The sequence below is a fragment of the Taudactylus pleione genome, unplaced genomic scaffold (assembly GCF_031769625.1).
Source record: "Taudactylus pleione unplaced genomic scaffold, aTauple2 ptg000707l, whole genome shotgun sequence".
Classification (NCBI taxonomy): Eukaryota; Metazoa; Chordata; class Amphibia; order Anura; family Myobatrachidae; genus Taudactylus; species Taudactylus pleione.
In genome coordinates, this window is record NW_028285109.1 from 13,462,093 (window position 1) to 13,605,374 (window position 143,282).

The 143,282-nt window shown below is 45.4% G+C and overlaps 1 protein-coding gene and 1 pseudogene across 2 annotated transcripts; both read left to right on the forward strand.

Moving 5' to 3' along the window:
- The first annotated feature begins 46,960 nt into the window (after positions 1-46,960).
- On the forward strand, positions 46,961-117,065 carry ARHGAP11A (Rho GTPase activating protein 11A). Of its 2 annotated transcripts, none has more exons than XM_088456602.1 (11): positions 46,961-47,595; positions 75,346-75,416; positions 77,557-77,653; positions 83,839-84,095; positions 84,898-85,058; positions 85,854-85,991; positions 91,720-91,890; positions 93,079-93,217; positions 93,508-93,616; positions 101,674-101,806; positions 113,054-117,065. In XM_088456602.1, exons 1-11 carry the CDS (start codon positions 47,464-47,466, stop codon positions 114,478-114,480), a joined length of 2,835 nt encoding a protein of 944 aa, XP_088312728.1. In that variant the 5' UTR covers positions 46,961-47,463; the 3' UTR covers positions 114,481-117,065. The 2 variants fall into 2 exon arrangements, with proteins under 2 accessions (XP_088312728.1, XP_088312729.1); XM_088456603.1 differs by having other exon boundaries at positions 93,142-93,217.
- On the forward strand, positions 108,565-108,659 carry LOC148477577 (U6 spliceosomal RNA; annotated as a pseudogene).
- Positions 117,066-143,282: the final 26,217 nt, after the last annotated feature.

A 143,282-nucleotide genomic window follows, 5' to 3' on the forward strand; every position in this document is an offset into this window, starting at 1 on the left:
GGGGCACATAATTTCTGGGAATTATCTACAGATGGATCCAGACAAACTGAGGGCCTGATTCAGAGCCGGACGCTCTTTCAGAGCGCTCGCTCTGAATCAGTGCCCGCCTATTGTATTTTTAGAGCGGCCTCCTGGCCGCTCGCATAGCTGTGGGTGACCACCCACAGCTAGTGCGAGCGGCCAGGATGATGGTCGCAATGGTCTTGCGACGAGATCCTTGTGGTAGGGTCTCGTTGCCGCATGCCCTGGAGTGCTTTCGGCTGTATCAGAGCCAAAGGCACTCCCACTGACCCCAGATGGTAGGCGTTCCCATGGGAACGCCTCCGTCTGGGCAGCCATGACCCCGGCCCGCCCACCAAAGGAGGCGTGCTGTCAGTCATCATCAACAGCACGCCCCCTTTGGTACGAGACCCATAGCGACGGCTTACCTGTCGCTATCCGGGTCTTGCGCATGCACACGACGGAGCCAGGTCCGTCGTGTGCATGCGCACTGGGCCAACATTGACCCGCTTGCGAGCGCTTGCGAGCGTGTCTGAATCAGGCCCTGAGTGCCATCTGGGACTTGCCTCAACCAAACTCATTGAAAACCATCCAGAAATTCTTAGGGTTTTCTAACTATTATCAAAGATTTATTTCAAACTTCTCCACCCTGGTTGCTCCCATCATGGCCCTCACCAAAAAGGGAGCCAATCCATCTCGCTGGCCATCTGCAACAGTAATAGTGTTTCAAAATCTAAAAGCAGCATTCTCCACAGCCCCAATCCTTGCCAACCACAACTTGAAAAACCTTTCATTTTGGAAGTTGATGCCTACTTGGTGGGTGTGGGAGCTCTGCTGTATCAGACTGCTGAAGATGGGAAAATTCATCTATGTGGATTCTTCTCACAAAATTTTCTCCGGCTGAGAAAATTATGCCATTGGCGACCAGGAGTTACTGGCTATGCGTTTGGCAATGGAGGAGTGGAGACACCTTTTGGAGAGTGCAAGATTTCCTGTCATCATCATCACGGATCATAGAAATCTTCTATATCTCCAAAGAGCTTATCGATTAAATGCCAGACAAGCTCATTGGTCCCTCTTCTTCTTTTCTTGATTTGACTTCAAGCTTCAGTTTCGCCCTGGAGCCCTGAACAAGAAAGCTGATGCTCTTTCTCGATCCTTTCTGTCTCCACAAAAGGAAGAGGATCAATCTCAAACTCGCCCAATCCTGGATCCTCTTGTCTTTGCATCCACTCAACTCCTGTCTCCCCCACCTGGCAGAATCTTTGTGGCATCACAGCTGCATAGAAATTTATTGACATGGGCCCATGCCTCTCTTTTTGCTGGACATTCGGGCATTCTTAAGACTTTCAAGTACTTACAACGATCCTACTGGTAACCTACCATGAAGGAAGATGTTCGAGATTTCATTATGTCCTGTGCCAAGTTTGCTCAGCATAAGATCACCCGTAAAAAAGTTGTTGGTCCGTTACACCATTTATCTGTTCCAGATGATCCTTGGGCTCATCTTTCTTCTTCCAAAGGACATAATCCATTTGGGTGGTCGTAGATTGATTCTCAAAGATGGCTCATTTTGTTCCCCTAGTCGGTCTTACCTCTGCACCACAATTGGCTAAAATATTCATGCGTGACATCTTCAGGCTGCATGGTTTGCCCAAGGAGATTGGGGGGTACAATTTGTGGCAAAGAAGAATGAGCATGGATTAGGGCCTTGGTCGTCCATGCTCCTGAACTCATTCGAGGGTTCCACAAAAAGTTTCCTGATTAAGCCTTGTGGGTATCTGGAGTCCACCCTGAAAGGAGGGGGTACAGTCGGGTTATGGCCTAGGATCGGCCTTTACTCACCCCAGCGACGACTTCCCCAGACTTCTTGAGTGGGCAGACATCAGGTGCAGCAGCGAGTGACACGCTGAGGATTATGCTTTCGGTTCACTTGAACTTCCATGTGCAGCTCTGTGACTTGGTTACTGATGTTGCCATCATGGGCGCAGCCATGATAGTCTTCATCACTTGACTAACCCTTCGTCCAATGGTAGCATGGTTGCTGTCAGCTGACGCTGTCCTCCAATGGACTGTTATCTTAGGGTACTTAACTGGGCTCTGGACAGCAGGCCGTTGCCTGTACAATGTTGTTACTACTGGTGTATGCTTGCTAAGCAGGAAATTGCATTTATAAATAAGTTAATGACCCTTTTCCTATGGCAATCTAAAAAGCCGAAAATTGCTTTGTCCACACTGCAAGGTACTAAAAAATCTGGAGACCTTGGGGTTACTGACTTCTCTTCTTATTCATATAATTGGAAAAGGGATAAGGAGTTGTTGGTGGTGGGCGCACAGAGAAAAGTAAATGATAAATAAAAAATAACTTTTATTGGTTAAAATCTAAAATAAATGTTCCCTATTAGAAAGGGAATAAACAGTGAAATATAGGGATTAAAACTGATATCAAACAAAACACACATGTACAATAAAAAGGGAGGCAGATCCACTGATGTAGTGTTGCGTGGGGTGTACTACACCTAAATGACTATAAAGGTGAATAAATCAATTCATCGTATATAATTGTCAAGATTTCAGATTATTCCTATCTATCATAGATGCTATGTACACAAGCGGCCAGACACCCTCTCTAGATCCAAAGAGTGTCAAGTTCAACCCGATGTGTATTGTAATTACCACGTCACAAATATAATTGTCATTGGAACTGTGTATAAATATCAAGAATAGCCTTTATATTGGTGATCCTAGTAAGTAAATATAACATCCAATATAATGGTGTTGACACACCTATTTAAAAAATATATTTACCACTTGCATAGGAGTGCCACTGTACAATTGATAGTGTGTTATTGCTCATACATTGTAAATAAAGGTATAATAAACCTGTGTCCCAGTGTCAGTATAATGTGGCTCATATATTGCTAGAAGGGGAAATTCATATACAAAATCCCCTACTAGTTATCTATACTGTGGATAAGGACTCTTTATGATGGTGGTTTGTCAGCCTTAACATCGGGTAATCACTGTGTGTTATTATACTGATCTATTATCAGATAGGTAGTAGCAATCTCATTTTAACACATCCATGTAATATATTGAGGTGCTTTGGCATTATGCAGAGGAATATATGAGAACAGAATATTGGCTTATAGCCACGGTTCCCCAAATGGTTATCTTTAATATGGATAACATATCCTTGTTGGGTTCGTATGATGTCACGTTTGTCATAATGTTAACTTAATTGTTATGGTGAGCCGGTTGTTACCAGTCCACGGCAGTATCAACAAATTGCTACTGTCAATTGTACTATATGCAAGTGGAGAGTGATTCAGATTTCATAAGTATCACGCTGTGTTTCATACATCTGCTTAATGCACACAACACATGGGCCCCTGCATCCAGGAGGGCCCACACCCTGCACCCATTGAGGTTTATACTTACCTGTCCGTAGTGCGCTCTGCAGCGCCGAGCCAGCGCTGCAGAGCAGCAAAAATCACTGGGAAAATGGATGGGGGCCCGCACTGAGTCTGCACACGGGCCCCCTACTCTCTTGAAATGCCCCTGCCCATACACTGCACTGGAATATAAATAGATTCAGAATGCACTCTGGAAATAGTAACAAGCCTGGGACGCAGCAACAGCTAGTAGTGACTAGTGAAGCGAAGTTGTACAGGCAATTCCTTGTTCCATGAGACTTCCTGAAATACCCCAAGGTAGTTAGTCATCAGCCAGGGATCTCAGCTGACTGAGCCCTGGACACCCATTGGACGAAACTGAACAGGTGATATCAACCAACATCCATGCACACACCATGGAGAATAGTACACCCTCATGGAGGCCTAGCAGTCCCTGAGAGAATATCCAAACCACTACTAGAACTGCGTGTGTCATCTGGATGCCTCGGAGACCGAAGACTCTGGCGCAGATGTAAGCAGCGGAAGATCCCGGGCCGCATCCTGACAGTACCCCCTCCTTTAAGGGTGGACTCTGAACACCCAGATGGTTTATCAGGAAATTTCTTATGGAATGCACAACTAAGTAGTGGAGCATAAACATCAGCAGCTTTGACCCAAGACCGTTCCTCGGGGCCATAGCCCTTCCAATCATTCAAATACTGTAGTTGTCCAAGACGAAAACGAGAATACAGAATTTGCTTCACTTCAAATTCAACTCCATGTTGAGTGTGAACTGACGGAGCCCTAGGTGGAGAGCGACAAAATTGATTTAAGACCAGGGGCCGGAGTAAAGAAACATGGAAGGAAATGGATAACTTAAATTGCGGAGGCAAGTCCAACTTGTACGCAACTGGATTGATGACTTCCAAATTAGATAAGGTCCAATGAACCTTGGAGCAAACTTTATACTCGGAACTTTAATTTGGATGTTCTTCGTGGATAGCCACACTTTATCACCAGGTTTTAACATAGGGACAGCAGTTCATCTCCGGTCAGCTAATTTCTTGTAATTCTTGGAAGTTATTTTTAAGGAATCGTGAACTTTTCCCCATATAACAAAATAAGACCCTAGCAAATCAGTGACTACCGGGACTTGCAGTGGTGGTAAAGTTTGGAATTCTGGAACTCTTGGATGTTTGCCGAACACAGTAAAAAACGGAGTTGAATTCGTGGAGGTATGGTAATGGAAGTTATGGGCAAACTCCGCCCAAGGCAGTAGTTCCAGCCAATCATCCTGGGAAGATGTTACAAACAATCTGATAAAAGTCTCGAGTTCTTGATTCACCCACTCCGTCTGCCTGTTGGTCTAGGGATGACAAGCGGAATAGAACTTCAACACATGCCACAAGAGGAGCAAAGTGCACGGTAAAACCTAGCCACAAATTGAACTCCTCTGTCCGAAACAATCTCTGTAGGAAGACCATGAAGTCGGAAAATTTCACAGATGAAAGTTTTAGCCAAAAGAGGTACAGAAGGTAGACGAACCAATGGAACAAAAGTGGGCCATCTTTGAGAAGCGATCCACAACCACCCATATTGTATTAAATCCCATAGAGGGTGGCAAATCGGTAATAAAGTCCATGGACAGGTGAGACCACGGTCTGGTGGGAATAGGCAAAGGCCGCAGAGGACTCATTATTTTCCTCCGACTAGACTTATGCTGAGTGCACTTGACACAAGAAGCAATTAAATCCTTGACATCTTTTGCTATAGATGGCCACCAGTATGAGCGTTGAAGGAATTTCAAAGTTTTGAGATTTCCAGAGTGACCAGAAAACAATAAGATGTGTCCCCAAGTAAGAAGCTGTTTTCTAAGGTCAGGGGCTGTAAAAATTTTACCTTGAAGTGGAGTATCCAACTTAATCTGAGCGAACACCAATGGATGAAGAATTGACTAAAGTTTGGCTTGTACTTCATCCTCCTCGGATGGAACGAATGATCAGGACAAAGCATCTGCTTTTTTATTAAGAATTCCAGGATTAAACACCACTTTGAAATGAAAGTGGGAAAAGAAAAGTGACCACTGGGCTTGACAAGGATTTAGTCTTACAGCAGTTTTTAAATAAAAAAGATTCTTATGGTCAGAAATTATAGTGATCGCAAATTGAGCTCCGTCCAGAAGATTGTCTCCATTCTTCAAGAGCTAATTTCATGGCCAGCAGCTCCTGATCACCGATGGAATTATTCCATTCTGACTGGGAAAATTTCTGTGAGAAGAACCCACAAGGGTGATTTTGTCCATATCAAGCTAGTTGATAGAATGGCTCCTAATCCAATTGAGGATGCGCCAACCTCCACGGAAAAATAGTTTCCAAATCAGGTTGATGAAGAATTGGAGCTGATGTGGAAGTCTCCTTGAGTTTTTGAAAAGCACCTTCCATGGAAGGAGGCCAATGAACTGGGTCTGCGCCTTTTCTAGTGAGGGCTGTGATGGGCCGACTATGGATGAGAAGTTATGAATGAATCTTCTGTAATAATTAGCAAATCCTAGAAACCATTCCCCTTCAAAGAATTCAGCTGAGGTCAATCTCGTATGGCACTCAGTTTCTCAGGATCCATTCGCAGAGAACTTCTGGAAATAATATGGCCCAGAAATGATACTGCAGGTGTTTTGAAAATACATTTGGAGGCTTTTCCATTTAACTGATGTTCTCGAAGACGTGAAAGAACTTCTCGGACGTGTAGATGATGAGATTGGAGATCCCTAGAATAAATTAAAATATCGTCGAAGTAGACAACAACAAAGCAGTACAGTATATCCCGAAAGATGACAGTGACATATGCCTGAAAGATTGCAGGGGCATTACACAACCCGAACAGCACTACCAGATATTCATAATGCCCATCTTGGGTGTTGAAAGCCGTCTTCCACTCATCCCTGTCTCATATGTGGATGAGATTATAAGCTCCAATGAGGTCGAGTTTTGTAAAAATAGAGGCGCCTCATACTTTGTCAAAGAGCTCAGGGATGAGTGGAAAGGGATACTTGTTCTTTATTGTTATATCATTGAGACCCCTATAATCGATGCAGGGCTGAAGTCCTCCATCCTTCTTTTCCACAAAGAAAAACCCTGCACCTGCTAGAGAGATAGAGGGGTTATAAATCCATTTTTAGGTTCTCTTTAATGTAATCGGACATAGCAGCTGGCTACGGCATGGAAAGAGGATAGATGCAGCCACGGGGAGGAATTTTCCCAGGGACTAAGTCAATACCAAAATGTCATTTGCAATGGGGTGGCAACCTATCCGTCGTCTTTTCACAAAAAAATGTCTGCAAAAACTCCGTATGACTGCAGGATGGAAATAGAAGTTGGGTCCGAGGGGGAAGACAGGATCTTATGTTCAGGAGCAATAGTTGGAACTGTTCAAACTGAAATAACCTTAGATAGGCAGTTTACTTGGCAGTGAGAACCCCAAGCCAAGACATGCATAATGGACCAATCCAGAGTGGGGTTATGGATTTTTTAACCAAGGTAAACCTAGAACGAGGTCATGAGCACTACTATGTAGGACTAGAAACTCCATATTCTCTTGGTGTAGTGCACCGATATGTAATGTAACAGGAGTAGTGCTGAAAGAAATGACTCCCGCTTGAAGAGGACTCCCATTCACTCCAGATAATGTTCGGGAGGGGTTTAACAGGAATTCTGAGCTCCTGGACAATGGCCTCAGAAATAAGCTTCCAGCAGCACCAGAATCAACTAATGCTGGTAAGGTTTTGGCTTGAGATCCCACTGAGAGTAACTGACAGTAGGGAGTCTGTTAAATGCGAGGATCTAGACGTCCTTAACTGATGTCCTCTTAAAATGGTTAAGGCTACTTGATTCCCGGCAGCAGAGAGCAGGATTTTTAAAAGTGATCAAGTCCGGTACAATAGAGGCAGAGCTGGTTACCCATCCGGCGGTTTCGCTCAGCAGGTGTAAGATGTGACTTGATGACCTGCATGGGTTCATCCTGCAGAGGTGGAGCCAAACTGCAGAGAGCCAGAGCAGCAGAAGGTTGTACTTGAGAGCGCCCCTCACATCCTCGACTAGCTTGCCTCTCTTGATGGTGAAGATCGATCTTGATACACAGCGAGGTGAGATCAGCAAAGGTATCAGGCAAATCCCTGGAGGCCAGTTCATCTTTCATTCTCTCTGAAAGTCTGTGCAGAAATGCTGCCTTGAGAGCTGTGTCATTCCACTGAAGCTCAGACGCTGTGGTCTGAAATACCACCACATACTGCCTTATGGAGCGAGAGCCCTGTCTAAGTTGCAGGAGACCCAAAGAGGCGGATATAGATTTACCAGGCTCATCAAAAATCCTCCTGAAAGGCTGATGAAGTCAATATAATTGGAGACCAGGGGATCAGCCCGTTCCCACAGAGGGAAAACCCAAACTAAAGCTGCACCAGTGAGGAGAGAGATGATAAAGGCCACTTTAGACCGGGGAGTATGGAAATTCTGGGACTGACACTCAAAATGTATCTCGCATTGGTTAATGAACCCTCTGCAATTCTTTGGGGTGCCGTCAAAATGATTTGGATGAACCAACTGTAGTCGAGATTTGGGGTACACAGGTACTACTGGAGGATACCCCTCTGGGGATTAAGATGGCACTAGGGATGTAAGAACAGCGTGGATGGAAGTGAGCTGACTGGATACCTCTTGCAGATGTTGTCCCATGTGTCACTAGGTAGGTACCTGATAGAAGCGAGGAACTAAAGTCCTAATAACAAATGTAAGAATACTGTATAGGTCACCAAGGGTTATGGCAGAAATGTTCCAAAGAAGACTTGAGAAGAGATCCTGCAGTCGCTGATAAGTGATGGGGATAGCACTGGTGAATCAGACGCTGACTGTGTACTGGAACCACTAACTAGTTGAAGTGGATGCTGATAAGCGATGGGGATAGCACTGGTGAATCAGACACTAATTGGTGAACTGAGCCTCACTTCTGGTTATGCAGACGCTGGTAAGCGCTGCGAGTCAGCTCCAATGGAACAGCCGCTTGGGTGGGTACTGAATGCCTCTACTGGGGATCCAGACACTGGAAAACAAATAGATTCGGAATGCACTCTGGAAATAGTAATGAGCCTGGGATGCAGCAACAGCTAGTAGTGACTAGTGAAGTGAAGTTGTACAGGCAATTCCTAGTTCCACAAGACTTCCTGAAATACCCTAAGGTAGTTGGTCAAATGCCAGGGATCTCAGCTGACTGAGCCCTGGACACCCATTGGAGGAAACTGAACAGGTGATATCAACCAAGACGGTGGCACCCATGTCCGCACTGCGGAGAATAGGACGCGCTCGTGGAGGCTTAGCAGTCCCCAAGAGAATATCCAAACCACTACTGGTTATCTTTAATATGGATAACATATCCTTGTTGGGTTAGTATGATGTCACGTTTGTCATAATGTTAACTTAATTGTTATGGTGAGCCGGTTGTTACCAGTCCACGGCAGTATCAACAAATTGCTACTGTCAATTGTACTATATGCAAGTGGAGAGTGATTCAGATTTCATAAGTATCACGCTGTGTGTCATACATCTGCTTAATGCACACAACACATGGGCCCCTGCATCCAGGAGGGCCCACACCCTGCACCCATTGAGGTTTATACTTACCTGTCCGTAGTGCGCTCTGCAGCGCCGAGCCAGCGCTGCAGAGCAGCAAAAATCACTGGGAAAATGGATGGGGGCCCGCACTGAGTCTGCACACGGGCCCCCTACTCTCTTGAAATGCCCCTGCCCATACACTGCACTGGAATATAAATAGATTCAGAATGCACTCTGGAAATAGTAACAAGCCTGGGACGCAGCAACAGCTAGTAGTGACTAGTGAAGCGAAGTTGTACAGGCAATTCCTTGTTCCATGAGACTTCCTGAAATACCCCAAGGTAGTTAGTCATCAGCCAGGGATCTCAGCTGACTGAGCCCTGGACACCCATTGGAGGAAACTGAACAGGTGATATCAACCAAGACGGTGGCACCCATGTCCGCACTGCGGAGAATAGGACGCGCTCATGGAGGCTTAGCAGTCCCCAAGAGAATATCCAAACCACTACTAGAACTGCCTCTGGCATCTGGACACCTCAGAGCCCGAAGACGCCGGTGCAGAGGTAAGCAGCGGACGATCCCGGGCCACATCCTGACAGCAGGTCCACAATGTGGAGAAGAAACAACACCACTAGAATAGGGAGGGGAGCGGAGAGAGCCAACAGCATGAAGGCACATGAAGCAGCAGCAGACCAGTAAGCAATCGCTGGGACTGGCACAGTCTGTTACAATGTTTGAAGCAAAACAGGATCTCCAGACAGCAAACATTTAACATACAGTAAATGGTGCTTTTGACAGAAAATAACAATTGCATTGCCACCATTAAGGGCACTACCAAGCTACAGGAATATTAAATGTGAAGTGGACAACTAAGCTACTTAACACTTTCTCTCTGCAGTGGTTAAACACAACAATAACTCAAACCTTCCACTGCTATTTGTTACGAATCCCAGTGACCCCTCCTAGTAAGCCATCTAGAACTCAGGCTACGAGGTCTTCCGCCACTAACAACCGCCCATTGTTCCCGTAGAGATAGTAGCTCACCGGAACATAGGTGGCTGTCTGGACTTACTTCTCGGAATAGTAGCAGCTTACAGGAGTGTCAGTTGGACTCCTGTGATGAGGGAAAGAGTTGGAACAGGAATGTAGTAATTTAGAGAGGTGCGGCTTGTGTGCCGCTTGTGCAGCAAATGTGCCTATGGTGCAGTAAATGTGCCAATGGTGCGGCAAAGTAGCCAATGGTGCAGCAGGAGCCGATGGTTGTAAGCTGATTATGAGATCTGTAGCTTTGAGAGCCGATGGTACGGCAAATATGCCGATGGTGCGGCAAATGTGCAGATGGTGTGGAAAATGTGCCAATGGTGTGGCAAGAGCCGATGGTGGAAAGCTGATTATGAGATCTGTAGCTTTGAGAGCCGATGGTGCGGCAAATATGCCGATGGTGCGGCAAATGTGCAGATGGTGTGGAAAATGTGCCAATGGTGTGGCAAGAGCCGATGGTGGAAAGCTGATTATGAGATCTGTGGCTTTGAGAGCCAATGGTGCGTTATATGTGCCAATTGGGCAGCAAATGTGCCGATGGTGCAGATTGTGTGCCGATGGTGCAGCTATAACCACTGGTAGACAGTTGGTAGTAGATGCTGCAGCTTTGAGTGCCTATGGTGCAGCAAATGTGCCAATAATGTGGCTTGTGTGCCGATGGTGTGGCAATAGCCAATGGTAGACAGTTGGTAGTATATGCTGGTGGGAAGTCGTAGAAGAAGCTGGAGAGCCGGGACAGCACGGAAGCTGCTGGTGTGGCCAAGGTGCCAATAGTGCAGCCAAAGCCGATGGTAGAGAATTGGTAGTATGTGCTGCAGTTTTGAGAGCCGATGGCAGCACGGTGTATAGGTGCGGCTAGGAAGCCGTAGGAGACAGCACGGAAGCCACTACAGGAGAAAACAGAATCTTCAGAATGAGGAGGAACAGAATGCTGACCATGCAGCTGAGCCGAGGGAACCCACAGGAATGCTATAGTCAGCCAGGTGGCAAAAGTCCAGTGTGTATAAATAGGAGGACCAATCATGCTGCACTGTGGATGACATGCCACTTCCTGAGGCGTGCCGATCACCTAACAACAGTGGAAACTGGAGTAACCCCAACCTGATTGGGTAAACTGCTCGAGGGAGACAAGTTGTGACCGCGAATTGTAACAGTACCCCCCTTGATGAAAAGGTTGAAGAACCCCCAGAACCTGGTTTGTCTGGAAAATTTTGTAAGAAAAGTCTTCTCAGCCTGGGAGCATGTAGAGCAGTTTCAGGGACCCAGGAATGCTCTTCCGGACCATGCCCCTTCCAGTGGACGAGCCCTGGAAATTTTAGTCCAAGATTTTTTCCACCACGAACTCGTGTTGACCTTGAACCACAACTGAAGCAGGCCTGGATGGAAACCTGGGCTTAAACTTGGCAGAAGTGAAGACTGGTTTGAGCAAACAACAGTGAAAGGTGTTATTGATACTGAGAGACTTTGGTAAATGAAGTTTGAAGGCAACCGGATTAACCTGAGCAATGATGCGGAATGAACCAAAAGTTAGGATCAAGGTGATCCTAACTTTTGGGTAGGCTGGCGAAGCTTAATGTTCCTAGTAGAGAGCCTAACCAAGTCGCCCTTCTTAAAACTACACGACCTCCGATGTTTACCAGCAGACTGCTTGGAGCGGAGAGAGACCTTCCGAAGACTTTGGTGATGCGCCAGAGCCAAGAGACAGAAGGCGACACCAGCAAACTGGAATTGAAAGAATTGGGCCGCGATGCAGAAACATTGAGAAACTGAAGATGCTGATTGGTACGAGTTGTAAAATGCTAACTCAGCAAGCGGCAGATGGGACACCCAGTCATTATGACACTTGGAAATGTAACATTATATTAGATTGTTCCAGACACTGGTTAACTCGCTCAGTTTGCCCATTAGATTGCGGATGATATCCAGAAGAAAGGCTAAGGTCAATGCCCAAGGAAACACAGAAGGCTCTCCAGAACTGTGCCACAAAGTGTATCCCACGGTCCGACACAATATCCCTCGGTAAACCATGCAGGTGGAAAGTATGTTGGGGGAACAGGCCAGAGAGTTCTTTAGATGAAGATAACTTGGGCAAAGGTATAAAGTGTGCCATTTTACTAAAACGATCAACCACATCCAGATTACAGAGCACCAAGCAGATTCCGGTACATCAACGATAAAATCCATGACGATGTGAATCCAGGGTCTCCTTGGTATGGAGAGAGGTAGCAATAGACCTACAGGAGCTATTCGGGGTGTTTTATTATGGGCACAGACCTCACACGCTAGGACAAATTCACACACATCTTTGGTTAAGGAAGGCCACCAAACCGAGCAGGAAAGCAATTCCAAGGTCTTACCAATGCCCGGGTGACCAAAAGCTCGACGGGTGGGAAAATCCAATAAAACTGACTGAATTTCTCTGGGACAAAAAGATTAGCAGGTTTATCCGGAGGTGCCTCTGACTAACAGGACCGAATGAGCTCGGCCAAATTTCTGGTGATAGCACAGTGAAAGACGGCATCAGGAAGGATGGGTTCATTGGAACTGGGAGTCTGTTGCTCTGGTTCAAAGCTCCTGGAGAGAGCCTCAGCCTTGGTGTTTTAGAACCAGGACGGAAGGAGATAACAAGGTTGAACCAGGTGAAAAATAATGCCCAGCGTGCTTGCCGAGAGTTCAACCTCTTTGCAGACTGGATGAAAGAAAGGTTCTTATGATCGGTAAGGACCATAATCTGGTGTTTGGACCCTTCCAGCCAGTGTCTCCAGTACTCGAAGGCCCATTTAATTGCTAGCAACTCCCGTTTTCCCAAGCCATAGTTGCGTTCAGCAGAAGAAAATTTGTGAGAAAAGAATACACACGGGTGCAACTTATCGATCTTTCTGTGACAAAATGGTGCCAGCTCCTACTTCAGAGGCATCCACTTCTAGGACAATGGAAGGTCAGGATCAGGATGGTGGAGTACCGGCGCCTGAGTTAATGCAACCTTGAGCGTTTCGAAGAACTGAATTGCTTTGAATGGCCAATTTACAGTGTCTGCTCCTTTCTTGGTCAGTTCCACGATGGGTGCCACAATAGGGGAACTGTGCCTAGTAATTTATTTTGTTTAAATGTTACTTCAAAAATAAGTACAGTTCCACAATAAAAAGTTACCTGGATTTTTCTGTCATGTGAAGGAATGTTAGTGGAAAGTTGGTGGGGATGTTTGCTATTAATTTAATGTGTGGGGGTAAACATTTAAGAATAGGTGGGATATATTAATGGATGTGGCTAACTGGCTATATAATGGCAGGGGTTATTTAGTTATTTTAATAGTGGCATCATTACAGTGCTCAATTATGGATTATTGATTTAATATTGGGGCCTTGGGTGGCTATTTGTGTGGGATGAGTTCAGAAGGAGGGCTTTACATTAAATATACTATACATACTGATTATTTGATGTCAGCTCTATTAAGGGGAGAAATATGTTTTCATATTAAAACTGAATACTTTTAACTTGATAAGTAACCTGTTTATTGGCAAATAGGTTAATTTATTAAATGTGAATGGTAATAATTAAATGTTGGGGTTGGTTGGGGAAAAATAGGCCTACTTACTAATACCCCTTTTATACCAGAGCAAAACCTGGGTTATTGCTGGGTCTACCCGGGTCGCAGATCAGTGTAAAAGGGTCCCTGAAAAATAACCCCCGTCAAGTGACCCGTCAATCCAACCCAGGTAGCTACCAGGGTCGGACCTTGGATGGACCTGGGTAATGGTGCAGTGTAAACGGCGCAAACCTGGGTTATCCAACCTGGGTCATGCCTACAATGACCTGATTGGTGGTTGTGGAGCAGTCACCACCCACTTTTTATGACCTCATAAGTTTAGCAGGGCAGACCCAGGTTCAGTGTGAACAGGGCTGACCTAGGAATAATTCGGAATAACCCGGATGGATGGTGCTGTGTAAACGGTGTTGGACCTGGGTTGGAACCATGGGCCTGATACAGCTTTGGGAATAGAGTGAGAATTAGCACTTAACTGTGTACCTGGACAAACCATGTTGCAATGCAAAGGGGTGTAAATACATACAGTCTTTTGCATATAGTGTAAAGACTGGCTGCTTTTGTATGTAGCCCACAAATACTGAACAGCTTTATGATTACACTGCACTTTAGATGTCAGTTTGGACACCTCCCTCCCAAATCTAAATCTCTCTGCACATTTTAAATCTGCCCAACCTGCAGTACAACATGGTTTCACCAAGATGATCAGTTAAGGGCTAAATCACACTCTATTTCCAAAGCTGAATCAAGCCCCTGTCTGGAAACCCAGGTCGGACCCGGGTTTTTGGTGGAAATGAGGTATTAATGTGAATACTATTAATTCAGTGTATGGAATCCTACTTAAACCTCTATACCTTAGATGATGCTATTTAGCGTTATGAATAGTCGCACATAAAAATAAACACTTTCAGACCTCGATTGTGGTTTCCGAAGCACAAAAGTTATTATTCACAAAGAAAAAGGTACTTAGCACTTTGATCTAAACAATGAGTGCAAAGGTTACATTCATTATGGTACAGTCAATACATACGCCAGTGCACCGGTCCCAGTTACAGTCATCAATCCAGAAGCCTGCAGTCATCCAAGAAGAATGGCTCCTAACTGGGATCAGGACACAGGCTATATACCCGAACAGATCATGATAACAGCAATGTAGACAGACAAACATAGGCCCTCATTCAGAGCCGTACGCTCTGAGCAGAGCGCACGCTCTGAATGAGGGCCGGGCTCCATTTTCATGGAGCGTCCTCCTGGACACTCGTATAGCTGTGGGTCACCACCCACAGGCTATACGAGCGTGCTTTTTGATGGCCGCGATGGTCGAGACCATCGCAGCCATCGAAATTGCGAGCCGGAGCCTGCGGTTGAGGTTTTCAACCGCAAGCTCCGGAGTGATTTTGGCTCTATCAGAGCCAAAATCACTCCCACTGACATCACTAGTGATGTCAGTGGGCCGGCTTCTGACAGCACTGGGCCGGCTTCTGACAGCACGCCCCCTTTGATCGGACACAACGAGCGAAGGACTTTCCTTCGCTCGTCGCGTCTGGCGCATGCGCACGACGGAGCTCCCTCCGTCGTGCGCATGCTCAGTGCATAACATCGACCCACTTGCGAGCGGACAGCCGCTCGCGAGTGGGTCTGAATCAGGCCCATAATTCCATTGGTTCTTGCTCTTGGTCTTTGTAGTACACTGTAGTTCATAGGACAGTTCACTAGGGGTATGTCCCACTTCTCCAGATTGTATTGTCTTTCTTTAATTGATTTAAATTAACCACAGGCTCAGCATACAGAGTTTTATATTTAAACCAATAATTCAATATGGTCCATAACTCCCGAACGCATGATCCGATTCCCTTGCCGATATAACTGGGTATCTGTAAATAGACAAGGTATCAGTACAGTACCAAACATGAAATGTCTACAATGTTCTATACCATTAATATCAAATACATACATTTTACATCATAATTAATAACTTTAATATAAACCATACGTAGGAACCTTTTATGAGTGCGTGTGTATTTATGATTATATGTAAGTATGTGTTGTGCACCTGAGCACAGTGTATATATGTGCACGCATTGTGGGTACACATGCGATTGTCTATGTGCATGCATGTATTTATCATGAATTAATATATATGTGTGTGTGTGTATATATATATATATATATATATATATATACAGTCAGGTGCATAATAAATATTGGGACATTGACAGAATTTTCATATTTTGGCCTCTATTCATCACCACAATGGCTTTGAAATGAAACAAACAAGATGTGCTTCAACTGCAGACTTTCAGATTTAATTTGAGGGTAATCACATCCAAATCAGGTGAACGGTGTAGGAATTACAACGGTTTCTATATGTGCCTCCCACTTTTTAAGGGGCCAAAAGTAAAGGGACTATCAACTCAAAAGCTATTTCATGGACAGGTGTGGGCTATTCCCTCGTTATTTCATTATCAATTAAGCAGGTAAAAGGTCTGGAGTTGATTCTAGGTGTGACATTTGCATTTGGAATCAGTTGCTGTCGACTCTCAATATGAGATCCAAATAGCTGTCACTATCAGTGAAGCAAGCCATCATTAGGCTGAAAAATCAAAACAAACCCATCAGAGAGATAGCAAAAACATTAGGTGTGGCCAAATCAATTGTTTGGAACATTCTTAAAAAGAAAGAACACACCGGAGAGCACAGCAACACCAAAAGACCCGGAAGATCACAGAAAACAACTGTGGTGGATGACAGAAGAATTATTTCCCTGGTGAAGAAAAACCCCTTAACAACAGTTGGCCAAATCAAGAACACTCTCCAGGAGGTAGGTGTATATGTGCCAATGTCAACAATCAAGAGAATACTTCACAAGAGTGAATATGGAGGGTTCACCACAAGATGTAAACCATTGGTGAGCCACAAAAACAGGAAGACCAGATTAGAGTTTGCCAAACAACATCTAAAAAAGCCATTACAGTTCTGGAACAACATCCTATGGACAGATGAGACAAAGATCAACTTGTACCAGAGTGATGGGAAGAGAAGAGTATGGAGAAGGAAAGGAACTGCTCATGATCCAAAACATACCACCTCACCAGTGAAGCATGGTGGTGGTAGTGTCATGGTGTGGGCATGTATGGCTGCCAATGGAACTGGTTCCCTTGTATTTATTGATGATGTGACTGCTGACAAAAGCAGCAGAATGAATTCTGAAGTGTTTCGGGCAATATTATATGCTCATATTCAGTCAAATGCTTCAGAACTCATTGCACGGCGCTTCACAGTGCAGATGGACAATGACCCGAAGCATACTGCAAAAGCAACCAAAGAGTTTTTTAAGGCTAAAAAGTGGAATGTTATGCAATGGCCAAGTCAATCCCCTGACCTGAATCCGATTGAGCATGCATTTCACTTGATGAACACAAACCTGAAGGGAAAATGCCCCAAGAACAATCAGGAACTGAAGACATTTGCAATAGAGGCCTGGCATGGCATCACCAGGGATGAAACCCAGCATCTGGTGATGTCTATGCGTTCCAGACTTCAGGCTGTAATTGCCTGCAAAGGATTTGCAACAAAGTATTAAAAAGTGAAAGTTAGATTTAGGATTGTTTAGTTTGTCCCATCACTTTTGGCCCCTTAAAAAGTGGGAGGCACATATAGAAATCGTTGTAATTCCTACACCGTTCACCTGATTTGGATGTAATTACCCTCAAATTAAATCTGAAAGTCTGCAGTTAAAGCACATCTTGTTTGTTTCATTTCAAAGCCATTGTGGTGGTGAATAGAGGCCAAAATATGAAAATTCTGTCAATGTCCCAAAATTTATGCACCTGACTGTGTGTATATATATATATATATATATATATATATATATATATATATATATATATATATATATATAAAATCTATGTATTACTTGGCATATTTTGATATTACTTGTCTGGACTACCAAATGACAGGCAATGAGTTTACACAGGTGGCAAAATGATGCTTGATGAAATCACAAATGTAAAGCTAGTTTGTTTAAGCATCAGACTTGAAGACAATGGTTTATTTAGAATACAATTAATTTCTTCTTAACGACATCAACATTAGATACCAGGCCTACAATGTCTAACGATAGCTTAAACGTCTAACAATTGTTCCTGAATCCACTCCTTCTGAGTATATTAGTGCCTGTATTATACTTAAATTTTCATAGGCATACTGTTCTGTATGCAGAGCAAATGCTCACCATATCTTTGTGTGTTCTTTAATTATTTGTCACAGACAAATCAACAAAACCTGTTTAGTCATCACTGAATATTTAATGTGAGGACTTTTAGTTGTTGCTAAAATGGCGCTTTGCGATCAGTTGCAAAATGGCGTTTTGTAGATTCCGATTCTAACAGATTCTGCCTTAGCCAATTATCCGGCTTTGACAAGTGTCAGAGCTGTATGTGGGTGAAATAGGTCGATGTGTTAAATGTGAATGCCATGTATTTAAATCAGGGCTGGTTGCAGGTGGATGCCTAATTCATAAATGTGGGTGTTGTTGATTTAACAGAGAAGCTGGTTGGCAGAGGGAGACTTAGACTATTATCTCGGGCTTTCCAGATTTCATGTACCAATTTTTTCCCCAAACTCTATTAATAGAGCAGACAAGAACCTAGCCAAGAAGCAAGCCAGTAAGACAGAAACCCAAGAGCAGATTCACAGAACAATCACCTAGCACTAGTTTCTAGGTGAGGTCATATTATAAGTGCTAAAGGAGACAATCTCTAATCAAAGACAGGTTAGTTGGTTGCAAATGTGCAGTCATTTTCAAACAACGTTGGTAGCTGGAAGCACATTTCAGTGTGTGGCAAAGTCTCCAAACACGAACCATATTGACTGGTTGACTTGCTGAAGCAAGTGGTGTGAACTTATGACTAACTTGCAATATTGACAACTTTACACACACAAACTTCAGCCTTATTGATGTCCCAGACAATGGCATAACTAGGGTCTTCGGGGCCCAGGTAAAATTTAAGATTGGAGCCCCCCCCACAAACTATGTGGGCATACTATGAAAGGGTCGTGGCTACTGAAAATGGGGCGGGCCAACATGACATGCCACCAATTTCTTGTCAGTCTGGGAACATTCCTTTCTATTCCATATGCACCTTACCTATACGGTGGTTTCTCACAATGTGGAACTCTTAAGAAATACATTCTGGGACGACGGCGTCTTCAGTCGGTTTTCAATATTCATGTAGGTCACATAATCCGGAAGATGCCTGTTTGTGTAGGAATATTAACAAGGTCATCATCATACGATAGAGGTTAAACCAGACTCCTTCATCCTGTGTAACTTCCTTCCCCCCGCGTTGTCTCTCTGCCACACCATCATCTCACTGCATCATCTCTCAGCCAAACCATCATCTCCCTCCGTGTCATCTCTTCTTAGCCACACCATCGCCCCCCCAACGTCGTCTCTCACCACACCATCATCTCCCCCCCTGCATCAACTCTCAGGACACCATCACCCTCCCCCCTGCATTGTCTCTCAACACACAGACAGACATATACACACACTGCCATAGATACACACAGACATACACACACACTACCATAGATACACACTGACACATATACACACACACACTGACGCATCTACACATACACCATGACACACATACAAACACTGATAATATTCATACATACACTGACATACTCACTGACACATATACAGTATATACACTGACACATATACACACGCCATGACACATATACATACATTGACAAATATACACACACACTGACACATACACCATGACACACACACACTGAAAGCTTAGACTGACACACTTACACACACACACTGAAAGCCTATACAGACACACTTACACATATACCCACACACACCATGACACATATGCACACACACACGTACTGATAATATACATACATACACACTGACACATACTCATTGACACATATAAATACACTGACACATATACACACACACACACCAACACATATATACACACACATACATACACTGATACATATATACACACACACTGACACATTTACACACACTGACACATACACTAATACACCATGACAGATATACACACACACACGGAAAGCCTATACAGAGAGACACACTCACACACAAAGCCTATACAGACACACACACAAAGCCTATACAGAGAGACACATTTACACACACAAAGCCTATACAGACACACACACTGAAAGCATATACAGACACACACACAAAGCTTATACAGACACACTTACACACAATGAAAGCATATACAGACACCCACACACTCAAAGCCTATATAGACACACTTACACACATGCACAAAGCCTAAACAGACACACATACACAAAGCCTATACAGAGAGACACACTTACACACACACACACACACACTGAAAGCATATACAGACACACACAAAGCCTATACAGACACACACACACACATAAAAAGCCTATATAGACACACTTACACACAATGAAAGCATATACAGACACTTACACACACAAAGCCTATACAGACACACTTACACACACAAAGCCTATACAGACACACTTACACACACACAAATCCTATACAGAGACACACACACACACAAACCTATACAGAGACACACTTACACAAAGCCTATACAGAGACACACTTACACACACACAAAGCCTATACAGAGACACACACTTAACACACACAAATGCAGCCAGCAGCTCCCCACACAAAAAATGCACCCCTCCTCACCTCCCGCGAAGGCATGTTATTCATTTAAATACATACTGTGTGTATAGGATTTTCTTAAACTCCCGGGAGTTTTATTGATATTTTTGAAAGTTTACATATACTGATATTTGAGCCTTTAATAAAGGTGGTTTATAAATACACTCCCTGATATGTGTTCTTAGACGCTGCCTACTTTTTTTGTGTATTTCTTTATAGCAGGCACACTTGCCTGCTTGTTAAAAAACATGTCGCTAGACATTTGAGACATTTATGATCCAAATCAAGTCGCTATTGTCTCCAATTGTTGGATGATATATGTACAGTTCCACTCAAGACTCTTTCGTTACCTCACAAGCTACGAAGATTTACTCTGTTTGATACCTTCATACTCAGGGACTCTTATATTTTAGTATCCCATACATTTATATATATCTTTATACATACTGCTGTTGTTTTTATTAATTTATGTTATGTATTTATTTGATTATATGTGCTGATTCATACTAGATGTACATCCATTTATACATATTTTATTTAACCTACTAAGGTATTTTATGTTAGAGACAATAAATGTGTGTTAAAATATCTTTTTAATTTTTATGTGTACTGTGGTTAGCAACCAATTAGCGCTCCCACAATTGTTTTTTCTTTCTTCGTTAAAAAACAGACTCAGGACACAATAGTGGTGCGGGGGAGGGTGTGCGGGTACGATGCCCTGGACAGTGGCGCCCCCCTCTGCAGGGCTTGCCATGGTGCCCAGGGCATGTGCCCCGCTCGCCCTGCCCTAGTTACACCACTGGTCCCAGGCATTTTACTCCTGTGATTTTGTGTGGAGAGGTGGATTTATTAAACAAATATGTTATTTCCTGGTACTCTCTTGACTATTTTTTGTGTGTATTTACAGGTGTATGGGCAGGATAAGAAACTGGATTTTTGTGTTATTTATCATATGTCACAGCATTTCAAACAATTCACTATTACATCAGAAATATTAAAGTAAATAATTCTATGTTTAAAGTTAGTGCAAAGAAAAGTAAATTTTATTGACTATTCCAAAAATGTCTCTATATAACTAAGCTGCAATTGTGTATTTTTAATTGTAAGTTTATGCCTTAATCTAAAGGGTTCGGCATTGAAATAGTAATCAAAAAACTATTCTTTTCCCATCCATAACAGATGGAAGGTGTTTGACATTGTATAGCCCAGGGTTCCATAAAGTCGATAATGTCGGCACACACAAAGTTATATCAGGAAATTGGCCAATAATTGCTGTGTCTGTAATGCCACATTGATCAGTGGAGATCTCCTATAGCCTGTGTTTGATCTGGTGACCTCTCCAACATCATATTCTGCCGTTCTGCTTGAACTGTTATATCTGTTCAATTTGACCACCTGCCCTTCGGTGTTCAAGACAAGTGACAGGATCAGCACTTCAGTGGCTTCAAAATCAATGTGGTAACACAAGGTAGTCCAAGCTTTGGATGATGTCAGAACTTTTCAGATTAAAAATAGGAGCTGAGTTTAGTGAAGAGGTGTAATAAAAACAGTGGTGACCTATGATAAATAGCACAAAAATACAGTTTCTTATCTTGCCCATATACCTATAAATACTGTACATACAAAAATAGAGTTAAGTGAGTACCAGGAAATAATATATTTTACCAATAAATACACCTCTCCACACATTGTAAAATCACAGGAATAAAACGTCTGGGACACCAATAAGGTTGAAGCTTCTCGCCTGTACTGGCAATGGTAATAAGTGCCTCTCAAGACAGAGTATAACAAATTTAATGGAATACTTCACAACAAAGGTGATTGGACATATGGAGTAGATTATCCAGCCCATGAACATGAGGTGTGATAAATAACAGAGGTGAGGTGTGATAAATAACTGGTGATGAATTACAGTGGTGGGGGACAGCATTGAGAAATAATGAAAAACAGGGTTGGGTTACATGAATAAATGGGCAAGAGGTGTCAAAGTAGTATGATAGATAATGGGTGAGATGGGATTAATAAAAGGGGTGTATGGATAATGAAAGACAGTGATAAATAGAGTTGGGAAAAGATGAGAGGTGTTGTCACAGTCAGGTAGGAAAAAACTGTTGCTGAGAGATTTGCTCCTATAAGAGCCCTTCCCGACGAAGCCCTGGAAGCAGAGTGATTGCTTATACTACACTCTGCATCCTGGCTCTGTGTCTGCGCGCGTGCTGCGCATGCGTAGCCATCAGACGGTGCATGCCTCAGTGGAAGGCAACGTACAAGGAGTCTTCAAAACAGTAGCCCATAGGCTACTATAGGACACCGCCATCTGCATACGACGTTAGCTACTGGGCCTTTGTAAATCCAACTGCATAGCATTCCCCATAGAAACCTATGGGGGATGCTTCACTGTTGGAAATGGAGGGGCTGCAGAAGATAATGGATATATCGGCTGTGGGCCCTCAATTTTAAATTCCAGGGATCTTTAATATTTGCGGTACCCCATGAAAACGGGTGTTTTTGGAGGGTTTTCCAGCAAATATTATTTAATAAGCATGTCCGAATGGGAGAATAGGGAGTGAAGCACATGTGACAAGGGTAGAGTAGGAAGGACATATGTCACACATGATCTCACACATGTCCTCCACACTCTCCCCTTATTACATATGTTCGACCACCATTCTACAAATAAAGGCCCCCATACATCAGAGATGGATTGCAGCAATCGTGCAATTTGCAATCGATTGTGTATAAAAATCTGCAATGTATGGGCTCCACAGATTGCAGATTGCAACCAAAAAGTGATTGGATTTGTTTAATCAGATTGTCCAATATGTTGGATTTCACAGATCGATTGGGGCTGTAGATTGCTAGTGTATGGACATGATCAGCAGATTTGCAGATCGTTTCTAGCAAAATGATGGGCCTTTCAAGATTGCCAGATCTGTGTTTGCTGCAATCGATCTGCAAATCACTGAAAAAGATCTGTAGTGTATGGGCGCAGATTGCTAGATTGGGAAATCCTAAGTTCGAGCAATAAATCTTCAAATTGTTCAATAGTGGTTTTCAGATTGCTGATGTATGGGGGCCTTTACACATGTGATGGGGGTGGGGGCTGGGCAGCGGTATTACTGAACACATGTTCTAAATCGATAAAACAACCCAAAACAAGATCAGCCCAAGCACATCATGACAGCTTCTTTACTCAACAGCAATACACAGTTTGTCCTCTATATGTTAAACAGTGCCCATGCTGGTATGACCATGCAGTAAATGCAACCCGTGCACTAATACATTTTACAGAAAATTGAGGAAATAGAATTAATACATTTGCCAGTTGTGGTGTTTTATGTCATTTCACAAATGTACATCAAAGAGATCCTTGGGACTTAAAATATTAAAATATATTTCAACAACCCAAAGAGGAGTGGATCATTTTAGAAAATGTTGGTTAAGGGAATCAAATTGGATTGAAGAAATATTAAGAACCCTTCAAACTGAAGGTTTTAATGAGGCCATATAATTGGATTATGTAAAAACAATCTTTTAGAAGACATTTTTCTTACTAATCTGAATGGGTTGATGTACTATATATAGGGTACGGAATACTAACTGTAACACGGGGTATTGAAATGAGTACTGCAGTCAGGCACTTGGTAAAGCAGGGTCTTTTAATGGTAGCAGACACTGCACCATAGCATACGTGAGCATAGGCCTGGATACACACAGGCATATAAAAGAAAATAAGCAAATATACAAAATTAAATGTCCCAGCACTCCTTGTGCTAATGTCTGTGGACCTACCAGGTCCTGGCACCCTAATGCTAACCACCACCCCTAGCCTATCACCTGGCATCAGGAGCAAGGAGCATCAGGTGTGTGGGAGTTTTAAACGCTTCCTGTGCTCCTGTGATTAATCCAGCTGGGTCTGTGTAAATGTGAACACCTGGAATTCCACACCTCTATTGTAACTGCAGAATGTGCTGGTCTTGTTTTCCTCTCCCTTGGAGGGAGCTTATCCCACCAAAATGTGGGCAATTCAGGTGAGAGACAACCCCTTTCACCACATAACTTCTATATTTTGGTATATGCATTTGAAGATGGTGGAGCCATACTGTTGTGTTGTGTTATGTTATGGTTCAATCACAAGATATTAGACCACAATTAAAAATGCCTATTCATGGTACTCGCAGAATTGTCAGCCAAATGCGATGTGAGGGAAGTGCATGAAAAAGTCGAGTGCCCTTCCCGGACCCCAAAAAACTGTCAATTTTGTTCGCAGAATCATACAGAAGCCAGTTAGTGGGCATAAGAAAAGTACTGGAAGTATTTAAATGGTGCTAAATGACTGATTTGTGCATTTTTTAATAAAAAGTTAAAAAAAATTATAAAAAGCAAACTTTTTTCGTTTACTTTTGTACGAAAAAAATAAAAACTGCAAAATCAGTAGGAAAAAAATGCTTTTGGGGTACTTTGAGGTGACTAAAAATATGTAAAAAAATATAAAAGACAATTTTTTGAAAAAAAAAAAAAAGTACTCTAATTAAATTGGGGTGCCTAAAGCAAAAAAATAGCTTATTTTGGGGTAATTTGAGGCCATTTTTTATAAACCTCCCAAAAATTACATGTAATTATCAGACTAATTAAGCTAATTGGAAACTTCCAATTGCCTAGTCATTAGGAGGGGTGTCCAATGAGGTCTACATGGTGTCCCGTAAATTTAACCTTAAAATTAAGATTTTCCCACCATCTCTCACCTTCAGGGAGGTGCAAACGGAAATATGTGAGTTTATGCTGACTGGTTCAATGCGAGTTCCTAATTGGATTGCAAAATTAATTTGCAATTACATATTCGCTGAGAAAATAGCAACTGGCATCTCGCACCTAATTGGATTGACCCCTTTGTGTTTATTATGTGTATTTATTTTAATTACTGGCATGGTCACTTGCAAATTAACTTTTATGGTGTATTTCCTGGTCACTTTTCAAATGTATTGTTTCTCTTCCCTGACCTGTGTAGATATAGGGGATCAGGCAGATGCTCAGATCAGGGAACAGTTAATAGTTTATGGGAAGGTGGTGACTCTTGTTGCTAATATGTTATGTTCACAACTTCACATGACATGTTATTCAAGAAATTTGGGGAGTAGATTATCTGTGAAACTCACAGACACTGACCCTATACCAAGGATCCTCCCCCCAAAATAAATGAATGTTGTGTTGACAAGCAGGATTTTGGCTAATTTGCATTGATACAGAAAGTCAAGGAGAGAAGGATGACTGTGTTACAGCCCAGGGAAGGATAAATACCATATCACACATGCAGAGCTGTGTGCCTGTGGATTCGGCTAATCCATGCTACATATCTGTATTACAGGTTATTATTTGGGTAGTAATAACTGGAACTACATTATTGTTGTAGGAAGAAGTTAAGGCTTCCTATTGGGTGTAAGTAGCTCCTGAAACAATGTTAGTGGTGGCAGAACAAGAGAATTAATAGTGCGTGAGTGAGATACTTGGGAGTGTAATCATTTCTTCAAACAGACCAGGTGGTTGTATTTTTGATTCATTCCGTGTCAGACCCATGTGAGGCATGCTCAAGTAAGAGCTGCTCTTGACAATGTTACAGACAGTGGTTAGAGATTGAAGTATCTTGAAACCGGTCCCATGACATGTTCGCTTTCCACTTCTTAATAATGCCTTCAACAGTACTCAGAGGGAGAGTAAAAGCCTCTGAAATATTCATGTATCCTTCTTCTAACTTGTTCCTTGTCACAGCATTACTCTGGAGCCCTTTAGAAAGCAGTCACGTGTGGGGAGGCACACATGGAGATGGGTCTGAGCGTTGGGAGCCTGTCTCACCCCCTACTCACTGTGTCTCTCCCCTCACTACCCTAAGCTTCAGTGACCATTGATTCTTCTACCTGCATCACTGTGTCTTCTCTTACTCCTGCTGACTGAGCTCTGAACTCTAAACATTGCAGTGCACTTCCTGGTCACATTACACATCCAAGGTGTCCATCAGTGTTCAAGGCACACCCCCCATACTCGGAGGCATGACTCTCTATTAGCTCTCTTTCTGTGCAGCTTACTGCCCATGGTGTGGCCCCGCCCCCAGCTCTGCAAGTAGTGTCTGACTATACAGAAATGAGGCTGAGCTGTTGCTGTCTCATCACTCATCTCCCTGCAGTCCCAGGAAGCTCCACAAATCTTGTGAGTGTTAACTATACAAATTATAACAATAAGCAAAGAAGATGTTTCTAATTTATAAGTATCTTCTTTGTATTATTCTAATCATTTTTATATCAAATCTCAGGAGTATGACAGGGGGGGCTCTGCCTACCCTGACTGCATGTCCCTGTTTAAAAGCACCTTCCCAGCCATGATGAATTCTGGCTCCCATACATTACCAGATTTTCATTCCAACCAGCCAGATTGGACAGATATCTGACAGATAATTGTAGAGTGTATGCCCAGCATTAGAAAGAAACACTAAAGCTGCATACACACGTAAAGATTTTCTGTCCAACCATCCAACTTGTTGATTGGTTGGAATGAAAATCTGGTAATGTATTGGAGTAACTTATGATCAGCAATTTGCTCCTAAATGCCAGAAAACAGATGAAAATGGTCATCAGACAAGTTTGTTAAATATTTGATCTAAATAATTTGTTCAAACAACAGTTTTGGTCCATTTAACATTACCAGATTTTCATTCCAACCAATCAACTAGTTGGTTGGTTGGACAGAAAATCTTTACGTGTGTACCCAGTTTAAGACACGGCTGCAACATGTGTAACAGGCTATTAAAGCAGTAGCTACTTTACAGGAATATAAAGATGGCATCCTAAAAATAAAAATATAAAAGATAAATTAATTATCAGTGCCCCTGCAGATATAATGAAGCAATAAACTGTTTCATAATCTAAATCAGTTTTCCAAACACCATTGCAGTCCAGGTTTTAAGTATATCCCTACTTGAACACAGGTGACTTAATTAGTACCTCAGTCAACTTTATGTAACCATCTGGACTCAAGCATGGGTATCCTTAAAGTCTGGACTGTAAAGGCAGAGTTTAAGAAACTCTGATCTAAATCTATATAAAAGTGAAAATTTGTCTTTCTGTCTTTCTATACAAATACACAGTTTACAAGCCACGATCGTGAAATTTTACATACGAGCATATAAAAACACGGAGGAGGCAACTGAAAAAATTTGAAATCGAAATTAATTACTGTTAAGTTTTAATTAATGAAAAAAACACAATTTTTGCATAGCATTTGCCCTCTACAGGTCAGGTACCGAATTACAAAAGGATTTAGCTGATCTACTATTTTTTCTTTTCGATCTTCTCTACTAAATCAAAATTAATTACTGTTACTATTTAATTAATTAAAAAACTCAATTGTTGCATAGCATTCGCCCTCTACAGATCAGGTACGGAATTACAAAAGGATTTAGCTTATCTACTATTTTTTCTTTTCTATCTTCTCTACTATATCAAAGCAAAAATTTGTCCTTCTGTACTTCTGTCTTTCTATACAAATCCACAGTTTACAAGCGAAGATCGTGGCATTTTACATACGAGCGTATTAAAACACGGCAGAGGCAACTAAAAAAATTTAAAATTGAAATTAATTACTATTCATTTTTAATTAATTTAAAACCACAATTTTTGCTGGATGCTCATTGTGGGGCCTCACGGCACATGGGTAGGGCCTCGGAGCAAGCATTTTGTGTTGTCATGTTTTGTCATGATCTTAATGTTTATTATCGAAGAGAGCTTTAGCAGACTTTGCCAGCATTCTCAGCTCTCTGACTATACCAAATTATGCAACAACATTTACTTCTTTCTTCCAACTGTGTCAAAATGATGACTTTGCAAGGACCCTGCTGTACTGAGAGCTGCCAAAATATTACACATGGAGTGCTTCTCCCAAAGTTTTTCTGCGCAGAAAACAGGGAGTTGCTGTAGATGGTAATCCTGGTATCAGAGCAACATAAGCTCTTGGCCATGTTTACACTGTACATCCTACAAATTTTGAATGCTTCTATCTCTGAAGTTTGCTTTACACCGTTACAGGTCCTACTTCCTTCGAAGACCTTAGGACTGTTGATGGGGAAGTTTGTCACACTTTTCGTGAGGCCTGCCTAAGGAGAGGTTGGTTGGAGGATGATGTGTAAACAAACATTCTTAATATCCCGGGCAATGCCAGGTACTCCAACTAGTAAAAGATAAATAAGGAAAGCTTATATTTTACTACATATCATCCGCATATCCCTATCTCACACACAGGGGCCTATTCATCATCAAAGGTCGTATGGCCTCTGATGATGAAGTTTTGAACTCGCTGCTAGGGATACTTAAGTATCCAACTCGCAGCCGGGGAAGCGTGACACCGGAGCAACTCATCATTGCTCTGGTAAGGGGACAACTGCTTTGAAAAGCAGTTGTCCCTGTGGAAAGTATCGCAGCTAGTTCTGTAGCTGCGTTACTTACCTGCTCCCCATTGTCCCAGCTATGCATGCGTGACCTCAGGTCACACATGCGCAAAGCCATCAGGGAGGGAGTGAGGAGGCGGCTGAGGGATCCGCTCGGATCCCTCTTCACATCCACGGAACTCCTTCCCATAGGAAGGAGCGGGTATCCGAGAACAAGCGCCGTCTGAAGATGGCGCTTGTTCTCGGCAGCAAACTCCGAAAACTTTATTTTTCGGAGTTTGCTGAATACCGGCGGGTCCTATTGATGATGATGAATAGCCTAGTAACCTAAATATGCGGAAACTAGCATTTCTGCATGGTTACCGGGCCATTTATCGTATGACATAACTCAAGGTAATGGCTTTCTTTGTATGGATTGCTTAAACATTATTGCAAAATGCCCTTCACCATATTCACTTTTCCCACATCACCAGTAATCAGCATCCTGCTGGCATTAAGCACAGCGTGACTAGTGTAAGTGGCTAGGGGGGAAATCCCCTGTAAGAAGTGTGAGATCCAGCACCCCCTCAAATGCTAACTTCCAAGAATCTATTGAAACTTTTCAATTTGCAATATTATATTATATTTATATAAATTTTTCATTCAAAGTTAATAGCAGTTCTGTTCCTGCAACAGACTCCTTAATATCTTGCATGAAATTAGGCTCCAGCATGCTAAGAATAAACCTGATTGCTGCATCACCTACTTCCTCTAATGTTATTGATGCAGAAGTGTAATCTCTATGTGAGGATCCCATAAATGTCTTCAAATCCTGTTTTGTTACTGTGCACTTCTCATATCCATTGTGAAGTAACATTTCCTGGTGAAACTCTCATTGCTGAGAGAAGATCCAAAAATAAAATATGTATCGGTGTTCCAGGCCTGTAACTGTGTGAAATTCTGTGTAAAATGGCACATATTTAGAGGCCCATTTATCAATAATCACATTTGCAGTGTGATCTGGGTGCAATATTAGCACACATGATCGCATTGTAGTATGCAGTAATAGCGCCTGAATGTATTAAATAGCACACGCAGGCACAGGGGTGCCCGTCTCTGTGATGTTCTCAGAGTGAAGTGACCACACCAGTGGTCTCTTCACTTCTGTGCCGGGACTCCTGCGCATGCACTGTCTACGGACTACACATTCACGGAGGCCATTGCCGGGGAGGGTTCCAGACTCTCTGCCGATAAATTTTACGAAGTGTAACCCATAGGCTACAGCAGCTTCAGATGGCATTAGCTGCAGGGGACAAACTCACAGCATTGCATCCCCCATAGACACCTATGGGTGTTGTGACTACTGATGGAAATGGAAGGACCACAGCAGATATAAGAATGATACTATATATTTGTGGGTATCCCCCGAAATTGGGGTGATACTAAATATTTGTGGGTATCCCCCGAAAACGTGTGTTTTCAAGGGAATATGATGCAAATATTTAATTATAAATAGGCCCCTTAGTATCTCTAAACTCTATAACTAATATTACATAGCATAAACAATGCTAGTATAGCATAATCTATGCCAATTGAACATAGAGATACATCACTTGAAAGTAAGTATAATCAGACACCTGCCAACCAACTGCCTCTATTTTCCAGGAATAGTTCCTGACTAATCATCATCCCTGGAAGGTTTAACCATAGAAAGTTTACTATTTTACAAAATGTACAGTACACTTTTCCTTTTCGTATCCTATATAGAATGCAATTTTTACTTTTGAAAATGTATTGTGTATTGAACATGAGATATTTTTTTATCTACAGATAAGCTTTCTTGTTTGATTTGGCATGATTTAGTGCCTGACATAAGTGGGTTTAGTAATACACTTAACTATGTATGGGGGTACACTTTATGGGAACACTACAAAAACACTGTATCCTCCACCTAGTAAAACTAGAAAACAACTGGAGAAGCCACTGACTGTTGGTGAAACACATATGGACCTGAAAAGTGCATTCTTCATACACTTTAGTAATATTTTAAGCTGGCCACACATCTAAAGATTATCTATCCAACCAGCCAACTAGTTCATTGGTTGGAATGAAAATCTGGTAAGGTATACAATCATCAATTTGCTCCCAAATGCTGGAAAATGGACCAAAACTGTTGTTTGAACAAATTGTTTAGATCAAACATTTAACATACTTGTCTGAACGACCATTTTCATCTGTTTTCTGGCATTTTGGAGCAAATTGCTGATCATCATTTACTCCCATACCTTACCAGATTTTCATTCCAACCAATCAACAAGTTGGCTGGTTGGATGTAAGTTGGTCTAGTGTGTGGCCAGCTTTACTCTATTCATCTGTATTTTACCCTTATCCATCATTGTTTTACTTTTATATACTACTTTTAGGAAGTGATTTAGTGGTTTGTGTGTATTGTAGCTTCCATCTATAGAACCCGGGAGCTATTCCATTGTTTTGCACAACCGATTGAATTGTCCCCTTAAATCCTGTGATGGCCCATTTCTTGCACCCTAATGCACAGGATTATCTGCGTTAAACAGCTTTTCCTGTGCTAAGTGCCAGACTTGTTCCGTTTATGGTGCGCCCGGCACTTGCAACCAGCCCCAAAAACCCTACTTTACGTCCAGTATATTTCTGCTTACACCTCAGGAGCGGACTAGCTTCCAGCAGTCGTCGGCAGACTCCTCTGACACGTTCGCGTCAGAAACGACCATGCCATGTTGTCAAACATATTTGGTGCCTAATATACAGAGTCATATCTGTTGCCAAGTCTAATATGCAGTACAATGTCTGGTGCCAAGTCTAATATGCAGAGCCATATCTGGTGAAAATGTAATATGCAGAACCATATCTGATGCCAAGTCTTAAATGCAGAGCCATATCTGATGACACGTCTAATGTGCAGAGCAAGATCTAGTGCCATGCAAGTACTGTATGTATTCTCACAGCCCTCACTGATATCTTCCCTCTGCATCTTTTCACTATTGCTGGTGTTGTATCAGATGCGCAGATGTAATAGTGATGTGCATTTGGTATACTCCTGCAGGCAATCTGTCTATACTATAACTGCTCAGCTCTATTATCTGATTAGTGCTCCCAGTACTACAGTATCTTAACCATTAAAATGCAGCATTGTGAGCTCTAAATGAATATAAGTGCTGTGCAGTTACCCTACATTTCCCCAGGAAAACAATGTCATATTTAATACAGTACACAAAAGTAGATAAAATGTTATTCTCACATTCCGGACAATTGTAGTATTCATTGTTGTAATTATAATTCTCATGATATATAAAATATGATTTTACACTTCACTATACATTAGGAGATACTATTCTATACAAATTACATAGAATAGTAAAGCAAACGGGAAATGTAGTCATGTCAAAATGATATTACAATCATGAATAAAAGTGTATGGTCATTAAGTGGTTAACATACATCTTTTTGCATTAAGGAATTGTTTAATTACTTGTAGCAGGAGAAAGTCTTCTCTACTTAAAGGCATTGTCTCCCTAATGCAATTTCTTGCAGTAACCTGCCACCTGGTGGCATATTTGTATAGACAAAGATATTTATATATGTGTGTGACAAGAATCACATAGACCAGGTAAAATCCATCAGTAGCTGTATTGCTCACCACAGGCAAGTATACAGGTTAAGGCAGTTTCACAGGCAAGATCATACTTTGCCTACCTTTTGCTTCTCCTCCCCGGGAGAAGACTGGGGAAGAGAAGTAGGTGGGTTGTGATGGGGGCGGGGCCTGACAGGTCGCGTCATTAAGCCCCTCCATATCAAATTGCTGCAATTGGCTTAAATGTAAATAGGGGCGGGGCTAAACAATGTGATTCATGGAGAATCATGTCATTAAGCCCAGCAATCGCCACAGAAATTCTCCTCATTCTGTCCACTTCACTAGGACGTGGACAGAATGCGGGAAAAGTGCCTACCATTCCAGGGGTGCAGGGGGGTAGCCGAAAAATCGTGAGCCTCCCGCAAAAATCGGGAGGGTGGGCATGTATGGGCAAGATGTTACACAAAGTCTTCCAAACAGCAATATTTCTTCAGTGGACTCACAAGTCCAGGACCCCTAACACTAGTCACCCCCAGGCCTATAAGCTGGGCGACTATCTCACCGTCAGGCTCCGTTTCCCCAGTGTCTCTGCAGTTCTTAAACCAGCCTCACACAGATGTCTATAATCAGCTGCCTTTCCAGACTCTGATTGAGACAACACCTGAACTGAACATTACACATTCCTAATGCCTTTGCTCTGCCAAACCTGGGAGATCTGGATATTTCACATTTACTTCATGTGGAATTATGCTGACCCTGTCACACTCCTCCCCCACTTTCAGACGATCTACCTCATCCACATCTATTTGTGCCATCCATCTGGGTACACAGCTCTCTACCATTTTCCACCATTCGCCATTCTCACCCTCTTCCTCCTCCTCCTCCTCTAGCTTCACCATAGGGTTGCTTGGAGGATTGGGACCAACAAACCTTCTGGAAAGGGCATCAGCATTGAGGTGCTGTTTTCCCAGACGATGCTGCACCTCAAATGCAAATGGCTGCAAAAGCAAAAACCAGCGGGTTACACGAGCATTCACTTCTTTGTTCATGTGCATCCACTGTAAAGGGGCATGATCTGTAACCAACAAAAACTCCCGCCCCAAAAAATAATATTTTAACAAGTCTACTGCCCACTTGATTGCCAAGCACTTTTGCTCCAAAGTTCAGTACTTGTGCTACCTGGGCAGCAATTTTCGGCTAAGGTAGAGGATGGGTTTCTCTTCCCCTTCTACCACTTGGGAAAGGACTGCTCCCAATCCCGTACCCGAGGCATCTGTCCCCAGTATAAACTGTTTTTTTTAAAGTTAGGAGCCTGCAAAACAGGTTCTGCACACAAGACTCGCCTTAAATCCTGCCATGCAGCTTCTGCAGCTCTAGACCATACTATCTTGTCTGGGGACTGGTTTTAAAGACACTCGGTTAATGGTGCTGCCCTTGTCACAAAATCACAAATGAATCTGCGGTAGTAACCCACTAGGCCAAGGAATGTTTTGAGTTGGGATTTACATTTGTGTTTAGGCCATGTGAGGACCACCTCCACCTTACTGGGCTGAGGTTTTATATATGACAAAGTTGTGAGTACGCACTAGTAATACAATTGAAATGAATGGAAAATTGCTATTATATAATTGATACCAACATCATGGTTCATCACAATAAAAAAAAATTTTGGATGGTTTTACCTGCCCTCTGCCTACAATAGATCCCAAATATTTTGCCTCCACCATTCCACTGGCACACTTCTCAGGATTAGCAGTAAACCCATGTGCCCGTAAAGATTGCAACACTGCTTCTACTCTTGGAAGGTGTGACTCCCAGCCGGGGCTAAAGATGACTATGCCATCTAGATATGCAGCTGCATATTCCTTGTGAGGTCGTAGCAACCTTGGTCATAGCCCTCTGGAAGGTTGCCAGATCCCCATGCAAACTAAACGGCAGCATTTTATATTGAAACAAACCTTCTGGCGTAGAGAAGGCTGTTTTGGCCTTAGCAGCCTCAGTTAAAGGAATTTGCCAATACCCTTTTGTCAACTCTAGGGTGGTGAGATACTGGCTGTTTGCTAAATTCTCCACCAGCTCATCCACCTGGGGAATCGGATAGGAATCAAATTGTGACACTTTATTTAATTTGCAAAAATCATTGCAGAATCTTAAAGCACCTGAAGGCTTAGGCACTAAAACTATGGGATTATTCCACTCACTATTAGATTCCTCTATGACCCCTAGGCACAGCATTTCCTCTACTTCCTATTTAACTGCTGCCCGCTTTGCCTCGGTATGGCCTCTGTTTATTACCACCCCAGGAGGAGTAACTATATCATGCTGGATAATTTGGGTTTTTCCCGGAATGGCAGAGAATACATCCTGGTGCCGTGCCACCAAACTCACTGCCTCCTGTTTCTGGCGGGGATTAAGGGTAACTTCAAAGGGTACCTGGCATTCCGGGGTTTTCTTGGCTCATGAGTGGTGCAATTTGCTTTAAACGGCCATACAATTTGGTCAGAAACTGAACGATGTTAGGCTCTTGGCATGACTGTTGTTCACACCCTTCTTTCAACAGATCTAAAATCCCTCTAGGTTGCCTCCCATAGAGGAGTTCAAAGGGACAAAATCCCGTAGAGGATTGGGTTACCTCTGGCACTGCACACATTAAGTAGGGCAGGAGTAAGTCCCAATCTTGTTTTTCCTCAGACACCACCATTTTTATAATTTGTTTAAGGGTCTGGATAAAGCGTTCAACAAGCCCATCTGTTTGTGGGTGGTAAACTGAGGTAGTAATCCTATCCACCTTTAAAAGTCGGCACATATCTTTCATTAGTTTAGAGACAAAAGGGGTACCCAAGCAGGTATATAGCATCAACAATTCTCGGGCAACAGTGCTAGATTTCATGTTACATAGTGGGATGGCCTCCGGGTACCTTGTGGCATAATCTACCACCACTAATATGTATTGATGCCCACGAGCAGATTTTTCCACCGGCCCTATAAAATCCATACCAATTCTCTCTAAAGGTACAGAAATGACAGGAAGGGGAACCAAGGGTGCGATAAACCCTGGCCGGGGTGCTGTCTTCTGACACACGGAACATTCCTGACAATACTTTTTTACTGCTGCATGAATGCTGGGCCAGAAGAATCTTAACTAAATACGCTGGAGAGTTTTCTCCCCCAAATGGCCACCTCACAGGTGTATGTGAGCCGCCCCTTAACACCAACTGCTCGTGTTTCCAAGGAACCAACAATTGGTCTACTTTCTTACCCTGCAAATAGGTTACACGACATAACAAATTATTTTTCAATGCAAAGTATGGTACACCTTCTGTTGGTAAAGACATGATTACTCTACCATTTATCTCTACAACATTTTCAAATGCATTTATCAAGTTCCCATCATTCTGTTGATCCTGGCCAAAGTCCTGCAAGGACATTTCCTTGCCATTGGGAACCCACTGTGTCTTGGTCTCACTCCACTCCGGTTGCTCACTGGCCAAGGAGGGTGTTACAGCCACCAAACTTTGGGAAACAGCAAAGCTGTTCCCCTGTGAGACAGGGAGCAAGCCTGGCAACCCACTCCTCCTCAGGCCATTTTAAACATGCAGCAGTATGCTCAAAGGTGCACAGAAAAGCTTCAATGTCATCAGATGGGGTAAGCTTAGAATAGATAGGACTTTTCAACTTGTTGCGCAGCCGCAGTACGAGCCTCCAGCAGGTGTAATCACTGTGGCTTCACTTGGGTGCACAAATATGGCCGTCGTTTGCGGGCTTTAGCGGTGGTGGGCTCGGGGGGAAGTAGCTGGCATTAGCTGCAGTGGGAGCCGGTAGAAAGGCGCCTGGGGTAGCGGGCATTAGCTGTGCCCAGAACTGGGGGACAGTAGCGGGCTTTAGCTGTGGCGGTGCGGGCAGCAGTGCAGACAGCGGTGGGGCAGGTGTTAGGAACTGGGGGAAGTAGCAGCACACAGAATGCAGGCTCGGATCTGGTAGATCCATGATACCTGCTTCTTTGTTTTAGTAAAAAAAAAATGGTGTGGCCCCACCCCCCAGAAAACAACCAGCACCGGGCTTTGGAGCCCCAGTACTGGATGTGCTAAATACAGGGGACAAATGATGTAGGGGTCCCCCATATTAAGCACAACCAGCACCAGGCTTTTCAGAACCAGTCCTGGTTGCCAAAATACGGGGGACAAAATGACGTAGGGGTCCCCCGTATTCTGCGCAACCAGCACTGGGCTCTGAGCTGGTCCTGGTTCTGGAAATACAGGGGGAAAAATGTGTAGGGTCCCCCTGTATTTAACAGAACCAGCACCGGACTTCTTCTAGCAGGGGGGTGATGCCACAGCCAGGGGAGCCCTTTCACCGGGCCCCCCAGCTGAAGCATCACCCCTGACCACTAGTCAGCCCAGGTCAGGGATCCCTGGAGAACTGGGGGCCTCCCAATAAAGGGGTCCCACTCTTCAGGGCACCCCAGGCCCAGGCTGATAGCCCGGAGCTATTGCCGGCACCTCTGGCGGTGGGTGCCGGGTTGATTATGTAAAGTGCAGTGCATATGAAAGAATTCAAATATTGGCTTTTGCTGTGGAACTACAGTTCCCAGCAAGCCTCCCCCGCATGCTGATACTTGGAGAAGCACAAGTATCAGCATGCGGGGCATTATGGGCCTGCAGGTACTTGTAGATCCACAACAAAAGCAATATTAAAAAAACACACAACACACACACCATAAAAAAGTAAAATTTTATTAAAACATACATGCACACACACATGTACACACTGGGCCTGATTCAGACCCACTCGCGAGCGGCTGTCCGCAAGTGGGTCGATGTTCTGGACTGAGCATGCGCACGACGGAGGGAGCTCCGTTGTGCGCATGCGCCAGACGCGACGAGCGAAGGAAAGTCCTTCGCTCTTTGTGTCTGATCAAAGGGGGCGTGCTGTCGATGTTGATTGACAGCACGCCCCCTTTGGTAGGCGTGCCTCCCTGACGGGGGCGTTCCCACAGGAACGCCTCCCGTCAGAAGCCGGCCCACTGACATCACTAGTGATGTCAGTGGGAGTGATTTTGGCTCTGATAGAGCCAAAATCACTCCGGAGCTTGCGGTTGAAAACCTCAACCGCAGGCTCCGGCTCGCAGTTTCGATGGTCGCGATGGTCAAGACCATCGCGGCCATCAAACTGCACGCTTGTATAGCCTGTGGGTGGTGACCCACAGCTATACGAGCGTCCAGGAGTACGCTCCATTTTCATGGAGGCTGGCCCTCATTCAGAGCGTGCGCTCTGCTCAGAGCGTACGGCTCTGAATGAGGGCCACTATCTCACATACTCACTTATGTATGCCTGAAGCCAATCTGTCCTCTTATCCAGTAGGTAATCCAATGGAGTACCTGTAATAAAAATTCCATACTCACCTCCTGCTATACGTGTATCTGTCCTCTTCATACAATCCAGGATCTTGGCAAAATAAAAAATCGGAAATACAAGAGCCAATGGACATTATACCCAAATGACAGCTCCGCCCGGGATTTCTGGACTGAAATCCTGGGCGGAGCTGTCAGCCAATGAGCTGTACTCACCATTGACTTCAATTGTGAGAACCGAGTGTGCCCTTTTCAAAAATGGCGCCTCAGTGCCAATTTTGACATTCAAAGATGGCCGCCACGAGCCAATGACGGCTTGTGACATCATCGCCCCGCCCCCTCGGCTGGCCTAAATACAGCCAGCGTAAGGTGCCATCCACTCAGTCATCAGCCGGGAGGCAGCAGACGCCCGGGAAGCCCTGGATTGGCGGCGTCCACGCAAAAGAGCTAAAGGCCGCCGCCATCCAGGTGAAGACGCCGTAGAAGTCCTGGGGGAGCGGCAGCCATGGAAAAGAGCTTAAAGGCTGCCGCCCCCCAGGTGAAGGTGCTGAGAAATAAAATAATTTTAAAAACGGTGTCTGTTTTATTTTAATATTTCTTTTGCAGGGGTACTATATTTGCCAGCAGGCCCTTAATGCCCCACCTGCTGGTACTTGTGGTTCTCCAAGTACCAGTATGCGGGAATGCCTGCTGAGACCTGTAGTACTACTGCAAAAAACAATATTTATATTTCCATATGCACCACACAACACAATCAACCCAGCACCCACTGCCCAGGGGTGCTGGGGATAGCCTCGGGCTATCAGCCTGGGCCTGGAGAGGGCCCCGGCCTGGGTTGATTTGCGGTTAGGAGTGATGCTTTGGCTGGGGGGGCACGGTAAGAGGGATCCCCTTGCTGTGGCATCATCCCCCCCGCTAGAAACAGTCCGATTCTGGTTCTGGAAAATATAGGGGACCCTACGCATTTTTCTCCCTGTATGTGCAGAACCAGGACCGGCTCAGCCCAGTGCTGTTTGCACTGAATACGGGGGACCCCAACGTCATTTGCCCCCCCGTATTTTGGCAACCAGGACTGGTTCTAAAGCCTGGTGCCTGTTGTGCTTAATACGGGGGACCCCTTTGTCATTTGTCCCCTGTATTTAGCACAACCAGTACTGGGTCTCTAAAGCCAAGTGCTGGTTATTTTTGGGGGGGCGGGGCCATGCCATTTATTTTTTACACATTCAATTTTTAACACAGATGCGTAGATGAATCTCACTGCTGCATTCGTGTATCTATGACTTATTGATTTTATTTTCTCAGGTGCATACGCACTACCAGTGAGCCCACTGATGCCCCCTTTGCACTGCACCGCTACAAATGTTCTGCACCACCGCTGCTGCAGCTACCCTACATGTCTACAGCCTGTCACGAACCTGTCTAGTTTTCACCTTTTGCCTGTTGACTTACCACTGCCAGCTGTCTCCATGGATCTGTATGTGTAATTTGCCTGGAGGACCTGTTCTGATCATGCTGCTGCAGCACTTCTCTATGCATTCCTTCCACAGTGATTAATTCACCTGGGTCCTTTCCTGTCTGTGAACACTGCTAGCCCTGATTGGAATCACAGGTGTAGTTCTGACTCAGTGCTGCAGAGATGAATACTCCCTCTGCATGTTGTGCCTTCCACCACTCAGAATGCTACTGCCAGATAACCTGTCCATATCCACTAATTGCAGCCAGACCCAGGGTATATATATCCTCCCCTGATAGCATTCTGGGCCTGAACATCTCGTTACTTCCCGTGGTGTATGGTTCGTGCTGCTTCTGTGTATAAGTGTATCTCTGGTTCCTGCTGACAGCAACCCCTGGTGCATCCAGAAACCCTGCTACAGCAATACTTGGCAATCCAAAAACCCTGCTACAGCAATACCTGGCAATCCAGTAATCCTGCTAGTTCAGTGCAACTCCTGTGTTTTCAGCATCAGCTATAAGTGAGTTCCTGTGCTCCTGACCCTAGTCCTGTGCGCTGCTGCTAGCCCTACTCCTTGTTGGTCCCTGGCACCCTGCAAAGCTACATCGTGTTACCCTGCCTTGCTTCCTGCTGTGGATCAACTCCTGCTCCTTCTTCCTACCCACTCCCTCCCTGAACCTATACTCCCAGACCTATCCATTCCTTCCTGAACCTGTTATTCCTAATCACCCAATCCAGCCTGCACCTGAGTTCCAGCCCTTTGTCACACCATTTCCGGATTACCCTGTTTAGGCCTCGTCTCAGCATTACCTGATTTCCCTTCAGTTCAATCCACGTCATTCCAGTCCAGAGTCAAGTTCCAAGTTCATCAGTTCAATCCACGTTATTCCAGTCCAGAGTCAAGTTCCAAGTTCATCAGTTCAATCCACGTTATTAAAGTCCAGAGTCAAGTTCCAAGTTCACCAGTTCAACTCAAAAAGTCTTCCTGCCGGTCCCAGTCCGGTTCTTCCAAGTTCCTGTCATTCATCATCAAAGGCAGTTCTCACTGCTACATAAATCTTGCAATAGAGCTATCTATGTCATCTGTGGTTCCAGTCATGCCGGTCTCCGTTGAATCCCACTCATCACCTGAGACAGGTAACTCACAGACACCATTCGTGACAGAATAATCAGGCCCAACAATGGTGGGGGATCAAGCACCTATTAAGGGATTAGATGCTTTCCGTAACCTGGTCGATCGCTTGGATTCACAGGAGGCCGTACAGCATCAAGTGCTACAGCTTTTGCAAATCCTGATTAACCGGCTAGATGGTACTCAAATCACACCTGAACCTCTTAACTACCTTCCATCAACTGCTGGAGCAGCTACAGACTTTACTCATCAAAATTTTTCAGATCATTCCCGAGTTTCTTAGAGCTACCCCTGTCTTAACTAAAATCTCAGCCTTGGAATCCCTAAGAAACAAGGATTCTTCCGAACCAAGTAATGTCAGACATCGTAGTTACCCACGCCCCAAGCTCTCTGTGGCCAAACGCCAGCAGTGCAAAGATTTACAGCTCTGTCTCTATTGTGGGGGTTCAGACCACTTCATTAAAGACTGTTCCCTTTGCAACTCCAGCAGTGGTTCCAAATGTCAATGTCTCAGTGCCCATTCCGGCCCCAGCCCGGATTCTGCCCGTTCCGGCCCCAGCCCGGATTCTGCCCGTTCCGGCCCCAGCCCGGATTCTGCTTGTCCCAGCAGGGGACTCCAGTTGGCAACTCCAGAAGGGGATCTCAAGTCTGGCACCCTAGCAAGGGGTCTCAAGTCTCACACCCCAGGAGGGGGTCTCAAGTCTCATGCCCCAGGAGGGGGTTCCAAGTCTCATACCCCAGGAGCGGGTTTCAGATTCCAGTCCCCAGGGAGGAGTGTCATGTACTACTAATCCTGATCATGGTTCCTGTTCACCATCTCCTTCAAATATCGTTCCAGAAAATGACAATCTCTGTAGTCTAATCTCAGCTTTGATTGTTGATGCTACTGTCTCTAGCTCCTCTGGACCCCTCCCAGTTCCATCAGTTGGTCCGAATACCGAACATCTGTCAGCTTCAGTTGTTTTGACTCCTCATCAATCGGAGCATCCTCTAGTCTCTTCCAGCCCTGCACCTATATGTGCTCCACAGTCCTTGAACACACAGGATTCATCGGATACTCCACCATGCATTTATTTTGATGGGGACTTATCTCAATACTATGCTTTGTTGAAACAATTCTTTGCTATGATGAATTCTTCTTTGCCATGTGGAGTCAAGCCTACTAATATTGTAGAGTTTATTATCCCATCTTTTCAAGGTAAAGCTTGGGACTGCGGTGCCCCTATTTACACCTCCAATGATCCAATGCTTCTAAATGTAAAGACTTTCAGTGTAGCTGTTGTTAATGAATTTGGTCCTTACCCTGTAAACCAAAATTCTAGCAAAGTTCTCAGTTCCAAAATATTGTCCAAACAGTCTGTTTGTGCTACCAAGAATTTGTCCTCCACTCCCCTGAAGTCCGACCAAGGTCAAGTTGTAAAGGGCCAGCGTACTGAATCCCAAGCATCCAAGGAAAGTAGTACTACAGAATTGACATCCCTAAACATGAGATGTGCGCACACCTCCTTGTTACCTTCATACAACTGTACCTCCCAAAATATAGACTCTGACAAAGTTCCTAGTAAGAGGTTGTCATCCTCTGATGTTATGCTCCTATATACCGCTTGTATGGTACAGAATGAAACACTCCTCCGCGAGAAGTCTCGAAGGACCCTTAGGAACCAACCTTCTAACACCATTAGTGTGAGGTTCTGAATTTGTTGTGGACCCGGGGTGGTGATAGAAGCAGACACAGGAGTAGACTTAAATGAAAAAGTGCGGTTTTTAATAAGTGACTGAGAAGACATGGGAATGGCAAACAAAAAGTCCAGGTATAGCACTAAAGTGCACTTGATAACTGTAGTGAGGATTAATGAACAAATGTCCAGATAGTGACAGGCAGGAACAGTCCAGTATAGGTATGGTGAGCTAAAACAGAATGCAGGTATGATGAGCTGTAACAAAATGCAGGTTTGATGAGCTGTAACTGAATGCAGGTTTGGTGAGCTGTAACTGATGCAGACAGAGGTAGTGAAGTCCAGCTGGGAGTGAAATGAAGCAAGGTGCAGGGAAACAGCAGGTTCAGGTACTCAGGCAGGTAAGAAGGTATATGGAGGGTGCAGGGTAAGTCCAGCAGGTTGGAGCAGGCAAGGTTCAGGCTAGTAGCGTAACAGACAGGCAAGCACAGGTACTCTCTCTCAGCCGTAGCTGAGAAACACGTTGCACTGGCAAAGGAAGGAAGGCTCTGGACCTTCGTAAATACTGAGTGCTGCGTTGTGACTGGCTGGAATGAGCACATGACCTACCAGGATTGGACAGCTGGGATCACATGGCCGCAGGCAAGATGGCGGCGTCCATGCCAACGGAACTGAAACACCGCCAGACCTCACCAGGCCTAGTGACAATGTGCCCGCACAGGACCACGCGCAGCCAATGCCCCTCACCAAACACCAGCACTGCTGCCAGACAACCCCCGCCACAACGACCTCAGAGGTAATACCCGGCGGGTACCATGCCGAGGATCCCTGGCCGTGACAATTAGAACTGGTCAAGTTTCGCTTAGATCCTCCCAGGTGTCCTATCTGTCTTCAAGCCATACTAATTCTTGCATGTCACCTTTAGACACTGACTCGGAATCTGAGTTCGATCATGCACACGATAATGCTGCATTCTCTGAAGACCATCTGTCGTTTGACCCTGTCCTTCCCAGTCATGTATTTCCTCAGGAGTTGCCCGAGAGAGCTACGGTTTTCCAGGGTAGACAATCATCTTCCCACCAAAGATACCAGCGAAATAATGCCGGTTCTACATCTTCTCATACCAAATCTTTGTGTGCTACATTTCCAGAAGAGTGTCCTCATTTTGGGAGTACTAAAGACTTCCTAGGTGATGAAAGTTCCATCTGTAGTGAGGAAGAATAGTCTACTTACGCTGAAAACATCTCTTCAGACATCTTCATCCTCAGAGTTATGGTGTCCCTGTGTTTGAAGCTCCTGGAATATCACGTTTGGAAGAAAGTTTTTTTTTTCTCAGTGTCCGGAGTCCACCCATAAAGAGGGGGTACTGTCACGAACCTGTCTAGTTTTCACCTTTTGCCTGTTGACCACTGCCAGCTGTCTCCATGGATCTGTATGTGTAATTTGCCTGGAGGACCTGTTCTGGTCATCCTGCTGCAGCACCTCTATGCATTCCTTCCACAGTGATTATTTCACCTGGGTCCTTTCCTATCTGTGAACACTGCTAGCCCGGATTGGAATCACGGGTGTAGTTCTGACTCAGTACTGCAGAGATGAATACTCCCTCTGTATGTTGTGCCTTCCACCACTCAAAATGCTACTGCCAGATAACCTGTCCATATCACCAATTGCAGCCAGACCCAGGGTATATATATCCTCCCCTGATAGCATTCTGGGCCTGAACATCTCATTACTTCCCGTGGTGTATGGTTCGTGCTGCTTCTGTGTATAAGTGTATCTCTGGTTCCTGCTGACAGCAACCCCTGGTGCATCCAGAAACCCTGCTACAACAATACTTGGCAATCCAGAAACCCTGCTACAGCAATAACTGGCAATCCAGTAATCCTGCTAGTTCCCAGGCCAGTGCAACTCCTGTGTTTTCAGCATCAGCTATAAGTGAGTTCCTGTGCTCCTGACCTTAGTCCTGTGCGCTGCTGCTAGCCCTACTCCTGGTTGGTCCCTGGCACCCTGCAAAGCTGCATCGTGTTACCCTGCCTTGCTTCCTGCTGTGGATCAACTCCTGCTCCTTCTACCTACCCACTCCCTCCCTGAACCTATACTCCCAAACCTACTCATTCCTTCCTGTTATTCCTAATTACCCAACACCTACACCTGAGTTTCAGCCCTTGTCACACCATTTCCGGATTACCCTGTTTAGGCCTCGTCTCAGCATTACCTGATTTCCCTTCAGTTCAATCCACGTTATTCCAGTCCAGAGTGAAGTTCCAAGTTCATCAGTTCAATCCACGTTATTCCAGTACAGAGTCAAGTTCCAAATTCATCAGTTCAATCCACGTTATTCCAGTCCAGAGTCAAGTTCCAAGTTCATCAGTTCAATCCACATTATTCCAGTCCAGAGTCAAGTCCCAAATTCATCAGTTCAATCCACGTTATTCCAGTCCAGAGTCAAGTTCACCAGTTCAACTCAACAAGTCTACCTGCCGATCCCAGTGTGGTTCCTCCAAGTTCCTGTCATTCATCATCAAAGGCAGTTCTCACTGCTACATAAATCTTGCAATAGAGCTATCTACGTCATCTGTGGTTCCAGTCATGCTGGTCTCCGTTGAATCCCACTCATCACCTGAGACAGGTAACTCACAGACACCATTCGTGACACAGCCATCTCGCGCTCTGCACCTCCCAAACCAACCTCCTGTGTGCTGTCCCCTCTTCCACCTGCATTAGTGTACCATTTTGTTGCCCTCTCCCCTGCAGATGGCCCGGTTTGCTCATCCAAACCCTGATACTGTAGTTAATACATTTTAAAAAAAGCTATGAAATTCCATAGACAAAAAACCTTACGGTTTCACATGTCCCATTAAGGCTGCTTAGACATGATCTGGAAATTCACAAAACCTATTGAATTTCTGCCAAACTCCAAAAAGCAATGAAATTATGATCATTAAGGCTGACGCCTTAATGGATGTGTTCCTTGGGCAATATAGATATGGTATGCCATCACACCATGTGAATAACTGCAGATTCAGCACTCTCACAGAATGAGATTGCTGTCACTCACAAAATGGTGGAGCTGTTCATTCACAGAATTGTGTGCTCATTGGAATACACACATGCAGTCTATGCAACTGAGATCTGAGTAGAACATACAGCTGCGCAGATGGGATAAGAGTATGGTGGATGGGGGAACAGGGGCAGAACTATGGGAGACAATGGAGGCGCCTGTCGTCGGTTGCCAGCACTGAAGGGGCACCTCCTCCATTGCCCATAAAACATTCACCCCGCTTGCTATTTTATATTAGTGTTTTTGTGCATATGTAATACATAGATAGATAGATAGACACGATAAATAGCTAGATAGCCGTAGAAGTCCTGGGGGAGCGGCAGCCATGAAAAAGAGCTTAATGGCTGCCGCACTGCAGGTGAAGGTGCTGCTAAATATAATACTTTAAAAAAAACCGGTGTGTTTTATTTGAATATTTTGTTTGCAGGGGTACTATGGGTACCAGCATACCCTTAGTGCCCCACCTGCTGGTACTTGTGGTTCTCCAAGTGCAAGTATGTGGGTATGCCTGCTGGGACCTGTAGTACTACTGCAAAAGACAATATTTATATTTTCATATGCACCACACAACACAATCAACCCGGCACCCACCACCCAGGAGTGCTGGGGATAGCCCTGGGCTATCAGACTGGGCCTGGGCTGACTAGCGATCAGGGGTGATGCTGCGGCTGGGGGGCCCGGTGAAAGTGCTCCCCTGGCTGTGCCATCACACACCCCCCCCACACACTAGAAGGAGTTTGATGCTTGTTCTGGTAAATACAGGGGGACCCTATGCATTTTTCCCCCTGTCTTTCCAGAACCAGGGCCGGCTCAGAACCCAGCGCTGGTTACGCTGAATACCGGGGGACCCTATGTCATTTGTCCCCCATGTGTTGGCAACCAGGACTGGTTCTGAAAAGCCTGGTGCTGGTTGCACTTCATACGTCATTTGTCCCCTGTATTTAGCACAACCAGTACTGGCTTTCCAGAGCCCGATGCTGGAAGTTGTTTTGGGGGAAGGGGCCACGCCATTTTTTTTTTTTACACCGGTTTTTTATTTAATTAAACACAAAAGCACAGGCGCGTCTCACTGACCCATCCTTGCTTCTGTGTTTGTTTTTTTTAAACACAGATGCAGGTATTATGGATATTCCAGATCCGAGCCTGCATCTGTGTGCTGCTACCTTTCCCGGGCCCTAACGTCTGCACTACCGCTGCCGCTAACCCCCACTACCGTCCCCGGTTCCGGGCCACAGCTAACCCCTACCCCCTCTTCCCTGCATCCCAGCCACAGCTGACACTGGCTTCCTTCCCCCTGGACCCGGCCCCTGCTACCACCCGCAAACTATGGCCATCTGCGCAACAAGTTGAAAAGTCCTATCTATTCAATAGCGCATTCTTGAAGTAATAGTTTAAAAACTGTAACTTTCTAATTTACCTGAACCCCAAAAGCATGTACCCTGGCACAATAGCTACCTAATAAAACAAACCCCAAGTTTAAATTCCACCCCTACCCTGAGTTATACCTTCTCAAAAAAAAAACCCATAGACTACAGCAGAAAAGTGGTCCTAATTGAGAATGTCAGAAAAATGTGACAATTGGAGCTTTAGATTACTTCCAAAGCCTCATTTTTTATGGTTTTCAACTGAAATTTGGCTTGGTACCTCCAATAGCTTTTGAGGTGTAGCCCCTTAAACACCCCCCCCCCCCCTCCTCCGGAATTCTCTATGGGAGAATTGTAGTGTTTTACACGCATCCTTAATATAAGTGCCCTTATAAATACATGTATTATGTGTGTGACCTGGGTGTCCCTCCCACATGCATGAGGTGGAAACAGCTAAATCCTGCTGCCCAGTACTGTAGCTGTGACTGTGCCCTTTCATGTAGTATCTAGTATGCTGCAGCGTCATACAACGGCAGCCGCGCCCCTACAGGACGTGTCACTGCCGTCTTCTCACCGAGAGCCGCCCCTTAGCTTTATTTATTTACATCAGGCGCTGAGCCGGGCAGCCCCGTTCCTATAGCAACCAGGGGCCTGATGTTTGAATTTGCTGCCGGCCAATCAAAACGCCGTCTTGCCGGAGGAGAGCGGGAGGGAGACGTAGAGCGAGCGACAGGGGAAGGAAACGGATTAGCGAGAGAAGGGCCCGGGATAATCCCGGGAAAGGACTGAGCCGGGGATTTGGGGTAGATGGGAAAGTAAGTGAGCCGGGGATTTCGGGTAGATGGGAAAGTAAGTGAGACGGGGGTAGGAAGTGAGGAGCAGGGACCGAGCCTGGGGTAACTGGAGGTGCGTTGGTGTCGGTCACATGACGGAGTGAGAGGGGTAGAGGGCACGGTGTAAGTAAGTGATTAGTGGGGGACTTGTGGAAGGTGACATAGGGGCAGTGTGAGGTGAGTCATGGTACCAGCTAGGTAAGTGCCCGTAGGTGGCTTCTGTCCATGAAGCGAGACTAGCAGGCGGCGGGGTGTCAGACGCCAGCAGCGGCAGAATGAAGCCGCCTCCGGACTATGGCAGCCTGGCTAGGCTCACTGTCATCCAGCATCTGCGCTCATATGGCATCAAGATCAAACACTGGAACAGCAAGCGGCGGTCTGAGCCTGGGAAAGGAGCGCTGCCCTCTGTGAGTATGAGTGCGAGCTTTCCCTGGCCAGATATACCCATTGTGCCCCTGATAGGCTCATGGTCAGATCCATGCCATTGTGCCATCCATACGGGGCAGCGCCACTCTCAATGTGCTGATGTGTAGCTGTACCCTGTCACACTCTGTGCTGTAACATTGTTTAATCTATTTAATAACAGTCATAGTGCCAGCATATTCCGTTGCACTTTACGCTTAAAAACAAAACTGGGTAATATGATTGCATTTTTCTTTTTTTGCTTAGGTTATAGGAAAGTATTAATCTGTTTTAACAAGTCATTAGGTAAACGGATTAGCATCTGCCTGGAATGTAATGCATACACACACACAGCGTGCTGATCAGCATTTCAGGCCTGGGCATGCAGATTAGACACATGAGCAGTAACATGGCTAGTGTAAGTCCCGTGTACCACAGACTGCAGTTAGATTTTTGTATTCCTCATGTTGAGATCCTTCATCCTGCGACAGGAAGTGTGATGGCTCCAACATTGTCTTAGTGTTAGCTCTGACATTGGAGGACGCAGTGTGTTCATGTTAATTTTTTTGCATGTGCAAAGGTTCTCTCTACAAAGCATACTACAGATTAATTTTGTATGCTGTATTTGTTATTGGAAAAAATAATTCAAGCCCTAACAAGTAGGGCACTCTGTAAAATTACGCGTGTGCGCCTACGTGTCTTTATTTGGTTTGTGTGATTACATTTATGAGGTGATGCAACAAATTAAAAGGAAAAAAAGATGTGAAATGGACTCTGTCATTGTCAGTGTGTTTTCTGAAAATCAAAATGAATGCTGCTTGCCAAATACCTTTGGCATTTATTTATCCAAGTCAGTGGTCATTGATGTTATGGAATTTTACAGAATGTGGCAGTGAGCATTAAGCAACAGAATAATTTCTTGTACACTGTACTGTTATAACACAAGAAAGTTAAAGACAATACCAATGCAATATTGTAGTGTTTATAAATAACTAGCAACCTGCCCTGTCTTCGCACTGGAGCAATTTTGAATTTACGGTGATAGACGTTTTTTTTTAACCAAGGCCTTATAGACAACATTAGTTGTATTTTTTCTCCTGACTTAAACACACAAAGATTTAGTTTTGACGTGATATTCAAAAAGGCCACGTAAAGCTGTCCATGCAAAAGACAGTCTCTACTTAGGTCAACTCCAACCACGTTAAGGAGTATATTCAATTGAGTGTGAGGTTTAGCTAGGAAAAAAACTAGTGTCCAATTTTGGATTGCCACAGGTATGCGCGCTCCGGATACCCGCGGTATCCAATAAAAAAAAAGTGGTTGTGGGCTTTTCAGAGTTGATAACCCCAAGCCGCGTAAAAAAAAAAAAAAAATAATTTAAAAAATTCTACACTTACCTGCCCGGGGATCTCCGGTCTGGTAGTCTCCACTGCTCCCGGTAGCCTCCCCTTCATCTTCTCACTTGCTCAACATAGGGGATTTTTACTATTGCCCCCAATTGATTACCAGTTACATATTCCGCAGTGCGTTACAGAGAATATTTGTCCATTCACATCAGTCCCTGCCCCAGTGGAGCTTACAATCTATATTTCCTACCACCTGCTCACACACGAAACACTAGGGTTTAATTTTGTTGGGACCCAATTAACCTACGGGTATATTTTTGAAGTGTGGGAGGAAACGAAGGAAACCCAGGCAAGCACAGGAAGAATACACAAACTCCACACACTTAGGGCCGTAGTGGGAATCAAACCCACTCATTGCTGTGAGGCAGTAATGCTAACTATTGCACCATCTGTGCTGCCAATTGAATATGTCCCTATGTGTCTGTACCTGTGCTTTATTTTTGTCATGTCAAAGCAGACTCTTACTGGCAATTGGGATCATTTTTCACATAAATGAAATGGGAATGGTAATAAAAGGGAAAAACGGAAATTTAGGGGCCTATGTGTCAAAGCTTGATATGAGAGAAAATTGTGAGATCTAAATCACCAACCAATCAGCTTATAACTTACATTTTATAGGCTGTGTTTGAAAAATGACAGGAGGTAATTGGTTTATATGTTTTCTCTCACAATTTTATCTCTCAAGCTTTGATACATAGGCCCCTTAGTATCAGTAAACAGGACGAATCAATTTTTCTGGAGAAACCGGGTAATATGTATCTCAACGTAGTATAAAATGAAGGCCATCAGTGTGATATATCTTTAACGGTTTTCAGTGTTCTCCCCAGGCTGTTTTCTGCGGGCGCATCACACTTTTCCCCACTGACCCCCGCTGTGGAACACTGGCCTCTGAAGTGACGGAGGCTAAAGAAGCCTCTGATCACTTCAGAGGCCAGCGTTCCCAGTGATGCACTGCGCGGTTGACGGATGACATCACCCGCGACGTGAGGAGCCTGACCCGCGCGCCTGCTGGATCTAGTTGGATCCAGTCAGCGAGCGGGAGAGCGGCCAGCAAGTAAAGGTAAGTGCTGGGGCCGGGACCAGGACCAGTCTGGGGGCACTGCATAAAGGGGCCGGCCTGGGGCACTATTTAAGCCTCGGGGCATAAGGGACCAGTCTGCGGCACTACATAGGGGCACTACTTCGGCCAGGGGGCACTGCATAAGGGCAAAGCTAAACTACAGGGGCCAATGCATAAGGGGAAAAGTACAGGGGGCACTGTATAAAGGGCACAAATACAGGGGGCACTGCATAATGGGCACTTTTGACTGAGCGCCAGTGGGGGAGCAGCCTGAGACATGTCGGACTGGATTGGTCTGGGAGATGCCCCTTTTCCCGGCGCGTGCATAATTGCGAAGGCCCCAATCTGGCTACTTGTGGATGCCACCCGGCTGGAAAAAATTTCTGGGGAGAACACTGGGTTTTGGCAGCATAACCCAAGAAAGCGCTCAGGCGTCCATTTTTTTCATTGACTTGCTACACTAAAATCACTGCTCGGCTCCCTTTTGTCATACATTGTTTTCTACACATAAACTTCCTTGACAAATGCTCCATAGAATAGTGAAAACTGTGGTTCTCGAGATTATCCCAAACAGACGGACACTTACGAGGGACTTTATTTTATACTGTATAGATGACCTAATTTCCCTTTTAGTTCTTGTTTTGTCTCTGAATAATCCGTTTCCATTTGAATAGATTAGAACAGTGTGTATATCAAACGCCTCAAGACTTTCATGTGAGATGTCAAAGTATACACTTCTTTTGAAAGCCTTTAAAACTCCATGCAAGTGTTATGAAGATATACAGTTCTGGTCAACATTATTGGCACACTTACATTTTTAAATACATGTGCAATATCTCCTGATAAAAAAAGTATGTATCGAAACAGCTTTGGGCTACAGACGCACACATTTGGTAAAAAACAGCTAAGGGTAAAACAATAACAATTTGGAAAATAAATAATATGAGATATGGTAAGAACTTACCCTTGTTATCTCTATTTCTACGAAGTCCATAGGGTTCCACAGGATACCTTGGGGTATAGGCGATGGCGGCAGACATCCAGGCACCACAGAGTTACATTTTCAGCCTCCCAGGATGCACTGGGGTCCCTCTCCTATACCCCGCCCCCGAGCCTCAGGCCACTCAGTTTCGTAACAAGCCATAGGCCGGAGAAGGATCAAAAAAAAAAAGAGAAGACAGTCTGGAACACACAAGAATCACATTCTCACCAGAAGGAGACAGAGAAACCGGTGACCAGATCAAAGCCCATTTGCAGAACAGGTGCAACAGGGCGGGAGTCCTGTGGAACCCTATGGACTTCGTAGAAATAGAGATAACAAGGGTAAGTTCTTACCATATCTCATATTTTCTACTTCAGGGTCCATAGGGTATCCACAGGATACCTTGGGGATGTCCCAAAGCAGTATGCTTTAAGGGTTGGGACGCTCCTGTGCTGTAAGGAGAATCTGCCGCCCGAAGGAAGCATCCTGAGAGGCGAAGGTATCAAAAGCATAATACCTTACAAAAATATGGACAGATGACCACGTGGCTCCCAATCACCGCTGAGGCGCCAGGTCGAGCTGCCCACGAAGGACCCACAGACCGAGTGGAAGAGCTTTAATAGAGGATGGAACAGGAAGACCTGTGAATCCATCCTGCCAAAGTTAGCGTAGTGGCAGGCCAACCCATTTTATGGAAACCAGAAACGACAAAACCGAGAGTCTGATTTCCTAAATGGACTGGTACGGTCAACATAAATTCCTAGAGCCGTACCACATCCAAAGAGGCCTCACCAAGAAAGGACTGGGGAAGTAAAAGCAGGTACTGTAATTTCCTCATTGATGTGGAAACGAGACACCACCGTAGGTAAAAAACCAGGGCAAGTGCGAAGCACTGTCCTGTTCCTAGGAAAGATGAGAAAAAGGGAGGTCTACATGAGAGCCCCCCATTCTGAGATCCTACCGGCCGAATCAATGGCCAGAAGGAATACAGTCCTAGCCATAAGCCATTTGAAATCCACTGAGCCCAGTGGATCAAATGGCGGTCCTCAGAAAGCCCTAAGGACCACAGCCAAATCCCAAGGAGCCACAGGTGGAACAAAGGGATGCTGAATATAATGTACACCCTGCACAAAGGTGCGGACATCAGGAAGAGTAGCAATCCTACTATGAAACCAACAGGGCAGAAACCTGCACCTTCAGGTAAGCAAGGCGAAGACCGTTATCTAAGCCCACCTGTAGGAAAGCCAACACTCTGGATATCTGGAAAACCGGAGGAGCATAGCCTCTAGGGCGACACAACTGAAAGAAAGTATACCATACCTGATGGTAAATTCTTGCAGATAAAAGCTTCCGAGCTCTTAGCATGGACAGAGGCCCTGTTAACTATAGAGCTGGAAAAACTCCTAGATCTTAAGAGGGCAGTCTCCACTGCCACACCGTCAAGGACAGACAACCCATGTCTGGGTATCAGCCAGGATCCTGAGACAACAGGTCCGGTCGTAGAGGCAACAGCTTCGGAGTGTTACCTGAAAGGCTCCAAAGATCTGAGTAATAGTGCCGTCTGGCCCACGCACGAGCTATCAGCAGGAGCGCGCCTCCTTCTTGCTATTACTGGAGGAAGAAGGGATAATGGAGGGACGAGGTACACAACTTGGAAGGTCCACTGGACCTACATATGTCTACCATAAGAGTCTCATCTCTGAAAGGCTCCATTTGTTCACCAGAAGATTGAACACCTCCTGATGAGGACATTTCCCCGAACGCACGTCCTGAGGGCTGGGAAAGCCTGCTTTCCATCTTGGGATTCCTGAATGAACACTGCCGATGACGGCAGAGATATAGCCTTCCACCCAAGCCAGAATTTGGGACACCACTATTAGTGTCGCCCGACTTCGGGAACCTCCGAGGTGGTTTACATAAGCCATCATGATGGTGTTGTCAGACTGTACCTGCACGGTATTTCCGTGGAGGACCTGTCCTGCATGCTGGAGAACCTTGAATACTGCTCAGAGTTCTCAGATGTTTATGGGAAGCACAAAAACTACTGGTGTCCACCTACCCTGGAACAAGTGTAGACCCGTCACTGCTTCCCAGCCACGGATACTAGCGTCCGTCGTCAGAAGGACCCTGTCCGCAATCCCAAAATGGGTGCCCCTTGTTTAGGTGAGCTTTCCGCAGCCACCAGGCCAGAGAGAGACAAACCTCCGGGAAAAGCACTATTGACTTTATCCTATGGGGCAACCCATCCCATCCAGAGAGGATCAATTTTTCTAGAGGTTCAGAGTGAAACTGGGTACTCTCCACCATGTCGAACAGCGACACACTGGAACCCAGGAACCACATTGCCGAGTGAATAGACACTCGGCGACTCTGCAGGCAACTGCGTACCTTTGCCTGTAATGCAGAGATCTTTTCCTCAATCACAAAGATCCTCAGATGTTGGGATATGGAGCATCCTCAGTGAACAATCAGGACCATTTCCAGTTCATCAGTCAGCCCTAACGCAGCAACACAGATATTGTCCGTTGCAGATGGCACTGAAGTATCTCTGGAGCCCCTGGTAACAACAGGAGGTCGCCCGGATTGAGTAACAATCGGAACCCCTGCATCCGCAGGTGGGCTACCATAACTGCCATGACCCTGGTAAAACTGGAAATGCTTATCGACCACTGCAAACCTGAGGAAAAACACTGGTGTGCTAAGAAAATAGGGACATTCCGGTAGTCACCCTGTATATATCCAACGACACCACAAAATTCCCAGGCTCCATTGAATGATGGAATGCAGGGGCCCCCTCCAGAACCGAGGAACCCTTAAGAATTTGTTGAAGGATTCGAGGTTGAGGATGTCCAGGTAAGACCCATTGAGTTTCTGTACCAGAAAGAGGATGGAGTAATACCTCGTTCCCCTTTGGGGCAACGGAATAGGTACTATAACTCCTGCCTGGAGCATAGAGTGTAACACCCTCAAAAATTACAGGGCCTTGTCTTGAATTGACAGAAGACCTGTAACTAAAACCCGTCTGGGAGGCTTTTACCGGTAGGAGAGGACATACCTTCCAGGAAATACTTCCCTTACCCCAGTGTCCGTGGTGGTCAGACACCAGCACTGGGCGAACTGGAGAAGCCGGCCTCCAACTCTGGGGTCCCCCGAGAGGAGATCTGTCCCGGGAGGCTGAAGGCTTATAGTCCAACTTGGGAGAAGGACGGCTTGTTCTCCAAGCCTGTTCTTATGGTTGAGCAGATTTCCTGGCTACTGACTGTCTTGGAAAGCTATATTTTAGACTTACCCTGGCCTAACAGGGCCGAAAAACGAAGCCCCAGACCCCGATGGGACTGTAGCCGATGGCAGACGTAGCTGCTGCCTGCCGGGCCACAATTGTGTCCAGATGAGGGCCAAACAGGACCTGTCCCGTAAAAGGCAAAGCATTCCAAATGGAATCTGCGTCCGACTTTCCAAGAGCGCAACCACAGGGAGTGGTGAGCCGCTACTGCTGCCGAGGAGATTCTGGAAAGGAGTAGGCTATATGTAAGACTGTCTCATTATGAACGTGGTTAAGTCTCTGAGAATTTGCCACTATCCACCTGCTCTGCTGGAGAGTCAGTGTGCAGAGATCCAGTTCCTACCCAGCGCTCCATGGCTCTGGCCCCCCAGTACACGGCCATTGCCGGCCTGGAAGCCCCTCCAGCAAGGGAATAATTGGATTTTAGATATATTTGCACCTTGCAATGTGTAACCTCCTTCAAAGAGGACCTGGAGGGCATGTAACATGAGAATCTACCCGTAAAGGTAACTCCCATTCGGTAAAATAATTATCCGCAAAGGGTTATGCAAAAGGTCAACCGTTTTTGAGGCTGGAACCGCTTACCCGGATTTTCCACGCCTCCTCTAAATGATCCACCTGACCAGATAGAGGAATTACAGTGGCAACACCCTTATCCTTAAAGAAGGCATATTTTTATTTAGCCAAGGGGGATATGTAATAACCAAAGCCGCACGGACTGCCCGTATAAGGCCAGGTATATAGACTTTAGACCCAGACTATGCCTCCTTTGCACTAAGGCGCTCGTGTCTGAAAGTCAATAATGTCACAGTCATAAGACGTCATGTCCTTACACGTCTGAGACCCGAAAGGCCGTTTAGAAGGCCGAAATGGTGACTCCCCCTGTAAAACGTCCATCAGGCGCAAAACCATTTGGAAAATAAATTCACCCACACAGGCTCCTGCGAGACCTGGGGGACAAAAAACAGGATACACTGGGGTACCATCAACTGCCCAGGGACCCCTGCATATTATTATTATTATTATCCTTTATTTATATGGCGCCACAAAGGTTCCGCAGCGCCTTACACAGTACATAAATGAGCATATGATGAGACCAGCACTCGCTGCTATAACCCCTATGGGGAAACGCAGGGGGCGTTGCCCACAAGGGCTGTAAGCATCTTAGCCAGCCGAGGGCGGTACCCTTTTTGTGCAGGCACAGCTACAGAAATGGGGCGTGATATATAATACAACATGCCCTCCATAAACACTCAGCGTCTACATATCCCCTCCGCTAACTGCACATGATATCAGTACATTATAGCTGGAAGAGGATATCCTCGTTCACTTTCAGACATGAGTGTGAACGGAGCGTATGTGACCTCCCACACAGAAATACCACGTTTACTGTGAGGTAATGAACACCCTGCAACACCGCACCGCAAGGGCTGTAGCAGAAGAATAACAGGGATATGAAAATGGCTGACAGAAATGAAAGTACAGGCAAACAGCGCTAGCATTTAAGTCACATACAATGCACAGATAATCTCCTGCATTACAAGCACTGCGATCAACTACACAGATCAGAGCCTGGTAGGAAACAGTGCTGCATACACTAACCTTAATTGAAGGAGAGGTATGCGGGGGACCCGGGCCGCAATGGCACCTGTAACAGCTTCCAGCAGCGTTTGTCATTCCCAGAACATGTAGTGAGAAAATGGCCACCGAGGAGCAGAGAGGAGGTGGGCCTGGGGGAGGAGCGCTGACACAGCCCGCTCAGACCGCTGTGGAATGGCACTGTGCAGCAGGGGAGACGCCGGCTGTGAGACAGGGAAGGCGTTCTCCCCTGGCCTGCTATTAACCCCTGGGACGCTGCGCTGTACCGCACATGCTGCGGTCCACTGTCCCTGGTGGTCTAGTGGAAGGCGCAGGATCAGTACCTGGCCCCATGCGCAGCCGGTCCCCAGGGAGCCCCCTGCCTGGGGACCAAAAGACTGTTACCGGCGGGCGCCCACCGCGGGACCCCGCCGCTTACCTCGTCCCCTGTGCATCCGGCCACAGTCCAGGTAGCCGGGGTCACCGCTAGCTGTGACCCCCAGCTACCTACCAGCATCCCCGGATCGGTACTGGCATTCTGGTACCAGTGGGGTGTAGGAGTGACAGCGTGGACGTCAATACTGACTGTCCTATGCTGGAGCACTCTAGTTGTGCAGCCACAGCTGCGAAGAAATATTCAGGGGCCTTGAAAAGACCCCCCTCTGTACGGTGCGACTGGTCCGGCCAGGCACCGCCGAAAACTGAGTGCCCTGAGGCTCGGGGGCGGGGTATAGGAGAGGGACCCCAGTGCATCCTGGGAGGCTGAAAATGTAACACTGTGGCGCCTGGATGTCTGCTGCCATCGCCTATACCCCAAGGTATCCTGTGGATACCCTATGGACCCTGAAGTAGAAAGGGGGAATACTAATAAAAAATTTAAATATTGCCATAACACAATTATTGGCACATTTTTGAGCAATTCAAATCAATTTGAAAAAAAAAGCCTAATTTATTTTTTTTTTTTCTTAAATTAGAATTAGGTCATCTGTGATAAATTCAGTGCTCACATAACTTGAATATCAGTGAACGATTGCAGCTTTAATGTTTTAAAAGGCCGCTTTATACCGTCACTTTGTCACAATGGTAAAGACAAGAGAGCTGCCTGAGCATCAGAAGCACTATTACCAAACAGACCTCTAAACCGTAGGCCGTCTCCAAAGACCTTGACATTCCTGTTTTAAATGTTCAATGCTATAAAGAAGTTTTCTATTCATCGAACTGTGAAGATCTTCCCTGGACGTGAGAGAAAGAGGAAAATTGCTGTATGAAGTTAGTCTTCCCGCTAGGTTGTTTTAGCAGTGCGCTGCCTGATTTTAAAACTGCAAAACGCGCCCTGTCTTACCTGCCGGCGCCCTGCTGAACAGCCTGCCGTCCCCACCTGCAGGCCACAGTGTCCCGCGGGGTGGGGGTGCGGTGCTGCACTCACCCCCGGTAAATAAATGCGCTGTGCATATATTCACAGTGAGAGGAGAGCTTGGGGGCAGCCCAGCATGTCCGTAAGTGCTGCCCCCCTTCCAAGAGTGACATAAAGGTGTGTGTCTTAAAGATGCTCCCCCTTTTCTTGTGGCCATGCCACCTCTTCGTTTGCGGGTGCATCTTCGCCGCACAGCAGTGCTTTTTTTCATGGTCCGGCCCCCCTGGACCGGTGCCGACCCTAAAATTAACACTAAAAGTCTTCAAAGGTTTGTACGGACTGTGGAAAAAACACCACGTAATATATCTGAAGAGCTGAACCATGACATAGAAGAATCTGAAGTGATGGTTTCAACATGTACCATATGCGATGGCCAATGTGGACCCCACTACTGACAAAAAGAAACAACTGATCTTTGCCAAATGTACCATAGACAGTCCACAATCCTTCTGTCCACAGAACATTTGCACAGACAAAGCCAAAACAGAACTCTTTGGCAATGCAGACCAGCAATTTTTAAATAAAAAATATAATAAACCTCTACTATCAAATAATTTGTACATTTTTGGAGAGAGCTTACATTTGCTATTGGGAAAATTAATCCTGCAAACATTCAAGAGCTTCAACAGATTACAACAGAAGAGGGGAAAATTACTAGCAGACAGCTGCAAGAGGCTTACCCATGTTGCCAATGGGTGTGTAACAAAATATTAAGGACGGGTGCACTGTTAAACTGCAGGTCATATTTAGTTTTTGAGTAAGTTGAATTTTATTTTATTTTTATTCTTAACTTTGGACATCCTATTAAAATATTGTGATATGAAGTTAGTTTCTATTTATTTCTGTAGACCTTGTACAGATTGTTTATAAAACTCAAGCGTGCCAATAATGTTGGCCAGAACTGTAATTTCCTATAATATATTTATTATGAACTTTACAGAAATTAGGCATTTGGCAAGCTTTTGTACTTTTAAGTCTGAATTTACAAACTAAAAGTTTTCTTGAACACGAAGGCTGAATAGCAACACAAACTCAAGAAGTGCCATATTTATCTTTTACTTACATGGTGATGCAAAGTGTCTGTGGCGATTTACAGCGTAAAAACTTTTCACAATATCAAAGCATATGTACAATGCACAATGGCTGTATGTAGCAAAGTTCTAATTATTACGGTAACACCAAAGAGAGGGTACAGGGAGCATGCCGAGTTGAGGGTGAAAATTGATACTGGGGAAGGGGAGTGTGATTAAATTGTTAGCTATGACTGCTGTCGGTGCTGGGTACCCAATGGGGCATTTCAATTGTTGCCCCATTCGGACGCGATAGCCTCTGGTGTTTCTGCTCACCCTCTCCTGAGGAGGTAAGTAGAAATGTGCGATAAGTCCTGGTTTTGAGCACCCAACTACTGTTTGGGTGCACTGACCAGGACTTTAGACGTAAAACGGTTAAACCGGTTATTGGGTGGAACAAGCTTGGTAATTAATGGGCGCCCCAAAACAATTGAATTGCAACATTTCGGCTCCCATTAATTAACACGTCTTCAACAATTGAATCATCAGAGGGTGCAGACAACGTAGAAAGGGAGAGGAAGATTAGTAGCATTAAGGATAGATTGATTTGGGGAGAGGCCAGAAAGTTGAAGTAGTCAAAGCGTAGATGAGCTCTTTGACTCTTCAACTTTCTGGCCTCTCCCCAAATCAATCTATCCTTAATGCTGCTAATCTTCCTCTCCCTTTGTACATTGTCTGCACCCTCTGTGACAATTTAATTGTTTTGTAAGGCGTGCTAATTAATGGGAGCCCAAATGTTGCAATTCAATTGTTTTTGGGCGTCCATTAATTATCACGCTTGTTCCTATTGCCTGTCTCTGCCTTGATTACACTCTGCTCTACAATTCCCAAATACAAGCCATCTTATTCCTGCTGCTTCTACCTCAAGACTCTGATTCTTGGCATCCCCATTGCCTCTAAAATGCTCATCCACGCTTTGACTACTTCAACTTTCTGGCCTCTCCCCAAATCAATCTATCCTTAATGCTGCTTGCCTCATCTTCCTCTCCCTTTGTATGTTGTCTGCACCCTCTGTGACGATTCAATAGATTTTATTTGGGGATTGTAGAGGAGAGTGTAATCAAGGCTGACAGGCAATAGGCTTGGGGGACAGAAGAGAGGGTGATATCTACAGAGCTGGGAGGGAGTGTCCATGTTGAGTTTCAGGAAGCACTGTGACATCCAAGAGGAGATGGATGACATGCAGTTGGAAAAGCGAGAGGGGCCAGGGCAGGATATAGACTGTATCGGAGGCCGTAGGAGCTGATGAGCTTTCTGAAGGAGGAGGTATAGAGGGAGTAAATAATGGGTGCCAAGAAAGGGCCCTTGGAGGACACCTATTGGTGGGGGGAGGTGAAATCAGAGGTAGAGACAGAAAAGGAGCTGTTGGTGATCTAAGAGGTGAACAGTAATAGGATAGAATTGCGGAGACCAGAAGAGGAGGGTGGTTGAGCATATTGAAGGTGGCAGACACATCAAAGAGTGAGAGAAAGTGACCCTTCAATTTGACTTTGAGAATGGTATTGGCGACATTGGAGAGGGCAGTTTCAGTGAGGGGCCAGAAACCAGGTTGCAGAGGTTCGACAACTGAGTGTTCAAAGAGAAATGAGGTGAAGTGGAGATATATATTCCTCTCAAGAAGCTTGGATGCATAGGGGAGAAGAGAGATTCGGCGGTGGCTACAAAGAGTTTGTCAAGTAAGCATTTCTTGGGTGAGACTAGGGTGTGTTGAATGAAGAGAGAGCAAAGGCGGCAGATAGGGACAGGTTGAAGGGATGTGCAAGCATCAGGAGAGAGCGCAGGGAAGGTAAAGATAGACTTGGGTGGAGAGGGGAGATAAGGATACTTTGTCTATGGTGATGAAAGAGAAGGCAGAACTAGTGATCTGGGGAATCTAGTGGGAAGATGACTTGCGGATCGCTTTGATTTATGTAGTAAAATAGGTAGCAAGGTCCAGGGCAAATAGGGATGATATGGGATGAGCAGGGGGTATGTGAGGGAATTAAAGGTAGCAAAGTGGTAGTATAGGTTGAAGGATTAGGAGGAGAAAAGAGATTGAAGTAAGATTGTTTAGTGAGAGAGAGGGCAGAACTATAGGAGGAAATCATGAATTTTAAATAGTCTGCATAAACGTGCAATTTCCTCCAGTTACTGCTTCGCTTTGTGGGAACATTCTGGATGTAGCAATTGAGTTTAGAGTGCCAGAGTTGGGGAGCAAAACAGAAGCCCGAGGAGTGCCTGCCAGGACAGCAGTGGTGAGGGTGGAGTTGTAGAGTGAGACAGCTTGGCCAGGGTAGTAGAGGGTGGCCGTGCTGTCTGTTGCTGAAAAAAGCCCTAATGCTACCCTTTCAGTTCATTGATTTGTATCTCAATGAGACGGATCAATTTGCAGCGGATATTACCATGTGGCTACAATTCCAGGATTTAATGCCCGAAGTGATGCAATTTGAAAATAATTCTGGGTAAAGTGACCAAAGATATGGAATTACCCTGCATGGTAAGCCCTAGAGGACGATGCACTCAATGCAGATTTCTCCTTGCAGCTTTGGAGACTGAGGAAAAATCTGCATTAAGTGCACCCACTGGGCCTACCATGCGGCATAGCGGAAGTTATTGAATCTGCCCTAATTGATAGATATGCTGTGTAATCAAGTCCCCATACTTAAGTGTATGCAGCTTTAAACCACAACAGCTCTCCTTTACTGCCTGTTTTACTAAGGTCAATACTTAAACTGAAAGGATCTAAGATCATTAACGTCTGTTTGAACAAAATGGACACTGAAGGGAATTAAACTGTTTGGGGGCCTCCACGGCAGCTATTTAGTTGTTTGCAGATCGGGTGCAACTACATGATTTCTGCTCACAGCCTCCTGAGGTGGTGAGCAGAAATGTACAAATAACCAGTTGTTTGGGTGCTCTAACAGTTTGCCCTTTAGGCTCCCAAACAGTACTTTCTACTTCAGGGTCCATAGGGGGTCCACAGGGTTGACCTTGGGGTATAGGTTGGGAACCAAATCCGGGCACCACGCAGTTAAAGCTTTTAGCTCCCAGGATGCACTTGGGTCCACTCTCCCTATAACCCCACCCCCCAGCCAGAGGCACCTCAGTTTAAGTTGGTGCCCGGCCGGAGTTGGGTCACCGTTACTGCAGGGGGGCTGCTTAGCAGCCCCTAAGCTTAAAAGAGTTTTATTTTATTATTTTTTCTACTTCAGGGTCCATAGGGTATCCACAGGATACCTTGGGGTATAGGTGTGACGTCAGTCGCAGGGCACCAAAGAGTTAAGCTTTCAGCCTCCCAGGATGCACTAGGTCCCCCTCCTATACCCCGCCCCCGGGCCAAGGCACCTCAGTTTAGTTTGGTGCCCGGCCGGAGTCGGGTGCACCTGTTGGAGTGGGGGCTAGAAGAGCCCCTGAAGCTTTTTCTTCATGCAGCTGTGGCTGCACATCTGGATGAACAGCATGGACAGTCAGTCCTGACGTCCATGCTGTCTTCCCTACACCCCGCCGGTACCAGAACGCCGGTACTGATCCGGGGATGCTGGTGGGCGTCTGGGGTCACAGCTAGCGGTGACCCCAGATGCTCCGGACCATGGCCGGATTCAAGGGGGACAGAGGTAAGCAGCGGGGTCCCGCGGTGGGTCCCCGCTGATCACATGGTCCTAAGTCCCCAGGCAGGGGGCTCCCTGGGGACTGGCTGCAGCGTGGAGCCAGGCGACCAACCTGCGCTTCCACTACCCCCTGGGACAGCGGACCGCAGCAGAGCGTTAGCGCTGCGGCGTCCCAGGGGTTAAATGCATGCCAGGGGAGCACGCCTTCCCTGTCTCACAGCCGGCGCCTCCCCCGCTGCACACAGCCCTCTCTGCACTGTGCTGACTGGTCCTGTGTCAGCGCTCCTCCCCCAGGCCAGCTTCTCTCTGCTCCTCGGCGGCCATCTTCTCTGCAACGCATGGTGAACGCTGCTGGAAGTCTGGAAGGAAGCATCGTGGTCTGGGTCCCCCCGCATACCTCTCCTCCGCTGTGGCTCAGGTCTGTGTATGCAGCGCTGTGTCCTACCAGGCCCTGTGTCTGTGTAGTTGAGTGATCAGCGCTGTTAGTGCAGGAATTGTTATTTCTCTGCATTGTATGTGACTGTGCTAGCGCTGCCTGTAACTTTTCTTCTCTAAACTGTCAGCTTTATTACTGTCCCTGTTCTTTCTGCTAAAGCCCTTGCGGTGCGGTGCTGCAGGGTGGTCTCTCGCCTATTTAATACTTAATTGGTGAGAGAGGTCACATACGTGGTGCCATCATGTCTGAAAGTGATTTTCCCCTCCGGCTACAGTGTACCACGTGCAAAGTACCGTTAGCGGAGGGGGAGGGTAGCGCGGAGGGCCTTTGCCGGCAGTGTTTGTCCATGGCGCGGCCTATTACGGTTACAGCACCGGTACAGGAGCCGCCCTGGGCTTGTTTCGCTCAGGCGTTAACAGCTTTAGTGGGCCAGTTAGCTCCGCAGCCCGCGTTTACTCCGATGGGTTTGTCCCAGCAGTCTGTGGTGTCGTCACCCATGCAGGGGTTCCCACGACAATTGGTGGTACCCCACAGTCTCCCTATTTCCCCGCTCCCGGGTTCTCAGGAGCCAGCGTGTGTTAACTCCCTGACGAGTTCTGTACAGCACTTGTCGGATGTGTTGCAAGGGGAGTCTGTGATGCGGCCTCATAAAAGGCCGGTGGCGTCTCTGTCCGCTCCTTATGAGGATGACGAAGGGACGTCTGATGATGGGGAGATTCTGGATCCTTACGATCAGGAACCTTTCCATACTAAGGACGCTGATGCTAAGTCCAAAGTATATATTCCTGGACTTATTCGGGCGGTCCGCACAGCCTTGGTGATTGAGGACGAAGTTCCCCCAGCGGCTAAATCTAAGTATGCCTTTTTCAAAGATGTGAAGGGCGATGCCACAGTCTTTCCTCTTTCGGGTCAGTTGGTGGACCATTTAGAGGAGGCGTGGAAACAACCTGGCAAAAGATACCAGCCGCAGAGACGCCTGGCGGTGGCTTATCCGTTCGCGGATAATTATTTTGCTAAGTGTGAATCCCCTCCACAGGTGGATTCTCACGTGACCCGTCTTGTCCGTAGTGCCACATTGCCGATGCCATCCATGTCCTCCCTTAAGGATGCTACGGACCGCAAGGTAGAAATCTGCCTGAAGTCCGCTTATTCCCTTGCAGGGGGGGCAGCACGGCCGGCTATGGCCATTTGCTGGGTTGCCAGAGCGATGGAGCGCTGGGCGGATTCATTAGAGGCTTCTTTTGAATCCGACTGTCCGGCCGAACAGGCGGAGTTGATTGGCAATCTCCGTGATTCGGCCACCTACATCAACGAGGCGGCTCTAGACATTAGTACTCTGGTGTCTAGAATTTCTTCAGCAGCGGTAGCTGCTCGTCGCACCTTGTGGCTGCGATCCTGGAAGGCGGACGCAGATCCAAGAAAGGTCTGGAAGCGTTGCCGTTTACCGGAGAAGTTCTCTTCGGTCCGGATCTGGATAAGATTGTGGCCACGCTGGCGGCAGCCAAATCTGCTTGTCTCCCGTCGGCCGCTGCTCCTTCTGGTTCTGGACCATCGTCCTTTCGGTCATCTAGGGCCCAGGGCAGGCCCAAACCACAGTCGTTTCCTCGACAGGCTGGCCCTAAGAAATCGGTCAAGCCCCGGAAACCGGCATGGAGTACCAGACGTCCGGCCCCCAAGCCAGATGACAAGCCTGCGGCCTGACGGTCCGGGTCTCCCCTTGGGGGATCCCAGGGTGGGAGGCCGCCTGCTGCAGTTCTCCCGGTGTTGGTCGTTCACTACGACAGACACTTGGGTTCTGGAGGTGGTCTCTCACGGGTACGCCCTCTCCTTCCGGCACAGACCCCCGGCTCGATTCTTCACCACGGGTCTACCATCAGACCGGAACAAGGCTACGGAGCTGCGGAAGGTATTGCACACTATGCTCCAGGCTGGAGTTATAGTGCCTGTTCCATTCTCCCAGAGGGGCCAGGGTTTCTATTCAAATCTATTTTTGGTACAGAAACCCAATGGGTCATATCGTCCGATTCTCAACCTCAAAGCACTCAACAAGTCTTTGCGGGTCCCGAAGTTTCGGATGGAGACCCTACGGTCCATCATTCTGGCGCTGGAACCTGGGGACTACATGGTGTCATTGGACATACAGGACGCTATGGCGGTCATGGCGGCTTCTCTGCGGCTGCAAGGAGTCCGCATGTTGCCGTACTTGGACGACCTGTTATTGGTGGCAGGATCTCCAGAGCTCCTGTTACACCACTTGGACCTGACCATTGCACTGCTGCAACGGCACGGCTGGCTAATCAACTGGCAGAAGTCCACTCTAATCCCGTCTCGGAGGATTCTGCATCTTGGAGCCTTATTGGACTCGGGACAGCAAAGGATCTTCGTGACGGAGGACAAGATCTCTGCTTTACAGTCAAGGGTGCGCAGTTGTCTGCACAGCCGCCGGGTGTCCTTACACTCGGCGATGAGGTTACTGGGCTCCATGGTGTCGGTGTTCGACATGGTGGAATACGCCCAGTTTCACTCCAGACCTCTGCAGCACCTGATCCTGTCCAAGTGGAACGGGCTGCCTCAGTCTCTGAAGTTCCAGACGATTGTGCTCACCCCGGAGGTTCGCCTGTCCCTTGCCTGGTGGTTAAAGACGACCCACCTCAACAAGGGACGTCCGTTCTGGGTTCCAAATTGGGTCCTGTTGACAACGGACGCCAGTCTTCGGGGCTGGGGAGCAGTTTCGGGTCCACACTTGTTCCAGGGCAGGTGGACACCGACAGAAGCGGAGCTTCCAATAAATATCTTGGAACTCCGTGCGGTCTTCAATGCTCTCCTGCAGGCACAGCGGTTTCTCCAGGGTCACCCGGTGCAGGTCCAGTTGGACAACGCTACCACCGTGGCCTACATAAACAGGCAAGGAGGAACTCGCAGTCGGGCGGCTCTCGTAGAGGTCTCTCGGATCCAGGTTTGGGCGGAGCGCAATCTTCCGGCCATATCAGCGGTCTTCATCACGGGAGTGCTAAATTGGGAGGCGGACTTTCTAAGTCGCCAGGACGTTCATCCAGGGGAATGGTCCCTGCACCCGGACGTTTTTCAACTACTGGTGGACAGGTGGGGTCTTCCAGAAATCGACCTCATGGCGTCCCGGCACAACAACAAGTTGCCGGTGTACGGGTCTCGCACAAGAGACGAAGGGGCGTCTCTGGTGGATGCTCTGTCCGTCCGGTGGACGTTCAGGTTCGCATACCTGTTCCCTCCGGTCTCCCTTCTTCCACGGGTAATCCGGAAATTCAAACAGGAAGGAGGGACGCTCCTCTTGATAGCTCCCGCGTGGCCCAGACGGCACTGGTTCTCAGACCTTCAGGGTCTGTCCGTGGACAGTCCTCTGCGGTTGCCGCTACGACCGGACCTTCTGTCTCAGGGTCCTTGTCTTCACCCGGACCTGACTCGGCTGTCTTTGGCGGCGTGGCTGTTGAGATGGCCATGCTGAGGTCCTGGGGGTTTTCCAGCTCTGTGGTGCGTACCATGTTACGAGCTCGGAAACCGTCTTCCGCGAGGATATACCATCGCGTGTGGCATACGTTCTTCCAGTGGTGTCGACCGAGAGGTTATGCACCGCGGGAGTTTCGTCTGTCTCGGATTCTCGCCTTCCTGCAAGCGGGACTAGATCATGGGCTTCGCCTTGCTTCTTTGAAGGTACAGGTTTCGGCCCTATCTGTCTGGTTTCACCGTAGGATTGCTACAATCCCGGATGTGCGCACCTTTATGCAAGGTGTTCTCCGTATTCAGCCGCCCTTTGTTCCACCTGTGGCGCCTTGGGATTTGGCTGTGGTCCTGAGGGCTCTCCAAGGACCGCCGTTTGAACCACTGGGCTCAGTGGATATTAAATGGCTAACAGCTAAGACTGTTTTCCTTCTGGCCGTTGCTTCAGACAGACGTGTTTCTGAGTTAGGGGCTCTTTCTTGTAGACCCCCTTTCTTGGTTTTTCATGGGAACAGGGCAGTGCTCCGCACTCGGCCCGAGTTTCTTCCCAAAGTTGTTTCCCAGTTTCATGTTAACGAGGAAATAGTTGTTCCGGCCTTTAACTCACCGGGTCTTTCCGTGGGTGAGGCCTCTTTGGATGTTGTGCGGGCCTTAAAGACTTCTTTGTTTAGGAAGTCGGACGCTTTGTTGTCCTCTATGGCTTCTGTAAAAAGGGTTGGCCTGCTTCAAAGCAAACTTTGGCAGCCTGGATCCGTATGGCTATTTCTGAAGCTTATCTTCATGAAGGCCTACCGGTCCCTCCTTCTCTGAAGGCTCATTCCACTAGGTCTGTGGGTCCTTCGTGGGCAGCTCGACGTGGTGCCTCGGCAGTTCAGATCTGCAAGGCTGCTACGTGGTCTTCTGTCCATACCTTCGTGAGGTATTACAGGTTTGACACCTTCGCCTCTCAGGATGCTTCCTTCGGGCGGCGGATTCTCCTTTCTGCACAGGAGCGTCCCCACCCTTAAAGGATACTGCTTTGGGACATCCCCAAGGTATCCTGTGGATACCCTATGGACCCTGAAGTAGAAAATATGAGATATGGTAAGAACTTACCCATGTTATCTCTATTTCTACGAAGTCCATAGGGTTCCACAGGACTCCCGCCCTGTCGCACCTGTGCTGCAGATGGGCTTTGCTCTGGTCACCGGTTTTCCGTCTCCCTCTGGTGAGAATGTGATTCTTGTATGTGTCCAGATCTTTGTTCTCTCTCTTCCTTCTCCTCCTCCGGCCTATGGCTTGGTAACTAACTGAGGTGCCTTGGCCCGGGGGCGGGGTATAGGAGGGGGACCTAGTGCATCCTGGGAGGCTGAAAGCTTAACTCTTTGGTGCCCTGCGACTGACGTCACACCTATACCCCAAGGTATCCTGTGGAACCCTATGGACTTCGTAGAAATAGAGATAACAAGGGTAAGTTCTTACCATATCTCATATTTTACTACTCTTCAGAGCGGCAGCATCAGACTGTCCAATGGACGTCTGAGCTGCCGCTCCTACACCCCGCCGGCGCTGCGACGCCAGTACAGATCTGGGGATCGCAGCGGGACCCCAGAGTCTGTACTAGCCGGGCTCTGGAGGAATCCCTGGGCTGCTGCCGGATCGACGGGGACAGGTAAGTTGCGTGGTCACCGCTTGCGGTGATCCACGTGTGAATATGCAGCCTTATGCCTCCGGTCTCTGGGGACAGACCGGAGGCGCTAGCGGTGGCGGCGGGCTCCCCCTCCATGGAGGCATACCCCGCGTGTCCACAGCCCACCAGGGATTATAGCGGCAGCGGAAGCCGGCATCCCGGGGGGTTAACTGCTAGCCAGGGGAGGAAGCCTTCCCTGTCTAGCGGCTCCTCAGCTCAGCGCGCCTTTCAATAATACAGTCTGGCGTCGCTGAGCTGCTTCCTCCGCGGGCTACGCTTCTTCTGAGGTCTCCAGTGGCCATTTTCTCTCTGTGGTGCTGCAGAACTCTTAGGATGTCAGTGAGCCCAGTCCCCCTGCGTACCTGGCCATTTTGGGTGAGTGTACACAGCGCTATAGCCTTCCCAGACACTGAATCTGGGCAGTTGAATGTAGCGACATTGTGCAGTATATTATATGTCATGCTTATGTATGTATATATATTTTTCTGCATTGTATGTGACTTATGCTAGTGCTGACTGTCTGCTTTTTCTCTCACCTGTCAGTGTATATCTATCCCTTTTCTTTATCTGCCCTAATACAGGTGTACCTGGGGTGGTTCTGAGACCTCACATATATATATTTGTTAATATCTGTGAGGTTTGTCACATACTGTTGCGTGCTGCACGTTGCCATATTTTAGATGGAACTGTGAGTTGCATACGCTGATAATGGGTCCCTGCAGCTAATCTTAGCGTCAGTCAGGACCGGTATGGCGCTGCTTAATATTTCCGTCAAGATAGTCAGATATATCTGACCAGGAGATTGCACACGATACTGCACCCATTATTGCTATCCTGCAAGTCATAGCCTGCAGGAATTAGTGCGGAGGATTTTAACTCAGAAAGGTTTATGTATGCGGCACCATCTGGCACCCTTGCACGACCCCCTTAAAGGGCGGTTTATTTCTCAGGATCCTCTCCTTTGAGGATCGCCGGGCGGGCCCCATTGTCGTCACTCGCTTGGAGTTACTTCACCATACTGCCCTTTTGAACTCGGGGTATCTCGCAATTTCTTGCAATTTACCCCTGTGCAACAGACTGTCGCTCCCCGCCGGGTTTTTCACAGTACATGAATTGCCTCCGATACCACATCGGTCTGTCATTCCCCTTGCAGGGATTACCACAACGGCCACCCTGGTGGATGTCGTTTTATAGAAATACTAATTGGCGTGATATACGCCCTGTGGTTACTGACCAGTGGCTCTGCCGTGAACTGGATGGTATATTCGGCTCTTTCCCTCTCACATGGGGGGAGCCGATTTCAAGTATTATTATCCCTACTTTGGGGCTGGTAGCCAGGTTCATTCTGGATATAGAGAATGTCGATCCTGCACCTGTATCATACATCTCCCTTTTTCTGCCCAGCGGGTGGATCTCATAGCGGGAGTCTGGCTGTCGCCAGATATGAGGAGTCACAAAGGCCTCCTGTTTCCCATTCCCTGAGGGTCCTCACAAGTAATGGAAATCCCCTTCTGGGATGGATTTGTATGTTAATCATCGGGTTACAGGCATTAATACGCCTCCCATCCCGGCCTGGACGGATTTTACGGATCCGTAGGTGGTAACTTTGCCTGAAATCAATGTACTCATTTTCAGGGCCTGTTGCCCGTCCTACCATGGCCATCGCATGGTGATGCTTTTGTGACGTTTTTCCCCTCCAACACGTCCTGAGGTTCAAATATCTTTTGCCGCTCACATAAAATATGCAGTGGTCATATGTGGGATTACCTCATGGGATGCCGGTCTTCTAACTTTCAGGGTTTCGGCGGCGTCTGTATCCGCCGCAGTACCCTATGGCTGCGTTATGGGAAAGCAGAGGTGCACACTCCTTCCATGGGGAAGATCTTGTTTGGTCCTGACCTTGACAAGATCGTTGCATCATTGGCAGTATCACTAATGGGGAGATACCGTCTTTAGCTTCTCCCACTACATTCGGACTAACTCTGTTAAGTCTTTTTGTCCTCAGGGTCAGCCTAAAGGCCTGTTTTTTCCTAGGCTGTCGGCCTGCATGGGGGCCACCATATCCAGTACCGAGCAGTCCTGGACTTCCGGACGACCCTGTTTCTACACCTGAGGATATACCCTCAGCCTGACGGGACAGGTCTACATCTGGGGAATTTCCAGAATGAGGTACTGATTCTCAACGGCCTCTCATTGCTCAGGCAGCCTCCTCACAGGCATTGTTACACGGGCCCTTCTTCAGACCTGATCAGGGCCTTACAATCCCAGAAAGCTATACAGTCTTTGTGGTAAGCAGAGCTATTTCGGCCAACCTCACTATCTCAGTGAGGGACTGGTTGTTCTACTTTCTTTCTGGGGCGGTGACCGACTGGTCCTCATTTGCCTATACTCTGTCTCAAATCCCTGAATCAGATTCCAACGGTGCCTGGACTCAGGTGGAATCGTCCATGCTCCATCATCCGACGTTTGGAACCTGGGGATTTTAGGGTATATCTGAGTATTCACGATACGTACCTACGGGTACGTACAGAGCCATCTCATCAGCATGGGTTCAGGTTTGCTGTGCCACAGCAACACTTGTAAGTTTCGGGCTCTGCCTTTTGGGACTGTCCTCAACTCCACCGGGGTTTACCAGCCTTATGGATTTTCTGACAGTTCACCTGTTCAGGGTATCCGAATGCTCCTTTCTCTGGACGGTCTCCTGCTTTTAGCAGGATCACCAAGGTACTTTACCGCCAGGTCAGGATAACCGTGGCTTCTTCTCGGCACAGATAATTAGTCAACGGAGAAAAAGTCCTCCCTACATCCCTCACAGGGTTTTCTTCATCTGGGAGCACTGCTGGATTCTCAGACTCTGAGAATTTTTCTGGCGTAAGACAAGATCTCCACTCTTCAACTTGGAGTGTGCGGATATCTACGCATTCGACATATGTCATTACTCTTTGTGATGCGCGGTCTACCAGAGTGTCTACCTTTTGGTAGGGTGGAATGTGCTCAGTTCCATTCCAGGCCTTGCCATAATTGACTCCCCTCCAGATGGATCGAGTTTTTCCCATCGGATCGCTGTTCGAACGATGATACTTTCTCCGGAGGCGAGTTGGTCTCTGTCCGGGTGGCTATGGCCATCTCGTCCAGGGTGTTCTTTGCTACAGACAGTGTCTGGTCCGCATTCGTTTCGGGGCAGTTGGACGTCTGTCGTTTCTGCCCTGCCACTTAACTTGTTGATACTTTAGGCTGTCTTGGACCTTCACTCTGGCCTAACCCATATGTCACGGTAAACCTGAATAGGTTCAGTCCGACAGTGTCACAACAGTGACTTCCATCTAGGCAACACTGGTAGTTGGGTGGCAATGTCAGGTATGTCATCCATTCTGACATAGTCCAAGGGTCTTCTCCTGGCCAACTCTGCAGTGTTTATTCCCGGAGCTCTCCATTGGGAAGCGGGCTTCCTCAGCCGTTGCGACGTGCATCCCGGGGACTAGTCTCTTCTCCAAGAGAGGTTTCAACTCCTGGTGAGCAGAGGGGGCCTCCCTGAGGGGATTGATCCTCATGGCCTTCTGACTTGATCACACATTACCGGTGTTACAGTCCAGCTCCAGGAGTACTGAAGCTACCTTCAGTGACTCTTTGTCAGTGAAGTGGTCCTTCCACTTTGTGTACCTGTGTCCTCCGGTCTCCCTTCTTCCTCGAGGTCTTCGGAAGTTTAATTCGAGACGGAGGGGCTTTCCTTCTGGGGGCTCCAGTTCGTCCCAGACATCACTGGTACTAAGATTTTCGGAGTCTCCTCATCGATACTCCATTCCTACTGCTTCACTATCTGGACCTGTTGTCTCAGGGTCCTTGTTTTTCCCTGTACCTGGATCGTTTGTCTTTGACTGCGCCCCTACTGTGGTCCTAGGGCTTCCCTGGCTCTGTCTTCATTGAGATGTTTAGAGCAGATAGGCCAGACTTTGCTGGGATCTGCCACGGACTGTGGCATACATAATTCTTATGGTATCGTACCTGTCGATACGATCCTCCGGTGTCCAGGATTTTCAGATATTCTGGCATTCCTTCCGGCTGGCTTGGGTTTCACCCTTGGCCTGGCCTTCCTGACAGTGCGGATCTCTACACTGTCGGTATGGTTAAGATATGGAATTGCTCCGCTCTGGTATCCAGTTCATCCTTTGGAGTGTTTTCTGGATTATGCCTCCACTTGTCCTCCCTAGGGACTCCTGGGGAGTTAGTAGTGGTTCTTTGTTCCGTCCGGGGACAGTCAATGGAACCGCTGGTTGTGATAGCCATTACATGGTCTATTGTTTAAGCTCTCTCTCAGGGTGTTTAAATCAACCAGGAGAGTGTCTGAATTGGGAGCGTTCTCATGTGGCTCCCTCTTCTGGAGGGCATCATGTCAGGGTGTGAGTTGCTCTCGCCCTGTATTTCTTCTTAGAGTGGTTTTTAGGTTCCATATTATTCTGGAACTTATGGTACGGCCATTCAGTCCCCAGTCTTCTCGGCTGGTGTGGCCTCATTGACTGTGGTCCGGCCTCTTTGGCTTTATATGATCCGTTCAAGTTCCTTATGGTAATCGGACTCCTTATTGGTGGTCTGCGGTTTCTGGTTTTCACAGGAAACGATGGCCGGCCTATAATGAAATGTTGGCTGGATGGCCTCGTATGTCTTCCTCAGGGGCCTACCCATAGGTAGGCATTTCTGTCGTTGAGGCTTGTTTTTTCTCGGGCCATGTAACCCTCGTGGGCGGCTCGTTGTGGCGCCTCGGCTGTTTTGCCTTACTAGGTGTCCACGTGGTCTTCTGTCCAAACCTTTTTTTAAGGTTCTAGGCATTGGTTTCCTTTGCCTCTCAGGATGCTTCCTTTTTGGCGACGGATTCTCCTCTCAGCACAGGAGCGTCCCCACCCTTGGTTGAACTGCTTTGGGACATCCCCAAGGTCAACCCTGTGGACCCCCTATGGACCCTGAAGTAGAAAACAAGAGATATGGTAAGAACTTACCTTTGTTATCTCTGTTTCTACGAAGTCCATAGGGTCCACAGGGCGCCCACCCTGACGCACCTGGCTTCATATGGGCTGTGTTACTGGTCACCGGTTTCCCGTCTCCTTTTCTGTGAGTATGGTTCTAGAGTGTTCCAGTTTTCTCTCTCTTTTTCTCTCCTCCTCCGGCCTTTGGCTACTTACAAACTGAGGTGCCTCTGGCTGGGGGGTGGGGTTATAGGGAGAGTGGACCCAAGTGCATCCTGGGAGCTAAAAGCTTTAACTGCGTGGTGCCCGGATTTGGTTCCCAACCTATACCCCAAGGTCAACCCTGTGGACCCTATGGACTTCGTAGAAACAGAGATAACAAAGGTAAGTTCTTACCATATCTCTTGTTTTTCGCCCATTAGTTTAGACGGGCTTAGCCGCTTTGTATGGCTAAACCAGGTGCACTTGGGCATAATTAATGGGCACCCAAAACAATAGAATTGCTCAGTCAGGCGCCCATTATTTTAGTGATCATTCTAGGTCTGGCTGCAGGGCAGAGCACCGGACCATAGAAAAGACATTCTTGCACGTGAACATGAGAAAAGAGGGTGTGTCTTTAAGATGCGCCTCCTTTTCATCACTCTTGGGGGCGTGCCCAGCACTTATGGACATTAGGCTGCTCCCAAGCTCTCCCCTCACTGTGAATAGTGCACAGCATCGATTAACCCCCTCCCTGCACTGCAATCTGTTTCTCTGCCAAAAACTGCTTCACAAAGAGAGATGTGTGGGCTGGTGTGTTATCCTGAAGGAGGATGAAACCATTTCTCCACAACTCTGGCCTTTTCTGATTCTTTCCTACAAAGTTGGTAGATCATTTTTGTAGTAATGTTGATTCATCCTTTGGATGCTGAGTTGCCTGGCAATTCAAACCATATTTTCACTTGATGTACAAGGCCTTCCTCACGACCGTCACTGAATCTTTTGTGCTACTCGAACACACGTGCAAGTGACATACAATTCGCCCAGTAGGCCTCGGTTAGCATACGGAAAGATTTAGTGAGCGTTTTATTAAATTTCACTAAAAATGTAAGTAAACGTGTAGCCCTTCTTTTGAACTAAGTATTTTTACAATACACAGGAAAAACACCAATTCTTCGAACGCTGTGTGACAGCAAGCTATCTGTGTGAGAAAGGGTGAAACTTGCAAAAACCGTTTTGGGATAGTCCGTTTCCCCACTCTTTTTTTTTTTTTTTTTTTTTTTTTTTAACTAATGCAGTATGGTTTTATTTTTTACAAGTACAGTTTCGTTATTTAATAACCACATCTTGTATATCCACCACCATATTTCAAATACATTTCTAACACAAGTAAAGAGGTCTGACTCTAGAGTGTTAACTTTCATTGTAACAGTTTTTTTTGTTTGTTTGTTTTTTTACATGCTAGTTATTTGGTTACTTTTATGTGTTTATTTTTCCTATTACAGGTTGAGTCTCCCATATCTAAATATTCCGAAATATGGAATTTTTTTAGCATGACTGAGATGGTGACACCTTCTTGCTTTTTGATGGTTCAATGAAAACAAACTTTGTTTAAGGCACAAAATTAAAAATATTGTATAAAATTACCTTCAGGCTGTATATATGAAATATAAATTAATTTCATGTATATACATAAACTTTGATGCTCAAAATTATGAAAATATTGTATAAAATAAACTTCAGACTGTGTGTATAAGATGTATATAAAACATGAATGCATTCTGTGTTTAGGCTTGGGTCCCATTCCCAAGATATTTCATTATGGTATGTAAATATTCCAAACTACGGAATATTCTGATATATTCAAAATACCCCTGGTCCCAAGCATTTTGGATATGGGAGACTCCTATTGTGCATGTAAATAGCTAGTGCGTTTGATGTATGTATTTTGGTTTTTTTGTCTTGTTTTGGGTTAACTGACGTTACAAATATTATATTGACAGTATTTGGTTTAGCAGTGTACATCTAGTGTTCCCTCTAGCTCCGGCGGGAGGCAGGGCGCCGGAGCTAGAGAGGGCATATGCGCGCGCAACCGAGAAGGGGGCGTGGTCATCGAAAAGGGGGCGTGTCTATAAGACGCGTCCCCTTTTCGTCACTCTTGGGGGCGTGCCCGGCACTTACGGACACGGCGGGCAGCCCTCAAGCCCTGCAGACAGGGAGAATAGATGCCGGGCGCATGCGCCCGGCGTCTATTCTCCGGCGGTGACCGGGCCACCGCACATTTCTTCACCCGCGGGACACTGCGACCCGCGGGTGAAGACTGTTCCCGCAGGCTGTTAGGGCAGGGCGCTTTTTGCCCTCCTTCTGGAGGGCAGGGCGCTTTTTGCCTTCCAGAAAGAGGGCAGGGCGCCGCGCCCCGCTAAAACAGCCTAGCGGGAACGCTATACATCTATTGGCCCCCATACACTAGTGACTGGTTGTCGCAATGCTGCAATCCACAGATGCCAGGATGGAGGATTGGTGAAATCCATCAAAATATGATTGTGATTTGCAAATCTGTGAAATTTAACATGTATAATTTCACCGATTCTGCTGACGAATCAGAGAACATCGATGGCCGCCAGTCGGCATTTTCAATCGCAGGAACGGGGAATACGTTGGTAGGTGTATGGGGGCCTAATCTCTGGATGAATAAAAACAAAGCCCTATTGAGTAATAAATATGGATTTGAAGGGATTATAAACATGATACATAGAATGGACTCCTATTGGAGACTATGGTTTCTTGTTGTATTTTATATTTACATAAAGTTGATGGAAAAGATGACCTCTTACTATTTTGTTTTGAAATTTTCTTTAGGGCAAAGTCTTTGGAGCACCCATTTATTCCCTACCACAATTATGTATTCCAGAGTATGGAAATATTCCAATGTAAGTATGCATAATGTATACAGTCTGAAGTGACAAATGCTAACTTTTCCTAAGACTAACACACTTTAAGCCCCAGCGCTCTCTGTGGAGCAGAGTGGTGCCATGTGTAATATGTAGTTATTGCATATATTCTCAAAAGTAAAGCATGGCTGACCTTTGCTACAGGATTTTGGTGTAGGGAGGAAGGGAGAGAGCAGTGCACCATGCTGCATAGTAATAGTTGCACTCTTGCTCAATAACTCCTCCAGCTTTGCAAAGCAGTTGGTCCGAGGCAAATATAGAGGAATGAGTATAAATGTCCCATTTTTTTTTTCCCCTCCATATTTACATTAGCGTTCCTGCTAGGCTGCTTTAGCGGGGCACTGCGCCCTGCCCTCCTTCTGGAGGGCAAAAGTTCCCTGTCTTCACCCGCGGGTCGCAGTGTCCCACGGGTGGGGAAATGTGCGGTGACCCGGTGAATAGACGCTGGGCGCATGCGCCCGGCATCTATTCTCCCTATCAGCAGTGCATGGGGCCTGCCTGGCGTGTCCGTAAGTGCCGGGCACGCTCCCAAGAATGTGGAGAAGGACCGGAGCAAGCAGAGAAGGGAGAAGCCTTGTGGCAGGAGAGCATTCCTCCGCGCAGACGTGCATCATCCCGCCCACTCCTGTAACTACCAATAGTTACACCTAGATTACAGAGGGAGGGGTCCAGCCCGAGAAGCATATTCCCCTCTGCCTCGCAGCCCAGCCGGCCCTTGTCAGTCACTTAATTGACGGCAAGGAATTGGCTGTAGTGGAGCGTGTCCCCGGGGACCCACCCATTTGTAAATAGTGAGTCCCTGGTCCTCAAAAGTGGGTAAAATACGTGCTATAGCGCGTATTTGCGAACACTGGCACATAGATGGAAGTAAACAAAGACAATCAGAGTATAATTAATACAGAACAGCAATATCTTTTGGTAGTAGGTGTGGCAGGTAACAAGTGTAACCATTCTGAAAAAATATTTTGCTTCATGTAGAATCAATGGGAGTGATTCAGATCAGCGGGAATTGAATAGTGCCGGGAGGGAGCCTCTGTAGCTATTCAATTCAGAGCTCTGTTTAGTCAGACTAATAATTTCTCCTCGCACACTCCTGAGGATGTGAGGAGAAATCCAGCTAAAGTGCGGCGCAAGGCTGATTTCTGGCTTAGCGCGGCGCTAGCAGCCTCGCCGCCGGCACTTCAGTCGGAGAATGCCGGTTCTCACAACTAAACACCCAGGTTAAGTCGCGAGAAGCGGCATTCTCCCACTCAACTACTTCCTATCACAATAAGCATCGCAGTGAATTGAATAGGGTTGGGAGCTCCCTCCCGGAGCTTTTCAATTCTCAGTGAATTGAATTGCCCCCAATGCTGGAATTATTCTCATGGTTAAAGTGGGGGAAACGGGACATAAATAAAACAGGGACATACAGTGTAGCTAAATAAGGAAAAGAAAACACAGGGGAGGTCCTGCTTATTAGAACACTCACATTGCAATGTAATGAAAATCTGGGTAGTTATATTTGCAGATCAATAGTATTCTTGCACAAGGTTGGGTAAGATGTATAGCAAAAATGTTCAGATGGTACCAGTAAAACTTGACATGTTGATGAAATTCTGTATAATGCTTGCTGTGAAAAAAATTAAATAGTATGGACTTTACATAATTGGTTAAATGAGACCCAAGTCCAAGGATTAGGCAGTAATTATCCAAAAAAATCAAAACACTGAGGTGCCTCATCAGGCTGAAAGCATACATAATGCAGTACCAGTAACATTCTAAAATTTAGAGCTGTCTAATACTAACTGCTATAGCAGTGTTAAATGTAGTGCGCCTGCATTTGATAATGTAATGCATTACATGGCATAGCACATTTTCTCCCTAGCAATGACCCACGCCAGTCTGGAGGAAATCCAAAGAAACATCGCTGGGGTTTCCTGGAACAAGCCATTTCATTTTACAAACAATGTTGATGTGAATGCTGTCCATACAGATTAAGAGGCCAGGAACTTAATAGATCAATTTATTGTATTTTTTTATTATTGGTAAGCTTTGTTTTGGGGATTCTCACATATATGAATTTGGAAACAATGTTTAGAACTTTCAAGTTTTGCTGAATACATTGTTTCTGTGCCAGGTTCCTTGTAGAAGTCTGTAAGTACTTAGAGAACCATGTACAGACTGAAGGACTTTTCAGGAAGTCAGGATCTGTACTGCGGCAGAAACAGCTAAAGGTATTTACATTTTTTTTAAACTTCAACTTTAAGCTTCTATGTGCATGGTATTTTGTATTTCTTGAACCCCCTGTTCTGTAAGTGCCTGTTCATAGAGCAGCCTTCATTGGAAACAGAAATCCTATGATGCAAGACAATGTGATCTATTAGTCAGTGGGAGACAACAGATATGAGTCGTGTTTAATGTCGATAGCTGGGTATGTAGACATTATAGCGACATTCAGGATGTCGACATATTGATAATAATGTTTCTACTTCAGGGTCCACAGGGTGACCTTGGGGTATAGCTGGATCCTCGGGCACCACGGAGTTAAAGCTTTTAGCTGCTCCCAGGATGCACTTGGGTCCAACCTCCCCTATACCCCGAGCCACAGGCACCTCAGTTTAAGATGGTGCCCGGCCGGAGTCGGGTCACCCTGCGGGGGGGGGCTGCAGGAGCAGCCCCCTAAAGCTTTTTATTTAACTAGGTTAAATTTATTTTTTTACTTTTAGTTTTTTTCTCCAGAGCGGCAGCGATGGGCTGTCTGTACAGACGCCCACGCTGCCGCTCCTTCTCCCTGCTGGTGCCGCGACGCCAGCACTGAACTGGGGATCGCGGCGGGGGAAGCCAGAGTCTGTACTAGCCGGACTCTGGCTTCCCCCGGGACTGCTGCCGGAGACGCCGGGGAGATCAAGGTAAGCCGCGCACCGCTGATTAGCGGCGGTGCGCGGGTTCCTTTTAAAAATGCAGTCCCATGCCCCCGGTTCTAGGGGACAGACCGGGGGCGCTAGCGGTGGCGGCGGGCCCCCCTTCCAGCGGAGGCATACCCCGCCAGACCACTAGACCACCAGGGTTAATATCGCGGCAAGCGGGATGCCGGCAACCCGGGGGTTAAATATGCTAGCCAGGGGAGGAAGCCTTCCCTGTCTAGCGGCTCCTCCCCTCAGCTCAGCGCGCCTTTCAGCACGGAGTCTGGCGTCGCTGAGCTGCAGTTACTCGGCCACTCCTCCTCTGAGGTCTCCAGCGGCCATTTTCTTCAAGTGGCAGCGCAGATCTTCAGGGAGCATGCGGACCGGTCCCCCTGTGTACCTCTCCCCCGACTAGGACAGTGTACACAGCACTATAGCCCTCCCAGACACTGAATCTGGGAGGTTGATTGTAGTGGAAAGGTGCAGTGAGTATATCTTCCTGCATGGTATGTGACTTTTGCTAGTGCTGCCTGTCTGTGTCTTTTTTCTACTTACTGTCAGCCTATACCTATCCCTTTCCTTCTCCTACAAGCCCTACAGGTGTGCGGGGGAAGGGCATTTCTACTGACCTCACTTATATAGATCAGGCTCAGATGCCTCAGTCCAGGAGGTAGACACTAAGTCTTCCATCAATGTGCGGGCTCTGGTTAGGGCGGTGCGGGCCATTCTTCTGATTGAGGATGAGGCACCCGCTCCTAAATCGAGGTATCCTAGTTTTAAAAAAATCTAAGGTTACTTCTGCAGCGTTCCCCTTGTCTGATCAGTTGACTGATCACATGGCGGTGGCCTGGCAGACGCCCAGTAAGCGATTCCTGCCACAGAAACGCTTGGCGTCCAATTATCCATTCCCGGAAGCGCATTGTAAGAAATGGGAAACTCCGCCTGCAGTCGATTCACATGTAACACGCCTCATCAGGAGTGCTACTTTGCCATTGCCGTCTATATCCTCGCTGAAGGATCCTACAGACAGGAAGGTGGAGACTTGTCTAAAGTCTATTTATTCCCTCTCAGGGGCTGTAGCCCGGCAGTCCATGGCCATCTCCTGGGTGGCCAAGGCCATTGAGGGGTGGGCCAACGCCTTGGAGGACACGTTTACGGATGAAGCTCCGGCCGTCCAGAGGGCGTTGTTAGGACAGATGAGAGATGCCGCCTCCCTACATTGGAGAAGCATCTTTGGATGCTAGCCTGTTGACCTCTAGGGTTTCGGCGGCAGCAGTGTCTGCTCGTAGATCCTTGTGGTTGCGGTCTTGGAGAGCAGACGCGGATTCAAAGAAAGGCTTGGAGGCCTTACCTTTTAATGGAGAATTACTATTTGGTCCGGACCTGGACAAAATAGTAGATACCCTGGCAAAATCCAAGTCAGCCTTCCTCCCTTCAGCTACTACACCTGCTAAGGTCCGGAGCTCGGCCTTTCGTTCCTTTCGGGTTCAGGTTAAGGCAAAGGGTCAGTCCTTCCCGAGGCAGTCCGCACCCAAGACTGCCTCAAAGCCAAAGAAGCAAGCTTGGAGTGCTAGGCGCCCTTCTTCCAAGCAAGAAGATAAGCCTTCTGCGTGATGGGACGGGCCTCCCTCTGGGGGACCCCAGAGTGGGAGGCCAACTTCTTCAATTCGCCCAGTGCTGGCACAATACCACCACGGATGCCTGGGTGCGAGAAGTGGTCTCCCAGGGGTACGCCCTGTCTTTTCGGCACAGGCCGCCTCGCCAGTTTTTTTGCACAAGTCCTTCTCAGGACAAAACCAAGGCCTTGCAGGTTCCGGAAGCCATAGAGGCCTTGCTGACGGCGGGGGTCATTATACCCGTACCACAGTCTCAACGTGGGATGGGGTATTACTCGACGCTGTTTCTGGTGCAGAAACCCAATGGCTCTCATCGCCCCATCCTCAATTTGAAGTCCCTGAACAGGTTTCTCAGGGTTCCAAAATTCAGGATGGAAACTTTGCGTTCCATCATTCTGGCGATGGAACCGGGGGATTATATGGTCCCCCTGGATATCCAGGACGCCTACCTCCATGTGCCTATAGCAACATCGCACCAACGGTTTCTGCGGTTTGCTATTCTCCACAACCACTACCAATTCAGGGCTCTACCCTTTGGTCTCTCCACGGCACCACGGGTATTTACCAAGGTGATGGCGGTCATGGCGGCTCACCTTCGGAGCCAGGGGATACGGTTGCTACCGTATCTAGACGACCTCCTCTTGCTGGCGAGCTCCCCGGAGGTACTGATCCAGCATCTCCACCTGACGGTCGCTTGTCTACAGGCGCACGGCTGGTTGATCAACTGGAAGAAGTCCTCCCTCATCCCATCACAGCGGATGGTTCATTTGGGGGCCCTGCTGGACTCTCGTCAGCAACGGATTTTTCTGACTCCAGAGAAGGTCTCCTCCTTACAGCTGCGGATTCACGGCTGTCTGAGCAGTGGCAGAGTGTCGGTGCACTCAGCGATGAGAGTTTTGGGGTCCATGGTGTCGGCATTCGACATGGTGGAGTTTGCCCAGCTCCATTCCAGGCCCCTGCAGGGGCTGATTCTTTCGGAATGGAACGGATTGCCACACAGGATCCGCTCTCAGATGCTGGTGTTGTCCTCGGAGGTGCGTCTGTCCCTAGCCTGGTGGCTGCAGACAGCTCATCTCCTAGAGGGGCGCCCCTTTTGGATCCCGGAATGGGTTCTGCTCACGACAGATGCCAGTCTCCGGGGTTGGGGGGCGGTGACAGGCTCCTTGTCACTTCAGGGTCGTTGGTCGGCGGAGGAAGCGATTCTTCCCATCAACATCCTGGAACTGCGGGCAGTATACAGAGCCCTGCAGTCGTCTGGCACCGCTCTTCACGGAAGGGCCGTTCAGGTGCAGTCGGACAACGCCACCACGGTGGCGTACATCAATCACCAGGGAGGGACTCGCAGTCGAGCTGCGATGTCGGAGGTGTCCCGCGTCCTGGCTTGGGCGGAGCGCTATCTTCCAGCTCTCTCGGCAGTTTTCATCCCAGGAGTCCTCAATTGGGAGGCAGACTTCCTCAGCCGTTACGATGTGCATCCCGGGGAATGGTCGCTTCATCCAGAGGTATTCCAACTACTCGTGGACAAGTGGGGGCTGCCAGAGCTGGACCTGATGGCGTCCCGTTACAATCACAAGCTGCCTGTGTACGGGTCAAGGACAAGGGACGCAGGCGCAAGTCTGATAGACGCGCTGTCGGTGAAATGGCTGTTTCAACTGGCTTACTTGTTCCCTCCGATATCTCTGCTGCCTCGGGTCCTGCGCAAGTTCAAACAGGACGGAGGCACACTGATCCTGGTGGCCCCAGCGTGGCCCAGAAGGCCGTGGTACTCCGATGTGCGGAGCCTGTCCATCGACGCTCCGTACCTCCTACCTCAACGGCGGGACCTGTTGTCTCAGGGGCCCTGTCTTCACCCGGATCTGGGTCGACTATCTTTGACGGCGTGGCTCTTGAGACAGCTGTCCTGAGGTCTCGGGGCTTTTCTAGCTCCGTTATTACCACCATGCTGAGGGCGCGCAAGCCTGCTTCCGCGAGGATCTATCACAGAGTGTGGCACACTTACTTTCAGTGGTGCGAGGCCAGAAACTATGATCCCCAGGTGTTCCGAGTTTCGCGTATTCTGGCTTTCCTTCAGTCCGGTTTGGACTTAGGATTACGTCTTTCTTCACTGAAGGTACACGTGTCTGGTCTGTCGGTGTGGTTCCAGCGCAGGATCGCTGCTATGCCGGACGTACACACCTTTTTCCAGGGTGTTTTGAGAATCCAGCCTCCCTTTGTGCCACCTGTGGCCCCGTGGGATTTGGCGGTGGTTCTTAGGGCCTTACAGGGTCCTCCTTTTGAGCCCTTGGAGTCAGTGGAGCTCAAGTGGCTAACTTTTAAAACTGTTTTCCTCTTGGCAATTGCTTCTGCCAGGAGGGTTTCAGATTTGGGGGCGCTTTCTTGTCGTCCCCCTTTTCTGATTTTTCATCAGGACAGAGCGGTGCTTCGCACTCGTCCTGATTTCCTGCCTAAGGTGGTTTCCAGGTTCCACATTAATTAGGAAATTGTTGTACCAGCCTTTCAGTCACCTGATCTTTCGGCTGGGGAGACTTCCTTAGACGTTGTAAGGGCACTCCAGGTTTATGTGGACCGGACTAGTTCTGTGAGGAAGTCGTATTCTTTGTTTATCCTCTTTGGTTTTCACAAGAGGGGTTGGCCTGCCAACAAACAGACTCTAGCCCGTTGGCTTCGTTCTGTTATTATTGAGGCTTATATGCAGGAGGGTTTACCTGTTCCAGCCTCTGTTAAGGCTCATTCCACTCGGTCCGTGGGCCCTTCTTGGGCTGCTAGCCGTGGCGCCTCTGCTGTTCAGCTCTGTAAGGCGGCCACCTGGTCTTCCATTCAGACCTTTTTGAGGTTCTATGCGTTTGACACCTTTGCCTCTCAGGATGCATCCTTTGGGCGTCGGGTTCTCCTATCAGCACAGGAGCGTCCCCGCCCTTAGTTGGACTGCTTTGGGACATCCCCAAGGTCACCCTGTGGACCCCTATGGACCCTGAAGTAGAAAACAAGAGATATGGTAAGAACTTACCTTTGTTATCTCTGTTTCTACGAAGTCCATAGGGTCCACAGGGCACCCGCCCTGACGCACCTGGCTTCATATGGGCTCTGTGACTGGTCACCGGTTTTCCGTCTCCCATTTCTGTGAGTATGGTTCTTGTGTGTTCCAGTCTTCCTTCTCTCTGTTTCGTCTCCTCCTCCGGCCTGGGCTGCTTACCAACTGAGGTGCCCCTGGCTCGGGGGCGGGGTATAGGGGAGGTTGGACCCAAGTGCATCCTGGGAGCAGCTGAAAGCTTTAACTCCGTGGTGCCCGAGGATCCAGGATCCAGCTATACCCCAAGGTCACCCTGTGGACCCTATGGACTTCGTAGAAACAGAGATAACAAAGGTAAGTTCTTACCATATCTCTTGTTTTTTACTCTGTTTTGCAAACAATGTGCTTACCTTAGTGAAGAAAAGGTGCCAAAGCTGCGTATTGACTGGAAGTTGTTTTTCAGAGTATATAATAAGGGCATATTTTACAGTTAGGATTTTCATGTTTTATGACCTACGGTAATCAGATTTTGCCCTCTTCCCATTATTGATCCTAAAATTGAATCGTATAAAAATTGACATGGTCATTTTAAACTATGGATCACAGACAGAAAGGTCTAAGCGTTCCTCTAATGTTTTAAAGCAGCTCTCCATATCAAAGAGATGCGTAAATGAATAAAAAGCCAAAGCGCTAATTGGTGTATAATACTTCCAATACAATGAGTGAGCAGGCTTAATACATGAAACAAATATAAACACGTCAACACCTAAAGCAATCAAATGTTTAAAGCTCTTTAAACATGGATCAACCATTTGGGAATATGCAGGCTTACGTTTGTGTTGTATTACTCATGACAGCTAATCTTATTTTTCTTTCTGATTTTTCATTAGTCTAAGCTTGATAAAGGAGATAACAGTCTATCAAATGCTCCTCCTTGTGATGTTGCTGGCATTCTCAAGCAGTTTTTCAGAGAATTACCAGAGCCCATACTGCCGGCAGATCTCCAGGATGCTCTGTACAAGGCCCAAAACTTGAACAGTGATGAGGAAAGGACTTCTGCCACAATGCTCATCTCCTGCTTAATACCAGACCAGACAATACTCCTCCTGCGATACTTTTTCAAGTTTCTGCATTCTGTGTCTATGAGGTGGGTGGGAATTAAAAAACAATATATTGTTAGGGGGGATTCTGTTTACTGCAAATATACAGCTACGCTCATTACTGTCTATTACACAATCTTTCATTTTTTTTTTTATTCACTGCTTTTTTATTACAGTATTTAGAAAAACTCAGCTTTTTCACAGATGTGTGCAACATGGGAACTAACTGTACAGTTCTCATTTCAGTGTTTGCACATTAAAGCACTTGTGCATTTATAATCCAGAAATAGATGGCTTTATGGCGAAGTTAATGGTACACTTAAAGGCAATTAATCCTCTTTAGCTGAATTTTTCTGTGTGCAGTCTTGCAATTTCACTTCTGTTAAATGTTGCTTATTCCCCCCTCCCCACCACACCACTCTTGCAGATGGCCTGCTATCTCCCACCTCCTCCTATTCTCACCTTTGCTCTTTCAGAACTATGGAGTTCATGGGGTCTTGATCACACAAGTGCAGTGATGTCAGTAAGATGCTTTTGGCCATGGAATCGCACCACCTTGTCTCTGATTACATTAAACATAAGTGACAAAGAAATCAATAATACATAGCCACAGCTATGTCCATATTTAGAATAAAAAGAATGAATTGAAATATAATGCATAGAAATGTTGGTAATTGAATGTGTTAATACAGTAAGCCTTCAGAACATGTATGTGTGTGTGTGTGTATATATATATATATATATATATATATATATATATATATATTTAAAACAGTGTATATTGACATTCAGTATCCAGTAACTAACCAAAATTGGTGTTTTTTTTTTTTTTTTTTCACTTCCCTGCAGATCTGATGCAAACAAAATGGACAGCAGTAACCTGGCTGTGATCTTTGCTCCAAACCTTCTGCAATCAGATGACAGTGAGAAGATCTCTGCCAGCACAGAAAAGAAGCTGCGTGTCCAGGCAGCAATAGTAAAAACTCTAATAGATCGGGCAGCAGATATTGGTAAGTTGCCTCTATCATCTATATGCATAAGACTGGTGTCAGCCAAGATAGGTGATAGGGAGATATAAATAGTAGTGGGGTGGTGGAGTATGGTGACAGATGGAGTAAGTGAAATATGATGTATTTTTTAAAAATCCCTTTTGTTTGTAAAATGTGACAACCTTAAACACCTGGGTTTTCATTTTGTTTATAAAAGCACATTTTTAATTCTACATATAAATTAGTTATTAAATGGAGCTGTAAAGCTCATTAGCAAAACACATGCTGAACTGATTAATATTTATTTTTAGATGACTGTTGTAGCAGAACGTTTGCTTATGCAACACTATTTAGTTGAGTGGCTGTTGGCATCTCAGTTTTGTGGAATTTAACACTGCTTTGAATGTATGGTAAGGCTGTGGTTGTGAGGAATGAATGTTTTATGTATTCAGTGAAATGGCAAGGTAAGTATTTTGGGTGATTTAAACACCATTTGCACTCACCCATTGTATGACGCTTTATGAAGGACCAGGAAAGGACTCCATTATGAGTGTTCTGCTGCACATCGCCTGCAATGGTGTGGCCCCTTTGGAATTTAGGATAGGTTGAACTTGCAGCGCTTCAATTTTGAGATTTACATGTATGTGACTATGGCTGTGTGTATGTAAAATGTACATAAAAACCTATGGTCAATTTAATGTGTTAAGTATGTCACTAGCTATATTAAAGTTGATGTACCATGTTTGTGTACTAAAATTTTAGGGCGGTGAAATCCCGCATCTTGTTTATATAATCTAATTCTCTTATTTTTCCCAGGATGTGTGCCTGATTTCCTCCTTGAGAAAATTCCAGGTATGCTGGGAGTAGATGTAGGTTCTGATACGCCTGGACCTGATGAGAGTGATCTAAATTCTTCTGGTGAGAGGAAGAGACGGAGGAGGAAAAGTGTTGGAGGTAATCTTTACACATTTGATGAGATGAACATTGTTTTTACTGTTATATTTTGTTTCTCTTCTAATCTGTTTTAATAACTTTTTTTTTTTTTTTTAATTTGCATGGGGTATAAATAAGTATTCTGGTATGCATGTGTTCAACTACTAGAGATGTATAATGTTTTAAAAAAGCAAAAAAAAATCTGGATTTAGATTTGTGCATTATTGTTTTTATATTTGGTGAAGGTAATTAGTTTGCATATGATCTTTGTGCTTACGCAACATCCTCATTAAAAATGCAGCTTAGATGTTTTCATTTGAGAATAGCTGTGCAAACCAATTTATGACTAAGATGACACTTTTCAAGTGTGTAAATTGTAAGGGGAAGGTCATTGTTTGTCATTTCATTGTATTTAGGCTTCCCGCTAGGCTGTTTTAGCAGGATGACGCGCCTTGCCGATTTTAAAACTGCAAAATGCTCCCTGCTGAACCAGCCTCCTGAATGCCATCCCCAACCGTGGGGGAAGAGGGGGGGGGGGGAAGGGGGTTGAGAGAGAGATTGCAGTGCAGCACTCAACACGGGTGAATAGATGCCATGCGCACGGGATGTATTCAGTGAGGGGAGAGCTTGGGGGGCAGCCCAGCATGTCTGCATGTGTTGGATACACCCACAAGAGTGACGAAAAGGGGGCATGTTTTGAGGATACGCCCCCTTTTCTCATGGTCACACCCCGTTTTCGGACACACGCGATGGTGCCCTCTTTACGTTCCAGTGCTCTGCCCAGCGCCGAACCTAAAATTAACACTAGTATTTGGGGAAGTTTTATTCTCGTGGATAAAAGCAGATTTGTGTTGTTGGAGATGGTACAACGCAATGATATATCGAGCGTTCGGTACACACTGCACGATCTGGTGAACAACCTCTCGATATATAGTTCACCTGCACCATGCACTTTCCTGGCGTCGGCAGCAGGAAGGACTCCGATGTCAGAGCGTGCATAGTGCATACGCTACAGACGACATGTCTGTCCAGTCTGACATATCGTCCGCAAAATTGTCTAGTGTGTAAGAAATTATGCGACTGTCATTCCAATTTCACGAATTCCAAAACACACAATATCAAGCAATCTTCTGAACGATGGCACAATCTGTCGTGTCGGGAGGACTATCCAATTAATCGTTTCTCCTGTAGACACTATGCAGTCACCGTGTAGATAAGGCATGTCAAACTCAAAATACCAACCAGGTCAAATATTCAAGGTCTACGTGTGAGTGGGCCGCAACAAAAACAAAAGTCTTATATGCAATTTTGAAAGTTTTATTATTAATAAATGCAGTGCTCCCTGTAGTAGTGCCCCTTATGCAATTTTACCCTGTATTACAGGCTCTTTTGCAATGCCCCCTGAATTTTTGCCCATTATGCAGTGCCCAGTAATGCCCCTTTATGCAGAGCCCCCGGTAATACCCCCTCCCAGGATAGAAAAGGCCCCACTCACCTGTCTGTGCAGTACTTACCTTTCTGCATGACGGCCACTGGGCACCGCTCCAGTCCTCGCCGTCCCGCGTAGACTTTGTCGTTGACTGGATCTAATTAGATCCAGAGCGGCAGGCTCCGCTCGTCGCGGGTAACATTTTGTCTTTGATCTTTTCAGGGTAGTCTTTTAATTCCTGGAAGAGCAAAAGCGTTTTGATTCAAACCTCATCTTTTCGACCTATTCTGAAGTTAAGGCCCTTTTAATATCTAGTTTTTGGTGAGCAAGTTGTAGATGGAGTCTTTGTGGCCTGTCAAAAAAAGCATGAAACAGAATGAGTTTATGGTGTCCATAGACATCAGGGATGTATAGAAAATACCGGTTCCTTCACAGATAAGCTATTTAGTCCCATCAGTTTAAAATTCAGTGTCTACCTTTTGGTTTGACAACCGCGCCAAGTGTGTTCACAGGGATTGTAGCATAGATGGCTGCCAGCCTGAGGTCTAGGTAGGGCGACATTCACACCTTACCTGGACATTCTGTTGATCAAAGCGATTGTCAACCTTGCTACAGGTTTATATTTTAGATGCGGCCCAGACCTTAGCAACCCATTGGTGGATCATAAATTGTAAGAAAGTTAAATGCGTTTTCCTGGGGATACTGTTCATCATACAACAAAAGGTGTTTTCACCAGTGGGTAACGTCTTTCAATTACAATGACTGGTGAAGTATCTTAGCTCGCAGACAGATGTTTTGTTCTTGTTTGAATGAAAGTCTTGTGGAAGATGGTATTGTCTTTTGAGGCGATAGGTTTTTTTTTTTTTTGGTTTTTTTTACAATTTCTCTCTGTTGTTCCATATGATACTCATTTTGGAAATGGAATAAGTAGGTCGCCTGACCTGCACTTCATTAAGCCATCTTAACATATGCCTGAATCGCTCCTCTGGTGGCCAAAGGGCAATAACCTCAACAAGGATAGTCCCTTCGGCAGCACTTTTGGTGCGGATGTGTCATCACCCTTCAAAGCTGCTTATCAGTCTTTTGTGAGAGAGGGTCCTAAAGTTTATCAAGGCACCAAGAACTTCCTTGCTAGAGAAACCAGCAGATTGTTCTGATGGATCGAGCAGAATGTTCTGGTCATCGCAACATTGTTAAATTCTGGCTGGGAAATATGGAAGCAGAATTTTTCAGTAGGCACACCCTACACCACAGAGTGGTCCCTTAACACAGTTTTTTCCCAGCAGATTGTGCAAAAATGACAGCCAAATGTTGACATGATGGCATCTCGTTTAAATAAAATGGTGGCGCACTTCTGCACAAGGTTTCCAAAGTCATTTTTAGATGCCATGTCAATTGCTTGAAACGTGCTTATGATTAACCAGTTACCTCTGGTATCCATGCTTTTGTTGGTCCTGACATAGGTTAAAAAAAAGAGGCCTTGAGTCATGCTGATATCTCTGCACATGTTACAAGGACATTCTCTATATGGCAGTGTGCCAGCTGTTGCTGTTCCATCAATAAGGTTCAGGGAAGCTGATTTCAACAGCATGCTTGTTGAAATCCTAAACCTAAAGACAAAGCCGGAACAACCTGTAGCTCTCCAGGTAGTGTGTGAATTCCAAGCATATGCTCCTAGCTATCCAGGCTGATTAAGAATAAGGGCTTGTCTGAGAGGGTGGTTGGTGCCACGCTTAAGGTTAGAAAGCCAGTTTACCTAAAACTGATCACAAGCTGTGAAAAAAATTTCTTAGTGTGAAAAGAATGGGTTTCTTACCTCTTCCTTTTAGTTGCCCTGTCTCATGCTAGTAGTTTCTGGTTTTGGCTTTGTCAGAAAAACTGCCCCTTTTACCTGAAGTGCAAGTGAGTGATATTTGTGCAGCCTCCCTACATTCCCCTAGTGCTCCGTGGGGCCTAAACTTTGTGTTGACAGCTTTGCAGTATCGTTCTTTCGAATACTTTGATTTGGTGGTGTTGAAGTTCCTTAGCCGAAAGACTACTTTTGTTTTGGCTATCTCTACAGTTCGAGGGGTTGCGGAGCTTGATATACCATTTATCAAGTAGTCTATAAAATAGGTAGGAGCTGATTGGTTGCTATGGGCAACTTCTCCACACTTTTCACTGCTTGATGCATAAACACCGTTGTCTTGTAGATCTTGATATCTCCTTTTTCATGTGATTAAGCCGCCTTTCCAGCTCACAGATCTTTAAATTCTCTGGCATATTATTGTGATTCTGACCTCAGGCCATGGTAGGTCTCCAGAAGAGTCTGTGTTTTTGTCAGGGATTTTAGGACTTGTGGTGATTGCAAGGCATAGGATAGTTTCTCTGTTGCCCAAAATTGAGGTTGGCCTAGCATCCAAGCAAAAACCATTGCTATGTGAATTACTTTTGTAATTCACCAGTCTTATTGGAGCAGGGCATCCAGTTCCAAAAAATGTCAATGCATATTCAACCAACTTTCTGACCGCATGGGGCATTAGCTGATTAGCTATGTTGAGGTGCTGTCTGGTCATCTGTCAATAAAAGTTTAAAATGTTTCTACTGTGTATCCTCCCTAATGGTGTGTACACACTGTACGATTAAAATACACAATATGAACAATATCGTTCATATCGATAGCGTGCATTTTTTTCGGTGCCTTGAAACCCACCAACGGCCAGCGATGCACGGGCACGTATGGATGATAAAGATATCATCCATTGACCGTGCATGCAGGCCAACCTGGTCGATATCAAGCAGGTTACTATAGGGACCCGCGATCGTTTATCGTGGGTCACTGACTGTCGGTGGGTTGATGGTGTGGTGGATGATCGATATTGATCATCCAGCACACCCGGGAGATCATTCAGCGATAACGTTAGCGCTGACGGTCGTCCCGTGTGTATGCACCATTAGTCAATTGGGGAACACTGGACGCCCATCCCTTTTTAAGTTGCTTTTTATGTTTCAACGTTTTTGTTATAGGAATTTGTTTTTCCTCAGCCTTTGTATTGTTCCTTCTCTTCTGTCCTGTTGAACTTGGTAGTAAAATAACATGATTCTTGAAGCAGAGGGGGAGGAGTTTGAGACTGTGTGTAGAATTTTAAAGTGCCCGCACTACTGATTAGCACAGTGGTTCCCAAACATTTTTGAATCACGGCGCCCTAGAGTATCAGCATTTTTTCCACGGCACCCCTGGGTCCTGGGTTAAAAGTTTCTTTATTATCAAATTCAGCAAAAATGAAATGAAGTAAATTGTGCTTATGTCACCCTTAGGTTCAGTTATGTGCTGGTTGACAGGCTGCACTTTTTGGTTCACATTTTTTTGATTGGCAGTCATGAGCACTTGTTTTGCTTTATTGCACTGACTAAAAATGATTTTATTGGGTACTGGACCACCAACCAGAGGCACCCCTGCAAGTCTCCTGAGGCACCCAGTTTAGGAACCACTGGATTAACGTGTATATCCAAAGTTTCCAATGTTACAGAGAAAGAGCTTGCAGAAAAAGGTCTTAAAAGAAGTCCAGTTCTGCATACAGAAAATGCCCATACGGTTGTTTTCATCTTTGGATTTTTTTTTTTTTGTGTAATTTGTGTTGTGGTTTGTTCTGTTTTTAAGTAAACCCATCCAATTAAAAATGTCTTAGTTTATGTCTTGCATTTCAGATTTTGTTAGTGAAGCATTGAATAAACTTAAAACTAATAGAACTCCTTCCTCTACACCCCAGCCAGACAGGACTGGTAGGTATCTGGTAACTAATGGTGAAAGCCATGCTTAGCAGGACAGATGCTGCTTGCATAGTCTTGAAGAACCATTACCAAAAAAGCTTAAAAGGTTTCAAATACATTTATATATGTTGAATTGTTTTAGGGAAATAAATACCCCATCATTTTGCTGGGCGGCTCCCATAAAACACATCTTTATTCTTTACAGTGGAGTCGTGGTTGCTTGACCAGTCTTGATTTGATTGCATCCTATATCAAATGGTCAATTAGGATAACCTTTGGATCACTCTAGAATTGTAATATATTAATGTATATATGAAGCCTTTTCATGTCTTAGAGCTGCTAGACTTTAAACCCCTTTATTGCATGGCAATAGAATGAATGGTTGGCTTGCAGCTTGAATAACCTTGCAAATGCTTTTTAACACTTTCTTACGTTTTATTACGTTTTATTACGTTTCTTACAGCGTGAAGTAAACTTTTAACACTTGCTAATGTATTGTTGCAGCCATACAGTATGCTTTTATAATATTCCAAACTTATTTAATGAACTCTGTATTTTACTTCCTTCCAGTTTTGAGTTCCATGGTGACACCATTAATTCTTACTCCAAGCACCAAAAGAAAGCTCCCTTTGGATTCTGTGCAGGGAATTTCAAATAAGAAGAGGAAATCCATTAAACAAAACCTGACATTTGAGCTGTTGCCGAGCATCCTCTTTGGTGGCGGCTCCACACCAGCCTCTGGTAAACATTGGTCTTCTGTTATTATTTTGATAGAAGCTTACTTTAATGTTCTAGATGTACTTTCACTTTAATGGATTGGTGACAATGTGCCCTAAAATAAACTAATTTTATTTCAAAACTGGCCTGACCATCTGCCTTATGAAACGCTTGTTGTCTGGTTGGGGGGGAGGGGGTTGTACTAATTTGATAGGTGCGCAGTGTCCCACAGTGAATCATATGTAATACTAAATTGGATAAAACCTTTTTAATATGCTTTAGTAGAGGAAACTTTTTTTTTTTTTTCTTAATTCAGCCACCTTTTATGCGAAGTTTTGTACACAAGTGTTTATTTTAAACCACTCAATAGGTGTTTTCAAAGTCACTTTGCTGTTAGCCCAAAAAGAATTAAAGTGAGAAAGTTGTACTTTAGCTAACATTGGGGCCAATTCAATTCAGTGCATGGTTGATGGCGCCAGGAGGGAGCTATTCAGTTCAGCTCATTGTTAGGGTGACTAAATAATTTATTTTCGCACCCTCACAGAAATCTGACTAAATTGCCGGCTGCGATGGCTTTGCCAGCATAACGCTTCGCTAACAGCCTCGTGGCAGGCACTAAAGTTGGAGAATGCCGATTCTTGTGACTAAACAACCAGGTTAAGTCGCGAGAACCGGCATTTTCCGACTTAAGTGATTTGTAGTCGGACTAAACTGCGAGGGGAATTGAATAGCTTCGGGACCAACTTCCAGGCGCTATTCACCTTACTCCTAATTGAATCGCCACCTTTATTTTATAACAGCTATGTGCAATGGTCTAAAAGAGGAATGATTTGTTTTTGCCTTTTTATGGCCATTTGCGATTTGCCCTTAGTTGGCTCTAAGGCTGTTTTCCATATGTGTGATATAATCTGCTAGCATTATCAGACAATGCGATTATACACCCTTTCTTTCTGCACTGTTGCCTATGGCTTCTTCTGACAGTTATTTTCCTGTTCTGATTTCCTGCTTGGAGAAACAGAATGTAAGATAGCTGTCTTTCAAAACTAAAATAATAAAGAAAAGAGCGCTATCATTTATGCTACATATGCACAAAGAGAATGTGTCCTTCCTTTTTCTATTTATCTCCTGTCTCCACATTAACCCTCCAGCTGTTTATTGTCCCTAATCTCTTTGGCATTAGTCAATGAATTGAAGATTTTTGTTCTCTTCAAGCTAAGACGGAAGGGAGCCCTTGTGCTTCTTTTGAAACATCAGAATCCTCTTTCTCGCCATCAGCCAGCAGTGCCAAATACCTCTCTAGCTCCGGCAACTTAAGACGCAGCAAGAGGTGTGAAAACCGGAAGGTGCAAAGGTAAAGCACTCGTACCGTTCTTTCTTCTCATTTATGTCTAAATTCAATTGGCTGCGAGCAGTACTGTTTCCACTGGCATTGAGATATCTATTTTTAGCTGATTATCTGCTTTTAGCCTTTGCTGGTGATAGCAGAAATCAGCTGCTATAGCGGGTCTGATATGCGGGCAGTGCAAGGTCCCAGCAACTGCTAAATGGTTATTGAGTTTGGCCCTTTAATGTCTTTTGGTTTGCACTGCCATAACATCATGATGACCCAGTTTACAGTTATGATTTTATCATTTTTTCCAGAGTGGAGTCTGGTAAAACGGGCTGTTTCTCTCCTAAGATAAGTCGTAAAGAAATGGTGCGCCGGTCTCTTCGTCTTCGATTCAGCCTGGGGAGAAGTAGCAAGGACGTGGTAAGCCATTATTATGAAACTAATGCAGATCTTGTTCTTTATCACTCCTTTCAACAGATACTCATTATTTTTAATACAACTTAATTTGCACTTATGAACTGTATAATTTATATTCTTAACACTATTTTAAATATTGCACTTTATTACTAGCAAAAAGAGGGTAGTAATATGAAGGGACGCCCAGGCAAGAAATGATACATTTGATTTGAACACATTGTCCTCTAGACAGACTTCATTTGTGGGTTGAACCAATATTCACAATAATGCAGCCTATCCATTCACTGGGAGAAACTGACATAGCTGAAGTGCTCTATGAGCAAATATGTATTCGGTTGGTTCCTGGTGAATTCTCAGGCTGTATTATAAATATGGATGGATCCTGCAGAATGACTGTTAATATGTGCTATTTTGTTGCAGGTATGAACTTTAAATGGCTATAATGTTTTCTACACCACTTGTAGCTAAAAGCGACAATCTGTTAAACAAAAACAAGTATGTCAATTCTGTCTAATATATAAAAAAAATATGTTCGTGCACATTATATAAGCTGTTTGCTTTTGGAATTTCTAGTGAATGGAGAAACATTTTAGGAGCACTAAAGTGCTTCACACATAATTACCACCTTCAAACTTCCAATAAAAAGCAACATTTATCTAAACCAACACAGTTTTTATAATCCCACAGACTCGCTAATAATTAAAAGCCCTTTCAACTTTTTACCAAATGGGCTCTCCCCTCCAGGACCAGTTTGTTGCTCTTGGGCAGCATTCCACGGGCATACAAATTTATTTTGTGGAGATCCAATTCTTTCAAAGGTGCTCACAGGACAGGGATTTGGGGTCCTGGGAAAGATATTGAAGGAGGAGGGGGTAGTCCATTTTATAAAAGCTTTTTAAATGACATTTGTCCTACACATGGAAGAGTATTAAGTAATGATAGATCAAAATTCTCATACTTGAACAATATCATCTATTGATGATCTTGTGCCTCAGCTGATAGTTTTAGTTTATAACAGTGCATGCTATAAGACCTCAAATATGATCTTACCACACATAGAATAATATTTTTTTAAGTTTTCATGGCTGAATTGTTTATTCCTAATTTCTACTCCAGGGTCCTTAGGGATCCACAGGGATACCTTGGGGTATAGGCATGGGCTTGTCCATGGGCACCACACCGTTAAAGCTGTCATCCCAGGATGCACCAGGCCCCCTCCTATACACCGCCCCCAGGCCAAGGCACCTCAGTTTCAGTAGGTACCCGGCTGGAGCTGGGTCACCGCACAGAGGGGTTGTGTTTCACAGACCCTGAAGAGCTTATAGAGCGGCAGCACGGACAGTCCAGAGGAAGTCCACTCTACTTCTCCGACACCCCCTGCCGGCGCCGACCACCGGTACCGATCCGGGAAACTCGGCGGGCTCTTGGGGGTTCCAGCTAGCGGAACCCCCGGGGGTCTGGGACTGTGGCCGGATCTATGGGGTACAACAAGGTAAGCAGCAGGCGTCTGCGGTAGGCGCCCGCTGTCACACAGACCACCAGGGACACGGGGCTGGAGCGTTATTGAAGCGCTCCAGCATCCCGGGGGGTTAATGGCCTGCCAGGGGAAGGCACCTTCCCTGTTTAGTACAATAAGCAAATCCCCTTCCCCCGCTGCTCTCAGCGCCTTCCATAGAGGTTTGGCGGGCTGGGGCAGGGATCCTCCCCTGGGCCCGCCTCCCTTGCTTTCTCCGGCGGCCTTCGTAGCTGGTGTCGGGGTGCAGAGCCGGGGTCCCCCTTACATACCTCTCCTTCATAATTTCAGGTCAGCGTATGTAGCGGTATCACTACCGGGTTGCTGGTCTGTGTAGTTGATAGTGCAATTAGTGCAGCCAATTTCTGCATTGTATGTGACTATTATGTTAGCGCTGTGTGTCTGCTTTCACTCCTGTCAGCCATTTTTTTTTTTTCATTTTTAGATCAAGTATTTTTTATTTAAAGTTTTGAAAATACACCCAATAAAAAACAATAATAATAAAAGCAAGTGCGGCAAGTATGAAAAGTAAATTTTGTGGCATATACATATAGACAAAGCAAAGTATAAGATATAGACATATTATTTATGATATACATACGAGTACCCGAAGGTGCCATTCGGGTTCCCGAAGCATGAGCTAGAGACCAAGAACAATAAGCATAAGAGATGCATAAAAAATATCCCACCATAAGACTGACCACACCCGCAAAAATAACTAAACAAATACAAAATACACCCAAAGCAAACCTACCCTATAACCCCCCACCCTGTATAGCCTATCCCCAACTCAGGTATACCTGGATCCCACATTTCCCTCCCCCCTAACTAAACTAACCTACTACTAACAGTAAACCCAACAGGAAAGTACATAAAATATAACAGCAGCAAGTCCTGGAACCACGGCAGACCCCACAGGGTTAAACATCTGAACTTGGCTAATGCAGGAACCACAGACCTATGGAAGGAGAAAAGCATGAACCGATTTTCCTCAAATGGAGTGTTGACCTGCAGGATCAAAGTATGGAGATTGACATCTGTCTCCTCCCGGGGTTGCCAAGGGATACAGCAGGAAACAAGAATATTCATTTGTAAATCCCCAACTTTGCTGATAAGTCTCTGAGCAGAGGCATTGATAGCTTGCAGGATCTGTTGTAGAGAAGCCACCCATGTTTGTTTTGTACAGGTGTAATGATAGCAGAAATCAGCAAGGACTGGGTATAGGAGCTGTCTAATAGAGGCTGGGGTGGGGCCCACACAAGAATTATGTGACCGAGGATTACAGTGTAGGCAATCTTACAGAGACACTGTCCCTCCACATGTACCCAGGATCCAGCAACCTTAGTGAAGCAGGGCAGGGACTGTATTCAGCCTCCTCACCTAAAATGGCCACAGGACAGACTGACAGCTTGTTACAGTAAGGAGCCAGAGCATCCACCCGCAACCACGATCTTCAGACCACACACACCGAGCAGCAGACAATGAGGATTGCTGCAGACCAGACAGCACAGGAGTGTCAGGAACAGCATAAAGCGAGACACTGCCGGAACCTCAGCTTAGGCCAGGATACTGTCTTCAGTGTTGGAGCTGGTAAGTGTAATTAGCAGGCACGCAGGGGGACCAAACTACCTCCCGAGGTGCAGTGAAATGTAATGCCCCCCCCCCGTAAGCCATTTTTACTATCCTTATTTTTTCCTGTTAAGCGCTCTCTGTGTCAGTATTGTCAGGGTGGGAAGTTACCTCACAGTTTCAAGTGTTTATTACTGTGGGAAGGTCACATACCAAATATGTCCAGTGAGGACTCTGTGTCTATGGGAGCACCTCTCCTGTTTTCCTGCTCTAGGTGTAAGGCAGGTGTGGGGGAGGGGGTGATACTTCAGGATGGTATATGTACCGCATGTTTGACCCTTCCTGGTATCCCTGCTGTACCCAGCACCTCACAAGGGACCCCATGGGCTTCCTTTGCACAAGCCTTGAATATCCTTGTGAATAGGTTAGCAGCCCCCCCTGCGTTTCCCCAATTAGGGTTCGCGCAGCAGGCGGTTGTCCCTTCCCCCCCTTTTAGGGGTTTCGGGACAGATGGTGGTGGCGCAGTGTCCCCCTCAGCAGTTTCTTCCTCCGGTGGAACTTGTTTGGGCGCATTCTGTGTCCGCCACGGCGCAGAATATCACAGAGCAGGATCAAAGACCTGCTAAGAGAACGCTACTGTCATTTCCATCTACACAGTTTGATGATGGGTCGTCTGATGATGGAGAGATTCTGGATTTGTCTGACACCACTCAATTAGGGGCGGAGGTTAAGTCCAAAATATATATTCCAAGTCTCATACGGGCTGTTCGTACGGCCCTGGTGATTACTGACGACAACCTGCCGGCAACACCTACACATGCTTATTTTAAGGATGTTAGGGGAAAAACTGCTGCAGCACCTCTATCTGGCCAGCTGGTGGATCACTTGGAGGAGGCGTAGAAATCTCCGGGTAAGAGGTTTCAGCCTCAAAAGCGTTTGGCAGGTGCATACACCTTTGCGGAGGATTATTTCTCTAAATGGGAATCTCCCCATCAGGTGGATTCTCAAGTGACGTGCTTAGTAAAGAGTGCAACTCTACCTATGCCGTCAATGTCTTCTATGACGGACGCTACAGACTGTAAGGTGGAAGTGTGCCTTAAATCTATCTTCCCTCGCTGGGGGGGCATCCAGGCCAGCTATTCCAGTCTGCTGGGTGGCCCAGGCTATGGAAAGATGGGCAGACGCATTGGAAGCATCATTTGCTCCGGAGGTTACCCACTAACAACCTGTTCACTGGTAATCTCAGGGATTCTGCTACTTACATTAACGAAGCAGACTTGGACCTTAGTCTTCTGACTTCTAGGATTTCCGCGGCAGCTGTGTCTGCTCGCTGCTCCTTGTGGTTGCGTTCTTGGAGGGCGGATGCTGAATCCAAAACGGGTTTGGAATGCTTACCTAATAATGGTCAGGTCCTGTTCGGGCCCGCTTTGGACAAAATTGTGGACACGCTGGCGGCTGCCAAATCTGTATCGCTGCCTTCGGCCTCGACTCCATCAGGGTCGAAGAACCCGTCCTTTCGACCCTATCACCCACGGCAAATCTAAGGTGCAGTCCTTTCCGAGACCTTCAGGTCCCAAAAAGACTGCCAAGCCCAAGAAACAGGCTTGGAGTACAAGATGTCCGGATGACAAACCCTCAGCCTGATGGGCAGGGCCTCCCCTTGGGGGACCCCAAGGTGGGAGGCTGACTTCTGCAATATGCCCAGTGCTGGTATCAGACCACCACAGACACTTGGGTAAGGGAAGTGGTATCTCAGGGATATGCCCTCTCCTTCCGCAGACTGCCTCCTCATCAGTTCTTTGCAGCAGGCCTTCCTTCGGATCCAACGAAGGCCCTAGCGATCCAGGAGGTGGTGCGCTCTATGCTCCATATGGGAGTCATAGTGCCTGTTCCGTTACCCCTAAGGGGGACGTGATATTACTCCAACCTCTTTCTGGTTCAGAAACCAAATGGATCCTACCAACCTATCCTCAACCTCAAGTCCCTGAATAAGTTTTTAAGGGTCCCCCGGTTCCGAATGGAGACTCTGCGTTCTATTGTTTTAGCTATGCAGCCTGGGGAATTTATGGTGTTCCTGGATATTCACGATGCCTACTTGCATATCCCCATTGCCAGGGCTCATCAGCGTTACCTCAGATTTGCGGTGTTGGATCACCAGTTTCAGGCTCTACCGTTTGACCTTTCCATGGCCCCTCAGGTGTTCACAAAGGTCATGGCGGCACACCTGCGATTACAGGGGCTTCCTCAGCCGTCACAATGTACATCCGGGGGAATGGTCTCGTCCACCGGGAGTTGAAATACCTCCTGGTGAAAAGTGGGGCCTTCCTGAAATGGACCTCTTGGCTTCCATACACAACCGCAAGCTGTGGGTGTATGGATCACGAACAAGAGACGCAGAGGCTCTCCTGGTAGACGCTCTGTCAGTATGATGGACCTTCCAGTTCTCGTACCTGTTTTATTCCGTTCTCCCTTCTGCATTGTTCTCCCCACTCTTTATTTGTCGGGCGTCCACCCGGTAAAAATCCCCCACGGCCTGGCACTGTAACTTCGGCGGTGCAGCCAGTGCATTGCATCAGGGCCTGCACCCGCCGCTAGTGTCCTCAGTACCCCACAAGTGTAGGGCAGACCACAGTGAGTAGCGGTCTGCCCTACACAGAAACAAACACCCATTCGCCAGCGGCAGCTGTGTGTTTGCCATACAGACTCTGATTGGCTGCTGCGGCCACGGAGGGAGCCGGCTGGAGCTCACTCATGAGCTCCCATTCCGGCTCCCCCCGCAGCGGTTGATGTGAGACGTCTCTCCCATTGTGCAGAGCGGGTCTGGAGCAGCGGACAGCAGCGGTCGTCAGCTGGAGCGGGGATCAGGTAAGTTTTTTTTTTTGTGAGTATGAGTTACTGTATAAAGGGGGCTGCTACTGGGGGCATTGTATAAAGGGGGTTGCTACTGGGGGCACTGTATAAAGGGGGCTGCTACTGGGGGCACTGTATAAAGGGGGCTGCTACTGGGGGCACTGTATAAAGGGGGCAGCTACTGAGGGGCACTGTATAAAGGGGAGTCATCTGTCTGTTACGGTGTGGCTCTTGAGACTTCCCCCTTAAGGTCTAAGGGTTTCTCCACATCAATGGTGAATACCATGCTCCGAGCTCGGGAAACCAGCTTCGGCTAGAATTTACCACAGGGTGTGGCATACTTATTTTGAGTGGTGTCGCCCTAGAGTGTACGATCCTCAGGAGTTTCGGATATCCGGAGTGCTGACTTTCCTACAGGTGGGCTTGGATCTAGGTCTGCGCCTCGCCTCACTGAAGGTGCATGTCTCTGCCCTGTCTGTTTGGTTTCAACGTAGGATTGCTATGCTGCCTGACATCCGCACCTTTATGCAGGGTGTCCTTCGCATCCAGCCTCCCTTTGTTCCTCCAGTGGCTCCTTGGGATTTGGCTGTGGTTCTGAGGGCACTCCAAGGTCCTCCATTCAAGCCTTTGGGTTCCGTGGAGTTGAAATGGCTTATGACAAAGACAGTGTTCCTTCTGGCTATTGCTTCGGCCACAAGAGTGTCGTATTTGGGGGCTCTCTCCGGTCTCTCCTGAGATCTAATTTTTAATTCAGACCGGGCGGTTCTTCGGACGAGCCCTGATTTCCTTCCTAAGGTGGTTTCTAGTTTCCATATTAATGAGGAAATCTCGGCTGGTGAGGCCTCATTGGATGTGGTACGGGCACTGCGGATTTATGTGGACCGTACCACTTCTTTACGAAAATCTGACTTCTTGTTTGTCCTGTATGGCTTTCAAAAGAGGGGTTGGCCGGCCAACAAGCAGACTTTGGCGCGGTGGATTCGCCTGGCGATCTCCGAGGCTTACGCTCAGTAGGGTCTTCCAGTGCCAACTTATGTGAAGGCGCATTCTACAAGGTCTGTGGGTCCTTCGTGGGCAGCTCGACGTGGCGCCCCGACTGTTCAGCTTTGCAAGGCGGCTACGTGGACCTCTGGCCCTGATTCAGAGCCGGATGCTCTGACAGAGCGCTCGCTCTGAATCAGGGCTGTCCTTCCTAATTTTAGAGCGGCCTCCATCTCACCATCGACAGCACGCCCCATTTGTAGCGAGACCCATAGCGACTGCTTGGCTGTTGCTATCCGGGTCTCGCGCATGCGCACGATGGAGCCGGCTCCCTCGTACGCATGCGCACTGGGCCAACATCGACCCACTTGCGAGCGCTCAACGCTCGCGTGCGGGTCTCAATTAAGCCCTCTGTCCATACTTTTGTCAGGCATTACGCCTTTGACATGTTTGCTTATCAGGATGCTTCCTTCTGGCGGTGGATTCTCCTTTCTGCACAGGAGAAACCCCACCCTTGAAGGATACTGCTTTGGGACATCCCCAAGGTATCCCTGTGGATCCCTAAGGACCCTGGAGTAGAAAACAAGAGATATGGTAAGAACTTGCCTTTGTTAAATCTGTTTCTATGAAGTCCTTAGGGTACACAGGGCACCCGCCCTGTGCTTCTGTAGGATGTTATACTGGTCACCAGTTTCTGACTCCCTTTCTGTGAGAATGTGAATCTTGTGTGTTCAAGACGTCGTTCTTCCTTTTGTTCTTCTCCGGCCTATGGCTTGCTACTAAAACTGAGGTGCAGGGTAAAGGAGGGGGCTTGGTGCATCCTGGGATGACAGCTTATATAGTGCCCATGGACAAGCTCATGCCTATACCTGTGGACCCTAAGGACTTCGTAGAAACAGAGATAACAAAGGTAAGTTCTTACCATAGCTCTTGTTTTTAAAAGCAAGCATACACCAGACTAGAACTACAGTATATGCCGTATATGTGGTCTATTAAAATGTTGAATATATGTAACTCACCGTTCTCTATTTGTTTCAGAGTATGCATTGCATACTATATTTCTTTTAAATTTTTACAGATCATGACTGTTTTTGATATGCTAAATTGTTCACCAAATTCACTCTACCTTTTTATGGATTTTTTTTAGAATACGGGATTTACCTCCAGCATGCATTCTCAACATATTGGCTGGAGACTTGCAAACTCCCAAGAATTGGCAGTTCCTGAAACTAAGTTGTCGACCCTTTCCTCCTCAGGCAAGAACCCATGTGTAAGTTCAGGTAAGAGTCAGGTTCCCATAAACCATTCTATAAATAATATAATAAGGCATGGTGTAATTTTAAAGTAATATAAAACTTCGAGGCATTGTGTTTTTTAATATGAAGTACTGGCATATAAGAGTTCATGCATTCTGCAGCCTGACATCATTGGCAACATCCCTAGTTGGCCCTGCAGTAGACTCGCGGGAGCATGCATACATATGTTGCTCCGATCCGCGGCTTCAGATGACATATCATCTAATGCAGGGGTTCCCAACCACGGTCCTCAAGGCACACTAACAGTCCAGGTTTTGAGGATAGCCATACTGGAGCACAGGTGACTTAATTAGTACCTCAGTTAAATTGATCTGTGCTCAAGCCTGGATATCACCAAAACCAGGACATGTGCCTTGAGGACTGAGGTTGGGAATCACTGATCTAGTGTGTACCCAGCATAAATTTTAAATGATTTGAACAGGGTTCCTCCCTCTCTATAACCTACCTGACTTTAGTTCCCCCAGTGCCCTTTGGAGCTAGGTGTTTGATGACCTGACTGAGGCCCCATATCCACAAGTCCTTCGGTCCCATGTTCATCTGACACACCGTGTTCTGATCTCTTACGGTTGTCAACTTCAACAAATATCCAATTTCATATTGCCACAGCGAATGCTGTTATTAAGCATGATTTTCGATACCTCCTTGTGGGCAAGATATTTTTCATTCAATCCCTGATTTGGCTGGTTCTAATGAAGCAGTCGGTTTCAGTCCACTTCTTGATGTGCATATTGGTTTTCTCCTTCGAGGCAATTCCGTTCTGCAGGTACCATTTCCCGAAGTTCCAGTTAGATCTTCTGTCCAGATGGAACGTGTCCTATCTCTGTCTGTTCCTCCTCTGGTGGCTGGATTCCAAGAATCTCACCAACAGTCACCCGACCGATCTGGAAATATACTCTGGTGACCAGGGACACCACTCTTTGGGGCTGGGTAGCTATGGTTCTTCAGTTCCAATTTCAGCGAGTGTGGTTTACTCGTGAGAAGTCTCTTCCATCAGTGTCCTGGAACTCCGGGCAAAATCTTCAGGGCCTTGACTGCGGCAATGATCCATCTATGAGGTTCTCCGGTAAAAGTCAGACAACGTCACGACTGGTGTTTCTCAATCGCTAGGGCAGCATCAAGAATATTCTGTCAATGAAGAAAACAACCCACATCATGTGGTGGGCAGAGCACCACATACCTGCAATATCATCTGTCTTCATTCCTGGGGCCGACAATTGGGAGTCCGATTACCTCAGTCGGCAAGATCTTTACTCTGGCGAGTGGTCCCTTCACTCTGAGTTCTTTCTGGATGTGGTGGAAATGTGAGGGTTGCCGGATGTCTGGCGTGATGGTGTCCAGACATTTATTACGCAAGAACGAGTGATCTTGCGGCTCTGTCGACATCATGACTTTTCTGTGGAATTTTCACTTCATCTACCTCTTTCCTTCACTCCTGCTGCCACGTGTTCTCAAACGCATCAAATGGGAACAGGTGACAGTCATTTGGGTGGCTCCAGATTTGTCTCGGAGGTCATGGTACATTAATATCTGGAAACTTCTCATGGAAGCCCCTTGGCATCTTCCCAGTTGCCCAGACCTTCCTCAGCAAGGTCCATTTGTCCACCCCATCTGACATCTGCTGCATTTAATGCCGTGACTGTTGAGATCACAATCTTGAGGGCTAAAGGGATTCCGGAGGAGGTTATCCCGACAATGCTTGAGGCTTGAAGCCTATTTCTGCTCATCATTCTCACCAGATATAGCGTACCTGTATCTATTTGTTCCCTTCACCTTCCACGTGTCTGCTTCTGTTCCTTCAGGAGGGTCAGGACACATGCATGTGTTTAAGGGTCAAGTTTAGGTGCTTTCTGGTATTTTGTTTTACAGCCTTGCTTTGGTGCTGGAAATTCCAACTATTCTACAAGGGGTCCTTCATGTGCAACCTCCTTCTTCTTCTTTTTTTTTCCCCTCCCACTGCTTCATGGGATCTGAATTTGGTCCTGTTTTCTGCTGACTGCTCCTGTTATACGGTGCTGTCCTATCCTGTACATCCCCTCTTCAAATACTTTAAACACGTGGTCTCCAAAAGTTTAATTAGAGACAGCTGAAGAGCCAAAAGTAACTAGTTGGAGGGATGTGTGGAGGCTGGAGGTGTAAAACACCTTGCAAGAAAGTGAACCTATAAATCAGGGCCAGATTTTTTTGAAAGTATAACCGCAAAAAGCAAGCTGCCCATGACAATTTAAGATTCCGTCATCGCTAGGGAACTCCTCGTCCACCTGTTATGGTTTATGTATGCCATGGTGTTGTCTCTCTGAATACAGAGAGGGTTGCCCATCAGTACAGACCTGGCCCCGGAGGCACATATGGCTTAGTACGTAGACCCCTTAAGCCAGGTACACATTATACGATGTGGGTAACAGGCCGACTAACTCCATATCGTGCGGTCATTTGACACCACACAATGTCGTTCCCCAGCCGCGTCCACAACCATGGGGTCGTTCATGAAATTGACAGATTGAGCGGCATGCATACTCGATCTGTCGATGCAATGAACAACCCAGCGAAACTCACATAGTCGCTCATTGTGGGTACACACTTGCTGATGTGGACGATATGACATCCAGATCCGCTGGCGGGGGCAACATATAGTCTAGTGTGTACCCACCTTTAGTCTTCTGATCCTTTTAAGTTGAGGTTGATCACTCTTTAATAAAGAAGCAAATCAATGGTCTTCTGGAGAGCAGGCTGTTTTGTAGTATCTTTCTCCTTCATCCACTAGGGGACACTGGAGTTCAAGACAGTGGGGTATAGACGGTGGTAGAGCAGAGCCTGGCACTTTAAATAATTCAGAAGTGTGACTGGCTCCTCCCCCTCTATGCCCCATTAGCCCCAGTTTTTAGAATGTGTCCGAGAGAGCCGGTAGCACATCAGGCTGTCTCCAGCCTTTTTTCATATTTTTTAATGTTTATTTAATAAGCATTGAGGACAGGCAGGCTGCTTACTGTGGCAGTCTGCCTGCTACGGGGGAGCCGCCGGGAGGGCACCACACGGCTACTGCAGCCTGTGTCCGGTGACCCTGAGGAGGGGGCAATAACAAATTGAGTCATCGGACTCTGCGAGGCCACCACTGCTGACACCGGCATGTGTCCGGGTTCCTCGCCGCCCCCTCAGCCCAGCATCCCGGCCGCAGCAGTCCGTAATATCTCACCACTCCTGACTAGCTGGAGTGGTGGGCCAAAAACGCTGGGCTCAGGAACAGCGCAGCGGCTGTTGCAGCCTCCTTCCCCCTGTCGGTGAACTGGTGGTGTCGGAGCTGCTTGCGTGACCCGCCTCTGCAGTCGGCGGCCGGGTCTCTGCTGGCCACTGGTGCCCCCTCCTGTTTGATGAGGGGAGAACAGTCTGCAGTGGGTCACTGTGAGTGCCATTGCGTGGAGTGGTTGTGGCCGCGCCGGGGCTTGTGCCGTGGAGGCTCCGGCGACGGCATTGACGGGCGCGCTTGGACGCCGCTTCAGTGCGGCTGTCTGTGGTCTGGCGGCTGCTTGGCAGTTGTCGCGGCGCCGGTGCTTGCGCAAGCGCCGGCGCCGGGTTGGTCTCCCGCGTGGCTTTTGTGGGCGCGCTTGGACAGAGCCATGTTCTCCCTCCTCTTGTGGAGGAGGAGACGCTGCACCGCTGATCATGAAGCGCTGACAGGCCGTCGGGCGCGCAGTAGCCCTCCCAAAATGAAGATGGAGGTGTAGCGCCAAATGCCTGCCATTAGCGGGAACTGTAACGAAGTTAGCGCTATTCCCGGCGGTGCGGAGGCGTGGCTTAGGTCCGGCGGCCATTACTACTCCTGGGGAGCAGGTGCCGCAATTGCTTATAAGCCGCTCGCTTAGTTGGCGCGCAGTACAGCGCAGGTTTACACTCTTGGCAGTGCAGAGAGAGGTCTGGGCCCCTGTAGAGGCTACACCCACTGTAACCTTAAATACCAATTCCGCTACTGCAGCTAGTACAAGGTAGCCTAATGTAATATGACATGCCTACATGGGCAAGTATGTGTTTATACATGTATGTATATGCGGGGCCTTCCTGCATGTGTATGTATTTATGTATGTGTGTGGGGGTGTGTGTGTGTGTGTGTATATATATATGTGTGTGTGTGTCTGTTATTGCCAGTATTGTCTACTGAATTGATGGTGCAGCGGAATACGCTGTGCAGTGTAGAATCTGTTAAAGGAATAACAAAATGTATATATGTATAACTCCCCTGTGCATAGCAGTAGCATATATGGGCAGCAGCAGAATCTAGATAGAACCTGGTTTGGTCTCTATAATAGTATACTGCTGGAATAGATTATGCTGAGGCATACTGAGCGAATTACAAACCTACGCACGCAGTGTAGCAGTCTTCCTGCTTACTGAGTTACGCAGCGGCAAGGTCCATATAGAACTTGAATGGTGGTCAGATTCCACAATGAATTGTTAGAAGAGAGAGCACTGCAAAACAGTCGGCCCCATAACTATCCTAACTGCTGCCCTACGTCATTGTGATGTTACTGTGTAGAGGATAGATATAACCATTTTACGATTGTCTATCTCAAAATGGCTGCAGGAGTCTGTTTGATTAAGTTTCACTCAGTACTCATATTAAAGAGCAGCACCTCTACATAGCATGGGTCCCGCCGCCACTATTATAGAGTGAGTGTCCGGGTACCCTGACACTAGCTCAGGGAGGAACATGCCGCAGCCTAATACATAGGCTGTGTCCATGTCACTTACCCTCCGCATGATCTGCCGATTGATCTATATCTGTGTCAAATAGACCTGTATACATCAGTATACTGCACTGAGGTAGTCACTTTGATTCCCACTTTGAAAAAGCGGGTTCAACTGGAGCTCAAATGGCTCACCCGATAAGGCGAGTACACCAGTGACAGAAGGGTCCCAGGATCGAAACCAGTCTGGGACATCACGCTGTTAAAATATCCTGCCCCCCTACGCCGTAGCAGAATGACGGCCACACGCGGCACATGAGCAGTCTCCCTGCGTGGAGGTAAGCCACATGTATGTATATATTTGTATTTTATACATAAGCCCTACTTTAGAACATATACATATGTCTGGAGTGAAGTTTGTCCTGGGCTCAACCAAGGTCTTGGCTCAGTTCATTCCATGGCTCTACCTGTTGCTCATGTTAAATATTATTGTCACCTATTGATCTTGATGTAGGTACGCGTATAGTATCGCTTTTTATCCTTACCGTAAAGGCAGAGGAGGATCTGTTAGCAGTTTTGTCTGATACCTAGCATATTTTAAAAGAAGGATCCTGCGATTGGAGACTGGACTCTCCTGATGCGGTAGTTTGGTACAATAACTACATCCATATACCGTATATATAATATGGTGGCTCTATAGATTAGAGTCATGTTCTGCAGCTTACATTGTGATAGTCACAATTCCCTCAGGCATTGCTTCTAGTATGGACCCTATGCATGTCCTGGGGCCTTCTTGTATGTCCACACTTGTATATTGTGGAGCAAACTATAGGGCTCTAAGAATGCAAGATGTGCATATATGTATATATAATAATAATATAGCATGATAATCTCCTAGTGCAGGAGTCTGACAAGTGTCCTATATTGGTACTAACTCTTCCTTTCAAAGAGATTGCCTTCTCATGCAACTATGGTCTCTGGGTGTACGTGTGGATATATACTGATATATTCACATTCTTTGTATGAATATTTACTAATGATTGGGAAAACCTGTTTTTTAACCCTAAATGGGGTTATCACTACAGATATATCCTTCTTACTTGGGATAATTAAGGCACTCTATGTCTATGTACAGGTGCCTTTCTCAGTATAGGTTCTAGTACTCAAGATTATTGTTTGTCAATATCTCAATTAAATGAGGCTATAAAGTGGCCCCTAGATACACTTCCTATCAGTACATGGGGAATCCAGGTTCTACACCATCCTCAGGACCTAACTGTTTAAATGACAACAGACTACAGTTACTGCTCCTGTGCCTGAAGGCCTAGGGCCACCCACCGAATAGGCAGGGTCAGGCCTGGCTTGATTAGCTGGGTGAGTATCAAGTAAATCCTTGGACCTGCGGTTCAATTTTGAATCCTTCCCGTTGTGATCACTATAACTTTCAAGGGTCACTGGTGGGGATCCATCATCAAATATGTAAAATTTCTGTGTGTATCTTTACCGGTACAAGGTCTTATATAAATCCGCCTTTAACTAATATGCACTTCACCATTATAAGTATGAATGTACTGATACACTAGCAGACCGTATTTGGGGTATATGTATAATCTCTATATGTATACACATCCCTAATGTAACAAGCTCAGGTTTAGAGTCCTGTTGTACAACCTTCTTGTCTCCACTAACAATTTGCTAGTTTTCTACAGTATTTCCTAAGACAACATCGTCAGACTGAAGTCCGTGCTGTAGAGCATTGGTTTTTAGCCCACTGAACTACTCTCTATACCTGACGTGACGGGTTGCTGTGAGAGGGAAAGGGTCAGTGACATTCTACATAGCGTCTAGAGGGATTCTGGTTACTCACAGGTAAGCGGTACCTCACTAATTCCTCAGAAGAGGCTACTATTTCATGCAACCTGGCATTACAAGTCTCCCTTCCGCACCCTAGCTGCAGTCCTAGCAGCCATCCGCTCTCGTAATCAGTTGGCTCTACTACACTTTAGAGCTTTCCTGGCGTGTGGGTGCATAGTTCCAACATTGAGAGTGCTCGCTTCGGCAGCACATATTCTAAAGATTGGAACGATACAGAGAAGATTTGCAAGGATGACACGCATTTTCGTGAAGCATTCCATACTTAATTGTCACTTTATTCTACTAGAATTTGTTGGAGTTATAAAGGACTGTAGCACTTCTATGGACTAAGGCACTTCTTTACATTAAAGTGTGCGGTCATTATGTTCTGCACTGGGAGCCTGATTCCTGTTCAGTATCTTTGGATATTTTCATCACACTGAAAGGTATCTGATGGGTACCTTTATGGTTGTCCTAGTAGCCTTGCTGTATAGGATGCTTCCATATATATTGGTAGCTCTCCCTGGGTGGCTGTTGCATCCGTGCTTTTTAACTGCCAGGGTTTCCGGGTTGTTTTTCATACTATGTTCGGGCCAGCAGTTCGTACTGACTACGCACTTCCATCATGAGGGACGTTGTCTGTTGTTTGGGGTTGTTGCTGTGGTTTTCTTTTCAGGCCGGCACAGGGCGTGTGCCGTATAGTCCCCGCCTGAGGTGCCACATACACGAGTTTGAGACCCGCCCCAAGCGGTAGTGACGTCTCTATAGGCAGGCAACTGATGAGCTGCCAGACACTCTGCCAGTGGTCTGGTATGGGGATTTATAACTGCAGGGTTTCCGTTGCTGTTTGATCTTTCTGTTCAGAGTGGTGGTACTGCTGTCTGACCCTCTGAAAGAATTGAGACCACAATTCCTTTAAAAGCCGCCTCTGCCTCATACCCAGTGGGATCTCTATTTGTTGGAGACTTCCTTCTGCTGGTTGACAACCTTGTAGTAGTTGGGCCTCGAGAATGGTCCAGGGCGACTGTTCGGTCTTGACTTTTTCCTCCCTGTATACTCTTGTTAGGAGTCTGTGGACAGGATCAGCTCTGTATCTGTAAATTGGTATTATTATACGTATATCTATATGTATTCTGTCCAGCACTGCTGGAGGTCTGCTGTCGGCGACTGATACAGCTTCCTATGTTCGACTATGGTTCGGACTTGGTCTGTTTTCAGCTGGGTTTACGCTGTTTTTGATGTTTTCATCTGCGGGTGTTCTTTCGCTAGCTGTTGTTCCATTCGCATTACGCTGTAAGTTGTGGAATTTCTGTGGCTGTTTAGCAAGGAGTTTTGATTGTCTCCTCTGCTCTGCGACACTTGATCCTCGGCTCTTGCCTTTCCATTGGGCCTACGGTTCTTGGCGATCCTGGTTTTCGGTTTTGCCAAAGGGTCTGCAAGTCCTCCGCGCTTCCCACCCGGGAGGTTGGCTTTGGGACGTCCCCACTGTCTTGAACTCCAGTGTCCCCTAGTGGATGAAGGAGAAAACAGGATTTTGGTACTTACCGATAAATCCCTTTCTCCGATTCCACAGGGGACACTGGACGCCCGCCCAGCGCTGCATACCTGCCGTGTTGTTTCGTTCCTTATATGGTTGTGTGACCCCATGTGTTCCCTGCAGTGGGTTCCTCGGTTCTCCTTCAGTCGGTATTGTTCCGTTCTGTGTTCATCTCCTTCTCCTCATTTTCCTATTGTCCTCCGTCTCCTCTCGGGCTCAGTTCTTAAACTGGGGCTGATGGGGCATAGAGGGGGAGGAGCCAGTCACACTTCTGAATTATTTAAAGTGCCAGGCTCTGCTCTACCACCGTCTATACCCCACTGTCTTGAACTCCAGTGTCCCCTGTGGAATCGGAGAAAGGGATTTATCGGTAAGTACCAAAATCCTGTTTTTAGAAGGCCAGTTGAAGAAAAATCTTTTGGGCGGAAGCCCCTGGATGACTGGGATGTAACTCCTCTCCATAGCGAATGTCCCACAGATCTTTACTCCTGTCCTGGAACAGAAGATGGGATCCCCAGGCCAGATTACCCTTTGATCCACTAAGTGCAGAATGAAACCTCTGTCCATTAGGCTTTGACTGGGAGAAATCTTTGTTCTTGTAGCCTGAGAGATAATTTTGTCAAGTTTAGGTTCAAACAAGACTGCTCCCTTCAAACAGAATGGCTTCCAAATACCTCAAAACACATCTGCAGTCAAGACCAGAGCTAAAGTGTACACTTGGCACCAACTACCAAAATCGATAACCTACAATATAACCACTTGACTAAACACTTTTTGTTGAATTCTCTATTTAACACTTATTGACAAAAGTCCAGGAATGATGATGTTTGTCCATGCAAGACGACGTTTTGCCTCTTTCTGAGTCCCGTTTTTTTTAAAATCCGAACTCTGCGTGCAAACTCGAACCTATCCGAGCCTGCACATCCCTAATATAAATATATATATATTTATTATATTTTTTTGAAGCACGGTATGCCATAAAAATAGTTTTATTTTTATGGTATACTGTAATGATGGTCGTTGAAGCCTGTACTATCAATGGGTGATGGATTTAATCCATTGATGGATGAGCTCTATGCATGCACAGGCCGTGGCCATCGGCCTGGGGGACTACTATCATAAAATATACTGATTTTAACCATTATATCGTATAATCGATATATTAGTGATCGGGCTGCCAATGGAGAAAGTGGCACTACTAAGTTTATATTTTCTCTGTGGCTGCAGGCAGCACTGGATTTCCCCCAGCAGCACTGGGCGTGGGCTGCCAATCACTGCGACGTAAGTATTCTTAAATCGTAACGGGAGAAAAAATTAAATACACCACAACTGACCACTAAAAAAGCATAACTAAAGGTGCGTACACACTTAACGATTTTTTGAAGGATTTAACTATAACGACGTAATCGTTCAAAAAATCGTTCAGTTCCTGAGTTATGACAATGAACAAAAATCGTTCAAGAGCGCTACCGTTTGTAGTTTGTAGTTCATTTCAGACTGACCAACATAACTATTTTCATTGAGGGAAGGAACATTTTTCGTTCATAGTTGTAAAAATCATTCATTACACTTCAAAAAATCGTTCACTATTAATGGGAAAATCTGACAGATAATCGTTTGGTTACAAAATCGTTACGTGTGTATGCACCTTAAGTTTTAAAGGGTAAACCGCTCCAACACATTAAAGAGGCAAAACACAGAGAAACGCCTCATGGTTTAATCTTCTTCATGTTTTTCAATCAAAACCTACCGTCCCACTGAGATGAGTGGAAGGAAGACTTAGGGCCCTATTTAACAACTATCCTTAATACCGGCAGCATATTTCATTTAGTATCGCAGTGATACAAACTAACATGCCACTGGTATTCATCATTACTCACGTCTCCGCTGGGATCCTACGCTCACCTGCTGGCAGCCTGATGCTGCCAGTGACGGGCTACTCTGTCATGCACATGTGCGATGGTCAGTCTGCGCATGTGCATGATTTATTCACCCAGCTGGGATCCAGCAGTGCCTGGAAGGCTTCACTAAAGATGGCGAGAACGATGCAGTGACAATCCGCAGTAATTCTAGATTACAGCTGTTTGTTAAATGCAGAAAAAATTACATAACGAGTGCTAAAGGTTGTTATGCATTGTTAAATGTGGCCTTTAATCTTGCTGTCTTTTAATGAGCTAAAAAAATCCTAATTTTGATTGTTAGAAAGCATTAAAATATGGTTGATCAAGGTTTCCAATACATAGCAATGTTTCATAGTGTCAGTATTAATATATTATGCAGGATTCAATTTTAAAACCTTTAATACAGAAAAAGGTTTAATACAAAAAAAGGTTTAAACCAAATAAACCGTTGGTTAGGGTTAGGCACTTGGAGGGGAGGGATAGGCTGCCGAAGGCGACGGTTAGGATTAGGCTAGGGTTAAGTTTAGGCACTTGGAGGGGAAGGGTTAGGTACCAGACTAAGGGTTAGAGATAAGGCATTAACATGTGTTCATGTTTTCTATTTAACAGTTGCATTTATACACCTCATAGGTAAAAGAACCTGCAGCAGATAACATGTGAGCACATACTACTTTATGTTGGTGGCATTTTAATTTGTGTCCCAGGTGTTTGACTGAAATAGCCAGATTGTTAGAGGGAAGTTGATATTACAAAGCAGGTGAGCCTGTGTTTCTTTTGCTTTGTTTTTTTCAAATGCCTTGATTTTTTGGGGGTTCTGATTTGAGCAGTGAGCAGATCCATTTAATTAGTTAACTTCCGATCGAAGCTCTATTAACTTATCAGTGCATGTAAGGTAGACCAAAAAGGCACTGCTTGTCTTTACTATCTGCATCTATCATGTACCTCCATGTAATATGGGAGGACTTGCAAAATGTTCAGAACTAAAGCTGTTTAAGAATTTTTCAGAATAGGTTGCCAATGGGTTGTAATATAGGAAACTGACTTCCTCCGTTTTGCAGCTACTTGGGGCAGTAACTTGTCACAGCTTCCTTTACTATATGTATTTATAGTTCTTTCTTCTGCCAAAGGCTTCACATGCCTGGTTTAACATGTATTAATAATACACTGACTGGTGACTTAATGTATTTTATTAGAATCCTGTAGCTCTTTCCCATGGCAGTTACTTATTTGTGGTTCTTTACAGGCTCAAAGAAAATAAGCAAATCTGAAGAAAATCTCCTAACACCGCAGAAATCGGAGGAATTAAGTCATCGCATGTCCTGGACTGGACCTCAGCCCATAAGCGAGTTGTGTGATGAGGGAACACCTTTAGCTGGATACCTCTATGCTACAAACTGCTATTCTGAGCCTGTGCTTGTAGCTGGAAAACCCCCCACCATGCCAAAAAAGCTGCATCTTGCAAGGTGCCAAGAAGATCAGAATCCGAAGGAAGACTCCCTATGTGAGGAAGAAAACACCGAGGCTCAGATCACTGTACGGAGAATCACAAAAGCATTTACAGAATCGGGAAGTGACCTTCATGTGGTGGTCGGATGTGCAAAGTCTCCAGAAGAGGACTATCCTGAACTTTTTATTTCTGAGTCTCAAAAATGCCCTGAAATCAGGGACAGTAGTTTAGACAATGATTGTGTTGTAGATCACTGTACATCTAAAGAAGAGTTCTGTGCACAAGAAAATATTATTAATGATAAGACGACCAGTAATGCAATGTACCCAGATAATCGCTTGGAAATAATTCCTCGAGGCAAACCCTCTCAGACTGGATTGAAGATTGAGGAAACCCACCGTTCAGACATCATAAAAGCTGTAGGCCACAAACAGGAATCTCAAATGGAAGATCTTAAATTCGAAATCCGAAACTTGTCTAAGCCCATCTGTCCTATTGCTGGAGAAGCGACTGACATACCTGCAATGTCGGAACCTGCATTGCAGAAAATAGTCTCCGTTCCATTGTCCAACAAAGAGGCTACCGTACAAAGTTATCAGGATGCCATACCAACATCTATGCCAGCTCGTAGAGCTAACAGGGTTTCTGACCACATACAGCACTTTAATAAGCTCTGCTTAAGTGACCGTAGTGCTGCCCAAAACACGAAATCCCCCATCAAATTTCAGCGTACACCTGTGCGCCAGTCTGTTCGCCGCATAAATTCCCTTTCAGGGGTGAGAAGACAAGTGGAAAACACACACTCTGCTGGATTGCAAATGGTAAAATCAGTTAGTTGTGATGAATTTCCATCCCCAGCATTGCCTCTGACTAAATTACATCGGGCATCTTTTTCTACCAGTAGTCGGGAAACCTCTGCATCCAGTGATCATTTACCTCCATATCCCTTTCGAGGATCAAATTCCAGGGTTCCAAAGCAATCTTTCATAAAAACCCCGAGTGTTCTGTCTTGCACTACAGTACCATTAAAGTCTGTGTTTGGAGACCTAACAAATCAGGAAATTTCTCGGACGACGTGTACAAAATCTGATCTCTCTGCAAACACACCTAATAATACAAGGCCTATTCTGTCTGTCAGGGAGCCTAATCGTTATAAAGGGTCACCAAAGAACCCAATAGCCAGGGTAACATTACTGCCAGCTACCAAGCCTATAGAGTTGTAAGAGTATCTTCACATGTTTGACATAGCTTGTTCGCTTTGACTTTGCATTTTAATTCTACTGGAAAAGTGGATTCGGTTTACAAGAATGTTACCATGCAAGCAAGACCACCTAAGTAATGCTGTCCTCTCTACAGCTCTTCCCAGAAGCACCTTACACATATTTTAAGCTGTTTTAAGACGGTTTTAAACTTGATACTGATTAATTCAGGAGCTGGAAAAGCAGATCTGCTTTTTATCTGTATTTTTAGTCATAAATAATGTAGAGCTTTCTACACAATGAACACAGATTAAAACGTTTGACTTGAAATTTCCTCTGAGCTCTACTGTGCTGGAAAGTTAAGCTGCCTTGCAAAGGCTGTCAATGTGTGACCGGACCATCTGCCTTCTGTGTTCAGAAGCCTACCAAACTTGTTCTGTTTTTAGATCATACTGTGTACACGGGTAATCCATCTTGAATTTTTTTATTTTTTGGGAGATCTATTTTCTCAGTATTTAACAGACTCTTTACATTAAAACGTGTCTGTGCAGAATTGACTCAAGGTAGTAATTCAGCACAAACATTTTTATTTTTTTTCGGTTTGAACTTTTTAATTGCAAATTTTAGAGTACATTGTGGGGCTGAGGGGTGGGTATCTGTTGCGTTGGTTCTTAATTTTTTCTCTGGCGTTTTGTGTTGAATTGTAGCCAGAGGAGTTTACAATTTGGGTGCAGCTTTTGTCTGTAAATTAAAACTATTTAAAATAAGTAAGCTTAAATTGAAAAAGGATGCTGGGTATTTGTAGTTTTATGTTGAGATTGTTTGTGATTGTTACTTATATCTTTCTGTTTGTATATAAAAGTATGGGATACAGAATGCTTATGACTATACAAGTTGTCATTTGGGGTACAATGCCTAAAATATATAATTAACGGTCAGTGCTGCAGTGCATGGCCCTTATTCTCTAACCAGCAGTAAAATGATTGCTTTATGTTCTAGGGAAGTAGCCAGGAACAGTCACTTGTGCTTCTGGGACACTTAATTGTTTTCTAGCTCAGTGGTGAATGCTGGGAAACTCTACTGAGCTCAGAAAATGCTGTGATGTCACCAAGAATATATACATACATCTTTTATTGGATACCTACATTTTGGAAAGCCCTGGCAGCCGTGGTCTCTGATCTCCACTGCTAGTCAGTACTGATATATACTGTGTAGATTTAGATTGCACTGAATCTATCAAAATTAGCCATGAAGAAAAACCTGAGATTGGCTCCATAGTTAAAATGTAGAACTTAAATATGTTACGTTTGTGTAATTAATCCATAAAACTCTACACATAATGTACAGCTTTGTTTCACGTAACTTGGGTAAGCTAGATAATAGTGTGACTTTCTATGTTTCAAATAATTTGATACGTTGTTGTAGGAATCATGGAGACATGCATTTATTTATTTTGACCTTTATTACCTGCAAAATAGATGAATTCACTATGCTAACAAGAGAACCCTACCTGTCCTTGGAACAAGCACACTGCCATTTACTAGGGTATATAAAGTAATGGAAAAAAACACCTTTGTTTAACAAACCGTGCAAAATTGTTAAATGTAGTTGTGACTGTATGACACGCCCCAGCCATTCCCTTCGTACATTGGTTAGCACAGTACCTCATAATAGCTTTAGGGAGAAATTGATTGGTCATGTGAGTATGGTTCGAAAGCTGGAAAAAGAGCAGTAGAGAATAAACAAGTCCTTGTGCTTTTACAATTTGTTTCAAAATCGCAATCTAGATTGTTACCCACCTACTGATTATAGTCAGACTATTGCACAACACCAAGTCCAATCTGTCACTGTTTTGCTAAGATTTAGAATAATTGCTTTTCTGTCTTAAGGTGCGTATCCACTATGTGATTAAACAGGCCGATTGAACAATAACGACATCGTTATCGTTCAGTCACTTGTTAATCGTCCTCAAATCGGGCAGTTTAAAATAAAGGAACGACCAGCGATGCGCGTGCCCGCTGGTCGTTTTTGACATCTATCATCGCCCGAACATGCTGGTCAACCTGACGTCGTCAGGTTGACCATGAGCGGGGGGATGATTGATGTGCCAACACTGAACTTTCAATGTAGACACAGCAAAGACTGTGAAACGACTGCACGATTACAATGTCGTGTTTCGTGCAGTCGTTTCTATGTCTGTAAGTGGATACGCACCTTAAGATGATCTTTGGCATTTTATGTTTGTATGTGCATCATGATGCAGCCTAACCATCTGAGTGTTTCATTTACAGTCCATTAGAAAACAATGTAATATATATCTTTTGTTTTGCCTTAACCTGTTTTTTTTTTCTAGATAATTCTGTTAACTGGTATGTGATTTTGTTCCTGTGACTGAAGTCTTATTTTACGGAGCAGAAAATCTTTTCAAGTCCTTTAAAGTCGGGAGAAGTTACCTTTTCCTATTTCTGGATGCTGTACGATGGTTTCATTATAGTCTTTAGGTTAATTGGTACTGCTAAAATTTGCTGATGGTGAATTGTCGCGTTTTGCTTTTCTGTGTCTGAGACAGAAATAAAAAAAAAAAATGGCTGAAGGTTTTTAATTTACTTTATTTCAAGGTTTTAAACAAAAATAAAATTGGTTACAGACGCTGTAGCAAATGTAATAGTGAACAGAAAAGATGGCACAGACTTATTTGTACAAGTTTAAAAGTTGTGGTTCATTTTTATTTTTTTTTAAGCTGAAGTGAGTCACCTACTAATCTTAAATTTACACTGAGGTGCCAAAAGTCATGGGATAGATGCCTAGTATCGTGTAGGACCCCCTCTAGCTTGGCAAAGTGCAGTAACTCTGCGTGGCATCGGTTCACAAGTGGACAGAGGACCTCTGGTGAGATGTTGACCCATGCCACCTGGATAGCTTTCCACAGCTCTTTTTTAAATTTGTAGGTACAGGATCTTGGGTGCGAATAAACCTCTCCACCACGTTCCATAAATGGTTGATTGGGTTTATGTTGGGCGAACGTGGTGGCCACTATTTGTGGGAACTCTTCAGAATGCTTCTCAAACAAATTCTGGATGACATGGGTCCAATGACATGGTGCATTATCCTGTTGGAATATTCTATTGTTGTGCGGGGTACATTAAGTCCATGAAGGGCTGTAAATGTTTATCAAGTAATGCTAAATAGTGGTTACCGTTTAATTTCTTGGTCAGGCAGACCCAACCTGTGACACATGAACACACCCCACCCTATTATGGGACCATCACCAACTATAGTACATGGCCTCATGGGATCAGTGCAACACTCGAACCCTACCACTAGCCTGAAACAGCTGGAACCGTGACTCCTGGACCACGACACACACTTTGCCAGTCCTCCAGGATCCAATTAGTTATGTCACAAGCCCAAATGAGGCACTGTGTCCGTTGTTGTAGTGTTAACAGGGGCACTACCTGTTAGATATGCGTCTGGTACCTCCTGCAATGACTGGATGTGATTTGATCCAGTGTTGCTTGTCTGTGACCATGAACAATTCAGGCCAGATGAAAAAATAAGTAGGGATGTGTGGTGGCGCTCCCAAGTATAGCTGCCTAGGTCTGCTTTCAGATGGTACCCTACCACCTAGAAATATACGGTAATTGTTCTAAAGTTGGAAGGAGGCCTTTGGTGTTACTTATCTCAAATCTACCAGAAAAAGACAGACAAAGCAACAATACAAATGTCCAAAGTTATTTCTACTTCAGGGTCCATAGGGTATCCACAGGATACCTTGGGGTATAGGCGATGGCGGCAGACATCCAGGCACCACAGAGTTAAAAACTTCTCCATCCTCCCAGGATGCACTGGGGTCCCTCCCCTATACCCCGAGCCTCAGGCATTCAGTTTTCGTCGGTGCCTGGCCGAAGTCGGATGCACCGTACAGAGTGGGGGTCTGCACGGCCCCTGAAGTTCTTCAATGCAGCTGTGGCTGCACATCTAACGAGCAGACAACATGGACAGTCGGTACTGACGTCCATGTCGTCGCTCTTACACCCCGCTAGTACCAGAACGCCGGTACTGATCCGGGGATGCTGGTGGGTGACTGGGGTCACAGCTAGCTGTGGCCCCGGTTGCCCGGACTGTGGCCGGATTTACGGGGTTTCAGGTAAGCGGCAAGGTACCGCGGTGTGTCCCAGCCGAATAGCACAGTCCTTAGTCCCCAGGCAGGGGGCTGCCTGGGGACTGGCTGCAGTGTGGAACCAGGCTACTGATCCTTGCGCTTTCCACTACCCCTTGGGACTGAGAACTGGACAGAAACAGTAAATGTCCAGCGTCCCAGGGGAGCGCGCTTTCCCTGCTAAGCAGCCGGCGCCTTCCCCGTTGCACACAGCCTCTCCACAAGGTGGTTAGGCATCTGCATGCGCTCCGCCCCCGGACCAGCCCTCCCTCTGCTCCTCGGTGGCCATTTTAATACATGTGGCAAACGCTGCTGGAAGCTGTTAACGCGGGCATCGTGGTATGGGTCCTCCTGCATACCTCTCCGGTGCAAGGTCAGTGTATGCAGCGCTGTTTCCTACCAGGCTGAGGTCTGGTTAGTTGATGAAGCGCACATACTGCAGGGTTTTCAATATTCTGCATTGTATGTGACTTTGGGCTAGCGCTGCTGTCTGTTACTTTCACATACTGTCAGCTATTTTCCCTATCCCTGTTTTTCTTCTCTGCTAACAAGCCCTTGCGGTGCGGTCTTGCAAGGGGGATTTATACCTCACTATACAACTTGTTGTGAAGTGCGGTGGTCACATACAGCTCTGAGTCACACTCAGTATGTCTGACAGTGAGCACGATTTCCCCATTCCGCCTAAGTGTACTGTATGCAAGGTACCATTGGCAGAGGGTGATGGTAACTCTGATGGATTATGTAAGGCGTGCCTGCGGTTGGCACGGCCGACTTCTGTCACTACAAGTGCAGGAGCTACCATGGGCTTGTTTTGCTATGGCACTTACTATCCTGGTGGGCCAGTTAACGACAACCCCTGCGTGTCCCCAGATGGCGGTCTCACAGCAGTCTATGGTGTCGTCCCCTATGCAGGGGTTTCCTACACAGTTAATAGTACCTCAGAGTTTCCCGTTGTCGCCCCCTCAGGTCATCCATGAACCTGCGTGGGCTAATTCACTGTTTACCTCAGTACAACAGCTATCAGAGGTGTTACAGGGCGAGTCATCTGTGCGGGCACAGAAGCATCAGCTGCAACCTCATCAAGATCAGGATGCTGTGACGACAGATGATGGCTCATACGTGCGGTGGGCACGGCCTTGGTTATTGAGGATGACGCTCCTCCTGTAGCTAAATCAAAATATGCCTTTTTCAAGGATATTAAAAGTGATGCTACGGTGTTTCCCCTATCTGATCAGCTAGTTTCACACGTCTAGTAAAGAGTGCTACGTTGCCTATGTCCTCCTTAACGGATTGCAGGGTAGAAATGTTTGAAAATTATTTATTCCCTTGCAGGAGGTGTCAGACCGGCTTTGGCCGTGTGATGGGTGGCAAGAGCTATGGAGCACTGGGCTGATACCTTGGAGGCATCCCTGGACCCAGACTCGTCACCTGAACAGGTGGAGTTGGTGGGTAATTTAAGGGACTCAGCTATCTACATTAATGAGGCAGCTTTAGATATGGGCCTCGTTGCATCCAAGATCTCGGATGCATGGGTCAGAGAAGTGGTCTCTCAGGGGTACGCCCTCTCCTTCCGCAGGAGGCCTCCCAGCCGGTTTTTCACCATGGGCCTTCCATCCAATCAGGACAAGGCCCGGGAACTCAAGAAGGCAATTCACTCGATGCTCCAGAATGGAGTTCTAGTGCCAGTTCCTTTGTCTCAGAGGGGATTGGGGCATTACTCCAATCTCTTTCTGGTGCAGAAACGCCATGGGTCCTACCAGCCAATACTCAACCTCAAATCCCTCAACAAATTTCTGAGTGTTCCACGGTTCAGGATGGAGACCCTGCGTTCCATTATTTTAGCAATGGAACCTGGGGATTTCATGGTGTCGCTGGATATTCAGGATTCTTACCTGCATATCCCTATTGTCCCAGCACACCAGTGCTTCCTCAGATTTGCAGTGGTCAAGGACCACTTCCAGTTTCAGGCTCTGCCCTTCGGTCTGGCTACAGCACCTCGGGTGTTCACCAAAGTTATGGCCGTCATGGCAGCCCACAGAGGATGCTCCATCTAGGAGCTCTGTTGGATTCCCAACATCAGAGGATCCTGGTGACAGGAGAAAAGATCTCTGCGTTACAGGCAAAGGTCCGTATTTGCCTGCAGAGTCGCCGGGTGTCTATTCACTCGGCAATGAGGTTACTGGGATCCATGGTATCCATGTTCAACATGGTGGAGTTTGCCCAGTTCCACTCAAGACCTCTGCAGAAGCTGATCCTCTCCGGATGGAATGGGTCGCCCCAAAGGATAAAGAAACAGACTATGGTGCTTTCCCCGGAGGTGCGATTATCTCTGGCCTGGTGGCTACAGACTCCTCACCTGAACAAGGGGCGCCCCTTTTGGAATGCAGACTGGGCCCTTCTGATGACGGATGCTAGTCTCCGAGGCTGGGGAGCGGTGATGGGTCCACACTTCTTTCAGGGAAGGTGGACATCTGTAGAAGCTGCTCTTCCAATAAACATATTGGTACTGCGGGCAGTATTCAAGGCTCTCCAGCAAGCAAGACAGGTCCTGCAGGGTAAACCTGTGCAGGTACAGTCGGACAACGCCACCACGGTGGCATACATAAACCGCCGAGAAGGGACTCGCAGTCAGACGGCTCTGTCAGGTGTCCCGCATTCTAGTATGGGCGGAAAAGCATCTCACTGCAATATCAGCAGTGTACATACCAGGAGTTCTCAACTGGGAAGCAGACTGTCTCAGCCGTCAAGACGTGCATCCAGGAGAGTGGTCTCTTCACCAGGAGGTGTGTCAGCTAATGGTGAACAAGTGGGGCCTTCCAGAGATAGATCTCATGGCCTCACGACACAACAACAAACTGCCAATGTTTGGGTCAAGAACAAGAGACGCAAAGGCTTGTCTAGTGGATGCTCTGGCGGTCAAGTGGACCTTCCAGTATGCGTACCTCTTCCCTCTGTTCTTCCTCGAGTAATACGAAAATTCAAGCAAGAAGGCGGCATGCTACTGCTGATTGCTCCAGCGTGGCTCAGGCGGCACTGGTACACTGATCTTCAGAGTCTCTCAGTGGACACTCCGCTGTTGTTGCCTCAACGTCAGGACCTGCTATCTCAGGGTCCTTGCCTTCATCCGGACCTGAGTCGGCTGTCTTTGACGGCGTGGCTATTGAGTCTGCCCTCTTGAGGTCCAGAGGTTTCTCCAGTTCGGTGATCACCATGCTGAGAGCTCGGAAGCCTTCATCTGCCAACATCTACTATAGTGTGGCAGGATTTCTTCCAGTGGTGTTGCACTAGAGGTTATGCCCCTCAGGTGTTCAGATTGTCCAGGGTTCTGGCCTTCCTACAGGCGGGTTTAGACCAGGGTCTTCACCTAGCTTTCCTGAAGGTACATGTGTCTGCACTTTCAGTGTGGTTTTATCGTAGGATTGCTATGCTTCCTGATGTCTGCACCTTTATGCAAAGGGTGCTTCTTATTCAGCCTCCCTTTGTTCCACCTGTGGCACCATGGGATCTGGCTGTGGTCTTGAAGACTCTTCAAGGACCGCCATTTGAACCACTGGGCTCAGTGGATTTGAAATGGCTAACCATTAAGACTATTCCTTCTGGCTATTGCTTCTGCCAGAAGGGTTTCGGAATTGGGAGCTCTCTCATGTAGACCTCCATTTCTAATTTTTCATAGAAACAGGGATGTGCTGCGCACTCGTCCTGGGTTTCTTCCAAAGGTGGTATCTAGTTTCCATATCAACAAGGAAATTATTGTACCATCGTTTACTTCACCGGACCTTTCAGTTGGTGAGGCCACCTTGGATGTGGTGCGGGCCTTGAAAATATATGTGGACCGCACTTCTGTCTATTGGAAGTTAGACTCTTTGTTTGTTATTTATGGCTTCCATAAAAGAGGTTGGCCTGCCACTAAAGAAACATTGGCAAGATGGATTAGACTGGCTATCTCTGAAGCTTTTGTTCACGAGGGCCTTCCTGTTCCATCTTCTGTTAAGGCTCATTCCACTAGGTATGTGGGTCCTTCGTGGGCAGTTCGATGTGGCGCCTCAGCTGTTCAGCTTTGCAAGGCGGCCACGTGGTCATCTGTCCATACTTTTGTACGGTATTATACTTTTGATACCTACGCCTCTCAGGATGCTTCCTTCGGACGACGGATTCTCCTCTCAGCACAGGAGCGTCCCCACCCTTGAAGGATACTGCTTTGGGACATCCCAAAGGTATCCTGTGGATACCCTATTGACCCTGAAGTAGAAAATATGAGATATGGTAAGAACTTACCCTTGTTATCTCTATTTCTATGAAGTCCATAGGATTCCACAGGACTCCCGCCCTGTCGCACCTGTACTGCAGATGGGCTGTGATTCTGGTCACCGGTTTTTCCGTCTCCCTCTGGTGAGAATGTGATTCTTGTGTGTTCCAGACTTTCTTCTCTCTTTATCCTCCGGCCTATGGCTTGTGACGAAACTGAGTGCCTGAGGCTCGGGGGCGGGGTATGGGGGAGGGACCCCAGTGCATCCTGGGAGGATGGAGAAGTTTTTAACTTTGTGGTGCCTGGATGTCTGCCGCCATCGCTTATACCCCAAGGTATCCTGTGGAACCCTATGGACTTTGTAGAAATAGAGATAACAAGGGTAAGTTCTTACCATATCTCATATTTTCATGTATTGATGTGTCCCAACAAAGGAGGTTCTCCTTAAATTCCACTATTTGACTGTGGGATGTCCTCAATATGGCCGGATACACCTCACGTAAGTTTTCACAAAGGGTAAAAGTTCATCAAATCAAAAAGAAGGAAAAGAAAGTTGTCTTAAATGGCGCACTGGTATGAAAAAATAAAAATTAACATTTAATGAATCCCATTAAAATATTGTAACATCAAAAGCGAAATATTTAAAACTTATTATACACACACATACACATTCAATAACTGTAATACAAACAAATGAAATGACAGAGAGAAACAGAAAAGTGTGGAATAATTAAAATTCTACTAGACACTTGTTATATTTTAATGTATGTTATATATATATGTTCCGATGTATGAGTTGGGTGGCAGCATAAATATGCTCACAATCTGGGAGGAATTTATATCCTATTATTGGATCACTAATCCAATCATATTGGAACATATGTCATTGGAAGTAACCCTGTAAGGGATATCTAATTACGTTAGTCGTTATATAGATTATAACGGATCCATGGTATATGATTCAATATTGATTCCTCTACCAGTTTGTAAAGAATCAATAATTTAATGGTTTATAGATGATGACATATATTGTCATACATTACTACACATTTAAAATTCACAGGTGTTAGTCCATGTTAATATTGGCTTCATAAATTGCCTAGTATGAACACCGTATCATTCCTTGTTCCAGCAATTCAAATTAATTGTATATTCTTGTAAACCACATATATTTCTCTGTTAGATAGTTTAGGTTATAAATATTTTATTACAGTATATGCGTATCATTAGAACATTCAAGCAAATTAGGTCATATACTTATTTTATTTGTTATATACCAGGTTGCGTGACGATATTTATTCTCAGATTACCACAATATAATCTGTAACTAAACGGAATGCTTCATATTCAATATTGGGGTTGTTTCATACAACTGTAATAAATGTATCGATCGTTGGAAATGAATCTAATGATAGCATAACAATGTTCTCTGTATTGTATCCACTCCCCAGCTGCCACGTTGTATCTAATCAGGCTGCACTATGTATCAGGTACTTTCATCACACGGGTATTCTGTTGTATTGAACCTAGAATGTCTGAAAATATATGCCGGACTGTTTATACAAGACACAGAAACTAAAAAACTCCCAAAAAACTTTTGAACAGAGGAGCTCACAAATATGCAAAAGGTTAGAAAAAAGAGGATATAGTAGAACAACTATTAAACATGCGATGAAAGACACAAAGAAATACCCTAGAGAATCCCTACTTATACCCAAGAAGAGAAATTTGGAAGAAGAGCCAGTTAGATTTGTGGGTACCTTCAATATACAGTGGAGACAGATTAATCAGATCCTACAAAGACATTGGTCCATCTTATGTACTGATAGAGATTTAGCCACTATTCTACCCACAAGAGTCCAAGCGAGTTGGAGACGGTCACACAATTTGAAAGACCGACTTGTACAAAGTCATTTAACGTCTACCAAAACCTTGAGGTACAACAGGAAGGGTTCCCATAAGTGTGGTCATTGTAAGTCATGTCAATACATGACACGGAGAGAACAATTTTGTGATAAATATGGCAAGATCTGGACCATATCAGACTATATAGATTGTAACACCATTGGAGTAGTGTATCGTCTTGATTGTCCCTGTGGTAAGAGCTATATAGGCAAAACCAGCAGGCCTTTGAAAACCAGAATACTAGAACATGTAGGCACCATTAGGAACTCAAGACAAGATAGAACAAGATTCAAACCCCTAACTTCCGTGGCTAGGCATTTTTTGAAATGTCATGAAGGGAACCCCCATGGATTGAAGGCGTATGGTATGAGAAAGATCAATTTAGGAATTAGGGGAGGAGACCTTGATCAAGAACTTCTTAAATGGGAAACAAAATGATTTTTCTTATGGACTGTATTTATCCCAAAGGATTAAATGAAGGAAACCGTTTTATGGCATTCCTTTAGATTTCTCTCTCATAGAGAGGTTACTTTAGATCATGGATTTTCTTGTGGTATGAATTTGAAAGATACATTTCTCTATATCTCTTTATTACAATACAATATTGAAAACATTATTTGTTAATAAAATATATAGTGGACCAATACATGTATGACAACGAGATTAAGTTATTATATTCACTAATATATTATTGAACTAGATAGGTGGATAACAGGGACCTTAATGTGAGTGTTATGATATGTTTTATAAAGGTACCAGCAGTGGATACATATCACATTGTAATATAAGTTGGATTTTTTGATAGATATGAGATTATTTGAATTAATAGTCTATATATTGTTCATTTGCATGTTTTTTTCACATTTTTTTAGTATAATATAATTAATGGGTTTTCACTTATTAGACACTTTAGTAATTTTCTTTTTCTCTTTTTTAATTCATTTTTATAATACACTGATACGGTGTATAGTAACACTATTAATCACATTTTATCATTTTTCACATATTTATCACTGAATATGATATTTTATTCATTTACTATATATGATTATTTTTACACTAACACATTAATTTAATACAATATATTCTTTTAGTCAATTTACACTGTTGTATGGATTTTTCTCTTATATATTTATATTAAATGATTTAGTATTAATTAGTATACTTTTATTTATTTAATTTGTTTTTTTGATTATCACAATATTTGTGATTTATTTATTTATTATACTATGAATAATTGGTCTTTGTAATAAACACTTTGGTATCAATATAGAGGTATAATGGTTTACACATACGATGTAATTGGATCTCATATATTGGATTGATAAAGGTTGTTAGGGGTGAGCTACTGTTTCTGTCCTATATGGTATATATGCAAGTGATGTAGGGGTTAATAATAATAGGAATACAGAGAATACACAGTACGATGGTAGAAAATTATGATCAGCCAATCATAAACCGTACATTTAAGATAGGGAACAACCAGGAAAATTGCAAACTGTTGACACGTAGGACCCGTGAATCTATTGGTCCAATTTAGCATGTGATCCGGGAATGGATAATGATTGGTCTTCTTGCAGAATAAGAAGCTGAGGGAGGTAACAATCTGGTCAGCCTTGAGAAAGCTAATCATAGCGAAACGCGCATTGGCGTTTACTCCACTTATGACACTTGAAATATGTATATGAAATATGTGAATGGTTCTGATGTTTATGTGCAATTACTCTGCCCGAAATAATAGGCATTAATGGCTCATTGTAGCAGCACACCGTTTGTTTAATATTGCCTAGTGAGGGAATGTGAGGTGGCGACATAGTTGCTAATTTCAGCAGCAAAGATAGCTGCTGGCAATGTAGTAGAGATATCACTGAATTCATCGTAGTTTAGTTTCTGTATCTTGTATAAACAGTCCGGCATATATTTTCAGACATTCTAGGTTCAATACAACGGAATACCCGTGTGATGAAAGTACCTGATACATAGTGCAGCCTGATTAGATACAACGTGGCAGCTGGGGAGTGGATACAATACAGAGAACATTGTTATGCTATCATTAGATTCATTTCCAACGATTGATACATTTATTACAGTTGTATGAAACAACCCCAATATTGAATATGAAGCATTCCGTTTAGTTACAGATTATATTGTGGTAATCTGAGAATAAATATCGTCACGCAACCTGGTATATAACAAATAAAATAAGTATATGACCTAATTTGCTTGAATGTTCTGATGATACGCATATACTGTAATAAAATATTTATAACCTAAACTATCTAACAGAGAAATATATGTGGTTTACAAGAATATACAATTAATTTGAATTGCTGGAACAATGAATGATACGGTGTTCATACTAGGCAATTTATGAAGCCAATATTAACATGGACTAACACCTGTGAATTTTAAATGTGTAGTAATGTATGACAATATATGTCATCATCTATAAACCATTAAATTATTGATTCTTTACAAACTGGTAGAGGAATCAATATTGAATCATATACCATGGATCCGTTATAATCTATATAACGACTAACGTAATTAGATATCCCTTACAGGGTTACTTCCAATGACATATGTTCCCATATGATTGGATTAGTGATCCAATAATAGGATATAAATTCCTCCCAGATTGTGAGCATATTTATGCTGCCACCCAACTCATACATCGGAACATATATATAACATACATTAAAATATAACAAGTGTCTAGTGGAATTTTAATTATTCCACACTTTTCTGTTTCTCTCTGTCATTTCATTTGTTTGTATTACAGTTATTGAATGTGTATGTGTGTGTATAATAAGTTTTAAATATTTCGCTTTTGATGTTACAATATTTTAATGGCATTCATTAAATGTTAATTTTTATTTTTTCATACCAGATCGCCATTTAAGACAACTTTCTTTTCCTTCTTTTTGACTTGATGAATTACTTGTTGGTTGTCATTCGGCAGCACCCCCAGTACTAAATAACATGGATTCGCAAATAGTAGCATTTGGGGTTTACTCCACATATTAATGATATGACTGGTGCAGTGTTCTATTTTCTTTTTTGAACAAAGGGAAAAAGGAAATATTCATATAGTGTAGTATTTTCAGAAAAGCATTCTGTAGATATATATACATTCAAAATGATAAAAACATATATAGAATAAAAAGTTCCATGATTCAAAAGTAATATGAGGAACTGTACCATGTGGGGCTCCAAGTGAGGAGCAAGTTGTTGAGCATAAGGGTGGGGAGTTTTCCGGAATTCCTCCTCCCTATGTAAGCAAGTCACTGGAGTATTCATAGGTGGTTCGTCTTAAAACAAACAGATATCCATGTATCCATCGTGTTTCAAATCCAAGATTCTTCCTCAGGGCTGGATATCTCCCTCCATGTAGCTTCAATTCTTTTAAAGGATACCTAACCTGAAAATGCTTACCATTTCCTGTCTCTCTTACATATGGTTAGGCACTAAATATCAACCAAAGTGTTAAATATACAGCTGCCTACATCCATAATTTAATACCTAGGCGGCTATACTTAGGAGTGCCACCACACATCCCTACTTATTTTTTCATTATATTTATTACCCATTGGGAAAGTGTACAGGCTGCACCATGTTCTCACACCGTCAAAATAGAGAGATTGCTGTACAAAATGCATTCTGATTCTGTCTGATATTTCTGAGAATATAGATAACGATTTTAATACAGTGAGGGCAAGATTAGAACAATGGCTCTTAAAAGAGAATAAACTATGGTGGGAGGTGGCAAACCTTGAAAAATATTTATCAGATGAAATTGTTCCCAAAGGGTTAAGAATTAAAGACCACTGTCTTTTAACAATAACAGTATTGAATTCCAGAGAGAATGGGATTTGATATTACATTCCTGCTCCTTTTCCCTTATTGAATTAATCCTGAAAGAAAGAAGACAAAAATTAAGAGAGATTGCTGAAAAAAATTAAAAGAACTCCAGACACTTGTCAAACCGTTTCAAGATTTACCTGAATTTGTAATTTTAGAGAAGGAAATTGAATTGAAAATTAAAGAGTACTAAAGATCTAGTCACAAAGAAAAAACTCCAGCGTGATTATGACTTCTATAAAAATTTGGACAACTTGGAAAATAGTCCATAAAACACATCAAGAAGACACTCTTTCTAGTCAGGAATCAGGCTTTTAAGTGATCTAGACATTTCATTAAATTAATCTCCTATTAACAAAAAAAAATTATTAACAAAAAGAAACACTAATAGGAGAGATAAGTGGGAGTTTACTGATAAAAAACATTTGGACAATATCCCAATGAAAAGGAATTCGATCTACTCTCCTGTCAGGACTAGAAATTCCTACAGAGATAGAAATTACCATAAAGAGCGATCATCCTGGAATAATGGATATAGATCAACAAATTATAGGGATCCAAATTGGAATTCCAATTGGATATGCCCAGAAAAATCATTCAGGAGGTATCTTCCATCTACAAGAAGAGATGATAATTATAACTTTCCAACTAGTAGTAGATACTTTACATTGATTTGGGAGAAACACCATTTAAGCCTTTTTTTTACGGTGAGACCAAACAAACTTAAGAGGGGGGGTGGAAATAAATGAAAAAAAAACCTCCTAATATCAATAATGAATCTGCCCCCATTTTGGTAAATAAGAGTAAAATATTCAATCTGAGTGATGAGACCTTAACTGATACAGAAAATGACATTCGGAAAGGGCTTAAACTTTACCCCCACAAGTACGGTAGATCAATTTAAAACTTCTATTGATATACAATAGTTTGTGTGAAAAGTCACACAATTTTTTGCAAATAAAGATGAAGGCATTGTCTCTCCATCAAAGCATGTGGAAAGTAAATTTCGGAAAAAATATTTTACCCAACACATATGAAGGGCAGTTTTGTGGACTGTTTCAATAAATCAGTAGTTGAAGATATAAAAAATCTTAAAATCAATAATAACAAAAAACAAAGATGACCAATTTGACAAAAAAGGAAAAGTTAGCCATGAAAAAATTGAGCAAAGATAAGGATATAATAATAAAACCTTGTGATAAGGGGGGTGGGGTAACAATAATGAATAAACTTACGTAAATTAAATCAACAGACAACTAGAAGATGGAATTGCGAACAAAAAATTAAAAGCGGATCCCTCACAAAAAATTAAGCTTGACTTCCAAAAAATGTTGAAAAAATATTTAGATAAAGAAGTTATAACAAAGAAGGATTATGATATTTTAATGTTGGAGAAACCAATAATTCCAACCATCTGTCCTTCCCAAATTACATAAGAGTCTTACCTCACCCCTTGGAAGACCCATAATTTCAAGTACAGGAGGATTAACGACAAATCTAGATGATAGATCATTTCTTACAACCCTTAGTGTGAAAAATCCATTGTATCTTAAAGACCACAGATGTTATCAACAAACGGAAATATATCATGGAAAGAAACCATGCATCTTGTATCCGCCGATGTAACATCGCTATATATAATAATTAACCATAAAAAAGGAACAGAGGCCGTTGAATGGTTAAACCAATCTGAGATAACAAGATAAAAGGGACTTCATATTAGAAGGCATAAACTTCATACTAACAATTTTTTCTTTTTCAATGGGGCTTATTTACAAAAGGTTGGCACTGCCATGGGGATAAAGTTCGTGCCCAGCTATGCAAATTTATTCATGGCATATTGGGAACATCATCATCTGGATTGCACATAGCTTGGTGGCGAACTTGGTACTCTGGCATATATATATTAATGTCATTTTTTTTGTGGGACCCTGGGCCTAAGGAAAAATTGGATAAATTATGTTTCAAACTCAATGAGAATGATTTTAACATAAAATTTACCTTTGATGTCAGTAATGAAACCATCAATTTTTTAGACCTTAGCATTTACCATAAAAATGGAACACTGCAAACAAAGGAGCATAAAAAACTGACTGATTCTTAAGCCTATATTAACAAAACAAAAGCCAACACCATCCAAATTGGCTTAAAGGAATACCCAAGAGTCAATTTATCCGCTTAAGGAGAAATTGTAGTGATATATAGAAGAGTTTAATTCTCAAGCATTGGTAATGGAAAAACAATTTCATATCTCAAGGTTATGAAGAAAGAACTAGAGATTACAAAAGAGATGGTGTCAAAGATGGAATGAGAAAATCTCACAAAACATCATTAAAAAGAATGAAAATATGACTTTGTATTGAGAGTTACATGTAATGAAAGCAAAGAATTCAGTTATAAAAAAACATTAGCACTTATTAACCACTTAACTGATGAATTTTTCTGCCAAAAACCGCTCCAAAATTGTAAAAAAAATTTATTAGCAAATTATGTTATTAATAGCTATTTAAACTTAATTCAATATATATAGTTTAACAAAAATGTAAAATCATGATTAAATGGCTATTAATTACATAATGTGATAATAAAAAAAAAAAAACATTTTGGCGATGTTTGTTGAAAAAATATAGAATATTTTTTTTAAAGATATGTGGTACCTGGGGGGGAAATGGACAGGCGTGTGTGTATGTGTGTGTATGTGTATATATATATATTCTATACCACACACGTGCACACGAGGGGTGACGGTGGCATATATAAAATGAGTATGTATGTATATATATATGTGTGTGTGTGTATATGTATATATATATATATATATAGGCATTATGTGTGTATATATATATATATATATATATATATCATTTAAAATTTTGTGTATGCACATTGCCCGATCACTGGCCAGCAGTGATCGGGAACATTGAGGGACAGGTGGCGCTACTAAAGCTGCTGTCTGCTGGGATGCTGGCCTGAAGGGGTGAGGTCCCGGGGGCAGGAAGCAGCGCAGGGATAGAGGTGTTGCCGGCAGGACATAATGCAGCAGCCACGGCGACTCCAAGGAGCCGAGGTTGCTGCTTCCATTGAACCTGCGCCGGGAGGGAGTGAACTGGCTTGCCCGATCATGGCGGGACAAAGCCGCAGCAGCGGCTACCAGGAGCCGCGGCTGCTGCTTCAACATAAGTAACGGCAGCTGTTGGGTACTGACTGGGCGGGCGCTGATTGCCCTTCACTTCCCCGGAGGCTGCATCTCCTACAGCCGCCTGCTTCACTTCTACAGCCGCCGGGTACTCGCAGGGAGGGAGGGCGCTGCTTCACTCTGAAGTCACCGGGTACGAGGAGCAGCCGCCGGGAGGGGGGGTGCTGCAGGGATGTCGATTCACTACGGGCAGCAGTGATTGGCAGACACTGTGGGTATATTCTAGCATGCAGAGGGGCCAGAAGGTCCCTCTAAGAATGGCAGCTGCCATAAAATTGTCTTCTGGCAGCCACCCACTGAGCATTTATGACTGGTCGTATCAGATACGACCATGTCAGGGAAAGCCCAGTCTGGTATGGTCGTATCTGATACGACTGTGCCAGGCAAGTGGTTAAAGAAAGACCCCATTTTAAAATTTTTTATTCCTTAGATTCGTTGCTTTATTTACAGAAAGGCCCCTAACATCAAAGATTGTTTAGTGAAAAGTGCCCTCCCTTATGAAACAAAAACATCCATTAGAACGAAAGGTTTCCACTGGTGCGGTCTATGCACTATATGTAGGTTGATATAAAGTGAAACGTAAAAAAAAACAAGTTTCAAAGTGAAAGATCGAGAATTTTTTATAAAATGATTTCATCACATGCCATACCAGTAATGTCATTTATTTGATAGAATAACTTACAAGTACATTCAATGTAGGCAAAACATCTAAACCATTAAAAGCAAGATTAGCTAAACATGCTAGAAACATAAAAAAAGGTTTAGAATCCCATAATCTATCTGAACACTTTAAGCATAAGAGTTGTATCAGTGGAGTAAAACAGTTTTTGGGAATCAAACATATTAAGGGAAACTGGAGAGATAGGGATGAGGAAACCATGCTAGCCCAGGCAGAAATGTCATGGATTTATAAGTTAGACACCATCGCTCCAGGAGGCTTAAATAAAGAATTTGAATTTAAATGGTTTTTATAAATGGTTCTTCAATTTTTATAATGATGTACCCATGATATTATTATGTATTGGAACTTCTTAGAAAAACTTATCCTTTTTTGTATAGATGTTATTAATTTTTTTATATATTTATTTTTTAACATATTTGTTAGTTTTTACATATCTGATCCTTTTAGCAATCATTTTTTATGCAAATAACTTTTATGTATAAGAGTAGAAAATTCTAAGCACCGAAGTAAACCAAACATCATTTGTTAAATTTGGACTACTACTTAAAATGGGCATTTTCAACATCAGAGACACACGCGTAGATAGGGCCAAAAACCTCTTAAAGGAACTAGACCAACGAGCCACGCTACAAAATAACAGCAACACCTTTTGCCAAACATACCTTCAACTCGAAAAACTCATCACCAGAGAGTCCAAAGTATGGTGGGATGCCCACATACTCCAATGGTACTTCAATAATAACCTCATCCCGAAGGGCCTAGTCATCCAAAAAACACCCACACATAGCCACGATAATCCCACGTTCATGACTGAATGGAACAGTATACTTCATGACTGCTCCAAATCATTGATCAACTTAATCATCAGACATCATAAAATAGACCTAGCCCTCTTAGACAACCAAATAAACATGCTTGACAAAGACCTGGATCTATACAAAGGGGAGGAGGAATTTAAAAACCTTGTGACACTAACACGAACCAAAATAAACAAAACAGAGGAAGCCATAATCGAGAAAAAGATAGCCAAAATCACACGGGATAAATCAGGTAACCACCAACGCTCACAATCCAATGCTCACAATCCGAACATAGACAAATATCACAACTAGAAAACCTCTAGTCTCACCACCACAAAGACACACACTGCACCAACATCACACCACCAACACACAACCGACCATACCACCTCAGCCACCCCGATATACAAAAAACTAGACTTAACGTACCAGCAATACATGTCCAAGATCCACAACACAAAGAACCCATCAAACACACATAACAAAGATAACGACACAAACGACCAGGAACAAGACTCAGACTGCAACACATCATTTAGCATTCACGAAATAGAAGACCCATCTGAGTCGGAACACTACGAACAGCTAGCAAGACGATCGCTCAAAGAAGGGTGGGTCAACACACTCAGAGGGACACCAGACCAAACAGTAACACAAACAGACAATACACAAGAAGCCACCCGACCACCACAACCACCACTGCCACCTCCATGTACACCCATCCACACAGACGAACAATGGTCACAGCATTTTTTAGATCTGGAGGCAGGCAACCGCACCTGCCTACCACCTCCACTAACACACATCCCAACAAGGCCAAAACGCAAGCTAGACCAACAAGACGAGGATGCAGAGGTGGACAAACCACCAAAACCCAAACACTGACCAATCCCACACCACCCAACAGTACAGGTATCTTCAATATAAGCAGCCGCACCCTCACACCAAATGACATCTCCGTACTAAACAAAGGACTTAAATTCGCCCCACATAACCCTCTGAACAAATTCGAAGCTTACCTTGATTTAAACAGATTCATCCGGAAACTCACCCTCAGAAAATACTTCATGTCCAACCCCATCACAAAAGAACCCATACATAACCAATACAAACACACTACACTCAAACCCCCATCCAGCTTCTTCCGCAGTCACCTAAAAGGCCACCTCATACACACCAACATCTGGTAACAGAGGACATCAACAAACTCAATACCTCTAACAAACGGCACAACCCAAACCTCACCACTAATTAAAAAAGTGCACTGAACAATCTCAAATCGGACAGAAACCTGATAATTAAACCAGCAGACAGGGGGGGGGCATAGTGCTCCTGGACAGACTCGACTACATCGCAGAATCACACCGCATCCTTCAAGACAGAGACACATATGAGAAACTCAATTCTGACCCGACACTCAAGTTCAACCAAACACTCAAACGCATACTACTGACCGGTTTAGACACAGAAATCCTCAATAAGCAGGAATATAACTTCATCCATAACCCAAACCCAGTCATACCCGTATTCTATTATCTCCTCAAGATACACAAAAGCGCGACAAACCCTCCAGGTAGACCCATCATTTCCGGCATCAATTCCATCTCATCTAATCCATCACAATACATCGACCACTATCTTCAACCATACGTCAAACGCCAACGCTCAAACTTACAGGACACAACACACATACTGAAAATACTCGAGGACACCACTTGGGGGGATGACCACTGGTTAGTCACCAGCAACGTCACATCCCTATACACGATCATCAATCACCAACAGGGTCTTGACAGCATCAAACACCATCTCAATCATGACGACACACTGGAACCAGAACAGATCGCATTCATCCTCCAGGGCATTGAATAAATTCAGACACACAATTACTTTTGGTTCGATGGGGACTTCCACCTGCAGAGGACTGGCACCGCTATGGGGACCAAGAGGGGACCAAGTTCACACCCAGTTATGCTAACCTGTTCATGAGCAGTTGGGAGGACTCCCACATATGGACGGGTCATGACTGGGATGCGAATTTGGTCCTATGGACCAGATACATAGACGACGTCCTCTGCATCTGGAAGGGTCACCTACACACACTCCTTGACTTCATTCAATACATCAACAACAATGACAGGAACCTCAAATTTACGGCCAACTACAGCCAATCCTCCGTCAACTTCTTAGACCTAGAAATATACATTGATAATCACCAGATACAGACCAAGACTTCAAAAACCCGTAGACGTAAACAGTTACATCCTCTCCAGTAGTGGTCATCACCCCTCCTTGCTCAGCAATATCCCCACAGGACAGTTCAAGCGGATCAGACGCAACTGCACAAAACTCACGGACTATCACGAATAAGCCACAACACTTAAACAACAATTCACGGACAAAGCATACAAACCGGACACATTAGAAGCCACACTCACCCGAATAGGACTAGAAGATAGGAAACCACTTCTGGAATACAAACAACAACCACAAAACACAGACAACCACGTTCCCTTCATCACACAATTCAACACCCAGGCGACACAAATAAAAAGAATCATCAACAAACACTGGCACTTACTTAAGGAAGATGCACAACTGACAAGTATCCTCATCCAATTGGTTAACCGGATAATGTGTTGAATTAAGACCAATGGAGCGTATCTCTGAATATGGGGGTGGGGTTACTATGATATTGTTTATCAGTAATAATGCTGTGTATCTCTGAATACGGGGATTAGAGCCGATCATCTCTGCAATTATTGAGATTTGGACTTTCTTGACTTATTATCATTTAATATCGCGGTTCGTTTGAACCAGTTATTTGCTCATAAATGGCAATTTAATATTAAATATAGGTTTCCGAATTAGTTCTTTAATTGTCCCCTTAGGATATATAGTGGTTAACTCCTTTGTGATATTTTGATTCACTTGACTACAATTACCAGCAAGCATTGCGGCCGCCCTGATTCATTCCATTGGTTAACCGGATAATGTGTTGTATTAAGACTGATGGAGCGTATCTCTGAATACGGGGGTATTCAGCCCACCCACGTTCTCCTCCAGCCCCAACCCCTATCAGCTCACCTCACCTGTTATCACACCTGCACCGCATTACCTTTCAAACGCACCATTGACCTAATATGATTACACTTATCACTCCAGCTAGTCCCTGCACACACCTGCACCGCATCACCATTCAACAAGTCCCTACACACACCTGCACTGCATCACCATTCAGCAAGTCTTTGCACACACCTACACCGCATTACCTTTCAAACACACCATTGGCCTTATATGATTACACGTATCACTCCAGATAGTTCCTGCACACACCTGCACCGCATCATTCAGCAAGTCTCTGCACACACCTGCACCGCTTTACCTTTCAAACGCACCATTGACCTAACATGATTACACTTATCACTCCAGCTAGTCCCTGCACACACCTGCACTGTATCACCATTCAACAAGTCCCTACACACACCTGTATCGCATTACCTTTCAAACAACTATTGGCCTAATATGATTACACTTATCACTCCAGCTAGTCCCTGCACACACCTGCACCGCATCACCAATCAGCAAGTCCCTGCACACACCTGCACCACATCATCATTCAGCAAGCCCCTACACACACCTGCATCACATTACCTCTCAAACACACCATTGGCCTAATATGATTACACTTATCACTCCAGCTAGTCCCTGCACACACCTGCACCGCATCACCAATCAGCAAGTCCCTGCACACACCTGCACCGCATCATCATTCAGCAAGCCCCTTCACACACCTGCACTGCATTACCTCTCAAACACACCATTGGCCTAATATGATTACACTTACCACTCCAGCTAGTCCTTGCCCACACCTGCACCGCATCACCAATCAGAAAGTCCCTGCACAGACCTGCACCGCATTACCTATCAAACACACCATTGGCCTAATCTGATTAAATTTATCACTCCAGCTAGTTCCTGCACACACCTGCACTACATCACCATTCAGCAAGTCCCTGCACACACCTGCACCACATTACCTTTCAAACACACCATTGGCCACCTTGAGTCACCTGACCACACCCCCACCCCTGGAAGTGCCTTACATAAGAACCTCAGAAGCATTGATCCTCTCACACCTCCTTGAAGAAGGCACCTGTGCCGAAATGCGTTGGAGACCCTCACATCAAACCCGACACCGATCCAGGCTGACCTCCACTAAAGATCCCCATCCCAACCAGGGACCACCAGTGCAGAAAGCTCTCAGCCCACCCGCCTGCTGGTCCGCACCACTCACACCTCCAGTGACCGGCTCCACCCCGGACCAGCCTCTCTCCACCCCTGCTCCCAGGCGTGCTCAGCAACTCACTCCTGGCCAGGGTTGTCTCCACCGTCGATCCCCACTTCCATGAGGGACCGTCAGTGATAAGAGCACCCCACACATCTGGCCGCAAGTCCGCCCAGCCAACATCGCCAGTGACCAGCTCCATCCCAGTCACACTTTCCACATCCCCCCTCCTCCATGGCTTTTTTTTAATCAGTATCCCGGGCAGACCACCCCCCAGGGGTGGTCCCAGCACACACTCTGCAACCCAGCCTCCCAGCGGCTCACCCATCCACACCTCTGGCTCCGGACCACCAGCGGCACGACCAAGAGCCAACTTCAGCTGCATACTCCGGTCACTGACCTCCGCAGACCAATCAGAACAGCCGTGCACCTGCAGCACACCAGCAACACACTGATCCAGCTCACCAACAAACCTGCAGCTTCCAACCTGTCTGCAACGGCCGCAACATCGACTACATCACCATAACAAAAAACCTACCGGTAGGTAAGTACTGCCAAGACTCACACCAACACACGGGACACCGCACAGGTGTTCCAACCCACTCTGCAAAACCCCCACCCCCCGAGACTTCCTAGACTGTCGACCATAGGTCCAGCAGGTGTGATGTGCAAGGTCACTGAACCGCACAGGAAGGAGCTCTCTAAAAGGGTCAGCCTACCTCCCCAGTCTCATCACCACTCATCACTGAACCCCACCCACCTGCCCGGGATCTCAACAGAGCAGCATTGTGACTACTCAATAAAAGATTTTGCCCCAAATCACTGTCTCGCTGGCCTCATTTTGATACTATTTCATTCCCCTTTTCACATTACTCCAAACTACACTCCATACCCAATCACACCCTCCTTCTCACTCCCAAAACACCACCACCACCAGAAGAAACATTCCAATTAACACCACTCACAAACACACACAAGTCATCACCATCACCACTACTAGCAGGAAGAGCGCACCTTACACCCCCTACCCCCATACTTTAAAATGGTGACCAGAATCAGTTAGATCTCTTCTAATAGAGAATAGACCAAGCATTTATGGAGTTCGGCTAACTTCCGGTCTGAGATCATTAACTTCCGCCAGTCCGGGTAAATATGGAGTCGAGCCAACTTCCGGTTCGGGGTTTATTGACTTCTGGCATTCCGGGTACTTCCAGTTTCGCTGGGCAAAATCAAAACCTCGTAAACAAATCATTGTATGTATTTAGATCCTGGTGGTCACAGGGGGGACTTACATGGAGATATTGGTAATCCTCAGCCGTATATTGAATTAGGTGATTTGTTTACTTCAGATTTGCCGATTCTTCACTTCTGGTTTGATATCATAACACCGGAAGTTGTTAAGTTTAATAATAGAGGATGTTACTGAATTTGTGTTATAAGACTATATATTACATTATGGATGTGGGCAGCTGTATATTTAATACTTTGGTTGCGATATTTAGTGCCTAACCATATGTAAAAGAGACAGGAAATGGTAAGCATTTCCGGGTCAGGTATCCTCAAGGATTGAAGCTACATGGAGGGAGATATCCAACCCTGAGGAAGAATCTTGGATTCAAAATGCGTTGGATACATGGATATCTGTTTGTTGTTGTAAGACGAACCACCTGTGGATACTCCAGTGACTTGCTTACATAGGAAGAAGGAGGAATTCCGGAAAACTCCACACCCTTATGCTCAACAACTTGCTCCTCACTTGGAGCCCCACATGGTACAGTTCCTCATATTTTGAATCGTGGAACTTTTTATTCTATATATGTTTTTTAATTTTGAATGTCAATAAATTTCCAGAATGCTTTTCTGAAAATACTACACTATATGAATATTTCCTTTTTCCCTTTATGTGAAAACTCACGTGAGGTGTATCCGGCCATATTGAGAGGACATCCCACAGTCAAATAGAGGAATTTAAGGAAGACCTCCTTTGTTGGGACACATCAATAATTGAAATAACTTTGGACACTTTTATTGTTGTTTTGTCTATCTTTTTCTGGTAGATTTGAGGTAATAAGTAGCGAGAAAGGTTTCCTTCCAACTTTAGAACAATTCTGGCCAGATGTCATTAAGCACCTGCGGTTGGCCACTGCACTGTCCACTGTGGGTGGTAATGCTTTCCATGAGGTATTCCCAGTACACACGTGACACCGTAGATCAAGGAATGTTTAATGTCCGCACAACTTCGGAAATTGAATGTCCCATTCATTGTGCACCTATTATCATGCCCCGTTCGAATGCTGATAATTCATGTCGACTTTACCATGAGCAGCCTAGCCGGTGTTCAAACTGACTCACCTAGATGTCAGATTACAACTGATATTGTGATGTCTTGATAATAACCAGACCTGTCTGACGAAGCCGCCTACCATTACCTTTACATACTACTATCCCATGACTTTTGGCACATCATTGTAAGTTGTATCAACTTTATTTTGAACAGACCTCGTGGTGGTTAGGGGTTTTCATTTATTTATTTTTTGTGCTGAAAAAGTTTGAATACAGACAGCAGGTTTGCCCTGATTTTGCCCACTTTAAAGTTGCTTACACAAACGCCACAGGGTGAAGGGAAAATAAAGCGTCATCCATACCTTAGACATATATTTCAACACGCACATACTTCAGTCCGTAAAAGAAACTCCAGGCCTTAATTGTAACATGCTTAATTCGGACTAGCATGCTAGTTTTGTCTTATGCTAATGAGGGTGGTAACACAATGACTAATGTCTCTAGGCCTGGTCTTGCCTACTAATACTACACCTTTTGTACTGAGCTATTGGCATTCCTATAGGTTTGAAGATAGTATGGTCCAACACTATGCACCTATATTGCATAGTTTGAGGCCAAGGGGCTGATTCAGAGATGTACACTCGCTGCCTGATTGACAGGCTGCAGCATGTGGGGGCTCATTCTTGGGCAGAGTTCCCAGAAACAGGCGCATTGCCTCTGTTTTTCAGGTTTCCTGTCCTCGCAAGCTGCAAGTATCTGGTCAGTGTGATGTAAGCTTCAGCTGCTGCAGCCTGGCCAAGGGGGCGATGTGGTCGCTCACATCAGCTTAATGATATAGCACAGCTGCTTGTAAGCACCTGTGCTATATCATTAAGCTGATGTGAGCGACCACCATACTTTTTATTTGAAGTTTATCAGGGTGCCCAGGCTTTGTATGGAAACCCTACTCTCTATTGTCCTGGCTATGGAGCCTGGGGACTTTTTGGTGTCTCTGGATATTCAGGACGCTTATCTACATGTACCTATAGCATCTCTCATCTCCGGTTTGCTGTCCTACAGCAACATTTGCAATTTCAAGCACTGCCGTTTGGGTTTTCTGCAGCTCCACGGGTCTTTGCCAAGATCATGGCAGTTATGGCAGCCCACCTTCGTCGTCAGGGGATCAGACTGCTCCTGTACTTGGACGATTTCTTGCTATTAGCAAGCTCTCCAGAGGTCCTTCACCGCCATCTCCAGGTAACCATTGCCTTTCTACAAACACATGCCTGGCCGATCAATTGGAAAAAGTCTTCCCTGATCCCTTCTCAAAGAATGGTACTTCTGGGAGCTTTCCTGGATTCTCAGGCTCAGAGAATCTTCCTGACAGTAGAAAAAATCTCTGTACTGCAGCACCGAGTGTTATTCCACAGGTTATTCCACAGTCGCCGAGTGTCAATTCACTCAGTAATGTAGACCTTGGGATCCATTGTATCCACCTTCGACATGGTGGAGTTCGCTCAGTTCCACCAGGCCCCTACAGCACCTGATCCTATCCAGGGGAATGGGCTGCCTCATCTGATCAGATCCCAGATGATGGTCCTCTTTCCGGAGGTTCACCTGTCTCTCACCTGGTGGTTAGACATCCCACTTGAATGGGGTCATCCTTTCTGGATCCCAGAGTGGGTGCTCCTCACCACAGATGCAAGTCTCCGCAGGTGGGGCGCAGTGACAGGACAGCTCTCCTTCAGGGATGTTGGACTCCCACAAAGAGGGTCCTCCCAATCAACATCCTGTAACTCTGGGCCATCTACAGAGCCCTCAGTTTGGCTCATGACAGAAGTGACATGCATCCTCACATGGGCCAAACGTCACCTCCCGGCTATTTCTGCGGTCTTCATTCTGGGGATTCTCAATTGGGAAATCAGATTTCCTCAGCCATCACGACATGCAGGCCAGGGAGTGGTCTCTACACCCACAAGTCTTTCAACTCCTGGTGGATAAATGGGGCCTACCGGATGTGGATCTCATGGCCTCACAACACAATCACAAAACTCCCATGTACAGGTCCAGGACGAGACCCCGAAGCAGCCTTCATAGATGCCTTGTCACTGAAGTGGACCTTCAACCTGGCATACCTCTTCCCTCCAGCCTCCCTACTTCCTCGGGTCCTTCGAAAAATCAAGCAGGATGGGAGAACGGTTCTGCTGGTAGCTCTGGCTTGGCCCAGATGTCATTGGTACTCCGACCTTCGGAGTGTCTCCATAGATGCTCCATTCCCACTTCCTCTTCGCCTGGACCTGTTGTCTCAGGGTCCCTGTCTGCATCCAGACCTGGCTCATCTGTCTTTGACGGTGTGGCTTTTGAGACATCCTTCAAGTCTAAAGGATTTTTTAGCTCTGTGGTTCAGACCATGCTCAGAGCATGTCAGCCAGCCTCAGCCCGAATCTATCACTGGGTGTGGCATACATACTTCCAGTGGTGTGCTACCAGATGCTATGAACCTCCGGGTTTTTCGGGTTTCTAGAATTCTGGCCACCTTTCAGGCTGGATTAGATCTTGGACTCTGCCTGGCCTCTCTGAAAGTACATGTCTCTGCTCTGTCCGTCTGGTTCCAGCACAGAATTGCTCCACTGCCGGATGTTAACACCTTCCTTCAGGGTGTACTCTGTATTCAACCTCCCTTTGTTCCTCCATTGGCTCCGGTGGATTTGTCAGTGGTTCTCCTCGCACTTCAGGGGTCTCCATTTAAACCCCTGGAATCAGTAGACGTCAAATGGCTCACTGCGAAGACTTTCTTTTGGCTATTGCATCTGTCCATAGGGTGTTTGATTTGGGGGCACTTGCCTGTCACTCCCCATTTCTGATCTTTCATCAGGATATAGCTGTCCTTTGAACTCATCCTGGTTTCCTTCCCAAGGAAATTTGTAGTTCCAGCCCTCCAATCGCCAGACTTCTCGGCAGGTGAGGCCTCCTTGGATGTGGTCTGTGCTCTGAGGATCTATGTGGACCGTACTAGTTCCATCAGGAAAACAGATTCTTTGTCCTATATGGATTCCATAAGAAGGGCTGGCCAGCTAACAAACTCTGGCCAGGTGGCTTTGTATGTCGATTTCACAGGCTTACATGCAGGCTGGCCTTCTTGTGCTCGCTCTGTGGGTCCCTTGTGGTCTGCCCGATGTGGTGTGCCTGCTTAACAACTATGCAAGGTGGCCACGTGGTCTTCCATCCCTACCTTTCTTAGGTTCTGTGCCTTTGATACATTTGCCTCTCAGGATGCTTCCTTCGGATGGCGGATTCTCCTCTCAGCTCAGGAGTGTCCCTGCCCTTGAACTACTGCTTTGGTACATCCCCAATATCTCCCTGTGAAGCCCTATGGACCCTGAAGAAGAAAAGGAATTATGGTAAAACGTACCCATGTTAACTTTCT

What these genes read in the sequence shown, in the direction of transcription:
- ARHGAP11A (XM_088456602.1), top strand. Translation starts at nt 47,464, where the DNA reads ATGAAGCCGCCTCCGGACTATGGCAGCCTGGCTAGGCTCACTGTCATC. An exon ending in GGAAAGGAGCGCTGCCCTCT is followed by an intron (nt 47,596 to 75,345) that starts GTGAGTATGAGT and finishes AATTTTCTTTAG; the next exon opens with GGCAAAGTCTTTGGAGCACC. An exon ending in GAGGAGGAAAAGTGTTGGAG is followed by an intron (nt 85,992 to 91,719) that starts GTAATCTTTACA and finishes ACTTCCTTCCAG; the next exon opens with TTTTGAGTTCCATGGTGACA.